Here is a 121850-nt window from a genome sequence, read left to right as displayed (position 1 = left end):
AATTCGATTCAATCCACGTGATATCAAGAAGCAGCTGAAGGCACTGGATACTGCAAAGACTGTGGGCCCTGACAATACTCTGGCAATTCTGAACACATGTGTTCCAGAAATTGTAGCGTCCCTAGCCAAGCTGTTCCAGTACAGCTACAACACTGGCATCTGCCCAACAATGTAGAAAATTGTCCAGTTATGCCCTGTACACAAAAGATTAGGGCAAATCCAACGAGTACAATTACTGCCCCACCAGTCTACTCTCGATTATCAGTAATGTGATGGAAAGGGTTATCAAGCATCACCTGCTTAGCAATAACTTGCTCACTGGTGCTCAGTTTGGGTTTTGTCAAGACCATTCAGGTCCTGACCTCACTGCAGTCTTGGCTCAAACATGGACAAAGAGCAGAATTCCAGGGGTGAGGTGGGAGCAACTGCCATTGGCACCAAGGCAGCATCTGACCGAGTTTCCCATGAAGGAACTATAACAAAACTGAAGTTAATGGGAATCAGGAGAAAAACGCTTCGCTGGTTGGAGTCACACCTACACAAAGGAAGATGGTTATGATTGTTGGAGGTCTATCTTCTCAGTTCCAGGACATCACTGCAAGAGCTGTTCAGGGTGATGTCCTTTGTGCAACTATCTTCAGCTCCTCTATCACTGACCTTCCTTCCACCATAAATTCAGAAGTGGGGATGTTTACTGATAATTGCACAATGTTCAGCACCATTCATGACTCCTCAGATAGTGAAGCAGTCTGCCTCTAAAAGCAGCAAGATCTGGACAATATCCTGGCTTGGGCTGACAATTGGTAAGTAGCATTCGCGCCACACAAGCGCCAGCCAATTACCACCTCCAACAAGAGAGAATCTAACCATTGCTCCTGGAAATTCAATAGCATTAAATAGCATTACCATGGCTCCCCTATTATCAACATCCTGGGCGTTATCATTGACCAAAAACTGAACTGGACTAGTCATAAAAATGCATTGGCTCCAAGAGCAGGTCAAAAGTTAGGAATCCTGGGAGTAACTCCCCTCCTGACTCCCCAGAGACTGTCCACCATCTAAAAAGCACAAGTCGGGAGTGTGATGGAATGCTTTGTACTTGCCTGGATGAGTTCAGCTCCAACAACACTCAAAAAACTTGAAACCGTCTAGGACAAAGTAAGTGGCTTGATCAGCACCCCATCCACAAACATTTACCCCGTACACCACTGACGCACTGTGACAGTAGAGTCTACCACCTACAAGAAGCTCTGTAGAAATTCACCAAGCCTCCTTAGCCAACACCTCCTAAACCCACGACCACTACCACCTACAAGGACGAGGACAGCAGACGCATGGGAACAGCACTATCTGGAAGTTACCCGGCAAGCCACTCACCATCCTGACTTGGAAATATATGGCCGTTCCTTCACTGTTGCTGGGTTAAAATCGTGGAATTCCCTCACGAACCGCACCTACACCACATGGACTGCAGCAGTTCAAGAAGACAGCCTATGGCTACTTTCTCATGGAGAATTAGGCATGGGCAATACACCCACATCGCATGAATGAAGAAAAAAAGAACTGACTTCATCCAAGGGCTTGATTGGCAGAATTATCAGCTTGTGAAATCATTGGTCAAGGGCGTGGAATACATGAAAGGAATAATGCAAAATATGAAAGCATAACATTTTTGTAGGGCGGGTGTGGTTATGGGGGCGGGTGGGTGGAGGGCCGATGCGGTGGTGGCGGGGTTTGGTGGGAGAAAACAACACACTTAGTGGCTGATGGAAAAGAAACAACAGAATTCGATAAGGTGTGATCAGCTAATCATTTCCGCCGTTAATGTTATGTTCAATAATGGTCAATTATCGTTATTATAATATGTTTAACCTGAGAATATTTATCTATGCTGCTTTGACCTTTTTATCTTGAGGAGTAACTTTTAGTTAAGAATGCCCTTCATCTAATTTTTTTATGCATTCGTTTAAACCATGACAGCATCATTCATCTGGAAATTGTTGCTGGAATGAAAAAAAAAATCATACGAAGTTCAAGTCCTGTAGCGATTTGCAACCATGCATCGTATGGCCAACATTGTTATAGCACAACAAATGTAATGACAATATACACCGGGCAGCGTAGAAATATGGAATGAAGATGAAAAAATAAAAAAGAACAGCACTGAAACAGCTTAAAGTTGCGTCGAGTTTTGGAAAATATAGTTCGAAATCTTCGTCTTAATTAGGTTATATTATAAAGACCCATGTCTGAAAGACGAAATTATACTGCAGCCTACAGTTAGCGATTGGAATGCAGTCCCATTGCGAAGTAGCCATTTTGGCATAGATGGGCACCCAAAATCTTCTGGAGTGTGGGCGTTTGCTGCAATACAACTATATCTATAAATTATTTTTACAATAATTATTATGCATCAAGAGTTTACGAGACATATTTCAATGTTCGATAAATTGCCAAGAATATATGGTACAATGCACGCTATTCACATTAAGATAAGTGAGCAACAAAGAGTTATTTCTAGATACTTTTGATCTTGTTTTGCAGAATGCGTGACATCTAATGAGGTTTCAAAATATTATTTCACAATAATTATTAAGAATTATCATCATACAGAGATAGAAGGAACATAGTGATATCAGTTTATTACGTGAGGGTCACAGGACATTCTCATTTAATTTTGAAATTGAACACTATTGCAATTGCCTAAGAAAGATCCACTGGATCGAAGCAAGTGCAATGTTCATTTCGCTCATCTTTTCACAAAGCTAGTTCCAAATAGGAAAAAGAATATCTTCATAATTCATAACTAATTATGCTATAAAACACATATAAGTGCAATTTTAAAATATTAACAATGCAAATGCTTTTAAATTCATTTTGAAGTTTGACATGATGTAAAATCAACTCAAGGATTATTTTCATTTGATTAAACGCCGGCAAGTATAAGGTTACATGAAACAGCTTTAGCAATGAATTATTTTTCCACTTTGTAAGTATTGAATTCAAACTCCTGGAAAACATTGCTATCGTTCCACCACCAATAGCTATGGAAATGAGCACAGAACATCATGACTAGAACTTGAGTGTTGTGCATAAAAGTTATCAATAGCATTAATTGTAATTCATTGATACAAGGGATGTGAACATCAACACACTTTGGGCACTGGATGAGAATCAATCAAAACCAAAAACATAACGTTCCTTAGAAAGTCCATTTAAAGTCAGATTCTACAACCTTTGCTATCATTAAAAGCAAGAGCATGGACATTTCAAGAGTTAAGCACCGTTTTCCCATAATAACACACCATATTTATGATTGAAATGCATTATGTGACAACGTTCCGGCCATATAGCTCCCAGTTTGTTTCTTTTCTTTGTTTTTATTCGTTCATGGGGCTTGGCCATCGCTGGCTTAGCCAGCATTTATTGCCCTTCCTTAATTCCCTTGAGAATTGAATGGCTGGCTAGGCCATTTAAGAGTCAACCGCATTGCTTGTGGGTTTGGAGTCACATATAGGCCAGACCAGGTAAGGTCAGCAGATTTTCTTCCCTAAATGAAGTTAATGAGCCAGTTGGGTGTTTTTTTTAAATGAAAATTGACAATGGTTTCATGGTGATCATTAGTTTTTGAATTCCAGATTTTTATTGAATGCAAATCCAACCAAGTGCTGATTTGGACCCGGGACCTGAGAGCATGACCCTGGATCGTTGGGTTACCAGTCCAGTGACGATACCACCTACGCCACCTCTTTTCTCAATATTACAAATAATTAAGCATTCATATTACACCATGTTGATCATACTGTTAGTCACACCATGATTTCACCCACATTATCACAAGGAAGAGAAAACATTACATGCATTTATACCAATGAACAGAACTGACAGAAGTTGAAATGTAAGTGAAGGTTTTACCAACTGAGGTGAATTTGGTGATGCTTTCTTTGAGTCCTGGAAACGTGGAAGAGGCAATTGGAGGTAAGCATTCGATGTACCACCTGCGAGAATATGTACGGACGAACGGTTACCAAGTGCTCTAATCGAATGCAAGCTTTCCAAACTAACCCAGTAAAAGTAAACAATATCTAAAGTTAATTGAGAATCCCCAGCATGTGACTATCTGACTGGAAGTACATTGATCTGCCTATGGAACAAGGATTCTCTCCAAATATATGTTGCTTCACCAGAAGGCAATAGAAAATATCAAGGAAAGGAATAAAGATATTGTGAATACACTTCAACAACATCAAAATCTTGCATTTATATAACGCCCTTTAACGCAATTAAACGTCCCCAAAAAGCCACAGGCGCGTTGTTAAACTAAATTTGACACCGTAGTCACATAAGGGCAGATGACCAAAGGTTGTATGTCTAACCTCGGGAAAAGTAGGTCTTAAGTGTCTTCAATGAGCAGTGAGATTTAGAGAGCTGGAGAGATTTAGGGAGGAACTTCCAGAGTTTAATTTCCAGATGTCACGGCAGCCAATTGAAAAGAGAGATTAAAATAGGAGCCAAGATTGCAAGAACGCAGGGATCACTTAACCAAACGATTGTAAGTACGCCTAAACTGCTGTGTATAGGGAATGCTGATGTTCAAACATTTATAACGCCGTGTAATGCTGTAAAATGGAACCGTTTGATTAGAAATACTGTCCACGTTATTCAGACCTTATACTGTGCCGTGTAATTGTAGGAGTACAAGACATATGTCTGGGCGGCAATGAAGCGTTGACGGTTGCTGGTGCCAATGATGTTACTGAGTGGCCACAGGATTTCGGTGGCACACAGTGCGCAAAGTTAAAGAAAAAACGAAAAGAAGCCAACATTGTTAACGTTGCCTATCTAAATATTTTAGTTGCGCACTGGTAAATATATTGGACCGCTGGATGAAAATATTTTCGAAACAATCCTGCTTTAAGAACCGTTGCTGCAGTTATTGGTTAGGACACTTTGTGTCGCTGTCTACCAATAAGGAGTTGAGATGCTGCGAGAGATCTACACTTTGCTCCGGCAGGGAAACACAGAACAGAGACGGAGAGAGGAAGGGAGACTGGCAGCCCGTTCCTGCGTTTATACTAAGCGGCCGTGTTCGGAAAAACGACTGGTTGGTGGTTATTTCTCGGTTCTGGATTAGTGGAAAGGTGAACAATCGCGTGTCCTTTTGATCATTTAATATTACTGATTGGCAGATATTTAGCATGTTTGCAATAAACAATGGCGAATACAGTGAAGAGCGGGGCGTCATTCATCTTCCCGCTTTGCGCGGCAGATCTGGTTTGGGGACAAATTCGCTACTCGATTCCCGAGGAGCTGGAACATGGGGCCTTTGTTGGGAATATCGCTGAGGATTTAAAACTAACGATCCGGGAGTTATCCACTCGCACGTTTCGGCTGGTCTCCGATGAACGGAACCAATACTTGGAGGTAAATCTGGAAAATGGAATTTTACTTGTTAAAGAAAGAATCGACAGAGAACACCTTTGTAGACAAAGCTGTACCTGTTCCCGTTCTTTCCAAATTGCGCTCGATAATCCGCTGGAAATGCATCGCGTTGCAGTGGAGATCTTAGATGTAAATGACAATTCACCCAGTTTTTCAAAAGACGTTTATCCTTTACGGATTATTGAGTTTACCGCGCCAGGAGTGCGTTACCCTCTCGAAAGCGCGTACGACCCGGACGTCGGTACAAACACCATCAGTACTTATCAGATCAGTCCAAACGCACATTTCGGTCTCAAAGTGCAGACAAGAAGCGATGAGAGTAAAATGGCAGGATTATTATTAGAAAAACCGTTGGACCGTGAACAACAGTCAACATTTCATCTTGTGCTGACGGCCGTTGACGGTGGCATTCCGCAGAGATCTTGTACTGCTCAGATCATCATCAGTGTTATGGATGCGAATGATAATGCTCCTGTATTTGATCATGGATTATACAGGACTAATGTACCAGAAAACTCCCCGAAAGGCACCTTAGTGATAAAAGCCAATGCTGTTGATTTAGATGAAGGCACAAATGCGGAATTAGAATATTCTTTCACCAGTCACACATCGCCAAGAGCTCGCGAGTTGTTCAGATTGGAGAGAGGAACTGAAGAGATCAGAGTTGAAGGAGTACTGGATTTTGAAGAAAACAATATTCATGAGCTTGATGTAGAAGCTGTAAAGGTCAGTATGCAATGGCAGGGCATACCAAAGTAATGGTGGGACTAATTGATGTGAATGATAACACCCCGGAGGTAGAGGTCGCGTCCGTATCCAGTACCGTTGCGGAAGATGCGCGAACCGGGACTGTGATAGCTGCAATAAATGTAAGGGATCCAGATATTGGTAAAAATGGGCAGGTTCAATGTGAAGTTGATTCCGTTTAAGCTTCAGAAGACTTTCAGTAACAACTATAAATTGGTTTCAAACGACATTTTGGATTGCGAAACGGATCCACTGTACAACATAACCATTTCATGTTGGGACAGCCGATCTCCTCCGCTTGCAACAACTAAAAACATATTGGTGTCTATTTCCGACGTAAATGATAATGTGCCAAAATTTACACAGCTCTCATATAATGTGTTTTTGATGGAAAACAATGAACCTGGTGCTTCAATAATTGCTGTCACTGCTTTGGATCCAGATTTACATCAGAATGGAGCGGTGTCCTATTCATTGCTGGAAAATCAGATGCAAAATGTGTCTACGTCTTCTTACATAACAGTTAATTCGAAGAGTGGGGACATTTACGCGCTGCATTCCTTTGCCTATGAACAGTTGAAGAATTTCCAGATCAATGTCCAAGCTCAGGATGCTGGGTCTCCTCCACTGAGCAGCACCGCCATCGTGAATGTTATTATCCTGGACCAAAATGACAATGCTCCGATTATTGTTTCACCTTTAACGTGCAACAGTTTAGTACCAGTGGAAATTCTCCGTCAGTCCATACATCCAGGATACGTTGTCACCAAAATAATCGCAACTGACGCAGATTCTGGTATGAACACACGGCTTTCCTTCCAAATGTTGGACGCTTCTGATTCCAGTCTTTTCAGCGTGGGCCTACACTCAGGAGAAATCAGAACAGTCCGAAGTTTTAAAAACCAAGACGTCAACATACAAAAAGTGATCATCATGGTAAAGGACAATGGGCAACCCAGCCTCTCCAGCACGGCGACCATCTGCTTTTCAGTCTCCGCCAATGTTTCTGAAAAGCCTTCGGTCCAAAGTCATCAAGCCAGTAATCCTGATCACTTTTCCGAACTGAATATTTATTTAATCATCACTTTTGGCTCAACATCCTTTATATTTCTTGCAACCATCATATTTCTGGTCGTGCTGAAGTTCAAACAGGACAGGAATGTCAATAATTCTAATCCCACAAGTTGTTGTTGCTGTAAGCGGAGCAATTCGAATGATGCTTTTAATCGGAGAACTGTCCCAAAAGACTTAAGTTACAGACGAGCACTGCAGACACTCCCCATTTCTGAGGCTTATCAGTACTCTGTCTGTCTAGCTCCAGAATCATCCAAAACTGACTTCTTGTTCCTAGAACCCTGCGAAGCAACCTTACCTCTGAATGACTTGAATGTTCATAATGCTAGCGGGAGAAAATAACAATTATGCTCTTTAACAAAGGAAATACATCAAACATCATTGTTTGGCTGTACAGAACTTGAGTACTGGTGAAAAAAAAGACGCTATCGAAGATTTTCGACTTGCTTTCATCAGGACAACAACGCAAGATAAACCAACAGTAAAGGGAACAATAATTTGTACTGTAGGGGAAGTGAGTGCTGATTGGTTGGCAAGTGGGCTCTGATTGGTAGAGGCGCTGCCATATATAATGTAACAGAGAAGACTTACTGTAAATTGCCACGCTTTGATTCAAATTCAAACCAGGCAGGTCGACTTTGATTGGTCAAGGCATTGCCATGGGGGACGAACCAGGGAACGGCAGCCCCCCAAGCTTTTGTTTAAGTTAGAAAAATGTATAATGCTTGGGCATTCTCCTTCTGTCTGCAGATGCACGGCCCTATGTGTGTGAATATATGTGGCTTCTAGCCACATATATCTTACATATGCTTGAAGCCACAAACACACACATATATATATATATATATATATATACACACACAGACAAACACACAGCCTTTGCAGACAGAAAGGCATGTCCACGCATTACACCTTTTCCAACAAAAGAAAATCTTGGGGTGACGCCATTGCCTGCTTGATTCCCAATGGCAATAAATTGACCAATCAGATTCGACCAGCCTGGTTGAATTTGAAGCAAATGTTTGATAGTAAACAGCTAACTCTTCGCTGCTGCATTCTCCATGGTAACGCCTCTACCAATCAGAGTGCACTTGCCAATCAATCAGCACTCTCTTCTCATGAAGTATAAATTACTGTTGCGTTTACTGTTGGTTTACCTTGCGTAGTTGCCCTGATGAGCACAAGGCAAAAAAACCTGGGTAGCAGGTATCCTTTTTGAACAATATCAGAAATCACTCTCGCGAATAGTTCACTTATATTGTATTTTAATTTACATGGCTCTATATAAATAAATCCCATCCAAATATGTGTAAGTAGCCACAGTAATGATTGGTAGCTCTATCCTTGTGTTCTGAATGCCATCATAAGAACCTCTTTTGTGAGTGTTCACGGAAATACTTTGCTGTTTTGTGGTCTTACCGTTAATGTTGCATAAGCGCACCAATCGCAGAGGTAAAAGCTTTGTTTTCAAACCTATGTTGTATTAAAATATTCAGTTATTGATTTGAATGTGGTGAGGAATTTGTAGTTTTTCCAATAAATATCAGTTACTCATTGTTTTCCCATTCTATTCCTAGATTGCATTGTTGCTATGTGATATAAGTTGAAATAAACATGATGAATGAAATCAGTTATGATCTTTCCTTGCTCCAATACATAGGATGTTTGGTGAAGTCAATTTAGAAAACAGGTAATGTCTTACGGACCGATCGACCTGCAAACCTTTTTTACCTGCAGTGAGGGGATTTATCTTTTGGATTTCATTCAAAACATCCTCCTGGAGGCATTTGGACAAAACATGGTGACAAATGTCTCATTGGCACATGAGATAAGGAATAACAGAACGATTCTTGAAACAAAGATCCAACGTTTGTTCGTCAGTTGTGGAAAAGAGTTTAACTGAGCATATATACAACTGAAATGAGATTATTGGAAGAATTTCAATAAAATAGGATTTCAGTTGACGGAGTCTAATGAGTAAACATGTAATTAGCAAGGGCTCGCAAAATATACCCACAATGCCAAGATGCAAGTCAACAAATCAAGGCATGAAAGTGTCCTCCATTTGATCTCAACTTGCTCCTAGAAACTCCAATGAGGGCTTCAAATCTTATGCCCTGGGGTATGAACATTCCCAAGCCCAGGTCATCCGGCTGTCAAGCCATGAGCAACTCAATCCTGTTTATGATAATATTTCGTTTTATTTGGTTGCCCCAGTTTGAAGTCTTGGCCCTGAAGCTTTATAAAGCGTTGCTTTGGTGCTTTGCCCGATTTACCAATTCGTCTGAGTCATTAGAATAAGATCTATGAGTATTAGTAGTTTGGAGATAAGGACAACAGGGTTTGTTTGCATACCACCCATATATTTTATTCAACTGACATCATTTCTTGTCCAGAGGGGCGTCGCAGTGTCATCAGGCATTTCTGTTGTGCACTGCACTTGATGTCATTTTGGCTAGCTTGTTACCATGGACACCAAACCTCTGAGTCAGAACAATGCAAAGGAGGTAGGTTGTGATGTCATTAAGCGTGCAAAGCTGATGTTACGAGTGGTCCAGTTTTCAACTTTAACGCTCTCATTAACACCCTCTTTTAGCATCACACAGACGAACCTGTATTCCATGCAGTAGGAGGAATCCTCTATCAGTGCTAGTTAATAGGATCTTCAGCCACTTTCAGTTTATTTGCTTGTTGACTTCTATGAATGTTGGCTAAGTTGGTAGAAGTTTTTGGAAGTTTGTAATGTTACATAAAGCTGGTAAATGCTACAGGGAGTGGGGTGAACCTGCTAAAACCTTGGTATTCCCTCACAAGGGTATTCTCATCCCACTTGTTGCCAGCCATGTGCCCTGCAGTTTCCATGCCCCTTTGCCTTCAACCTGACAAGGGCATATGAGCAGATGAACCGCAGAGGTTGCCATGATGCTCGACAGGAGAAGGATGGGAAGAAGGGTTCTCATGAGGAAACCAATCCTCCCACGATGTTCAGGGACTATTTCACCTATCTCAACACCAGCGATAAGGAATTTGTGCAATGTGTCCAGTTCACGAATGAGCTACCAACTGAAATCCACGAAGTGCTCCTGAAGCTTCAGAGGAGAACAAAGTTAACATTTCCATTGTCTGTAAAAGTGACCATATCTAGGAACTTCTTTGTATGGGCTTCTTCTAAAACGGAGCAGGTGGCATCACCAAAACCTCATGGTTCACCGTCCATTGTTGTGTATGGGAACTAAAAAAGTGGGGGATACATTGCATTCTTTCCTTCCACAGAGAAGCATGCAGTGCAGGAACGTGGCTTCTACTGGAGAGTATATTTCCTCAATGTGTACAGAGTTGTTGATTGCACCCATTTTGCTTCGAAAGAGTCTAATGTAAACTCAAGAGATGTACCACAATAGCAAATGCTTCTGTCGGCTCAATGTCGAGCTGTTGTGTGCCCACACCCTCATGCAGTCATTGCCCAGTATCTCAGCAATAATGATGATAAAAACTAAAAAACTGCGGATGCTGGAAATCCAAAAAAAACAGAATTATCTGGAAAAACTCAGCAGGTCTGGCAGCATCGGCGGAGAAGAAAAGAGTTGACGTTTCGAGTCCTCATGACCCTTCGACAGAACTTGAGTTCGAGCCCAAGAAAGAGTAGAAATATAAGCTGGTTTAAGGTGTGTGTGTGGGGGGCGGAGAGAGAGAGAGAGAGAGAGAGAGAGGTGGGGGGGGTGTGTGGTTGTAGGGACAAACAAGCAGTGATAGAAGCAGATCATCAAAAGATGTCAACGGCAATAATACAATTGAACACATAGGTGTTAAAGTTAAAGTTGGTGATATTATCTAAACGAATGTGCTAATTAAGAATGGATGGTAGGGCACTCAAGGTATAGCTCTAGTGGGGTTTTTTTTATATAATGGAAATAGGTGGGATGAGGAAAATCTTTATAATTTATTGGAAAAAAAAAGAAGGGGGAAACAGAAAGGGGGTGGGGATGGGGGAGGGAGCTCACGACCTAAAGTTGTTGAATTCAATATTCAGTCCGGAAGGCTGTAAAGTCCCTAGTCGGAAGATGAGGTGTTGTTCCTCCAGTTTACGTTGGGCTTCACTGGAACAATGCAGCAAGCCAAGGACAGACAGGTGGGCAAGAGAGCAGGGTGGAGTGTTAAAATGGCAAGCGACAGGGAGGTTTGGGTCATTCTTGCGGACAGACCGCAGGTGTTCTGCAAAGCGGTCGCCCAGTTTACGTTTGGTCTCTCCAATGTAGAGGAGACCACATTGAGAGCAACGAATGCAATAGACTAAGTTGGGGGAAATGCAAGTGAAATGCTGCTTCACTTGAAAGGAGTGTTTGCGTCCTTGGACGGTGAGGAGAGAGGAAGTGAAGGGGCAGGTGTTGCATCTTTTGCGTGGGCATGGGGTGGTGCCAAAGGAGGGGGTTGAGGAGTAGGGGGTGATGGAGGAGTGGACCAGGGTGTCCCGGAGGGAGCGATCCCTACGGAATGCCGATAAGCGGGGTGAAGGGAAAACGTGTTTGGTGGTGGCATCATGCTGGAGTTGGCGGAAATGGTGGAGGATGATCCTTTGAATGCGCAGGCTGTTGGGGTGATAAGTGAGGACAAGGGGGACCCTATCATGTTTCTGGGAGGGAGGAGAAGGCATAAGGGCGGATGCGCGGGAGATGGGCCGGACACGGTTGAGGGCCCTGTCAACGACCGTGGGCGGAAAACCTCGGTTAAGGAAGAAGGAGGACATGTCAGAGGAACTGTTTTTGAATGTAGCATCATCGGAACAGATGCGACAGAGGCGAAGGAACTGAGAGAATGGGAATAATGACGATATTTATTCTGCCCTGTAAGCGTATCAACAAGACTTGTGACGCTACGAGAATCCAGGGCGTGGTCACTTTGCGATAACAGTTAGACATTGGCCATCTGGTTCATGATCCTGGAGCACAATTCACATTTATATGTAATAAACAATGTTCTATGCAATGAAAGCCTTGCTGGCAGATGAAATGTCATTCAACAGATCATTGGCATGCTGCGGCAATGTTTTTCCTTGTTCACCATTCGCAGTTACGTCCTGCATAATCGCACCATCATGACGACACAACCCTTGTCACTAGGTATAAGCAGAACAGCTGCTGAGGAGTAGGATGAGCAGAAGAATAAGTACAGGAGGTAAATAGGGCTAGGAGAATAAGAAAAGGAGGAAACTGAGTAGGCAGGGATGAACAAAGTGGGGATGCACATCTCCTTCCGAGTCTGGTTACTTTCAATCGGCTTGTCACACTGGAGCTCCAGTAAATGAAACGCGAATTCCCGATTCCAAACAGTCTCACATTTTACCTTCCCTTGTCCATACCCTGCTCCAACACCCCAGTGTTTTCCTGGAGAAAATCAGTGCACATTCTCTGCCTGTTGCACCAATATTCAGTGCTCATCCTGTGTATACACTGTCCCCCTGCCACTTGCTGTATCTGCTACTCTCAAAATACTGCCCCTCTTTGAAAGTTGCAGTTTGTCTTTAATGCTGCTAGCTTTGAATTGTGCTAGCCCCTCATGGTTTTGTTCTCCGGGCCTGAGACGTGCAGCCACTGAACAGCTCACTTAGCACTGGAGGCACGCTACAATCATTGTAATGATCAGGTATCAATGGGTTTACATTCTGCCCCAATTTCAATCAATGTGTGCAGTTTAAAAAAAAAATGTTCATGGGATGCTGGCATGGCTGGCTAGAGCAGCATTTATTGCCCATCCGTAGTTTCCTTTGAAGAGGCAGCTTACCATCATCATCTCAGGGGCAATTAGGAATGGGTAATAAATGTTAGCCTAGCGAGAGGCGCCCACGTCCCCTGAATGAATAATAAAAGGTGGGGGCTGCTGCAGCCCATGCGCTGCAGGAACATCAATAGTGCTTTGGGGAAGAGAGTTCCAAGATATTCACCCAGCGACGTTGAACGAACGGTTATATCGTATACATGTCAAGCTTGTGTAGGTTGCAGGGGAACTTGAAGGTGGTGCTGTTCCCAAGCCCTTGCTGCCCTAACCTTTCTAGAGGGTAGAGGTCGCCAGTTTGCAGGGCGCTGTCGAAGGTGCCTTGGTGAGTTGCTCTAATGCATAGTGCAGATGGTACACAGTGCTACCACTGTGCTTCGGTGATGGAGAGAGTGAATGTTGAAGGTGGTAGTCGGGGTGCCAGTCAAGCGGGTTGTTTTGTCTAGGGTAGTGTCGAGCCTTTTGAGTGTTGTTGGTGTTGCACTCATCCAGGCAAGTGGAGAATATTCCATCATGCCCCTGACTTGTGCCTTGTAGTCATGCTTTGGGAAATCAGTGGGTGAGTTACTCACCGCCAAATTCTCAGCCTCTGACCTGCTCTTGTTGCCACAGTATTTATATGACCGGGTCCAGTACAGTTTTTGGTCAGTGGTAATCCGGAAGATGTTGATATGGTTAATTGTGCATTGCAAACCCCATAACAGTCTTTGAACCTTATCAAATCTCGTGTGAAATTAAATTCCAGGGAACTTGCATTAAACCTTTATTTGGAATGCTAGACGTTGAACAGTGATGACAGCACAACATCAAAAGCAACAGTAAGTTCAATTTATAAATCACCTTAAACATTATAAGATATTCCAAGCTGTTTCATAGAGATGTTAAAAACAAAATATGACACTGAGCGCCATAACGAGATATTAATGGGTAACCAAGACCTTGGTCAAAGAGACAGTTTCTAAGTCATGCTTAATGAATAAAAACGAAGTAAAGAGGCTGACAGATTTTGGGGAGTAATTCCAGGTCCTAGGGCCGAGACACCTGAAGGTACGGCCTCCAATGGTGGTGAAATTAACATCGGGAATTCTCAAGTGGCCGGAATTCGTCGGGTAAAGACACCTCTGACGGTTATATGGCCGGAGGAGATTACAGAGATTGGAAGAGGCGAGGCCATGGAGGGATCTGTCAAATGAAACGAAAATTTTAAAATCAAGGCGTTATTTAACGGGGAACTAGTGTTTGTCAGCGAAAACAAAGGTGTTGGACGAAGGAGATTTTGGGCGAATAGGACATAGGGCAGAGTTTTGAAGGACCTCAAGTTGACAGGGGGTAGAATGTGGGAGGCCGGCCAGGAATATATGAGAATGGTTAAGTCCGAAAGCATAGGTGAGGATGTCAGCATCAGAAGAGCTCAGGCAGGCTCGGATTCGTGTGCTGTTCTGGAGGTAAAAATAGGTAGTAATAGTAATAGCTTGAATATGTGGTTGGAATGTCATGTGAGGGTCATCTATGACACCACGCTTGCCAACTGTCTAGTTTAACAAGTATGTTGGAAATCAAACTCAATAAACTCAGTCTTAAATATTTAATTGTAGTTAGTTTCGGCACATTAGCACAGGACTTGAATAAGCTGTCTGATAATTTAGAGATGGAGAAGTGGTCGAGAGAAGTGATGGTAAAGGGAAACTGATGTATTTTGCATGATGTTGCCAAGTAGATACAAATAGGTGGGGTGGAAGGATGGAAACTTGGGGGTCATTAAAGTTAATTCGGTGGTAATAGGGGCATCAGCCATTGAAGATGTTTCCCTGCCTAAGGTTAGATAGGCAAGAACTGAACCAAACAAATGTAGGCCCAACCAACAGGAGCAGCATGGTGTGATCAGCTCTGTCAGTCTACAGGGAGGTGAAGAAGAACCAGCAGGGATATTTGTTCTTTGTCACTGTCTTAGAGGATGTCATTTTCACTTTGACAAGAGGCTATTGGCACTGTGATAGGCTCTAAAACCTGATCGTATGGGTACAAACATGGAGCTGTAGGAACATAAGAATACATTTTGGACTGCACAAGACTTTCAAACACTTGAGACGGGAAAATAAGTTTTGAGATCGTGGTAGGGTGAGTTGGGCACTGGCTTACAAGGACAGGGTGTTCAAATTTGTTTCTTCAGGAGACGGTTGATGGCTACAGATTTAAAGGAGATAGGATCAATAATAGAAGGACAACGTCACCCCTAATGGATAATCACAATTTGGCAGCATGACACATCTAGAACAATTTTGGTATAAAGTAAAAAAAATACATGAAACCTCGGAGGACGGAAGCGTGTTTAAAGATAATGGACTATTCTTATGTTTTGTGGCACATCATTTCAAATAAAATAGGCATGATTGAAGCACATTGGGATGTAGATATTACAGAAACATGAAAATGTTACAGGACATTTCAATTTTTTTCATCCATTAAATAATGGCATGGATCTTCCATTTGAATTAGCAGTGAACTTTGAGACATTTGCCGGTGTTCCATGTCGGAATCCAGAGTAGCTTTGAACCTAGAACATGTACAGTACTTATTCTCGAAATGATCTAAACTCGTCTGATGGTCAGAGATTCGCTGTTCGGCTGATGCCACCAACACTGACACGGGCATAGTAGGCTATAGCTTGATACACTGAACCCACCCTGAAATTTACTTCAAGATGTTTACACTTTTAATTACAGGTGCAGAACACTGAAGCTCTATCGGGGAGGGCTCAAAATTGTATTAAAAAATAAAGTTGCTGACCAATTAACTTCTTGCTCATCCACTCATACCCCCCACACATCCGCAACCTCCTTCCACCAACTTGTGAACCCAACCATCTTCAACCAACCCATGAACCTACCCCAAACATCCTCTATTAACTCACCAGCATTCTACCCCACCAACGACATCCCTCAAAATCCTGTACACTCCAAACCATTCCAGCCCCTAAACCACAACCCACCACACGTCCACCCCTTCGCGCACCACCAGTTTCTAAATAAGCCTTGTCAACTGAAAAACCTTTCAGTAATAATAAATACAACAATGCTCACAGAGCCCTTATTCATCGGGAAAGAAAGAGGACATGACCTAGGCGTTCTGCGACTGGTCAGTAATCCTCGACGCTGCTTTCATCGATGGCTGAATTTTGCGGCCAGCAGCAAAAGGTCCTAAACCTTCAACGGAAAATGTTAAGGTTGAAGTTCTAACTGTGGTCAGCGGTGTGGCCTGGGCATCGCCAGAGCCAATATTTTAATTGTCTAAAATCCTCTACGGACTCCATGTATTTTGGGAAAATCAAATTGGCAGAGGTAGCCAGGATCAAGAGTTCAAAGAGTGTATTCGGGACAGTTTCCTAGAACAATATATATGTATCCAACCAGGGATCAGGCTATTTTGGACCTGGTAATGTGTAATGAGCTTGTTTTAATAAATTATCTCAGAGTAAAATATCACTTAGGAAACAGTGACCATAACATGGTAGAATTTAGCATTCAGTTTGAAGCAAGAAACATAGTTCGGCAACAACTGTGCTAAACTTCAATAAGGGTAATTAAAATAGAATAAGGACAGAGTTGGTTGCAGTCGACTGGGAAAGGAGTTGAGCAGAAAAAATGGTTGATGACCAATGGTAGACATTTAAGAAAATAGTTCATGACTCACAACAAAGATATATCCCAGTGAGGAAGCAGAGTTGTAGGAAGGGGATAAACCAACCGTGGTTAACCAAGGAAGTTATGGATAGTATCAAAGTGAAAGAAAAAGCATACAATGTGGCAAAGATTACTGGTAAAGGAGAGGATTGGGAAAGTTTTAAAAATCAACAAAAGATGACCAAAAAAAAATAAGAGGGAGAAAACAAAGTTTGAGGGTAAACTAGCAAGTAATATAAAAACATACAGTAAGATCTTCTTTAAATATATAAAAAGGAAGAGTGAAACCAAAGTCAATATAGGACGCATAGAAAATGAGACAGGGGAAATGATAATGGGGAACCAGAAAATGGCAGAGGAGTTGAATAAATACTTTGCACCAGTCATCATAGTAGAAGACACTAATAGCATATCGAAAATGCTAAATAATCATGGGGAAAACCTGGGGGGAGGAAATAAATACAATAGCTAACACTAGAGAAAATGTACTAGGGAAGCTAATGGCTAAAGTCTGATAAGTCCCCTGAACCTGATGGGATATTAAGAGAAATAGCTGCAGAGATAGGTGATGCACTGGTAGTAATCTTCCAAGCATGCTTGCATTCTGGAAAAATCCAAGAGGATTGTAAAACTGCCTATGCAACAGCCTTATTCAAAAAAGGAAGGGAAACAAAACCAGGCAAACCATAGACCAGTTAGCTTAACATCTGTCATTGGGAAAATGTTGAAGTCTATTATAAAGGATGTAATAGCAGAGCATTTAGAAATGCATAATATGATCAAGGAGGCTTAGCATGGCGTCATAAATGGGAAACCATGCTTGAAAAGTTTTTTTAGAACACTTTGAGGAGGTAACAAGCAGGATACATAAAGCAGACCCAGTAGATGTAATATATTTGGATTTCTAAGAGGTGTTTGCTGAAGTACCATGCATAAGGCTAGTTAATAAAATAAGAGCCCATGGTGTCGAGGGTAGTATATTAGCATGGATAGAGGACTGGCTAACTAATAGAAGACAGAGAGTTGTGATATGGGAGGCATTTTAAAGATGGCGACCTGTAACTAGTGGCGTGCCACAGGGATCAGTGCTAAGGCCGCAGTTATTTATGATATATATAAATGACTTGCATGAGGGGAATAAAAATACTATTGCCAAGTTTGTGGATGACACAAAAGTAGGTGGGAAAGAAAGTGGTGATGATGGCACAATGAGACTACAGAAGGATCTAGGTAGGTTATGTGAGTTGGCAAAAACGTGCCAGATGGAATATGATGAAGGAAGTTGTGAGGTTATGCATTCTTGCTGGAAGAATAGGGGAGCTGAATATTATTTAAATGGAGAAAGACTGAACAACAATTCAGCACAGAGGGATTTAGAGGACCTCGTGCATAAATCCCAAAAGGTTAAGTGTAATAGGTGAGGCAAACGGAATGTTGGTAATTATGTCAAAGGGAATGGAGATTAAAAATAGGAAAGTCTTGCTAAAACAATATAAGGTGCTAGGTATTCATACCTTGAATACTGTGAACAGTTTTGGTCCCCTTATCTAAGGAAAGATATACTGACATTGAAGGCAGTCCACCATAAGTTTCACTAGGTTGCTCCAGGGGATGGAGGGATGTTCCTGTGAGGAGAGGGTTCATAGTTTGGACCTGTACTTATTGGAGTTCAGATGAATGAGAGGCGACCTTGCTGAAACACGTAAGATTCTTAGGGGGCTTCAGAGGGTAGATGCTGAGAGATTGTTTCCGCTTGTGGGAGAGTCTAGGACCAGAGGGGTCGCCCATTTAAAACAGAGATAAGGAGGACTTCTTCTCTCAGAGGGTAGTCAATCTATGGAATTCGTCACCACAATGGGCTGCAGAGGCTGGGCCATTAAGTATACTCATGGCTGAGATAGATTTTTAATCAGTCCAGGAATCAAGGGTTATAGGGAAAAGGCAGGAAAGCGAAGTTGAGGATTATCAGCTCAGCCATGATCTCTTTGAATGGCCGGGCAGGCTCGATAGACCACTCAATGACATGCCTTCCTTCTTCCTTAACCGAGGTTCCCCCCGCCACCCCCCCCCCCCCACATCCCCCCCACCACCCGCCCACGGCGTTTGACAGGGCCCTCAACTATGTCCAGCCCATCTCCCACACCTCTGCCTGCACATCTTCCTCTCCCTCCCAGGACCATGATAGGGTCACCCCTGTCCTCATTTTTCACCCCACCAGCCTTCGCATTCAAAGGATCATCCTCCGCCATTTCCACCAACTCCAGCAAAATGTCCCCACCAGACACATCATCCCTTCACCCCATCCTGTTGGCATTCTGTAGGCACCATTCCCTCCGGGACACCCTGGCCCACTCCTCCATCACCCCCAACACCTCAAACCCTTCTCACAACACCTTCCCATGCAATCGCAGAAGGTGCAACACCTACCCCTTTACTTCCCCCCTCCTCACCTACCAAGGGTCCAAACAGTCCTTTCAAGTGAAGCAGCACTTCACTTGCACTTCCCTCAATTTAGTCTACTGCATTTGGTGCTCCCAATGCGGTCTCCTCTACATTGGAGAGACAAAACGCAGGTTGGGTGACCGCTTTGCGGAACACCTTTGGTCTGTCCGCAAGACCGAGACCTCTGTGTCGCTTGTCATTTCAACACATCACCCTGTTCTCATGCTCACATGACCATCCTCGGCCTGCTGAAATGTTCCAGTGAAGCTCAACTCAACCTGAAGGAGCAGCACCTCATCTTCCGATTTGGTACTTTACAGCCTTCCGGACTTAACGTTGAGTTCACAACTTCAGATCATTAACTCTCTCCACCATCCTCACCACTTTTTGATCCCCTTTTTTGAAATATTTATTTTTAAATTATTATATTTATTTTTCCCATCTATTCCTATTACTGTTATCATTTTTAAAATGTGTTCTCATTCATTTATTTATCCCCATCTTTTAGCCTATTTCGATCTTTTCTCCCACACCCCACCCACACTCGGACGATCTGTCACTTGCTCTTCCTGCTTTCTACTCTTAATGTCATCATTAGCACCTCCTTTAGGCAGTATCACCACCATCAACACCCCTTCGATATTTTCTTTATGACATATTTTACAATCTCTCCTATGCCTCCACCTATCGCTGGCCTCCTATCCAGCTTCCCTTATCCCAGCCCCCTTAAATGGTATATATTTCGCCACATTTTTACTTCCCTTTAGTTCTGAAGAAGAGTCATATGTACTCGAAATGCTAACTCTGTCTTTCTCTCCATATGTGCTGTCAGGCCAACTGAGCTTTTCCCAGAATTGTTGTTTTCATTTCTGATTTCTAGCATCCGCAGTATTTTGCTTTTATGCAATCTTCTATATTGTTCTGCTTCTATAATGGTTAATATTATTTCAATGTGTTTATGTGGCTTTTCTGAAAATAGAAAATGTCTGCATTTCATGGCTGCCATTTTAAAGCACCTATCCTATACCTTCCACCATATTTTACTTATACCTTCTTTCCCTTATGTATACCAGACCCCATTCAAGTGATGAATATTATTTGCATCAACCACCCCATGTGACCGGGAGCTCCTGTCTTCACAGATTATCTTATGCTGAGTTCTCAAAGGCAATAAGGGATGGATAGTAAATGCTGGCCTAGCCAGCGATGCCCACATCCCATCAATGAATAAAAAAATCAAATGGTACTTACAGAGAAACAATGTGCTCAATGAAGCTCAGTTTGTGCTCTGCCAGGGACAAATGGACATTGACCTCAATATAGCCTTGGCCCAATCTTGAACAAAAAGGCCAAACTCAAGAGGTGAGCTGATAATGGCTGCGCTAGACATCAAAGCAGCATTCGACCGAGTGTATTATCAAGGAGCACTAGAAAAATTGAAATCAATGATGATCGGGGAAATACTCTCCACTGGTTAGTGTCATACATAGCAGAAAGGAGAATGATTATGCTTGTTGGTTATCTCAACTCAAAGATGTCATTTCATGAGTCCCTTAGGGTGTTACCCAGGGGCAATCATCTTCAGCCGCTGTATCAATAACATTCCCTCTTTAATTAGGCAAAAAGTGGGGACGTACACTGATGATTGCATCAAACTCCTCAAATACTGATGCAGCCCATTCCATAGGGCAGCAAGACCTGAACAACATCCAGACTTGGAATGTTAAGTAGCACTTAACATTTGCGTCACACATTTGCCAGGCAATGCCCATCTACAACAAGAGGAAATCTAATAAAGTAGCCTTGTCGTTCAATGGTACAGCCATTGCTGAATACTCAGCAACAGCATCCTCGGGATTAGCATTGGCCAGGAGCTTAGCATGGCTAACCAAAAAGAAGTGTTGAGACAGAATTCTTGTCCAAGGATCGATATTCCGGGGCGAGCAGCTCATCTCCTGACTCCCACGGCCTGTCCAGCATCTATAAAATACAAATTGACAATGTAATTGCACACTTGACTAGATGGGTGCGGCTCCAGCAACATGCAAAAAGCACAAGAGAATCCAAGGCAAAGCAAGCTGCTTGATCGGCGAGCCATCTACCAACTTAAACATTCATTCATTCCACCTATGGCAGCACTGTGTACCATATATTTACGAACATACGAATTAAGAGCAAGAGGAGGCTACTTGGCGCCTCGAGCTCACTACACGATTCCAATAGCTCAAGGGCTATCTGATTGTGGCCTCAATTCCACTTTTCCGCTCTCCCCTGATGTCCTTTGACTCCATTGTTAGTCAATACTCTACTACATCTGCCTTAAAAATATTCATTGACCCTGCCTCCACTGGTCCCTGGGAAGGGAATTCCACGGACTCAAGGCTCTCTGAGAGAGAAAAAAACATTTCCCCACATCTCTGCCTTAAATGAGAAACGCCTTATTTGTAAATTCTGTCCCTCAGTTCTAGCCTCTACGACAAGGGGACACATCGTTTCAGCATGCACTCTGTTATAATCCATCAGGATCTTATATGTCTGAATATGATCGCCTCCCATTCCTCGAAATTCAAATGGATTCAGGCAGAATCTGTCCAACATTCCCTCATAAATAACGTCCCTAGCAGAGCAATCGGTTGAGTGAACCTTTTCTGAACAGCTTCGGATGTAATTACGTCCCTTCTTAAAGAAGGAGGCAAAAACTGTACACAATATTCTGGTTGTCACCAAGCCCTGTACAACCGGAGCAATATATTTATATTTTTTGCTCCCTCTTCCTTCCAATAAACAACAGCATTTCATTTTCCTTCCATTCATTTGTTGCATCTGCATACACACGTTTTGTGCTTCATTTATCGGGACACCCAGATCGCTCCGTCCCTCAGAATTTCTGCAATCTGTTTAGATAATATGTTGCTTTTCTAGTTCCCCTGCCAAAGTGGCAACATTACAATTTCTCATATTTAACTTCATCTGCCATTTTCCCCCACTCATTTAGCCTACTTAGCTTTTCAGACTCCTTATGTCCTTTTCACAAGTTTTCTTCTACCTAACTCTGTGTCATCAGCAAAGTTAGCAACCATACATTCGGCCCCGTCATCCAAGTCATTGATACAAGGTACATTACAGCGCCTCACAAAGCGCCCTTCTACAGCACCTTCAAAACCTGCGACCTCGACCACCTATAAGGACGAAGGCAGCAAATGCATGGTATGAGAGTCACCTGTAAGTTATCGTAAAAACCACACGCCATCTTTTCTTGGTTGAGCGACGTCAAAATCCTGGATCTCCCTTCCAACACAGCTCTAGGTTCATCTGCACCTGTTGGGCTGCAGCGATTCAAAACGAGGTTCGAAACCACTTTCTAAAAGGCAATTATGGATGAGAAACAAATACTGGAATTTCCAACGACGCTAATATCTGAAGAAAAAATAAAAATATGTGCTAGCCCAAATAACTTATATTTGTAATGAAGTGCAGTTGTTCCGTCACTGAGGTGGGACATTACCTCTGGTTGATGCTCCTCGAAGAAATCGCCCGGAGCTCTTAGCTTATCTCTGTGTTCAGGAAAATCAATTTCTCCATTTTTCTACCTGGCCTCTGATATGCTGCACCACTTTTAAGAAGTCTCCGATATCACACTTATGGAAGGTCTTCTAAAAGTTCATGCATACCCCACCCTAGCGTCCTCTCTCGGTAATTTCATTTCAAAAGATTCCAAAAGAGATGAATCAGTAAATGTGAAGTTTCTTTTGGACACGTATAGTATATGCATAATAAAATATGGGTCCCTCAGTCATATTCTCCTTAGTTGTTTTTAATCTTTCAGTGCAATCCATTTGAAACCAGTTTCCGTATTTTCTCAAGTAAAATCCATCGAGTACTGGACTTCCTATTTCACCTTCTCAATTTCCACTATGAAGCAAGGTGGCTGATGACTTCCAACAAGCCTTATTGACCGATGCGAATAAGAACAAAAGAAAGTTAAAAAAAGGAACAGACTTCGTCCATTCCGTCGTTCAGTAAGATGATCACTGATCATTTACAGCAACTTGACATTCCCACATTATCCCCATATCACTTTATTTCCTTACAACCCAGAAAAACGTATACATCCAAGTTCTGAATGTACTCAAGGGCTGGCCATTAGCAGCCCTCTGGGGTATGTTGCCACATAGGGTTATAATATTACGGCACAATTGGCTTCTTACATTTTGCATTCAAGAATTAATTCCGGCTCCGTCGTTCGAATTAGCTTCATCACAACGCAGCCAAATTTACCCTCCATGGGCAAAGGTTACACAGTAGGTAAAAATGACTGCAACCTATGAATATAAGCGTGCAAATAGTGCGTTCTTATGTACAGAACGTATGTTCGACATTATGTTCATTAGTTGAGAACAATAAACCTGTGTTTTCTTTTACGACACGCGTCCGTTGTCAGTTTGATCTTCACACTGATATCGTGAATTAGCTCGTTGGACAATATGCTGTAAATTATTTATTGACCTGGTGATTTTTGATTGTTAATTATGTACTTTTCATGCCTCTATCATTTTATTAGAAACCATAGCAGCAATTTACTTTTTCACCACTTGTGTCATTGGATTTTATTTTCTCTAATTTTGTGGCGCTGGTTTTAACGCTGAGAGATTGACCTCGGGAAACCACCGCATTTCAAATTTGCAGACTGAACACAGGCAATTTCAAAATGCACCAGATGCCAAATGCCTGGATCTTAAGCATTTTACTCTTCACGGTCAATAGTGATAACATATTATTGTTTGGTAGGACAGGATTTGAGTGTTGCTGAAAAAAGAATTATGTTTTTTGAAGCATTCCATCTTGCACTCGTCAGTCAATTCGCAGGAATACAAATGTAAGGGGAAAAATAAGTTTATACTACATGGGAAGAGACCGCTGATTGGTTGGCAAGTGGACTCTGAATGGTAGAGACGTTGTCATTGAGAATGCACCAGTTGAAGACGGCTGGCAGTTAACTGCCAAGCAATTTAAAAGATTTAATCCAGACAGCTTGAATCTGATTGGTCAAGGAATTGCCGCGTGGAATGAACCAGCGAATGGCTGTCATTTATTTTATTTGGCGGAAAAAGGCACAATTTCTTTCTGTCTGCAAACATCAGTGCCCTGTGTACTAATGCACAGTACACACAAATGCCCCACACTGTCAGCTTGCCTGACAACCTGAAATTGGTTGTCAGCATAATTCTTAGCATACTGAGGATTCTATAACAAGGGATGCCCAATCACTGGATCACAACTACTGTTGGGAAACTGTGCTTTAAGTTTTACAAGCACGGGCTTGTTGGGTAGTCTGTACCTTGCCCATTGTGAACAGTGGAACAGACATGCTGGTTGACATGATCTGCCAGTCTTTGGGATGTACGGCCTACATACCTAGCATCACACTGGCACTGAAATTCATACCACGTTACTCGTTTGTTTGATAGGCAGGACGTTTTATTGGCTTTATGGCATCATCCCATTAGTGGTGATTGCCACTTATGCTGCTACAGCATAGACACAGGATGAAAAGCTAGCTTTGCCTGCAGCTCAAAAGCTTGAGGTTCCTTGTCCTTCCAGAGTAATCTGAGGTAGACTGGGCCTCAGGCCAGTTCATCAGTTTGTGTCATATACAGCATGAAATGATCTGATCAGAGGAATCAATATGTTATTTTTTTTTACAAGAATCATTCAAGGGTCGTGGGCTTCGCTGTTTAGGCCAGCATTTAGTGTCCGTCACTAATTGGTCTTGCGAAGATGGTGGTGAGATGCCTTCTTTAACAACTGCAGTCCATGTGGTGTTGGTATACCCACATTGCTGTTTGGGAGGAAGTTTCTGATTTATTTCCGAGCGACTTTGAAGGGACAACATTATATTTCCAAGCCAAGATGTTGAGTGGCTTGAAGGGGAATTCCAGGTGGTGGTGTTCCCATGTATCTGATGCCCTTGTCCTTTTAGAAGGTGGTGGTCGTGGGTTTGGAAGGTGCTGTTTGAGGAGCCTTGCTGAGCTTCTGCAAAGCATCTTCTAGATGGTTAACATTGCTGCCACTGTGCTTCTGCGGTGGAGGGAGTGAATGCTTGTGGATGGCATGCCAATCAAGCTGGCTGCTTTGTTCTGGATGGTGCGCTGTTGGAGCTGCAGTCATCCAGGCAAAGGGCACGTATTGCATCATCCTCCTGACTTGTGCCTTGTAGACTGTGGGCAGGCTTTGGGGAGTCAGAAGGTGAATTACTTGGCACAGGATTCCTGACCTCTGGCCTGGTATTTATACCACAGTATTTATATGGCTATCCCAGTTCAGTTTCTGGTCAATTAAATTGCTAGTGGTAGATTCAACGATGGTAATGTCACGGTTTGTCGAGGGTCATGGTTAGGTTCTCTGTTACGGGAGATGGTCATTGCCTGGCAATTGTGGGGCAGGAATGTTACTTGCCAGTTGTCAGCCCAAGCCTGGATATTGTCCAGGTGTTGCTGCATTTGGACATGTACTTCTTCAGTATCTGAGGAGTCATGAATGGTGCTGAAAATTGTGCAATCATCAGCGAACATCCCATTTCTGACCTTATGATGGTAGGAACATCACTGATGAAAAGCAGCTGAAGATGGGCCTCGAACACTACCCTGAGGAACTCCTGTATTGATGTCCTGGAACTGACATGACTGATCTGAAACAACCACAACCATCTTTCTTTGTGCTACATATGACCCCAACCCAGATACCGATTAACTCGAGCTTTTGACGGGCTCCTTGATGCCACAGTTGGTTAAATGCAGCGTTTATGTCAAGGGCAGTCACTCTCAGGGTGCCTTTGATTCACCCTATTTCAGCACCACGCTGGCAAGGTGAGCAAATGGCTTAGGCCCTATTTATGAGGTTGCAGATAAGGCCAATCTTATAGTGTGCCAGAATCCCAACACATGTATTGAGCAGTGAATGTTGGCTTGCGATAGACTATGGTAGAGTATCCCCTGGCAGATTTCTCAACTAGTACTTCAAGGAAGGGTAGTTCATTTGACTGCTGCATTTCAACATTGAATTTGAACACAGAATGATAGACATTAAGACACGTAAGGAAATTGCTATATGGAGTTGCATATTTAAATATAGCAAACGTATTATCCACATATCGGAAATATGCAGGGGATATGGGGATATGTGTCATTCCATTGAAGACACATTTCTCAGGGAATCTCTGCGTTTCAGTCGAATTTCTTTTAGGCAGGCTTACTTCATTCCAATCGTTTGCACAATTTATGTTACAATATCTACTGAATTTCTAATTTAGGATAAGGATTGTTTCTAGGCAGTAAGATGACTTCTCAAAACCTTTCATTCGGCTTTAGTATTCATAAATAAGCAACAATATATGTTTATGTAGCTCTTATATATCGCCTTTAAAGTGATAAAACATCTCAAAGCGCTTGTAGGAGCATAATCAAGCAAATTTGGCTCTGGACCACATAAGGAGATATTAGAGGAGCTCAAAGGAAAAGCTTGGCCAGGCCTAATGACATCTACTAGAATTCCCTATGTATAGTTATTTTCTTTCATTTTGGATGATGGGTGGTCGGAACGAGGTCATTCATCCGACTGAGAACAGGCTTCAGCTGCCTATGCGCTCATCTGATAATGTTGCTGAGACATTTCAGTGCTTTAGAGTGTTAACACCAACTCTATGCTTAATGTTTTCAGGAGAAGCGTGCTTGGAACACCTGTGAGTGCTCCCACACTGATGGTGGATTCATGAGGCTGCAGGTTCTCACTGCATTTGAGGTACAAGTACTTTCTTTTGTAGGATTTTAGGCATTGGTGAGTTTGGAGGTCGGCCTGCTTCTGGTGAGATGGCTGAGGTACTATACTGGGTGACAGGGTGAAAGGATCACTGAGATTTGAAGGTGTATTGGTGAAATGCAAGGTGTTCACTGCTGGAGTTGCAAACTCAGGACCTTGATAAACGTCATCAGGGGGCATAAATTTTTGTTCGTAGATTCAAAGTTGCCATGGAATTAATTACTGCATGTCTGGCCGGGTGGAAGTGTATCTGAGTTAAGATTTGGACGTGACGCTTTTCATAATGTGCTAACCGATGACCCCCTCCCCCCAAACTAAATTAATTCCGTTCCTTACAGGAGAAGCCTGTTCAGTGCTGTCTCCATCAGAGAATATTGAAAAACCTCTACCCTCGTCTGAAGATCAACACTGGAGTGTGCACGGTCACATCAACTCTCAGCATTCAGCACCATAGCAGGTACTGACACTTCAGCAGGAATCAACGTCTCAGACAGGGGTAATATATATACTGGTGAGGGCACTTCACTAGCGTAATTGCAGCTTCCAGAGAGTGTGGAGCAGGAGTCCTCAGGCAGTTCGAGAAGTACCTGGGGTGAGCTAGAGTCTGGATCACAGCCAGATGATGAGCCTCTGGAGTCGTCCATAAGGCTGCATTTGCAGGATGTGCAGCACGAGATCCATGAAGATTTTGCTGGAGGCGTAGAGTGCTCCGGCCAGGGTTGTGGAGGTGTCCATGCAGGCCGTTTTCACTCTGATCACCCACTTTCTAGAGTGCCAAGTCTCCACCAAGGACAGACTGGCGACTGCCCTGGAGAGGCAAACTGACAGCAGATGCACTTGTCAGGATACAGTCTGACCTGCACACCGTTGCCCTGAGTCTGCGCTCAGGCGCTCCGGCCCATGGTGACAGTGGAACTGGGAGCTTGGTCGCCCACCCAGGTCCTGGAACTTCACATAATGGTGGGGGACGAACAGCTGCAACTTCCATCTGTGAGTTTCTCTCCTGGCACTTACGAAAGGTACAGGATCGCGTTTGTCCAGCAGCCATTGACACAGGCCTCCACCAATGCCATGGTGACTGAAGACTCAAATGTGTTTGTGCAAGAGTCTCCTGAGGTGGATGGCACCTCGAGGCTTAAGCCATGCAGGACGGCCGCCAAATTTATCCAGGGCCAAGGATGTGGCAGATAAGATGCCGCATTCCAGTACAACCAAAAGTGAGGGGGGAGCACTTGGGCAGAGAACGTGTAAGCATTTCGGTCGATATTCACATTACTCACAATGAGGAGCACAGAGGCGAGACCTATCATTGTCCATAAAAACAAAAAAACTGCGGATGCTGGAAATCCAAAACAAAAACAGAATTACCTGGAAAAACACAGCAGGTCTGGCAGCATCGGTGGAGAAGAAAAGAGTTGACGTTTCGAGTCCTCATGACCCTTCGACAGAACTTGAGTTTGAGTCCAAGAAAGAGTAGAAATATAAGTTAGGTTAAGGTGTGTGGGGGGGAGGGGGGGCGGGGGCTGGTGGTGGGGGCGGAGAGAGAGAGAGAAGTGGGGGGTGTGGTTGTAGGGACAAACAAGCAGTGTTAGAAGCAGATCATCAAAAGATGTCAACAACAATAGAACAAAAGAACACAGAGGTGTTAAAGTTGGTGATATTATCTAAACGAATGTGCTAATTAAGAATGGATGGTAGGGCACTCAAGGTATAGCTCTAGTGGGGGTGGGGAGAGCATAGAAGATTTTGAAATATTTAAAAATAATGGAAATAGGTGGGAAAAGAAAAATCTATATAATTTATTGGAAAAAAAAGAAGGGGGAAACAGAAAGGGGGTGGGGATGGGGGATGGAGCTCAAGACCTAAAGTTGTTGAATTCAATATTCAGTCCGGAAGGCTGTAAAGTGCCTAGTCGGAAGATGAGGTGTTGTTCCTTCAGTTTGCGTTGGTCTGGAGCAATGCAGCAAGCCAAGGACAGACATGTGGGCAAGAGAGCAGGGTGGAGTGTTAAAATGGCAAGCGACAGGGAGGTTTGGGTCATTCTTGCAGACAGACCGCAGGTGTTCTGCAAAGCGGTCGCCCAGTTTACGTTTGGTCTCTCCAATGTAGAGGAGACCACATTGGGAGCAACGAATGCAGTAGACTAACTTGGGGGAAATGCAAGTGAAATGCTGCTTCACTTGAAAGGCGTGTTTGGGCCCTTGGACAGTGAGGAGAAAGGAAGAGAAGGGACAGGTGTTGCATCTTTTGCGTGGGCATGGGGTGGTGCCATAGGAGGGCGTTGAGGAGTAGGGGGTGATGGAGGAGTGGACCAGGGTGTCCCGGAGGGAGCGAACCCTACGGAATGCCGATAAGGGGGGTGAAGGGAAGATGTATTTGGTGGTGGTATCATGCTGGAGTTGGCGGAAATGGTGGAGGATGATCCTTTGAATGCGGAGGCTGGTGGGGTGATAAGTGAGGACAAGGGGGACCCTATCATGTTTCTGGGAGGGAGGAGAAGGCATAAGGGCGGATGCGCGGGAGATGGGCCGGACACGGTTGAGGGCCCTGTCAACGACCATGTGCGGAAAACCTCAGATAAGGAAGAAGGGGGACTTGTCAGAGGAACTGTTTTTGAAGGTAGCATCATCGGAACAGATGCAACGGAGGCGAAGGAACTGAGAGAATGGGATGGAGTCCTTACAGGAAGCGGGGTGTGAGGAGCTGTAGTCGAGGTAGCTGTGGGAGTCGGTGGGTTTGTAATGGATATTGGTGGACAGTCTATCACCAGAGATTGAGACAGAGAGATTAAGGAAGGAAAGGGAAGTGTCAGAGATGGACCACCTGAAAATGATGGAGGGGTGGAGATTGGAAGCAAAATTAAAAAATTTTTCCAAGTCCCGACGAGAGCATGAGGCGGCACCGAAGTAATCATCGATGTACTGGAGAAAGAGTTGTGGAAGGGGGCCGGAGTAGGACTGGAACAAGGAATGTTCCACATACCCCATAAAGAGACAGGCAAAGGCCCTTCTCCGGCCCATCTCCTGCGCATCCGCCCTTACGCCTTCTCCTCCCTCCCAGAAACATGATAGGGTCCCCCTTGTCCTCACTTATCACCCCACCAGCCTCCGCATTCAAAGGATCATCCTCCGCCATTTCCGCCAACTCCAGCATGATGCCACCACCAAACACATCTTCCCTTCACCCCCCCATCGGCATTCTGTAGGGTTCGCTCCCTCCGGGACACCCTGGTCCACTCCTCCATCACCCCCTGCTCCTCAACCCCCTCCTATGGCACCACCCCATGCCCACGCAAAAGATGCAGCACCTGCCCCTTCACTTCCTCTCTCCTCACCGTCCAAGGGCCCAAACACTCCTTTCAAGTGAAGCAGCATTTCACTTGCATTTCCCCCAAGTTAGTCTACTGCATTCGTTGCTCCCAATGTGGTCTCCTCTACATTGGAGAGGCCAAACGTAAACTGGGCGACCGCTTTGCAGAACACCTGCGGTCTTTCCACAAGAATGACCCAAACCTCCCTGTCGCTTGCCATTTTAATACTCCACCCTGCTCTCTTGCCCACCTGTCTGTCCTTGGCTTGCTGCATTGTTCCACTGAAGCCCAACGCAAACTGGAGGAACAACACCTCATCTTCCTACTAGGCACTTTACAGCCTTGCAGACTCAGTATTGAATTCAACAACTTTAGGTCGTGAGCTCCCTCCTCTATCCCCACCCCCTTTCTGTTTCCCCCTTCCTTTTTTTCCCCAATAAATTATATAGATTTTTCTTTTCCCACCTATTTCCATTATTTTTATATATTTCAAAATCTTCTATGCTCTCCCCACCCCCACTAGAACTGTACCTTGAGTGCCCTACCATCCATTCTTAATTAGCACATTCGTTTAGATAATATCACCAACCTTAACACCTATGTGTTCTTTTGTTCTATTGTTGTTGACATCTTTTGATGATCTGCTTCTATCACTGCTTGTTTGTCCCTACAACCACACCCCCCACTCCACTTCTCTCTCTCTCTCTCTCTCTCTCCGCCACCCCCCCCCTCCCCCCCAAAACACACACCTTAAACTGGCTTATATTTCAACTCTTTCTTGGACACGAACTCAAGTTCTGTCGAAGGGTCATGAGGACTTGAAACGTCAACTCTTTTCTTCTCCACCGATGCTGCCAGACCTGCTGAGTTTTTTCAGGTAATTCTGTTTTTGTCTCTCATTGTCCATGTTCTTTGTTTGCTAGTTGTTCTCACTAATCTTTAAAATCACATTTCCTCATCCTTGTGTTCTTTTTTCTAGCTGGGTAATGTGGGACCTGTGTCTATGTGTGAAGGTAGGATTTCCAAATTTGAGGGAGGGCTGAAAAAAAATTCCTGTGAGTTATTGGAGAAGTGCGCCTTGTGAAGGCTTTAGGATTTGCTCATTGTAACTCGGAGATGGGTGGATCTTTTCTCACTAATGTGATTGTGTTTGGCAGGGCTCTACAGAAACCATTGCTGTAATATGGCTTCCCTCGGCTTGCAGCCATCTGCTCAAGCACGTAATTGCTGTGTTCCCCTGACTCACCCTCAGGTGACTGCCCCCATTCTGGCCTCTGATCATCCTACAAAGTGGCTCCTCTTTGAGTATTATGTTGTGGACTACACAGCAGGCCAGGTCTTCAGGGAGGCCTCTGAGTGGAAGCACTGAAAAGCACCCACTTACCTGAGTCGCCCGTCGTCAACACGCCCAATATTATCAGTTATTCAGTACACTAATGGACCACATCTAGTTTACTGAATACAGTATTGGTCACTTTATATAGGGAAGGATTTAAATGCCTTGGATGCATTCAGGGAATGTTTGCAAGACTAATTTTTGAAACGGGGGTGTTGTCTTATGAAGAAAGGCTGGACAGGCTAGGCTTGTATAGGCTGGAGTTTAGAAAGGTAAGAGGTGACCTGATTGAAACATATGAGGACTTGACAGAGTCAAGTGTGAACTTAAAGCACATTGGATCAGGAGTAATATATTGGCATGGACTGAGGATTGGTTAGCAGACAGGAAAGAGAGAGTAGGAATGAACAGGTCCTTTTCTGAAAATTGGACAATTAAAAACCAGGACTTTGAACTGGCATGATTTCTGTTAATGTGAAGGATATATATATATATATATATATATATCTATAAATAGTTATGTTAATTGATGCACCTGGTAATATAATAGTGTAAGTAGATAAATAAGTATAGAAGATATTATAAGATGGGTTGATAAAAATGAAGCCATCTTTTTAAATTGTGACAATTCATTTTTTAATAAGGAGGGTGGTGTCAATAATATATAATAATTCTCATAATGTTATTGGAATTTATTGTAACATTGAGTAATAATGGGATGCGTCTACGTGCCTATATATGTCTCTGTGTGTTGGAGACTTAATTGAATAATAGGCAGCTAGTCTGGATGCTTTGATTTAAGAAGAGAAATTAGGTTTCAGATACTAATTAGGTTAACATGGGGAAAGTTTAGAATGTAAGGTGAAAGAACATTTGCATTTCAAATAAGCTAGACTAGATTGTTTTCGAAGGAGGGATGAACTGTGCAATCTAGCCAGGTGAAGCAAGTAACAGTGCATTTATTTTTCCCAAAGGTTACTGGTAAAACTTAGTGCAATGAGAGGTTTCTAAGTCCAAATACATAGTGAAACAATGGGTATTTGTATTCAAATGGGAAAATATGTATAAAGGAGAGAAGGCTTTAAGGGCAGCAATTTTAAGATCTTACAAGTGTGCAAAGCCTTCAGCATCTATGCCTCAAGCTGCTGTTTTCAAAGGACTGAATCTAATAAAACTCACTTTGAATTCGAATTGTTCAGTGTATCATGTTTTCTTTCCTTGGTCTTTAAAAATCTATACATCTTACTGTTGCCTTAACAAAAGTGTAACTTGGAGTTGGATTGATTAGGGGATTTAATCAAGGGGTAAAATTGGGGTGGTGGGGGTGGATTCAGGTCTTTTTGGCCCAACCCCGCACGGTATTATCTAGAATGATCAAGATGACGTCGGGAAAGTCACTTGACATCATCACGCCAGACATTATCAGTTATACACTGCACTAGTGAGACCACATCTGTACTGAACTACAGTATTGGTCACCATATTTAAGCAATTATATAAATGCCTTGACTTTTTAAAAAATCTATGTGTCTTACTGTTGCCTTAACGAAAGAGTAACTGGGATTTAAGAAGGAGAGGAAATAAATGCAATAACTAACATTAGCAAAAAAAGAGCTAGGGAAACTAATAGGGTTAAAGGCCTTTAATCCCCTCATCCTGACGTGTTGCTTCCCGGGATTTTAAAGGAAGTAGCTACACAAATATTGGATGCACTAGTAGTAATCTTCCAGGAATTCTCAGATTCTTGAAAAGCTCCAGATGATTGGAATACTGCCAATGTAAAGCCCTTATTCTAAAAGTGAGCGAAACAAAAACATGTCTGTTGGCTTAACATCTGTCGTTGGGAAAATGTTTGAGACTATTATAAAGGATTTTACTTGCAGAGCATTTCGAAATGCACAATATAATCAAACAGAGTCAGCATGGTTTCATGAAGGGGAAATCATGTCTGACAAATTTATTAGAAATTTTTGAGGAGGTAACAAACATGGTAAATAAAGGGGAACCAGTAGATGTAATATATTTTGGATTTCCAAAAGGCATTTAATAAGGTACTGCACATAAGGCTACTTAATTAGGTTCGAGCCTATTCTGTTGGAGGTGGTGTATTAACATGCATAGAGGATTGGCTAAGTAATTGAAGGCCGATAATTGTGAAAAGGGGGACATTTTCAGAATGGTAACCAGTAACGAGTTGAGTGCCACAGGGATCAGTGCAGGGGTCATGACTATTTACAATATATATTAATGACTTGGATGAGGGAAGTGACGGTACTATCGCCAAGTTTCTGGATGACACAAAAATAGGTGGGAAAGTGAGTGATGAAGATGATAAAGAGGTATATAGAAAGGTTAAGTGAGTGGCAGAAACTTGGCAGTTGGAGGGTAACGTGGGAAAATGTGAGGTTATGTATTTTTGCTGGAAGAATAGAGGAGCTGAACATTATGTAAATAGAGAATGGCTGCAGAAGCTACAGCACATAGGTATCTGGGAGTCCATGTGCATGAATCCCAAAAAGCTAAATGCAATTCCAGCGGATAATAGGGAAGGCAAATAGAATGTTGGCCATTATTTCAAAGGGAATGGAGCATAAATCTAGGGAAGTCTTGCTAAAAATTATACATAGCACTGGTTAGACCACACAGAATACGGTGATTACGGGTATGGAGGGATTTTCTTATGTGAAGAGGTTGAGTAGGTTAGGCCTGTACTCTTTGGAGTTTAGAAGAATGAGAGGCGACCTTGTTGGAATATATAAGATTCCTAGGGGGCTTGACCTGGCATATGCTGAAATGTTGTTTCCACTTGTAGGGGAATCTAGGATCAGAGGGGATATTCTCAGAATAAGGGGCACCCATTTAAGGCAGAGTGAGGAGGAATAATTTATCTCAGAGGGTAGTGAACCAATGGAATTGTTTACCATAGAGGGCTGTAGGTGTTGGGTCGTTAAGTATATTCAAGCCAGAGATGGGAAGATTTTTAATCAGTAAGGGATTCGAAGCTTATGGGGGAAAGGTAAAGTGGAGTTCAGGGGTATCAGGTCAGTCATGATCACAATGAATGACTAACCAGGCTCGATAGGCCAAAAGGGATACTTCTTCTCCTACGTCTTATGGTCTTATGGAGTCGCAGGTGCTGACTATTGAGGTACTGCAGGCATCAGTGCTTGGGCCCCCGCTTTTCACAATATTTATCAATGATTTGGATGAGGGAACCAAATGTAGTATTTGCAATTTTGCTGATGAAAAGGAACTTGTTGGTGTTGTGAGCGGTGAGGAGGGAGTTAAGAGGCTTCAGGACGATTTAGACAGGTTGAGTGGGTGGGCAAATGTGTGGCAGATGCAGTATGACTTGGATAAGATTTGAGATATCTGCTTCATTGGGAAAAACAGAAAGGCAGAGTATTAGTTAAATAGTGATAGATTGGGAAATGTTGATGTACAAAGGGACCTTGTACACCAGTCACTGAAAGCAAGTACTCAGGTGCAGCAAGCAGTTAAGAATGCAAATTGTATGTCGGCCTTCATTGCAAGAGGACTTGAGTAAAGGAGCAAGGACATCTTGCTGCAGTTGTACATGGCTTGGTGAGGCCACACCTGGATTATTGTGTGCAGCTTTGGCCTCCTTACCTAAGAATGAATATACTTGCTTTAAATGGAATGCAGAGAATGTACATCAGACTGATTCCTGGGATGGCATGATTGTCGTATGAGGAGAGGTTGGGCCGACTGGGCCTGAATTCACTGGAGTTTAGAAGAATGAGAAGGATCTCATTGAAACATATAATATTTTGAAAGGGTTGAACTGACTGGATACAGGGATAATGTTTCCTCCGGCTGGCAGGTCTAGAACAACGGGTCATAGTCTCAGGATACGGGATAGACCATTTAGGGCTGACATGAGGAGAAAGCCTTTCTCTCAGGGGGTGGTGAACTTATGGAATTCTGTTCCATAGCAGGCTGTGGAGGCCAAGGCACTGAATATATTTGAGAAGGAAAGATAGTTGTTTCGACTCCTGGGGCATCAAGGGGTATGGGGAGAGCGTGGGAATATTGTGTTGAGATAGAGGATTAACCATGATTATGTTGAATGGTGGCGAGTTCTCGAAGGGCCAAATGACCTACGCCTGCTCATATTTTCCATTTTTTCTATAATTTAACAGAATGCATGTGAAGAGAATGTTTCATCTTGTGGGAGGATATAGAACTAGGTGGTCGCTGTTTAAAAATAAGGGCTCGCCCATTTAAAGCAGAGATGAGGCCAAGTGTTTTCCCTCAGAGGGTCGTGAGTCTTTGGAACTCTCTTCCTGATAAGGCAGTGGAACCAGAGTTTTTGAATATTTTTAAGGCAAAGGTGGATAGTTTCTTGGTAAGCAAGGGTGAAAGGTTATCCGGGGTAGGCGAGATGCAGATTTGAGGTTGCTATCAGATCAGCCATTATCTTGTTAAATAGTGGAGCAGGGACGAGTTTCTGAACGGCCTATTCGTGCTTCTTGTTTGTATATTCGTATTCCGCTCCACTGAGCAAGAAACGGTCCCGTTCATGGAGCGTAAAATTCAGGTCTATATGTCTGTATACGTGTGCTTTGTGCCTGCTTGAGTGTTCGATGGTGAGGGTTGGTGGGGGCAGTGGTGCAGTGTTGGTGAGGGGAGAGGGCGAGGGAGTGTCTGTCCACCACATAGTTGCCAAATGCATTACTGATGAAGTTATGACAACCAGCAGAGCCAAAACTACACATATAATTCAATCTATGTTTACGATTTCATTAGAAATTAGCACAGGATTTTTTCAAATTCCAAATTTATCGGTCACCAAGATTAACGGAAGTATAGAAATGTGTATAGAACAAAGCAGCATGATTTCAAGTGTTTTGAAGTTTTGTTCATTATGTTAAAACAATTCAGAACTGTTTTGATGGAGCTACACATCGGTGATTAAAAGGCTAGATCAATCAATTACAGCAATATAACAGTATTCTAGTGCGGAACACTCTACTCAGACTGTTGTAAGCATAAAACGGTATGTTTTTTCCAGTGCTATAAGCTGCGGACACAGGCGCAAAATATCAATAAAAGGAATAGAAGCTTGTGTAAAAATAAATGACCAGTCGCATTAATTGGGACCCACTAAGACCAATTTGGAGAGTGGATGTGATACATGTAGGATCACTTTTCTTAGCAACAATTAGCATTTCCAATTCCGATCATGCTATACTGGCTTTCTTATCGTTGGAAGAAATATCATATGCATAAAGGGTAGTAAAACATGTTTTTCCTCATGACCACTCAATATAATTAAACATCATAGCGATAAAAAATAATTTATTTGTAACTATTGCCTACAAACTTGTCTTTATATCAAGATCGAGAAGACTAGAATATAAAAGCAGGGATGTGCTGCTGAGGCTTTATATGGCTCTGGTCAGACCACATTTAGGATAGTGTCAGCAATTCTGGGCCCCGTATCTCAGGAAGAATGTTCTGGCCCTGGAGAGGGTCCAGAGGAGGTTCACAAGAATGATCCCAGCAATGAAAGGCTTAACATATGAGGAACGTTTGAGGACTCTGGGTCTATACTCGATGGAGTTTAGAAGGATGAGGGGGGATCTGATTAAAACTTACAGAATACTGAAAGGCCTGGATAGAGTGGACGTGGGGAAGATCTTTCCATTTGTAGGGGAGACTAGGACCAGAGGGCACAGCCTCAGAGTGAAGCGAAGACCCATTAAAAAAGAGATGAGGAGAAACTTCTTTAGCCACAGAGTGGTGAACTATGGAATTCATTGTCACTGAAGGCTGTGGAAGCCAGGTCATTGAGCGTATTTAAGACCGAGATAGATAGGTTCTTTATTGGTAAGGGGACCAAAGGTTACAGGGAGAAGGCGGGAGAAAGGGGTGGAGAAACTTATCAGCCATGGTTGAATGGCAGAGCAGACTCTATGGTCGACTGGCCTAATTTCTGCTCCTATGTATTATGGTCTTATGGTATAAAATTTCATCCCATTTGCTGCTTACACCATTAGTCAAAACTTACCACTCACAATATCAGAAAAAGAAAGGAAGGTAATAATTGATTTTATACCAATGAACAGAGCTGACAAAAAATTGACGCCGAAGAGTTGAGTTAAAATATTTTACCACCGAAGTGTTAGTTTTGCGACTTTTTTTGGATTTTGGAAATAAAGCAGATGCACATTGAACCGCTTCGTGGTTGCAAGCGTTTCTCGAATATATCTGAATTACTATTATGAACTGTTCAACTCGAAGACAAACTGCCTAATTGAACTAAATACAGGTAAACAATCTCTAAAGTTAATTCAAACCGCCTTTCATGTGATTACCTGAGTACAAGTAGGTTGTTCTACCAGTGAAACAAGCATGCACTCTGTATCTTTGCTACTTCATAAATTGAACACGGTGTTATTTTTCTTATGTCCATTTGCGGCAGCAGCACAGTATTTTCAGTAATTCATTTTGCAAAAAATTAATTTCGTAAAATAAAAATGTTAAAAATGAGTACATTGCACGTAATTGTATTTAAACTAAAATACTCAAAAACTGCAGTGCAATCAGAATTGATCATTTTAAGTACATGCATAAAACCAGCTTAATTTTAGCGCAACACTACTAACTGATTGTTGACGCTTTATATATACTTTCAGAGGTTACAGTAAATCGCGTAATTGTGGGTATACTGCCCATAGGAAAATGTGACAATTGAGGATTGGCGACTTTCAAAATGTAATTGCATCCAAACAAATCGCCCCAGCTTCCTACATTGTGGAAGATTAAAATAGAATGCAATGGAATAATGAACTAATGTATAATGAGTTAGCGTTTCCTTTAGCCTGAAGATTTTAATCGCACAGTTCTAAATAGGAGGGAGTATCAATAAATTTGAAATGTCCAGCTTTAAGAGCAGTTGATGCAGTTATTGGTTAGGAAACGTTGTGTCGCTGTCTACCAATAAGGAGCTGAGACTGTTCCACAGATCCATCTCCTCCGGCAACGACACAGAAAGTGTCGAGGAGAAACACAGACGGTGCTTGCAATTACGCTGTACGGCTGTGGTCAGAAATCGAGCTGAATGAATTTGTATCTCTCCGTTCAGAATCTGAACGTAGATGTAGGGTCGACTTAATCTTTTGGTGCTTGAAAAATATTCAGATATTTTGCAGCAAAATCCAGCCCAGAACGGCGAAAGCAATCAGCAGCCCAGCGGCTTTTATTTCCCTTCTTTATGTGTCGGCTTCGGCACAAGTTCGCTACTCTATTTCGGAGGAGCTGGAGTATGGGACTTTTGTTGGCAATATCGCTGAGGATTTAAGCCTAAAAATTCAGGAATTGTCAGCTCGCAAAATGTCGCCTGATCTCTGATACCAGCACGCAATACATGGAGGTCAATCTGGAAAATGGGTTGTATTTGTTAATGAACGAATCGACAGGGGAGAGCTTTGTAGACAAAGCTCTATCTGCTCCCTACCTTTTCAAAAGGCACTCGATAACCCGCTGTCGTGTTGTAGTGGAGATAGTAGATGTAAATGATAATTCACCTAGCTTTTCAAAGGACGAATTTTCTTTACAGATTATTAAGGTAATCACACCAGTAGCACGCTTCTCTCTTGAGAGCGCGCACGATCCAAATGTGGGCACGAATGCTATCAGCACTTACCAGATCAGCCCAAACGAACGCTTCAGCCTTAAAGTGCAGACTAGCTGCGATGGGAGTATAATTGCTGAATTGTTCTTAGAGAAACGTTTTGACCATGAGCAACAGGCAACATTTCACCTTGTTCTGACAGCCATTGATGGTGCGGTACCCCATAGAACGGGCAGCGTTCAGATAATTATCATTATTATGGACGCGAATGATAACGCACCTGTATTTGATCACGAAACATACAGTACTAATGCTCTAGAAAACATTCCCAGAGGCACGTTAGTGATAAAAGTAAATGCTGTTGATTTAGATGAAGGTACAAATGCTGATCTAACATATTTTTTCGCGAGTCACACTTCCCAAAGGGCTCGTGAGCTGTTCAAGTTAGACCCGAGAAGCGGGGAGATTAGAGTTGAAGGGATTCTGGATTTTGAAGAATCAAATATTTATGAACTTGGGGTGGAAGCTGTGGATAAACGTTCATACGCAATGGCAGCACGTGCCAATGTTATGGTCGGATTAATTGATATGAATGATAATGCCCCCGAGTTAGGGATGACGTCGATATCCAATACTGTCTCGGAAAATGTGCAGTTGGGATGCTTGATAGCTGCGATCAATGTTAGCGATGCGGACTCGGATGATAATGGGCGTGTTCACTGTGACGTCGATATGAATGTTCCATTTAAGCTACAGAAGACTTTCAACAACAACTATAAATTGGTTACAAACGATATTTTGGATCGTGAAAAGACCGCACTATTTAACATATCTATCACCGCCCGGGATAGAGGATCTCCTCCCCTTGCTGCAAGCAAACACATACTTATGTCAGTTTCTAATGTAAATGATAACGCGCCGAAGTTTACACAGGCCTCATACAATGTCTTTGTGCTGGAGATCAATAGGCCTGGTACCCCCTTATTTTCTGTTATCGCTTTGGATCCGGGTTTGGATCAGAATGCAGAAATTTCATTTTCTATGCTGGAAAATCGTCAAGAAGGTTTGTCTCCCTATGTACATATTAGCTCAAGGAGTGGGAATATTTATGCGCCACTTTCCTTTGACTATGAACAGCGGAAAAAATTCAAGATCAATGTCCAAGCTCAGGATGCTGGATCTCCTCCAATGAGCAACACTTCCATCGTTATTATTATTATCCTGGACCAAAATGACAATGCCACGGTTATTGTTTCACCGTTATCTTGGAATAGTGCAGCAGCCATGGAGATTGTGCCCCAATCCCTATATCCAGGATACTTGGTCACCAAGGTAATCGCGCGACTGATGCAGATTCTGCGCAGAACATGCAGCTTTCCTTCCAAATTTTGGGAGCCACTGATCCTAGTCTCCTCCATGTGGGGCTAATCTCTGGAGAAATCAGAGCAGTCCGACGTTTTAAGGAGCAGGACGTCATCATACAAAGAGTGGTCATCTTGGTGAATGACAATGGAAAACCGAGTCTCTCCAGCACAGCCACCATCTTCTTTTCAATTTTGCTCAATGTTACTGAACAACTCTCCGTACGAAGCCACGAACCGAGCAATCTTAAACTCCTATCGCACCTGAATATTTATTTAATCATTATTTTTTGATCAACCTTCTTCATATTTCTTACAACCACAATTTTTCTGATCGTGTTAAAATGCAAACAGGACAAGCATGCCGATCATTGCAACCCGACAAGTTGTTGTTGCTGCAGGCGGAGGACTTCCATTATTAGGAGAGCTGCCCCCAAAGAAATGATAAATTTTCTGCGGCTAGTCAGGCGCTCCCATTTCTGAAACTTACCACCACTCTGTCTGCTTATCTCCAGAATCATCCAAAACTGAATTTTTGTTCCTAAAGCCCAGCAAATTCACCTTACCTCTCAATTATTTGAATTATTTTGACCGCACGGTCAGAAATTAACGTGTAACATATTTGAGTTGGGCGTGATTAGTGATACTCTACTGCATCGGGAAGTTAATCTATTGAGCAGCGATGTTCAAACTTGTCTATCCAAGTGAATCACATGCATAGATATTAATAGTGATGCCTGCATAATAAATTGGCTGCTTGACGTTTTTAATACATGTTTTCGTGAAGCTCGTGCACGTTTTGAAGGAATATTTCATCCATATGACTGGACTTATGAGCGATCATAGAGCTGAAAGCTTAGTTTAATAACCAATGATGTATTATCGCATTTGGTCCTACACTTAAATGTGGTTAGAAGTTAACAGTTATCAATACATGTCATCCGTTTTAAAAGAATCACATTTTATTCCGAGATTGCATGCAACCTTTTGTATTCAATAAATTTACTTGAAATGGATATTTCAGTCAACCATGATGCATACTCCTGGCAGTAAATTATGCCCTGAGCACTTGGAAATTCGCAAGGGATCGTGCATTTTATTATTTCTGTTGTGTGTACCGGTCAAATGCAAGGTGAAAGTGGGCAATCGAAATCGAAGCTATTAAATCACCGCCCACTTAATCTCAAATTTCTCTCAGGAACGTTGGCAATCTGTCAATTATTTCGAACAAACGTGGTGTTTCTGCAGTCGTACACCACATGGGAGCACATGCAATTTGGAGCTGTCGAAATTCGGCTCCCAAAGTAAGGAATATAGTTCTGCTCGTGCCTATACATTTGTTATTGGCTATTTGAATATTTTGTGCTGGGAGATTTTTAAAGAGCTTTTAGACACTTGCACTTTGGTCACTAAACATGAATATGGCTGTGTTTATTTGCAACTGCTCAGTTGAAGTCTGAAGTCCAGTATCAGAACATCAGCTTGCAACATTAAAATAGCAAGTTGACTTGACACAGACGAACAATAAAGTCGAAATTACTAATTTTTAGATCTGTACAGTTCTTGTATCTAGTCCAATTTTCATTTAGCAACCGTTGCCATTGCGAAACATGCTTTTGACAATTCAGCATACAATGAAGATATATAATCAGGAAATTGCAGTACATCAAATTTTCAACTTCCAAGGTCAAGAGTTAATTACAACATTTAGTTTAAGGACAGCTTTTGTTAAAAGTAAATTTTATAAATGTCTAAAGTATTTAAGAAAAAATCATTATCCAATGCAGTTTTTGAATTGTTGACCCAGGGATTAATTTTCCCATCATGCACCAATTGATCTATAAAATGCCAAACTGGAAAAGGCAAAAAAGTGGTGAATGTTGTGAACTTGCACCATGCAGAATTTATAGGTCGGTATTTTTTTCAGTAACTAACTAGTATAAATGAACAAAGTTTGGAGTAATATGTTGACATGAAGGAGTAATTGAAGATGAAAATGTTGACAGAATACACCAGCCCAAATTTGCAATAAAATAATATTTTAATTGTCAATGCAGCTATAGAGTACTGTGCAAACTATTGGTCTCTGTGTTTAAGCATTGATGTGCTTTCCTTGAAGGCAGTTCAACAAAGGTTCAATGGATTGGTTCTTTCGTTAAGAAGTTTGTCCTAGGTTAAGTAAATTGGCCTATAATCTCTGAAGTTAAAAAAGAATGAAAGTTGATCTCATTGAAATTGACAAGGTTCTGAAGGGGCTTTTCAGGGTAAACAGCCAGGGTTGATTCCCTGGCTGGGGAATCTATACTACGGGGCCAAAGTCTCAAAAGAAGGGTGGATAATTTAGGGCTGAGGTGAGGGCAATTTCTTCACTCGGAGGTTTGTGGATCTCTCCAATTGTCTAACCACGATCTTTGTGAATGCTCCATCCTTGAGTATATGTAAAGTTCAGACAGACATATGTTCAGTCCCAAGGCATCACGAAATATGGGGAGACAGTGGGAAAGAGGATTTGTGGGAAAATATCAGCCAAAACTGCACTGACTGGTGAAGATGGATTCAGGGCCTTATGGTTTACGTTTTCTCCTGTGTCCATGTGTTTGTCTCCTACGACTTTTAAGAGCGAACAATTCTATTAATTACCATTTAGTTTTAACTCTGGATCTTTCATTCATTCGTGGGATGTGGGCCGCATAAATATAGCCTACATTTTTTGCTTTGTTTACCCTTGAGAGAATGGTGGTGAGACAGACACTTTACTGAACTGAGTGTTCCGGGTGTTTACTTTTCCCTCACGGCCCCTGTTAGGTAGGCAATTCCAGAATATTGAAATAGCAACGAAGAAAGAACCACGATATATTTCCAATTTCCAGGATGGTGTGTGACCTGGAAGTGAACTTGATTGGGGCCCTATCTGCTTACTGCCCTTGACCAGTTAGATCGTAACGATCAACGATTTGGGGGTGAGGCAAGAAAAGAACTTGTGAGGTGCCCCAGTGCACTTTGTAGTTGGTAGACATTGGAAACACAGTGCACCGGTGATGGAATGGCTGAATACTTAACATGGCGGATCAGGTACTAATCACGCAGTTTGATTTGTCTTGGTTGCTGTGCAGATCATTGAAGCTTGTTAGAGGTGCACATATCCAGATAATTGGACCCATTATGCACTTGACTAGGAGGAAAAGCTTTGATGAGTCAGAAAGCCATTGAAGAGTATCAGGGCATTAACCTGCCTGCGTAGCTACAGGGTTTATGTGGCTGTTCCAGTTAAGTTTCTGGTCAAGGGTAACTTCCTATTTGCTGATGGTTGGGATTTCACGATCACAATGGCACAGCTCAAGGGTAGCTGATTAGAATGCGTTTTCTTGAATATGTTCACTGTTTTGCAGTTTTATGGTACAAATGTTACTTCCCACATAGTAAGTCAAGTCTGAATGTTGTTCCCACCTTGATTCATGCAGTCATGAACTGCTTGACAATATAAAGAGTTTCAAATGGAACCAATCACAATGCATTTGTTCGGAAACATCCACGCTTATGATGGAAGGAAGATCATTTCGGAAGCTGCTGACGGTGGATCAGCCTAGGACACTATCCTAAGGAACTGCTGCAGTTTTGTCCTTGGGCTGTCGGACGAGGATGATCGGCCTCCAGGAGCCATAATCACCTTCCATTGTGCTAGGTATGATTCCAACTAATTGAGAGTTCCGCAACCCCACCACCCCATCCCCACCCCCGCGCCCCTCCCCCACCCCACAACCACATCGCAATAAGCCTGCACCCTGATTTCTGTTGATTTTTCTCAGGGCTCTGATGGCACTCTCAGTCAAACGCTGCCAGGATGTCAAGGACAGCAATTACGACCTCCCCTCTTCAGTTGTGCACTTATATTCATATATAGGCCAAGGCTGTAATGAGATCAGGAGATAAGTGACCCGGGCAGGACCCAAGCTGAGCATCAGTGGGCAGGTTATTACCCGGCTTTCTATTGATGGATCTATTCTGAATGTATCCCATATAGCATGGTAGTAGTACCAACCAACACAACTGAGAAGAGTTCGTCCTTACAAGTATCATTCGGTTGTCACCCCTACGAATGTTGTCATGGACAGATGCATCTGTGATATATAGATTAATGAGGACATAGCTTAGTGTGTTTTCCGCTCTTGTTAGTTTGTTCATCATCTGCCACTGGCAGATATGTCCTTCAGGCCTCGCCCAGTGGTGGAATTACAGAGAAAATCTTGGTTTCAACCATGGAAAACCCCACCTAACGTACATTATGTGCCCTTGCCACCCGCAGTGCTTCATCCAAGTGGTATTCAACATGGAGAAGTGTTGATTCAGCAGCTTTGTGAGAGGACAGTATCTGCTAATCAGCAGGAGGTTTCCTTTCAGATGTCTGACCTGATGCCATGAAACTTCATGGGGTCCAGAGCTAATGCTGAGAATTCTGAGAGCAACTCCCTATCGACTGCATACCACTGTTGGCTATAAGTTATGATTTAGTGGGTATGTGAATGTCAGGCTCTTATTTGGCTATACCTTGGGGAAGGTGTGGTGGGGGGAGGTGTGCTCTACTAATTTTGGCACAGCCACCCAGATGCTAGTAGGGATGAGTTTGCAGAGTCGGCAGGGTTGGGTTTTCCATTGCTGCTTCCGGTGCTTACCTCTATACCAAGTTGTCTTTCCCGTTTTATTCATTTCAACTATTTTGTAGTAGTTGCTCAGCCATTTTGCTGTGCTTTTGGTCTGGAGTCACATGATGGACCAGACTAGGTAAGGACGGCAGTTTTCCTAAACGTCAGATGCGCATTTTATAACCGTTACTTATGACCATTTTGATCAGCTTTCAACTCCAGGTTTTTTTTTTACTAATAACAATGTAAATTTCACCAGCTAAAGTGGCATCATTTGAACGCATGCCCTGGGACATTAGTCTAAACTGCTGGGTTATTGGTTGCATAATATTACTACTGCTCGACAGTCTCTCCACAAAGTCTAGACCACAGTGACAGGATGCTTCCCCTGCCTCTAGAATGCCTAAATTGCCTTTAATCTGATTTCTTGACTTGACAGCTTTCCTCAGTAGCTATCATTCTGAATCTGAATCAGAGCGTTGGAGTTTCAAAGCCACTACTACGGTTGATTGCGCAGAAAGGGAGCATGGAAGCAGATTTCCCCACACACATTTATTAACCTCCAACTGCATGAGGGTCGGCCAATAGTGATTGGTGGAATAAAGACTTGGCAATTAAAATACATACGTCATATTTAAGATAGACATCATTGGGTTTAAAGGCATCATGCTCGAAAAGCCAAGATGCTACACTAATCAAGGGTGGTTTTCGGGGAATGGCTGCAGTTGGATGTAGCTTTACACCTGGCTTTAGTGATGCCTCCTTGGAGGTAGTGCTTCAGATGGCACGAAATGCTTTTCCCTGTTTACAGAAAGTGGAAGAGAACAACCCCACCAAGAAGGCATGGCTGGGGGTGGCACAGTAAGTAAGCAGAGCCGGGGTCGTCACACTGAAATCTTTGCAGAACTGCAAGCTACTAAATGAGCTGCTGCGATTTGGCAAAGCGAATGGATTTTGTTACACCAAACTTGCAGCCTTAGGTTTCACAGAAGGCGCCAAAGAAACGTGAGATTGATGGCACAGGCATTGAGAGTGGTCAGACGTCAACCACCATGAGACATATAGTAACCGCACAGCAGAGGCCCCCATTCACCATCCTTAATGATTACATTGTCAATACTAAATGGCTCCAAACAACAGACCTCCTAGTGGCACAATATTGGTCCTAAAGAGGTACAAAATAGTGGACTCAGCTGGGCTCTGAGAGACAAGTGACATAATGCATGTCAGTGCTGCAGCAGAAGCGAGATTCACAAGCTTGGGAACTGAAATGAAATTTGAGGAAAATTGCCCCCATATATCCGTATTAACGTCATTTCAGGAGGAGGAGACAATGGAGCCAGGAGTGGTTTCAGCAGGGCAGCCTATCCATCAATGCCAGGTTGGTGTAGAATAAAATAGAGAATTAATCACTTCATGGAAGCAAATATTGAACTTCATAACAAAGACTACTATGACGCTCCTTGTGACCAGTAATGAACTCAGGGAGAGCCGGATGCATGACAGGCAGAGGCAGTTCGTGGGAATCGCAACACCCCAACATCACTCTAACTCTCTCGCAGGTCAAGTAGCAGATGAGACAACAATGAAAGCAGAGCAGCCGTTTTAGGCAAAAGGGTCTGAGCAGCATACGAAGAGACAATGTTACATCACTCTAGTGCAATCCCCAACAATGCAAATATTCACACATCTGTGGAAATTACTGCGGATTTTGGAAGGGTGGTGCTAGTTGGTGAGCTCTTAAGAAGGTGGTCAAGAGAAAGGCTTCACTGCAGGAGAGCAATAGTGAATAAATGCCTTGCTGTTCTGTCATGGAGGGCCAGGTAGGATGTTAAGGGTGCGAGAATTGAGGTCTTTAAAAAACATTTTGGAGTATATTGTGTTTTTATTCTGTAATTAAAGCTATGTGTCGCTGTGTGGGTGTGATTTAATTAAGTTGGGTGAATTAAGAGTTTCATAAGAGTCAGTGTGCCTGGGGTTTTGCAAACATGAAAAGGATACGTGTGTTAAGCTTTAGGTGCAAATAAATGAATTAGATCTAGCATTTGCATTTTTAGATAAGCTGAAGGGTTGCTCCAATTTCAAAGTGGAGTCAGAGGTAACGAGGAAAATGTTTGTATCTTGCAGGGCTCATAGCCATTCAAGGAATGGGGATATGATATTTTATTTACCCAAAAGCAAAAACAAGATGGATAATGAAATACCTTATATTTGGATGGGTTTGAGTTTTAAAGGTTTGTGAGAAAAATTGGACGGAGATGAAATTGAAAAAAAGTGCATTAGAGTTACAGTGCATAGCTAGCTTTAGCTGTTGAGCTGAGGCTGCCTGGAGGGAGCTGGAGCTGTTTGAATTCTTGGGAAGTCTTGGGCTGCAGCAAGCAGTTTTATTCTGAAATGAATTCTACCGTGGAATGTTATGTGATAGACCTTTACTGAAGCTACAGCAGTCTGCCTTGTGTAATATTACTGGATTTAATATTTAAATATCAATAAGGGAGTGTTGCCTGGAAAGTGTTTATGTGTTGGTTTGACCAAGTTGAGAGTTCTGGGTAATGTTGTGTAAGACCAACCGTAATTGTGTAACTGTAATCTTGTGTGATTAAGCTTTCTTTTCTTTCTTGTTAATGAAACTTCTAACATTAACTTTTAATATCTGAAAGTGTTGCTGGACATCTTATTGCTATGATTGGTACGTCTTCTTCTCAATTTGTGAATGCAAAAAACAGGCTACGGTACGTAAGCCAAGCTTCCCTCTGGGGTTTGATTTGTTTAGCAAATAACATTGGCTGTTGGCATAACAAGGTAAATCAGAGAAAGACTAAAAGGACTGCATGAGGGCGAAAAGTGAGCTGCATACGATAGCGTTTAAAGTGGACTGAAGAGAAGCATGTCTGTATGAATAATTCGTGTCTCTTGCTGACATACCTGTCAATGTCCATTTTTACAGGCCCCTCAAGTGTTTTGACATTGACTTCCTGGTCTCGAGCTCCCTTCAGACCTTCCTTATACATGGAGGAAAGATCAAGGAGATTCTCATTCTCCAATGCTACTGCCGTCTGCAGCGTCAGTTTGTACAGAGCCCGCATACTACAGGAATATGTGAGATCCTAGATGGTGCGTGCTGCAGGGCACGCCCAATATTCAGCAGGCTTCTTTTTGTTCAGTGAATGCTCTTGTAGTCACCAGGCATAGTTGTAATTTTTCTTTACCTCTGTGGTGGGATTCAGCACTATTGCAAGGAGCTCTCCCTTCAGGTTGTAGCCTTTGTCATGCATTATCGATGCACAGAGCCCTGCGAAGTTGAGGATCTTGGGGCTGCCTCAGGATGTAAGAGTCATGGTAAATTCCCGCGAACCTTGCGCATAATTGCATGAACCATTTGCCGTGCTCTTCTACTAGATGTACATTAGCGAGTGGAAACCCTTCATATTGATGAAAGCTGCTGTGTAGGGACGTTTATGGCAGCATGCATGCAATCGGCTGCCCCCTGCATTTGCCCGAATTCAGCGATGGCCCTGAACCCAACTGTCCTTTCGCCTGGTTGGCCCGATCTGTGCCAAAGCACGTGCGTTAGTTTGCCTTCTGGTGGAAGCCATGCATTACCAGCTTGTGCCAGCGAGGGGCGCTGAGTAGGGAAGTCCAGTAGATCTCTGCAGAGCACCCCTGGAATGACCCTGAGATGTACATGTTGATAGTGTTGGTGTCCCTCACCGCTACAGGCAAAGCATAACGATCACAGCCCAGTGGCTACAAAAGATCCTACAACATTACGCACAGCTCCGAAACCACCTACTTGACAGTTTTATACTTCCATGCAGCAGAGTCCTTTCCGATATGGCGGAGCATGGTAGAGCCTCCTACGATCATATTCCTCCATTCCTGGCAGCCTTGGCCGTCGTCGTCGGTGTCACCTTTTCACCCTCGTGACTCATCTTCTTCCCTTAGTGTTACAGCCCTGCTCCCTGTGAATTCATCTCTCTCTCTCTGCCCCACATTCCTCCTCACCGGACGAGCCTAAATCTGAATGCTTTAACCAATTCCTCACTGCTGCGCACAAGTCTGAAATTTTCTGAGTCCCCTAACTCTGCTGTCATGAGTTAAACAGCACAGATATAGTTCTTGGAATCTGCTCCCGACATTAGCAATCCCGTGCTTTACTGCCTCACAGGCTCCGAGTTGAAAAGCTGCTGTTCACAATAGTTTCACAGTCAAACCATCACTACCTGCCCTGCTGAGCTCTTGCCTACTTATTTCTGATGAGTCCCTGAAATTCTTGGATTCCATGCGGGACGCATGTCAGGAACGGGCAAACGTTAAAAACCTGCTCTACGTAACTTCTTAATTTCTTGTCTGCTGCCATTAAGCGTGCACGTGGTCCCGCCACCCAGCCGCATTTGTTAAAAATAGGCAGTGGCAGGAATATATTGGAGTTTCATCCCGCGCACTGCACTGATATTTTACCCCCTTCTTCCACCCTCACCCCATTTCCCGTATAATTGAGTTCCCCAAACGCAAGAAGTGGAAATTCGTTTCCGTTCTGTGCAGTTTTCGATGAAAACGCTGTGTTCCACTTAGCAATTACGCCTGAGACATAACAGCAAAATACTGCGAATGCTGAAAATCAGAAGTAAAAACAAAAATGCTGGATAACTTGACAGGTCTGGCAGCATCTTTGGAGCGAGATAAAGAGTTAACGCTGTGAGCCCGTAAGACTCTTCAGAGCTGAAGAAACAAAACACGACCTCCCATCATAGTTCTGGAGTAGGAGGGGAGGGTTGGGAGTACACTTGTAGGGAATGGGTTGGACAGATCCAGCGCCCTTTATACCTCGGAAGCACAAGCGCATCATGACGAACCTGAATGTCGATAATTATAATTCGATATTGTGCATTTAATGGGTCATCTTTCCTTGCATGCAACAAATGAAGATTTTTTTCAATAGATTCAATGTCACCAAACCATGATTCTTTTAAGTTTGTATTTTTCCATGATGGCAACAGTACGTTTGTATTTTTGTGCAGCATATTCGTTGTGTGACTCTCGATGCACGGTTTACAGTAGCTATTTAATTTCATAGCGAACGTCCTGTGTAATAAAGCCGAGAACCCGTGTGCTTAACGGTTGTCTTGGGCATACCTTCCACGCTAGGATTCTGCATATGCAAGCCTGCAAATACCAGCCACATTAGGTGAAGTGTTTTACTAGTTTCTTCGACTCCTCCCCAAGGCAGTTGATGATCTTAGTGTATATTTGAGCCCACGTAATAAGTGAGTATAGAAATAGGAGGATATAGTAGGCCAATGGACGGCTGGAGAGGAATTGCAACAGGGAGTGCTACACATTCGGTCGACATGTCAGGCGGTTCTGGGGCAGGAAGGTCCTGTACACGGTGGACGAATTACACCCGAACAGGCGGGGATGAAGGTCATTGCAGGGCGTTTGCTCGTGCTGTTGTGGAAGGGTTTAAAGTAATTTGGCAGGAGGGCGGAAAGCAGAAAGAAATAAAAAAAAGAGGGGAATAAAGGCGCGAAATACATGGAGAGACAGACAGCATTAAGGTGACCTTGGGTGGCTAATAAAGCATGCAGATCCTAGATTTCAGAGATAGCAAATGTGCAAAGAGGTTATGGTCAACATTTTTTAAAACTCTAGTTCGACCTCAGCTGGAGTATTGTGCCCTATTCCAGGCAGCAAACGTTGTGAGGGATTTGACGGCATTAGAGAAGAGGAAGTATAGATTTACAGAATCAAAGAATCATAGGTTCACACAGTGCAGAAGAGGCCCCTCTGCCGATCGGGTCTGCACCGGCACATGAGAAACACCTGACCTACCTAACTAATCCCGTTTACCAGCACTTGGCCCATGGCCTTGAATGTTATGGTGCGCCAGGTACTTTTTAAAGTATGTAAGGCAACTCGCCTCCACCACCCTCCCAGGCAGTGCATTCCAGACCGTCACCACCTTCTGGGTAAAAATGTTTTCCCTCACACCCTCCACACCCAATCCTCCTGCCCCTCGCCTTGAACTTATGCCCCCTTGTGACTTACCCTTCAACTAAGGGGAACAGCTGCTCCCTTTCCACTCTGTCCACGCCCCTCATAATCTTGTACACCTCGATCAAGTCGCCCCTCCGTCTTCTTTGCTCCAATGAAAACAATCCAAGTCTATCCAACCTCTCTTCATAACTTAAATGTTTCATCCTGGTGAATCTCCTCTGCACCCTCTCCAGTGCAATCACATTCTTTCTATTATGTGGTGATCAGAACTGCACACAGTACTCCAGCTGTGGCCTCACTAAGGTTCTATATCACACCAACATGACCTCCCTACTTTTGTAATCTATGCCTCGATTGATAAAGGCAAGTGCCCCATATGCCTTTTTCACCACCTCACTAACATGCCCCTCTGCCTTCAGAGATCTATTCAGAGTATTTAAAAAATTGGGTCAGAGCCCCTTCAATCTCCTCCCTTGCCTCCCTCAGCAGTCTGGGACACAAATCATCCGGACTTGGTGACTTGTCCCCTTTAAGCCTGCCAACAACTCCAATACCTTGTCACTTCCTATATCAATTTGCTCAAGAACGTTGCACTCTTTCTCCCCGAGTTTGATACCTTCATCCTCATTCTCTTGGGTGAAGACGGATATGAAATATTCATTCAACACTCTACCGATGTCCTCTGGCTCCATCATAGATTGTCCCCTTGGTCCCTTCTGGGCCCTACTCTTTCCCTGGTTATCCTCTTCCCATTGATATACTTGTAGAGTATCTTGGGATTTTCCCTACTTTTACTAGCCAGAGCTTTCTCATATCCCCTTTTTGCTCTCCTAATTGCTTTTTAAACTCCACCCTGCACTTTCTGTACTCCACAAATGCCTCAGCTGATTTTCTGCCCTTGTACCTGCTGAAAGCCTCTCTTTTCCTTCTCATCGTATCCTGAATGTCTCTGGTCATCCATGGTTCTCTGCGCTTGTTACTCCTTCCTATCACCCTAGAGGAAACATGTTGAGCCTGTACGCTCCCCATTTATGAGCATGGTTCCTGGTATGAAGGACTTCAGTTATATCCATCGATTTGAGAAGTTGTGTTGTTGTCCTTTGAGTGGAGCTGATTGACAGGATATATGTGATTTAAATCCTTGTGGGTCTGCAAAAAGTAAATAGGGAGAAACGGTTTCAATTGCTGAAAGGCTCTATGATGGTTCTACTATCCTTATCCCTTCGAGTTTATTTTTAGTCTTAATCCTCCATTAGGAGTGATTTTAAATAATTATAAAAGCTTAGCTAGCTACACAGACTTGCAGCATATTGTCTAAAAAAAATGTTATGACTGAGGTGGGAGGAGTGTGCAGCTTCTCTAGCCCTACTACTCCAATGTTTGCACCATTCTTGTAAATGTTTATTTCACTCACCAAAATGGCAAATTGTTTACCTTTGCTACTGCTAGACCCAGATTACAAGAGACTTTAAGTAACCTTCTTTCAATAAACTCAGAATAATTGTTTTATTGTGGAACACAACGTTTTTTGAAAGAAGTTATGAAACTGCTTTACATTGAACTTGTAATCCAGAAGCATAATGATTTATCCGTTTCACCATCCCAACATGCACACAGACACACACACACACACACACACACACACACACACACACACAGATACACAATAAAGACGAACACAAATAAGGTCTCTGCAGATGTTAGCGTTATCCTTTTTATGAAAAAGGATAATATTCAAAAAGTTGTTGATGCTGTCGATTTGATGATCTTTCATGAAAAGATGGAGCACTGGTCACAGTAGTTGGCTGGACTTAACATTGAGTTCAACACCTTCAGGCCATGAACTCTTTCCTCTATACTCACCCCTTTTTTATTCCACTTTTTTCTACATGCATTTTTATTTTTACCCACCTACTTTTATCTTTATTCATGGTCTTATCCCCCTTTTTATCCCCCTTCTATCCCAGTTTCTAACTTTTTCTCCACCGCTCCCTCCCCCACCCCATCCCCAAAATGGCCACCTGTTACTTGTTCCACGTTGTTCTTTCACAGAATGCTACCCTTGTTCTGTTTTATCATATTCTGCTCCCTTGCCTTTATGCCACAATCAGCATCTTTGTTTATCCTTTACCACTACCATTAGCACTCCCTTTGTCTCTTGACTCTGAGTTCATGACATCTTTGTCAACCTCTTATTTGTCCCCACCTATCACTGGCCTTCTATCCAGCTTCACCTGCTCCATCCCCCTCAAAGACTATAAATTTCATCATATTTCCACTTCGTGTCAGCTCCGAAGAAGGGTAATATGGACTCGAAATGTTAACTCTGTTTCTTCTGCACAGATGCTGCTAGACCTGCTGAGTTTTGCCAGCGTTTTCTGTTTTTGAGCAGGAACCTACAGCCTGACAACATTTTTAAAATACATTTTAACTAAAGTAAACGAAATAAATCTTATGTCCCCAGGTGCCTTGTTGGTCATTTAGCTGAAGTCATGTGATTTCTTGGTAAATGCAGCTTGCTCACAGACCAAAGTAAACTTGTTATTTTTTTTTACAAAAACTCAGGAGATTGTCCAAATAATTCAAAGCCCTTACTTTTCTTAAAATAATATAGTTCTTGGAGATACAGATTCGCCCTTCATGCCACCACCCTTAAGAAATGAAATGCAACTCCCAAGTATGCTTCATTACAAATTTTACAAGAAAGCATACAGCGTATTTTTAAAAAATCAAATGTGGAACCATTCCTTCTCATGCAGAACCAATTAGCTTTACCTGATCGTCTTGACTTTCAGATAATTCCACAAAAAATACACTCTTGATAATGCATCTGTAATCATATTACCCTTCCCAGCAATATGGACAGCTTTTAAGTAATCAGGCTGTATGTGCAAGCTCGAACAGAACAGTCTGTTATTCTGAGTCTTAAACATTTCCACAAAAGGCAAAGGTATTAGGGTCATTGCCGATTCATATTTATTTACACCCATGATGGATGTATATGTCATAATGTTTAAGCACAAGTAACAATCCAAGTGTTTCCTTTTCTACCCACAGGCTTCTCTGTGCCCAATTCAAATTCTTGCAATTAGACCACACCCACCTCCAAATCGCTAGCACTGATTGCCATCTCAAAGGTTGTAGTGAAGTTATGAGCAGCTAACACCAGTTCATTAGTTACAATTGCCTTCAGCTACTCAAATGTCGTCTGGCATTTCCTTGACCATATTACCTTTGCCTTCTTTTGCAATCAGTCTATTAGTGGAGAAGTCATAGTGCCGAAGCTTGGCTCAAACCTATGATAGAACCGCACATCCCCCAAAGTCTCATGGTTTCTCTTTTAGTTTAGGGGCAAGGGATAGCACCAACACTTTTTCGTTTTCCTGGCAACACTTTTCCTTGCCCTACGATATGCCCTAGCTACATTACTCATGCTTTCACAAACTCACTCTTGGCAAGGTTTATTTATGAAATCTGCCGGCTGTAATTGTTTAAAAATGGCTTCCAATTCTTTTAAATTACCTTTCGCAATGTTGCTGTAAATCAGTATAAAGTCCAAGTAAATCACACAGTTATGAACACTGATTACAACTTGATTGATTAGTCTTTGGAAAGGCTGGAGCAATTTTTTTTAGCCCGAATAGCATCACTCGGCATTGTTATAGGCTATTTGGCGTGACAAATTCCGATAGCTCCTTAGCTCATGATGATAAAGGCACTTTTCAGTACCCTTTCAATTAATTTATCTTAGCAAGGAATGCGACACTGCCAACCTGTCAATAGAATCTTGCAAACGAGGGATTGGATAGGAGCCTGTTTTTGTTACTCATCAACCTTTCTGTAATCTATACAGAAACTTGCTCACCCATCAGGATTAAGCACTAACACCACGGGCGAACTCCAAATGTTTTGACTAGGTTCAGTTAGGTGATTTGGCAATATATGCTGAATTTCTGCTTACACCTGAAACCGTTTCTCCAGGCTTAACGATAAAAATGTTTTACAGAAGAAGATTTCCCTACATCTACACCATGCATGACTAAAATTGCACACCCTGGTTTACCCCTACAGATTCCGTTACATTTCTACGTCACCTTACCATGTCTTCTCGTTGTCCTATCTCTAAGTATGAAAATATGGTGTCTGGCCGCGAGTGTTAGCTAACCGGCTGGTAGGAGGTCCATTTGGCGAACTGCCTCATTCTCATTTTCTCTTTCGCCCTCCACTGTCCTTACTACCTGATGTACCTGCTCCTTCTTATCCGGCTCACTCTGATGGTATTGTTTTAACATATTGATATGAAACAGACAATTCTCCTTCCCATGATCTGTGGCGTCCATCAAATAATTTACTTTCCCAACCCTCATAGCTACTTTATATGCACAACTGAAGCTTGCTTTCAGAGGTTCCTCTGTAAAGGCAATAACACAAACACTTCATCCTCTCATTGAACTCTTCGGGCCTCAACTGGCTTAGCAGCCGATCCTCACCGTCCAAGGGCTCAAACACTCCTTTGAAGTGAAGCAGCATTTCACTTGCACTTTCCTCAATTTAGTCTAATGCATTCGCTGCTCCCAATGTGGTTTCCTCTGCATTGGAGAGCCCAAATGCATACTGGGTGACTGCTTTGTGGAACACCTTCAGTCTGTCCACGAGCATGACCCAGACCTCCCTGTCGCTTGCAATTTCAACACTCCACCCTGCTCTCAGGCCCACATGTCTGTCCTTGGCCTACTGCATTGTTCCAGTGGAGCTCAACGCAAACTAGAGGAGCAGCAACTCATCTTTTGACTAGCCACTTTACAGCCTTCTGGACTGTATATTGAGTTCAATAATATTAGATCACGAACTCTCTCATCCATCTCCACCCTCTTTCCGATCCCCCTTTTTCCCATAATTTATATAGATTTTAATTTTCCCACCTATTTCCATTATCTTTAAACGTATTCCCATCCATTGATTTATCTCTGCCTTTTAGCCTATTTCGGTCACTTCCCCCCCAGCCCACCCAAACTAGGGCTAGTTGTACCTTTTGTTATCACATTCCTTAGATAATATCACCAGCATCAACACCTCTTTGCCCTTTTGTCTATGACATTGTTTGGTTATCTCCACTTATCAGTGGCCCTCTATCCAGCTCTATTTCTCCCACCCCCACCCCCACCCCCGACTCCTTGAGCCAGCTTATATTTCACCTCTTTTCTATTTTTCCTTAGTTCTGTTGAAGAGTCATACGGATTCGAAACATTAACTGTGTTCCTCTCCGCAGATGCTGTCAGACCTGCTGAGATTTTCCAGGTATTTTTGTTCTTGTTTTGGATTTTCAGCATCTGCAGTTTTTGACTTTTATCTTAGTGTTTAATTGACTGCCACTTCTCTTCAAGGAATGCCTACCTTGAACAAGTATTGCTCTTCTCTCCAGCAGGATTTCCATCTCTCTCTTTTCCCTTGTTCGCGTTCATTGCTTTCCATTTCTCCTCGTGTTTGACAAGGAGTTTACTAAAATTCACTTTCACAGCCATATTTCCTTCCTCAGTGACTGTCCCCATCTCCGACTTACCCCACGTGGATTTCAACTGAAGTTACATCCCTCATGTTTCAAAGCCACCAGGTATCTCTGGGACCTACAATGCTCTTCGGACTGCTGTTCTCGTCACATCCTGAAATGAACACTCAGTGCCATACGCAGCCATGTGAATAAACTCGACCTCTCCCTCCAGCAGCACCGCTGCACCCTATTTCTAAGCTGCCCGTGCCCCCAGTTTCATTTTATTCTTCATCTCATCCGACACCTCTACAAGAAACTTTGCCTCTTTCTTTCAGGTGCAAAGAAACGCAAGCTCCAACAACTCATCGACACCAACGCCCATCCAGGACCCTCCACCACTGCCTGTCCCTCTGTCCCCATCCTGTCTTCCAATCCCAGCCCCAGCCATCTATTCACCATACCCCCTGACCTTCCCCTCTCCGATGCTGAACGTTCAATGCTGAGCAAAAGACCTTGTTTCATACCCTTGCGCCCTCATCTGAATGAATTGTGGGCTTGACATGATGCTGAACTCTTCTTCTGCCGCCTTCGTATCCGTGCTCAGTTCTTTGGGCAGAAATCCTCTCCCCATTCAACAGATCCTTTTACCCACCTCCAAAATTCTCCCTCCACCTGGACTACTCCCTCTGGATTCTTACCTTCTCTTGATCTTTTCACTGAGAACTGTCGGTGTGACATAAGTCATCTCAATTTCTCTGCTTCTCTCACCTGTCTCTAACCTGTCTCTCTCTGAATTTGCTGCACTCTCTTCTCTCAGATCCAACACTGACATTGTCATAAACTCTGCTGACAAGAGTGTTATTGATGTCTGGCGCACTGGCCTCTACCTCACAGGGGCTGAGCGTAAACTCACAGACACTTCCTCCTACCTCCCCCTGGACCATGACCCCACCACTGAACATCATGCCATTGTTTCCAGGACTGTTACTGACCTCATATCCTCTGGAGATCTTCCTTCTGCAGCTTCCAACCTCATAGTCTCCCAACCTCGGACAGCCCGCTTTTACCTCCTACCAAAAATCAACAAACCGAACTGTCCCAGCACACCAACCACGTCAGCCTTAACCTGCCCCAGGGAACTCATTTATTGCTATCTTGACTCCATTCTCTCTCCCCTTGACCAGTCCATTCCCATCTACATCCATGGTTCCTCTGAAACCCTACATCATATCAACAATTTCCAGATCCCTGGCCCCAACCGTTTCCTCTTCACCGTGGATGTACAATCCCTCAACACGTCCATCCCCCACCTGGATGGTCTGATTGCTTTCCATTTCTTCCTCGAACGGAGGCCTGAACAATCCTCATCCACCACTACACTCCTCCGTCTGGCTGAACTTGTTCTCACACTGAACAATTTCTCCTTAAACTCCTCTCACTTCCTCCAAATAAAAGGTGTGGCTATGTGTACCCGCATGGGCCCCAGTTATGCATGTCTCTTTATGGGGTATGTGGAACATTTATTGTTCCTTTCCTCATCCGGCCCCCTCCCACAACTCTTTCTCCGGTGCATCGATGTTTGCTTCAGTGCTGCTTCATGCTCTCGCCTGGACATGGAAACATTATTCAATTTTGCTTGCAATTTCCACCCCTGCATCATTTTCAAATGGCCCATCTCTGACACTTCCCTTCCCTTCCTTGACCTCTCTGTCTCAATTTCTGGTGATAGACTGTACACCAATATTCAGTACTAGCCTACCGATCCCACAGCTACCTCGACTACAGCTCCTCACACCCCGCTTCTTGTAAGGATTCTATCCCATCCTCTCAGTTTTTCTCCTCCATCGCATCTGTTGTGATGATGACACTTTCACAAACAGTTCCTCTGACATGTCTTCCGTCTTCCTTGACTGAGGTTTTCCACCCACAGTGGTTGACAGGGCCCTAAACCGTATCTGGCCCATCTCCCGTGCATTCGCCCTCACACCATCCTCTCCCTCCCAGAACCATGATAGGGTCCTCCTTATCCTCATTTCTCATCCCACAGCCTCCCCATTCAAAGGATCATCCTCGATTTCCATCAAATCCAGCATGATGCCACCACCAAACACATCTTCCATTTACCACCCCCTGGCGGCATTCTGCAGGGATCATACCCTCTGGGACACCCTGGTCCACTCCTCTATCAACCCCTACACCTCAACACCCTCCCACGGCACCTTCCCATACAACCACCGAAGGTGAACCATCTGCCCCTTTAGTTCCCTTCTCCTCCCTGTCCAAAGGCCCAAACATTTCTTTCAAGTGAAGCAGAATTTCACTTGCACTTCCCTCAATTTAGTCTACTGCATTCGCTGCTCCCAATGCGGTTTCCTCTACATTGGAGAGACCAAACACAGACTGGGTGACTGCTTTGTGGAACACCTTTGGTCTGTCCGCAAGCATGACTCAGACCTCCCTGTCGCTTGCCATTTCAACACTCCACCCTGCTGTTATGCCCACATGGCTGTCCTTGGCCTGCTGCATTGTTCCAGTGATGCTCAACGCAAATTGGAAGAACAACACCCCATCTTCTGACTAGGCACTTTACAGCCTTCTGGACTGAATATTGAGTTCAACAATTTTAGATCATGAACTCTCTCCTCCATCCCCACCCTCTTTCCGATCCCCCTTTTTTCCAATAATTTATATAGATTTTTATTTTCCCACCTATTTCCATTATCTTTAAATGTTTTCCCAACTATTTATTTATCTCTGCCTTTTAGCCTATTTTGATCACTTCCCCCGCCCCTCCCACCCCTCCCAAACTAGGGCTATTTGTACCTTTATTATCGCATTCCTTAGATAATATCACCAGCTTCAACACCTCTTTGTCCTTTTATCTATGACATTGTTTGGTTATCTCCACTTATCACTGGCCCTCTCTCCAGCTCTACTTGTCCCACCCCTCTTAAACCAGTTTATATTTCACCTCTTTTCTATTTTCCTTAATTCTGTTGAAGAGTCATATGGACTGGAACCGTTAACTGTGTTCCTCTGCGCAGATGCTGTCAGACCTGTTGAGTTTTTCCAGGTATTTTTGTTTTTGTTTTGGATTTCCATCATCTGCATTTTTTGCTTTTATCTGCCCATCCTTGTTTTAATTTTAAAATGTTCTTGAGCCACTGTGCAGGCTCCCTTGAGCGGTTCCTGAACACAGACACACAATCTAGCATACTGGATTTGTTTCTCTGTCCTAAAAAATCTTTCCTTTGATTAATTTAATTTAATTAAATGAATTCAAAAGGGCTAAACAAATACATTAATTTGTCAGGTACGAAATAAAAGAAAGCCCAGTCCTGTGTCCCAGTCAAGGGGATATTCATGACAATATTCATTGATCATTGTTTTGAGAGTTTGTTGGTACCTCTCAAAAGCTCCCTGTGTCTGTGGATGATTTTGTGTTGCGTATAACTGTTTTATACCCAATGTATTCATTTTGTTGTGAAAGAAATTACAACCTTGATACGCCTGCATCTCCATCAGTGATCTATATTCAGTAAAGAATTGAGCTGACTTCTCCATCAGGAACTTAGTTATAATTGCTCTCAAATAAATGGCCTCTGGGAATCGAGTTGTCTTCTCCATGATAGTTTCGAAAGCTTGGTGTCCCACTTTCATCTTTGTTAACAGTCCCGCACAGTCTATTGAAACCTTATGATATGGTTACCTAAAAACTGGTATGGAAGTTAAGGGTGCCAGTTTGATTTTAGGTTGTGGTTTCCCCACCATCTGGCACATATGGCAGGTTTACAGAACTGCACCACCGTCCTTTTGAAGACCTGGCCAATAGAAATGTCAATTTTTCCTTGAACGAGTCTTCTCCATACCAAGGTACACTTCCAGAGGAATTTCATGTGCTATCCATGATATATCTTTACAATATTTGGGTTGTACAACTACCTGATGAACAACAGTCCACTCTGCATCTGCAAGTCTGTGAGAAGGCCTCCACTTCCTCTCTAAGATTACATAATAACATTCTGGAATTCCCTCAGTTTCAACTTCAGTTTGGGCTGATTGCACTACCTTACTTATCTCCACAACAGTGTGTTGAGCATCGAATTGAGAAGATTTACTAAATATCTCTTTCAGATTATCTAAGTCTTTAAAGAAATTTTGGCTAACCAAATATCTGTCTGTGTTACCACTTTGACTTCCAATAATCGACTTTGCTTAGCCATTACTCGGGTCATCACACACGATGTCCATTTTCCTGTAAATACTCCTTCTCTATATCCTCACTTGGGCTTTCCATAATTATGGGAGAAGCTACAACCTTCGTTCCAGATAAATTATTTCAAAGGTTTAAGTCAACTCCATCTACAGGTAACCTCAGGACCGCCCCTAATGTCACTGTGCTGGGTGCTCTTGGAGTGTGACCCAATGTCTACAACAAAGATACTGGCACATAATTCCTGCCAATGTCATTTTTTTATTAGAAATGTGGCTTCAATGCACAGTTATGCCTTTGCCCAGCAGAAGTGTTTGACTGGTTCCTGTACCTCTTAATATATTTACAGGTTTAGCTGTCTCACTTGAGGGTTAAGGAGTTACTTTTCCTCTCGACAAAAATTCTTTATAACCCTCATATAGCTTGGTCACCTCCCCTCAACTCAATGCAGTATTTTACTCGGGCTCACAGATTTAGTTATCACTACAGATTGATCTATTATATTGGATTTGGAATTCTTTGTTCTGAGTCGCTCTTACATATCCCAATCGGTCTCATGGTTTTCCCTTGCAATGTCAAACAGTCTGCACTAAGGTGTTTTCCCTCATTACAATGGCAACATGGAGGCCTTTAAATGTCACTTCGATCTTCAGCACCTTCCTTTCCAGCATGAGCAGGGAGTTTCTCGGATATACCCAGGTGCCTCTTCTCTTCCCTGGCTACTTGCCTTCCTTTCACCCTCCCACTTTCTATCCTTCTCGGGTTTGTGGGGGTGACGGAGAAAGGACTTGGATTTATGCACCAGCTCATAACTATCAGCTACCTCCACTGTTGTAAAGCTCTTATCTACGATAAGATTTGTAACTGCTGGTGGAAGCGATTTTTCAAGTTCTTTTGTGAGAATTATGCCTGCAACATCTTCAAACATGCCATCATCTACCTCTAAGGTTTTCATCCAATGGTCCAAACTGCTATTGCTTTACCCTCGAAAATTCAATATCGGTCTGTCTAGGCGGTTTCCTTATGCTTCAAAACTTATGTTTGTACACCTGAGCGATCAATAGCCTTTTTTACTGCATGATAATCCATAGAAACCTCGCCTGAAATTGATACATAAACCTCATGAGCTCTGCCCACCAACTCTGCAGGAGAAGTGTCCAATTTTCTTTTGGGCACTTCATTTGCCTAGATACTTTCTTAGACGAAAGGAAGAATGGCTCTACATCTCCTTCCTCAATATTTTGTAAGGGCTTATAAAAACTTAAACACCCTTCTACTGGACATTGGATTGGGAATAGCTTTTCGAACACCAGAACTTATTTCCACACCTGAGACCTCTTTTATTTAAAAAAAAATCCAGCCTTTTAAGCTAGTATTTCTTTTATGTTTCCTGCTGTATCGCCTTTGCCTCTCTTTCATTATCCTTCTCGCATGCTTCCCTTGTTACCTTTTCCCTCTGGATGTCAAGTATTCATATTTCCATTCCTCTTTCTTTTTATTGCCTTTCTAATTCAAGTTTTCTCATCTCTCTTTCTCTCCCTTTTCCCTCCAGTTCTAGTTTTTGCAGCTGCTTTTCTTTCCAAGTTCAAGCTTCTGCTTTTCTCTATCTCTTTCTGTCTCAAGCTGCTTCATTTGTAACTGAACCCTAGCTAACTCTAGCTGTGTTACGTTAACTTTATTTGTGCCCTTCCTTAATTCTAAATGATGGGTAATTACTTTAACCATATCATCCATGCGAAATTTTGAATTTCTTTCTAACTTTACGTTATCTGCTGACTCACTTACTTTAGCCTTAGTTAAGGATTTCAAGCAATTTACTGTTTCTACCCCCAATAAAGGCTTAGCGACTTCCAAATCCATTTTGGTATGCTAATACTTAAGAAACTTGGGTATCAGTCCTTTTATCTTTTACCAATTAATGTTAATGCACGTCCAATCACCTGTTTTTTTTGTGTTTGAAAATCTTGCAAGAGCGCCCAATCTATGTTGTGAGAAGTATGGGAGGAGTATGCAGTTTCTCAAGACCCACGACTCCACAGGTTGCACAACTTGTGTAAATGTTTATAATTCACTCAGCAAAATGCCAATAGTTCAATTTCGCTGCTGCTAGACCCCAATACCAGAGACTTTAACAATGCTTATTTCAACGAACTGAAAATAGTTGATTTATTATGAAGTGAAACTTCTTTTTAAAAACAAGCTGCAAACCTGGTTAACATGCAATTTGTAATATGGAACTGTAATTCTTCACCTCATTTAAAAATTCATAAAACGCATAAACACACACACACACACACACACACACACACACACACAGGCAGACACTTGCAAGAAAGAACACAAGACATAAAGTGTCTCTGCAGACATTGGCGTGACAGAACATTTGATGAAAAATGCTAAATTTTGAAAATATCTTGACACTGTCGATTTGGTGTCCCTGTGTATGAAGACAGAGTGCTGGTCACAACAGTTGTCTGGAAATCGTTTCCAAAGGATCATCAGTGAAACACTGACCGATTAATTCTTGGTTGTTGCAGCCTTGGGGGCTTTCAAACACTGGTGAGTTATACTAAGATGAGAATTTTCTGGTGCGTGTGTGAGAGAGAGGAAGGGAGAGAGAGAGAGAGAAAGAGAGAGAGAGAGAGGGGAGCAATCTTCCTTCAGATTTTGCTCCCAAGGCACACACTGAGTTCAGAATAAAAATCTTCAAACAGAACTTCCCCCAGGCCAGGTGTTTTCAGCCAATAAGCAGGAGCACATAGCCTGGAAAGAACAGACCTTTTTTTTCTATTTTATTTCAAGTAAACAAAAAACAATGCGTATCTTACCATGTATATTACTGGTCATTACGTTGAAGTCATGTGATCTTTGGAGAAAAATATCTTCCCGTAGATTAAAATAAATTTGTAACTTAAAAAATGCCGGGGAGCATCCAAATAATTAAATGTTCTTCCATTTTTTATAATGCTGGCAGACATTGATTCCTAACAGGTATCTCAGAATATAATATATTTATGAGGTGTGTTGTAGTACAATTAACACCCCTGAGTACACCTACCTCAGTGCATAACATCCTCCATCTAAGAATGCTAGATAAGCTAGGGTCCCGAAGTATAAAAAATGAATCTATAATTTTTAGATTTTTTTTTAATAAGAATAAATCATGGATTCCGTTATCGTAATGGTTACAACATTGCAAATTGAAAAATAATTTAAATAATTAAGACCACCCAAAGAACAAATGCAGAATGAAATACACCATAGAGTAAATGCAGAATATCATAAACAAAGAATATATTAAGTTTATACTCACAACCAAATTATAAAGTGCAGTGTTGTCTTGCCTCAGCTAAGTCGACATGATCCGTCTAAGGTGTCTACTTACTGCTGTTCAGTGATGGCGAAGTTTTACCCCAATATTTACTTAGAGCCTATATTTGAAGAGAATTTCTTGTCTTAGGAACAAGATCATTATTGATACATGTTATTAGGTTTTTAGCTTTACCTAGGGGTCTTTTTTCTCAGAATTCTTGAGGATCAATAAATCTGTGCTGCAAATTATTTCTGAGCTTGCAGCACCCCGCCTCAAGGTTTTCTGGTTCGCAGCAACCAATCTCAGAGTTAGCTACGTTATATTTACATTCCACGTATTTTTTGTGTCTAATTGTTTGTCACTTTGCTATCCCTGCTCCTGATTCAAGATTCAAGTTCTTCATTTGTTCGTTTCAGAACTGGGCTTTAGTAAATTCCTTAAAAGGTTGAGAATCAGCGCTGCTGATTAAAGGTGAAAGGCAAAAGAACGACAAGCGACATGAGGAAAACCTTTTTTAAACAGTGAGCTTATAGAACCTGAAATGCACTTCCTGAGAGGGTAGTGCGGGAATATTTAATTATTTATTTCAAAATGGAATGTAAAGTTACCTAAGAGAGGAAATTGTAGTTGTGTGTGGAAATTGCGGGGCAGTGGAATTCAGTGAGTGACTCTTGCAGTGAGCTCGCACAGACACGAAGGACTGAATAGCCTCCTTCTGCGCTATATCCATTCAATGAAATTGGGTAGTTATAAGACGCAGTTATTGTAGATAAATGCCCTTAAGTGCTCTGACTACCACAATCAAATCACAATGAAATGGAAGTGACGATCAACCAAAACCTCAGTAAATTTGGTGAACTTCAACCAGGGCCTTAAAGCAGATGAGGCAGATGGAGTGCAGAGAGTTCAAAAATACAAGAAATAAGAACACAAGAAATGGAAGCAGGGACAGACCTGCTCGTTCAGCCATTCAGTACGGTCATGGCTTATCTTGGGCTTGGAAAACACTTTCCTGTCAACTCCCCACATCCATTGATTCAATCAGGGATCGAGAATCTGTCTATTGCAGTCTTAAATATATTGAATGGTGCCATGGGCGGTGCTCAGAACGTGAGGCTTAGTTGGTCGAGGGCAACGTTCTTATATTTTAAATTTCAGGCTTTATTTGCATTTCTGGGAGAACGGACTGCAAAATCTCTGAACTGCGTATACTTCTGTAGGTCGGAGGCAAGTTTTAAGAATATTTTGAAGCGAATTAACAGGTTCTGTTCTATGATTGAACTAAGAAAGTATAAATAGATCGATGAAGGTGCAAAGTTTTTTCTGCATCGAATTCAGTCATGTAGAATAATGCACCCAGATGAGATATGATGTTGCCAGGTTCACAATTAATCTTTCCTTATGCTTTCCTTGTAACATGCCACAATTTTGACTGCAGAAGTCAACGCTTGCTGCATTAATGCTGAATTCAAAGATTTACAATAATAACCATTTCCTTTTGTCGGAGCTGAGCTCCAAGTGGTTGGCAGTTGGGGTCAGGCAGTGCACTGGACCTGGGGTCCCCATAGAGCAGCTCCTAGCAGCCTTCGCTCTCTTCTCTCAGCTGGGATCCAAAGTCGGTTGTGTCAGAGCGAAGACGGTCAAGAAAGCCGCCCGACTGATCACTGAGAAATACTACACCCACATTGGCATGACTTCCACACCAACAAAATGGTCTGCTGGGAGATTGTCATCGCCCCAGGGAGAAACTTTGCAGCAAGCTTTTGAGAAGTGGGAAATGAATTAGAGAAAGGTTAATACAGCCAACTGTTTTCTGCTTATGTTCATGCAGCTTCGGTTTTCTTAAGTGCCTGATATGTTTGGAGGTAAATATAATACTGACCAGTAGCTACCTCACATAGGTGCTTGGAATTTTTCGTAACGCTTTGAAAAAGGCTGCCAGCTCAGAGGATTTTCCCAGTGTAAATGCTCTGAAGTTTCAAAGGCGCATGGACATTATCAACACAAACTTTGCAGCTGGGAATTACAACTGAATCCAGCAATGTGATCATGCTCTACATTGATGCAGGACCTTTTTCTTGTTAAATTGCTCCTTCTGATTTTGATGGGAATTATGGAACAATGATACAAATAATTCACAACACAACCATTAATATGTTTCCTTCATAGCCATAAAGACACAGGAAATTGCAATCACTAAAACCTGCAGCCACAGTTGCTTTTAGAACTGATTAACACCCGGCAATCATGAAGATATTTTCATAACTTTTCAGTTTGTTGAATTTTATACTTTGAATAAAATTGACTTAAGTTCTCAACTGGTATTGATGAAGGTATTGACATAATACAAATTGAGCAAGCTACAGCGTCTCATTTATAAATTCATTTGCGTGAAAGGTGACTTAATTATTACATTACAATATTAGTAATTGAGAATGCAAAAATGCTGAACCACAAATGTTTGAAATTTATCGACAAATGAAGGTTGCTAAACAATGAATGGGAATGTTTCCAGCACAAGGGCGAATTTTTATTGTGCACCATAAAATACATAGATTCACTGGTGGTGTAAGTCCAGGAAAGCAGTTCAGCTTTAAGAAATGCCTGGTGCAGTTATGGGTAAGGACTCTTTGTGTCGCTGTCTGCCAATAAGAAAACCAAACGCTGCGAGAGATCTACCTCCCTCCTCCTTTTATACAAAACACAGAGCAGAAGCAAAGGGCAGGACAAACGTTGCCAGCATTTAAATCATCGAGTCACGATCAGAAGGAGCGCACAGTGAGGCCTAACGTTGAACAGTTTAATATGGACATTTGCCTTCACTAGAAGACGGATTCGATTTAACAGCGAGACCGATAAGAGGACGATATTGGGGGAAATTTTGATACATTTACAACGTGATGCAATCGCGAGCAATGGCGAAAGCACCCAGCCGCCGGTTGCATTGTATATACCTAATGTGTGTCTGGGACCTAGTTTTCGGACAAATTCGGTACTCGATCCCTGAAGAACTGGAGCGCGGTACGTTTGTTGGTAATATCGCCGAAGATTTAGGCCTCAGCATTCGAGAGATGACAATTCGTAAATTTAGGCTGGTCTCTGATGGCGGCGCACAGTTATTGAAGGTGAACATGAAGAATGGCATTTTAGTTGTGAACGAGAGAATCGACAGGGAAATTCTCTGTGGGCGAAGCTCGACCTGTTCTGTTTCTCAGGATGTAACGGTAGAAAATCCTTTGGAAATGCATCGCATTGACGTGGAGATATTAGATGTAAATGACAACTCGCCCAGTTTTGCCAGAAGCAGATATTCTTTACAAATCTCTGAGTCGACTGCAAAAGGAGCTCTTTTCCCTCTCGAGAGCGCGCACGATCCAGACGTCGGCACAAACACAGTGAGTGTTTATCAGATCAGCACAAACAAGCATTTTGGTTTGGAGACTCACAGCAGAAGCGATGGGAGTAAAATTGCAGAATTAATGTTAGAAGACCAGCTAGATCGCGAGAAACAGTCGATATTTCACATAATACTGACGGCACTTGACGGTGGGATTCCTCGGAGATCTGGCACTGCAGAAATAATCATTACTGTGCTGGACAGCAATGATAACGCTCCCGCGTTCAATCATCAAATATATAGGGTTAACATAATGGAGAACGCACCAAAAGGTAACTTGGTGATAACAATAAACGCTACTGATTTAGATGATGGAACAAATGGCGAGTTAAAATACTTTGTAACTAATCACGTTTCTCAAAAAATTCAGGAGTTGTTCAGTTTGGACCCAGAAACAGGACAGATTCGAGTTCAAGGCTCACTGGACTATGAGGAAAATAATGTTTATGAACTTGAGGTACAAGCTGTGGACAATGGTACACCCGCATTAACTGGGCGCGCCGAGATTCTTGTTGGATTAATTGATGTTAATGATAACCCGCCGGAATTAAAATTGACCTCGGTATCCAGTAACGTGCGGGAAGATGCTGCTTTCGGATTGGTTGTCGCTCTAATAAGTGTGATGGATCGAGATTCTGGTGAAAATGGACAGGTACAGTGTCAGTTGCCTCCAAATATCCCGTTTAAACTTCAAAAGTCTTTGATTAATCAGTACAAATTGGTAGTCAGCGGCACACTGGATCGCGAAACGACTCCGCTATACAACATCTGCATTTCAGCCTGGGATGCAGGGTCACCCGCTCTTTCAACAAATAGAACCATCCTCATTTCTATTTCTGATGTAAATGATAATGCTCCACGGTTTACACAACCGTCATATAGCGTGTTCCTGATGGAAAATAATACTCCAGGCTCATCGATATTTGCTGTTACTGCTTTAGACCCTGACTTAGACAAGAATAGTGAGGTATCATATTTTCTTTTGGAGAGTCGTTTGGAAGATGTTTCCGCATTTGGCGACGTTACTGTTAACTCTGAAAGTGGGCACATTTACGCCCTGCGTTCTTTTGACTATGAAATACGGAAGAATTTTCAGATCAAAATTAAAGCTCAGGACGCTGGAATTCCCCCTTTTAGCAGCACTGCCATCGTGAAGATTATTATTTTAGACCAAAATGACAATGTTCCAGTTATTGTTTCACCTTCAATGTACAACAGCTCAGTGGCGGTGGAGGTTGTATCCAAGTCGGCACATCCAGGATACTTGGTTTCCAAGGTAATTGCTGCAGATGCAGATTCCGGACAGAACGCACGGCTTTCCTATCAGCTCATAGAAGCCACCGATCGTACTGTTTTTAGTGTTGGATTTAACTCTGGAGAAATCCGAACAACTCGAAGATTCCGAGACCAAGATGCCCTGACACAGAGGCTTGTAATTTTGGTAAAGGACAATGGGCAGCCCAGTCTCTCCAGTACGGTGACAATTCTGTTTTCAGTCCTGGCTAACGTTACTGAAAACTTCTCTGAGCGAAAAAACAAGCCTAGAAATCCCGAATTATTTTCAGATTTAAATTTGTTGCTAATCATAACTTTAGGGTCAACCTCATGTATATTTCTATTAATAATATTGCTTTTGCTCGCCCTTAAGTGCAGACAAGACAGGAATATTTACGGATCCACATCCGGAATTTGTTGTTACAGACGGAGGAATTTCTCTGATGCCTTTAATGTTCGACGTGTCCCAGAAACAACTTTTAATTACCCCGACAGTGCTCAAACTTTGCCTATCCGGGAATCGTATAATTATACGGTTTGTCTCTCCCCTGAATCCTCTAAGAGTGATTTTTTGTTTTTAAAACCGTGCCATCCGACCTTGCCTCTCGATGATGTCAACATTCGTAACACAGGGAAATAATCGAGTTTGTCAATGTTTACTATAATTGATTTGCAAGTCATAAATCTATATATACACAGCGAAGGAATAAGTGTTCCATGTATCACTATGTGCGTGGATGGCACAATGTACGTATTTATATACAGGGGCATAGATGTAACATTTGCAGTCTCATGATTGCTAATTGATCATCGTTTTTAACATTAGAAGCAGCATTTTTAGCATGTGAATTACCACTGGAGAAAAGCTAAACATTATAAATAATTAACCTGTTCATTTGAACTACTGAAAAATCGGATAACACTTTCTGAAACAGTGTGTTGTTAATAGCACTACTGAACTTTTTATTTTCAGTCTTATATGTGCTACTTAGATACCTTGACTTTACTGTTGTTTGTTGTGCAAATATTGACATTGTTTTAAGAAATTATCGTCCTCTTTGAAATATTTCACAATCACTGAACTTCTTTGCAATCTGTCGAGAGAGCTGACACGATTGGTTGTGTTGGATTGCGATTAAATTGGAAAAAAGCCAAATATATTCCTAATTATTGTGGGAATATGGGCTTCAATGGTAGGATAGTACATTTCTATTTTTCACTGGCTGCCTCTGTTTTTTTTGGATCACTCTGGATACTTGAGAGCCACCAGTAAGAACATTAATATTGATTTCAAATGGCGCTTGGGGAAGTGGCATTGAGTCTTATTCTGAACCTGCTGCAGTCCATACAATAATGGTGCTCCCATAAACCTGTAATAAAAAAAGATGTTGTCCCAGCTGAAGTGAAGGGACCATGATATTTACCAAAGTCCTTATTGCATTAGTCTAGAATAAGTGTTCCCATGTACCTGTTATGCCAGCATCTACAGGTGGCGGATGTACAGTTTTTTGTATTGTGCCCGGGAAGCCAGGTGGGATGTAAGATTACAACCCTTAGATAGTATACACTGCGGTCCTAGTGCGTTGGGCAGGGGGGGTTGGGAGCGGGTCATAAGAGCCAAACATAGTTTGTGAGACTCGAGTCACTTTTAGCACAAACCAAGTACGGGTATCGGCATACCTTCCTTTAAAAAAACATTAATAAACCAATTGGACTCTCAATAAAATTAAACAGTGGTCACACTATGAAAACAGAAAATGGTTGGTATACTTATGAACGTATTAGTTCGATGCAGAATTAATATGCAAAATGGAGCGGGAGGATTACTTAGGATTGGAAAAGTAAATATTTCCATATTAGGTAGGAACTGACTAAGATGCGGTACTTAATACACAAGAACAAGTCGAGATGCATGTATGTAACCTCATAAGGTGTGGTGAACAAAATTAGTGGGCTGCACGTTCAAATAGCTGTGCGTGAATTTGATACAATGTATGGCAATAGCGGAAACATACCTTAAAATGATAAGAATTGTGCATTTGATATACCGGGGTAAAAAGGGTTCAGAAATGATTGGGACAGAAAATTGAGGTGGGTTGTCAGTACTGATTAGAGAATACATTGTAGCGTTGGGAAGAGAGCAAAGGGGGCATAGGAAGGATACAGAAGATTAGTGTTGAGAAGCAAGAAGAGGATAATCCCGCCACTGAGGACATTATATATGCGTAAAACAACTGAGTGATAGAGATAGAGAGAGAGGGAGAGAGGTAGAGATATAAAGGAGAAATTCTGCAGGAAATCACAGAGGTATGCAAGAACTATAGAGCGGTGTTTTTTGGGGGCCTTAAGTAAGTATGGATAAGTGTAACATTAGCATAAGTGGTAAGGGGGGTGGTGGGTAGGAAATTCTGAAATGTGATCAAAAGAATTTTCTTTATCAATATGACCTGAGTCCAACTTGAAGGGAAACATTTCTTGTTCTGATCTCAGAAACCGTGCTGGGGCAAGCTCACCAAATGTCTTTGGGGGAAGACTTGGGAAAAAGTCTTCATCGTATCAGAATGTCTAGTTTGGAATTGGAGAAGAGTGAAGGGACTCTGAAACAAAACTGCTAAGTAGGAAGAGGGTTAACTCAATGAAAGGAAACAGAATATAGGCTGGGAAACATTGACCGAAAGTCTGGCAGGAAAAATTGTAACAGGGCCATTCTTGTATTATTTCTTTGGATGCCACCGGTCTAACATTTGTTGTCCATCATAATTGCCTTCTTGAGAACATAATGGTCAACTACGTTATTGTAATGCTGCAATCAATATTGCTGAGATACATCGACAGTGCTGTTAGCAGGGTAGTTCCAGGATGTTGACCCAGTGACATTAATGAATGGTGATGTAGTTCCAAGTCACGATGCTGTGTGGTAGTGATACTCCCATGCATCCACTATCCTTATTTACCTACATGGCAAAGGTCGCGTGTTTGAAAGGTGATGTGAAGGAGCTTTGGTGAGTTGGTGTAGTGTGCATTTCGTAACTGGTACACACAGCTGCCACTGTGCATTGGTGGTGCAGGGACTGAATGCTCAAGGCGGTGGATAGGATGCCAAATAAATTCTGCTTTGCCCTGGATAGAGTCTAGGTTCTTGGTTGTTGTTGGAGATTCACTCGTCCAGGCAAGTGGAGAGTATTGCATCATACTCCTGACTTGTGCGATGTAGCTGTTGAATAGTCTTTGTGGAGTAAATCAGGGAGTTACTCACTACAGGATCCCCATCCTCTGTCCTGGAATGGTCGCCACGGTGGTCCAATTATGCTTCTGGTTCAGATGGTGATAGTGATGTTCAGCAATGGTGATTTCATTGAATGTGAATAGGTTACCTTAAAGGAGAAGGTGTTTTAGGTGCAAGATAGGCATATTCCAAAAAGGGCAAAAAGATCGGAGACAAAATGCAATAGATTCAAGATAAGTGGCAGAAGGTGTGTGTTGGCGGGGGGTGGGGGGGGGGGGCTGCGGGGGGGTGGTGGGGGGACATGAGGAAGAACTTTTTTACACGGATGGTAGTGGATATCTGGAATTCACTGCCCAAGTTGGTGGTAGAGGCAGAAACTCTGAACTTTTTAAATAAGTTCCTGGATCTGTACCTTAAGTGATTTAAACTGCAGGACTATGGGCCTGATGCAGGAATGTGGGATTAGAAAGGGAATCTGAGTGTCCTCGGACTGTTACGGACAAGAGGGGCCGACTGGCCTCCTTCTGTGCTGTTTCTTTTCTATGCTTCTATGGCTCCTTGGATGACAAGGGAGCTAGAGAAACTGTTGACAGATAGAAAAATGTGTATGACTCATATACGACTCATGCATCATCCGAGTATCAGGCTAAAGTTAATTTGTTGAGACGTGAATTGAAGAGTAAATTACCGCTGAAAAAGAGAGAATGTGTGAATGCCATGGATTAACATAAAACAGAACAACTAAATCTTCTACCAACACGTAAATATTAAATTGGTAGTAAGTGATGAAGTGAACCCTCCATGGAACAAAGAAGTTGACATATAAATAGTTGTTTGGTGGCATAGAATTTTAATATAACAAAAGCTTTGACAATATATCTCTGTCAACAACACTCAAGTCGATATATGCTAAAGGCGCAGGGCATGGTGCGAATTCTGAATGAGTACTTTATATCGGTGTTACTAAGAACGAGGATGCTGATAAAATACCTGAGTGGTGATGCAAGAAGTCATGATGGGAGGAAGATGAAAAGACAGGAAAATGTTGGCTATGCTTAGGGATGCTTGGCTGATTGACTCAAACAGCATGTTCCTTTGGTTGCTCCTATTAAGCAGGATACAAACAGTACTCAACTAGTTCACGTTTCCACCATCTCCACACCACTCCAAAAAAACAGCTAGATGTGAATCTTCGATTAGCCCACACTTGCTGAACAACCATGAGAATGCTAATAACTACACTAAAATATAACGTACGTTCATCAGCCCAGCTCATATCGTGGCTTGCTAGAAGTGACATACATTCATATACATCGACACGTTCTCTGCAAACAATGGAATATGTTCAAGCATCGCAACTTGTTGAGTTAACTTGGTGAGTCTTTGGTTCGCCGTTGCTTTCTCTTAGGCCTCGGCCAATCAGAGACAGCTTGCCAATCACCTTCTCTCCCTTGTAGTATAAATGCTGTGCTATTCAAGCGTTTGTCCTGATGTGCGCAAGAGGAAAACTTTCGGCATCATGGCACCATTTTCAGCAACATTCAAGATCTTTCCAACATTAACCGTTGCTCTGGATGCCGATGAGCTTAGTTGGCTAGACGACTAGCCTATGGAACAAATTAACGCCAACGGAACGAATTTTGATCCCCGTTTCATCTTAGAGAAACTGGGGCAAGCTTACTTGTCTTACTTGTTGTAATTACACGGTAAATAGCTCAGGAGCTAACCTGAAAACTCAATTACTTCTGTCAAGCCACCTATTTCATCACGATACGTGCACCTTAGATCGTCCCTGTCCCATTTGCCCCTTCTTCCAAGTGATAGCTTATTCCACATCCAACTGCCCACCTTTTTCTTATATACAGGGGTAGTGAATTTCTTACATTATTCACCCAAATAACGTAATACATATTCCAATCTTATGTGCACCTTTGACTTTCGAGCCTATAAGACCATAAGGTCATAAGACAAAGGAGCAGAAACTAGGCCATTCGGCCTATGGAGTCTGCTCTGCCATCCAATCATGGCTGATAACTTTCTCAACCCCATCCTCCCGCCTTCTCCCCAGAACCTTTGATCCCCTTACCGATCAAGAATCTATCTATCTCGGTCTTAAACACATTCAATGACCTGGCCTCCACAGCCTTCTATGGCAATGAATTCCATAGATCCACCACTCTCTGGCTAAAGATTTTTCTCCTGATCTCTGTTCTAAAAGGTCTTCCCTTTACTCTGAGGCTCTGCCCTCAGGTCCTAGTATCTCCTACTAACGGAAACATCTTCCCAACGTCCAGTCTATCCAGGCCTTTCAGTATTCTGTAATTTTCAATCAGATCCCCCCTCATCCTTCTAAACTCCACCGAGTATTGACCGAGAGTCCTCAAACGTTATGTTAAGTATTTAATTCCTGGGATCGTTCTCGTGAACCTCCTCTGGACCCTCTTCAGGGCCAGAACATCCTTCCTGAGCTACGGGGTCCAAAATTGCTTGCACTATTCTAAATATGGTCTGACCAGAGCCTTATAAAGCCTCAGCAGCACATCCCTGCCTTTATATTCTAGTCCTTTCGAAATAAATGCCAACATTGCATTTGCCTTCCTAACTACCGACTCAACCTGCGAGGTAACCCTTAAGAGAATCTTGGACTAGGACTCCCAAGTACCTTTGCACTCCAGATTCCTGAATTGTCTCCCCATTTATAAAATAGTCTATGCCTCTATTCTTCCTACCAAAGTGCATGACCTCACACATTGTATTCCATCTGCCACTTCTTTGCCCATTCTCCTAATCTCTCCACATTCTTCTGCAGCCTCCCCGCCTCCTCAATACTACCTGTCCCTCCACCTACCTTTGTGCCATTTGCAAATTTAGCCAGGATACCCTCAGTTCCTTTATCTAGATCATTAATGTATAAAGTGAAAAGTTGTGGTCCCAACACTGACCCCTGCAGAACTCCACAAGTCACAGGCCACCATCCTGAGAAGGACTCCCTTATCCCCACTCTCTGCCTCCTGCCAGACAGCCAATCTTCTATCCATGCCAGTACCTTGCATCTAAGACCATTCGCTCTTACCTTACTGAGCAACCTCCTGTGCGGCACCTACTCATGGCTGCTACTCATGGTCTAAAGATCTCTGGCACAGGTGCAATGATAGAATGGACACACATGCAATCATCTCATAGAGCGCAATAAAAGTGATCGTTTTATGTAGTGATCAGACACTCGGAGTCCAAACAAGCCTTTGGGTCCGCATGGCCGATAACTAAAGGACAAAGGTGAATAATCGAATCAAGCTGGCTAAAATGTCGCCCAGGGACAGTAATTGTGGAGTGTATCGAGTGCTAGGGCATCCATGCATGCTTACAGGAAGTCAGACATAAAGAAAGGAGGCATAGAAGAAAAGAAAGAAAGACAAAGAGATGATACATTATCGTGCATAGAGGGCAGATGGCTTACAGAGTGTGGGAGAAATGTTGATTAACGAAATACGTCATCTGGAACAAGTGTTGATTAACGAAAAACATTTACAATTGCTTTTATTGTCTGCATGGTAGCTCTATTTATCATATTGATCAACAAAGGTCATTGTTGGAGAAGGAAACAAAGTAAAGCAATCTTATATGACGATCATTTACGATATCTACTGCATGTTCAGCATTGAGATGTGGCAGTTACGATGTGCATATTGTATTCAAAAAATAGTGAAAATATAACTGCATGTTTGACTTTTCTAAAACAAAAAGCGGTATGTAAAGTGGCATGACTTAGGATCATACTATTAAATTTTAAACCAACAGTAGGCGAATGAAGACGTGATTATTTTGCATTTTGTTGCTACTTGTTACCAATACATTTTTCGAACCGTGGAAGTCAATAATCCACCTCCATCTCCAGCATCCCTGTCTGCAGAGCGTCTGATTTTTCAGTCTTTGAAAATCTTGCCATTGAACAGTGAAGAACTAAACGCCTTAATACATAAGACCTGATGCCAGCATTACGCATTTCTAACTGAGGTATATAAGTGGGGACCGCAGTTTACTTTCCCTTCTCGCCTAAAACATGAGCTTAAGTCCGACTTCGTAGCAACATCAAATACGTGAATAATACGCGATTTTCGCTCTTGACAGGAATCATCCTTTCTGAGGAAGCCTGCAAAATCATGAAGATTCTTCTCCTGTGGCTTTTTTTCCCACTTTGGAATCTTATGAGGTTTTGCTGATGAAATAGGGAGATGACAAATCTCTTTCATAGAATTCTGCCTTAATGTAAAATAACGGTCGAGATGCGAAGGGAAAGTATTTCGAAAACCCAGTCCACCAATCTATTTATGAAACTGCGTTAATAACTTTCGGAACATAATTGCTCTGTACGTAAAGGGCTCATCCACAAAAAAGTGAAGATAATACATCTTATGCATGCCATGCACCAATATCAAGGATCGCATTTTCTCCGCATCTATGACAGGAGGAGGCAAGTCCCACCAACATCGATGAGATCTTTCTGCAAGCTTGGAGTTCAACAATGTCATTTGGTAATCTGAAGTGAGCACTCAATTTCTAAATGTTTAAGCCTGTGAATGTGAATTAAATAACAAAGCGCTTTCAAACTCTGCAATTAATTGACCTTTTAATATTATTCGAACACACGTCATTGGTGAGCCACCATAAGCAGGTGTCTGATGTTGAGCCCTGTTTTCGCGCCTTTAAGTTGATTTTCCACAAGGTAAGTAATGTTTGCATATCATATCCAATATTTATAGCAGAAATGCAATAAACATATATAATCGACTGATATAATCGTCCGTCCGTGATTTTTTCTTGGGCATTTTTAAGTATAAATTATACAAAAGAGCCTGTTTGAAGAAAAGCTTGGTGCAATCACTGGTTCAGGCTCTTTGTGTCGCTGTCTGCCAATAAGGATTTGGACACAGTGAGAGATCGCCCCCTTCTTTCATCAGCAAAAGTAGAGCAGGCTAACAGCGAAAGAGACACAACGTTTCCGATTAAGCTTTGCAGACGTGTTTAGAAATGTATCTCAGGGCGCGACAATACATTTTTGGGTTTAGCATTAGCTCTTCACTGCAAAAGCCCGTCGTAATTTATGGTCAGGAAACGTCGATGCTGAATCCATTGTGGGAAATTCTGAATTCGTCGAGCATAAACTCGTACAATAGCGAATATCTTCGCCGGTGCGGTGTGTTGTGTTTTACTGTTCTCTGTCCCGGATCTGGTTTTCGTAAAAATTCGCCACACTCTTCCCGAGGAATTGGGAATTGGATCCTTTTACCAAACATCACTGAAGAATTAAGGATAAACGTCCAGGAATTATCAGCTTGGACGTTTCAGCTTCTTTCTGATGATGGGAAGCAATATTTCAAGGTTAACGCGGAAACTGGGATGTTACTTACTAAGGAGCGAATGGACAGGGAGCAGCTTTGCACGGAACGCTTAACATGTTCCATGTTTTTAGAAATAACACTGGAAAATCCTTTCGAAGTATTTCCTCTCGAAGTCGAGATATTTGATGTAAATGACAATTCATCGGTTTTCCCAAAATGTAGATTGCTCATCCCTGAGCCAGTAGCAACAGGTTTGCGTTTCCCTCTGGTGAGCGCGCATGACCCGGACGTGGGTACAAACACTATCAACTCATATCACCTTAGTTCAAACGAGTAATTTATCCTCAAAATGCAGGCAGCAAACGATCGTAGCAAACAAACGAAACGTAGCAAAATCGCTGAGCTGCTCTTGGAGAAGCCCTTAACCATGAAATATGTCATCATTTGAATTGAGATTGATGGCTGTGTAGATGGAGGAATGCCGCACGAGTCTGGCACAATTCAAAATATCAGTAGTGTAGGAGACGCAAATGCTAAAGCTCCGTTATTCGATCGTGAAATAAACCGGACCAGTGTGTTAAAAAAACACACCCAGGAGTAGTTTCGTGATCAAACGGCACGCAACTGATTTTGACCAACGTACAAACCTTGAGTTCAAATATTCCTTTAGTGATTACGTTTCACAGGGCATGCACGAGTTGTTCAATGTGGAGGTGAATACTGGAGAGATCAGAGTTGAAAGGTTTAGTGGGTTTCGAAATCAGGGGTTTATGAACTTACAGTGGAAGCCGTCGACAGTGCTCCACACGTAGGACATACCAAAGTGCTCGTAATCATTGCTGACATGAATGATAACGCCCTCGAGGTAAAACTGACATCGCTGACCAAACGGTCCCGGAGAATGACGCCCCGGGCACTCTGTTCGCGGCATTCAGTTTCATGGATCGAGATTCTGGGGGTAACGATCAGACTCGGTGTGAAATTACGGCCAATTTGCCATTCAAACTTGAAACAATGAGGAATCATTACAAATTGGAAACAACAGATATGCTGGATTGCGAATCTACTGCAATGTACGACGTACGTATTTTTGCCTGGTAAGCCTCCCTTTCCAAACACAAAGCCATTGTTGTTTATGTTTCAGATGTAAATGACAATGTTCCACGGCTTAAGGAATCTACACATAATGTAGTTGCGATGGAGAACAAATACTTCTATTGCATCAATATTTTCTGTTTCCGCTCTGGATTCCGTTTCGGACCTGCGGTGTAAACAAGGCCGAAGTATAACTGGATATCACAGGCCTATAGGGAACTGTTGTTGACTGTGGAGGATTTCGACTTTTTTTAATTCGTTCATGACCTATATTTTTGTGGGTCTGGACTCACATGTAGGCCAGCAGATTTCCTTCCCTAAAGGGCACTTGTGAACCGGATGGCCTTTTATGACAATTGACAGTGGTCATTATTAAATTCCAGATATTTATTTAATTCAGGTTCCACCATCTGCTGAAGAACACGGGCCCCCGTAGCATTACCCTGGACCTCTGGAGTACCAGCCCAGTGACAATACCGCTACGCCACCGCCTCCCTCGGATGATGTTTTCAATCGGAGACTTGCACCAAAATATTTTTTTTCATTACTCTTTGACGGTTTAGACTCTCACCGCTTCCGAAGCGTATGGATACCCCGTTCGCTTATCCCCAGTATCATCCAAAAGGGACTTTATTTCTAAAGTCCTGCCATCATTCGTTATATTTGAGTGACGTCACTGTTGGTGATGGCAACGTGTGAAATCAAACTATGGATCAAACTCATATAGTAGCTGATGATTCATGTACTTCCCAAAGGAACTGATATATTGCGCAATACAATGTTAAAGTCTGGTGCTATGGTGCATGTTACTTATTTGTTACAACAGCTGACGTGTCCATTGATTAATATTATAGCGATACTTGTATAAACTTGCTCCTTCTGAGATTTCCAGAGCAATACAGATTTAACCATTGCTTTGATAAGTTACGCGTTTCCAATTCTTATCAGTTGTAACAGAAAGAAAACATTTCACCAACAACTTCAAAGAAGTACCCAATTGAATCATTTTCCGCAGATGCCATAGCGCAATAATTTTTTGGTTTAAAATTTGATTGCAGATATAACTTTATTTCTTTATCTCCACCCATTGTAGGTAGAAGTTGTTTTTTGTTTGCAACCTCCTGAAGTTAACCCCGCGGACGTTAATCTTGGAATCAGAATCAAATTAATCAACTGGGACAACATTTCCTGGCTAGAGATTAACACTTTCTGGAGGAAAGGTGAATTTGAACTTCTGCGCGAATTAATCACATGATATCGACTTGTTACAATTGTCTCGAAACATTTGTATACATTTCAAGCACAAATGATTAATGAGGTAGAACGAAAAGGACTTTTAGGATTTCGAGTTCCTACAGCTTGCAATTATTTTGTAGTGCAAATGGGCGAATCAGTGGCCAAACAGCCTTGAACTGGCAGGCAAATTAACATTTAAAGCAATGGAAAATCTTAGGCTATTTCGACAAATCTGACAATTGGATTAATTATGGATTGACATGAAACTACATGATGGACGCATTTGACCGAAGGATCTTGGAGTCCTCGTTGGAAATCTATGTTAGCCTGATATCCGAACATTGAATAATCGCCGTACATGCGCTCTTGGAATCCTTTACTGTGAAAACATACAAAGTCCCAAACAATAGAAGTGTCTCATGTGCATTCAGCAATCTCTGAGTCGGCGCTTGAGGGAGAGTTATCAAGATTCACAGTTAAAAGCAGCGGGGCGGATCCGGCTGCAGACGTATTTAACAGATCTGCCAGAGTGGCCCATAGTTAAAAGGAATGGCTGGCAGTCAGCGGGACACAACGCGAGTCACAAAGAGTATGATATTGGATATGGTAAAAAACAATGGCCGAGTGTCACGAGGACGGAGCGAGCCAGTTTGAAAAAGAAAACAAAAGTCCAAATGTGACATCAGAGGAAAGCGTGTTTTGTTGGTGAACATTTATGTGTTCTCTTTCTAAACTAGGGCATTAATTTCAACTAGAAAGTGGAGTTGTTTTTAAATCGGAGTTGATAAAAAAAAAGCAGGAACTGAAAGCGGAGAGTTAAACATAGCGGGCGCTGAGAGCGGAGATTTTAAAAGAGTGGGTTTTCCGGGCTAACCCAGAAGGGAAGTGACATCATATGACATGGAGTCACGTAGGGTTACTGTTCTGGAAAGGTTTTAATTTAATATAACAATGAAATATGAAATAAGGCAAAATTTATTCATTAATTAGCGCAGCTTCTAAAATGTAAGGGCGATTCCACATTTTATCATATAATTACAACTAGTTAGCAAATCAATTAATCAGATCAAGAGACTAAAGTTATAATTAAGTAGCAAGGGATAGTAAAACAAAAGAGGTCTGGCTCTTTTCAGCAAAATAAAATCTAACGTGTTTAGGCAACATAACAGTTCAGTAAAATATTTCAATTAACCTTTGTACAAAATAAATTATGTCAGCAGAAGGGAAGCAACTGAATGTTGAATAGGTGAGCAGCTTATGAGTTTTACTTAATCACTAACTTTCAAGATTTGATAAATGGCGTCATGACAGGGTAGCTCAGGTCTATGGAGTTTACATCCAGTACCATGTGGACGATGCAGGATGCTACTTACGTCTTGGTTTATCAGATGTGCAGCGAGTATCTTCAAATGGAGCAGCTCCAGCACTAGGTTTTAGAGCTTGTGCAGCCGCTGCTGTCACTGCAGTACATTTGCTAGGCTGGGAACTTTATGAAAAGTGCATTTCTTGAAGTGGTCACCCCACAGCTTAAAGGCTAACACAGGTAGAGGAAAAGGTGACTGCCGAGAACTCGGGAAGGATCAGCCAAGGTGCCAACGTAAGGAATTCCACGAAGCTTCCACAGAACAATCTACTGTGGATGAGAACGGGCAGCCAGCGGCCATGTTGCACAATGGTATCAATATCGTTCGTAGAAATAACTGTATGTTCGACATTCAGAGTATAAGGAGCAGGAAGTAATCAAGCAAGCAGGACCTCAAAGCTCTTAAGACTTTTGGCAAGCAACATGAGAAGGTTTTTTATATGTAGTTAGTAGCAATGACCTGGAGCTCGCTGCGTACGAGGCTGGTGGTAGCAGGACCAATCAATGACTTCAAAAGGAAATTGGATGCGCACATGAAGCAAATAACCTGCAAGACTACAGGGATTGAGCAGGGGAATGGAACAGAATGTATTGCTCTGCATAGAGCTGGCTTAGACTTGATGGGAGGAACGGCCTGTTTCTTTGTCATAAATGACTCAAAGTGAGTCGCAAGTGAGCATAGAAATTGGAAGATTGAGCTGACGAATGAATGGCTGGAAAGATAGGACAGGAGGTTTGGTTGTACATTCCTGTGGTCTTGAAACTGGTTTAACGGGCGATGAGACCTTGTTACGAGCGTTGGCCAGACGGTCAAATGTTTAGTACTGTCCACGTAGAGGCCAATGCCTGTTTGTTTAAATTAGTCAAAGTTTGAGATTCAATTCACTTAGCAAAGGAAATTGAAAGACAGGGTTCCACGGGTTTTGATCAAACTAAAAGAAAATTTACGTTATAAGGTCAGAAAGGAAAGTCAATTTACTCTACCTATCTTAAACTCTGAGATTCATGGTTAATATGAGGCGCATGTGAATTAACCGACAAATTGTGGTTGAACACCACATTGCATAACCAATGGCACAAGCGACCAAGACAGATTCCACAGATTTCTCATAACCCACCCACATGTCAGGAAACACTGCGACTCAATCAATCTCACAGAAAATCTGTCTCTCTCACGAGGGATTTCAGCCGATCTTGACTTGGAATTCCTTCTTTGAGTCGCAGCAGTCCAGACGGCCTCAATCACAGCCTATCACTCAGCGTTTCTTTCAATCTCGTCTCCAAAGATTCTGCCGTTCTAGACTTCTGATTCTGTACTCTTGCAATAACTCACAAGCATACGCTTACCTCCTCAGGCGCGCGGAGCAGCATTCTGCTATTCTGAAAGGTTTCTTTTATTGCAACCGCACACAGCCTGGAATCACCAACATTCTGCTACATTTTACAATCGCCAGGGCTTGACCAGAGGTCGCCAGGGATTCTCTTGAGCCTTCTTTTATCGATCCGGATTCTCCTGAATCCTCCTTCATCGGAAAGACTTTTTTGAGATCTCGCCATTCAACGTCTGCCAATCACAGCCTTTTTTATGCTTTGAGACGCCTCCTGTGCTGGGACATCTACCGAACCCCTGTCTGTGTTTCCTGTCTGGAACTTCCTTTGGGACCACCCCGTGTCCCCTGCTTGGGATACGTCTCGACTATGTAATCCTGCTCCGGCTCATATGACAGATGTTTTAACAACATTTTTTTTTCTTGTTTTTATGAAAGCACGCTGCTGTCATAATCATGAAACCCTTTGACTTCTAGATAATATATTCTCTGCCCAATCCCAGCTGAGGCATGTGCAAAGCTCCCAGGCCTGTCATGGCTTGGGAGTCCCTGGACCCACTCCACGAGAAGGTAAATTGCATCTCCATATCACACCTAGCCCTGGGAAGAAGGAAAGCGTCACCATAGTGAAGGATTCTTTCCGATCACTTTCCAATTTCTTTACAGAAAGTAATTAACATCATAAACCTTTAACAAATAGCTTATTACAAACTGTACAGGTAACATGTTCAGTTTGTTTCACAATTACACATATCATATTGTAAAGTTACAAAGGCTTAACCAAAGCACCTTTCAACAGAAGAGCACGTGTCCGTTGGCCACTTAAACTTTGTAGCCACGTTTTCAAACAAATATGTCTCAACTCCGTCTTCAGAGAATTTAAGAAATAGACAAAGACTCTTTATTTTATTCATTGGATGTTGGCATCGCTGGCTGGGCTAGCATCCCTCATGGCCCTTGTTCAGAGGGCATTTTAAGGGTGAACAACATTGCTGTGGTTATGGAGTCATATATAGGCCAGACCAGATGAGGACGGCAAATTTCCTTCTCTAAAGGACACTATTGAACCAGATTAGTTCAACACCAACAGTAGTTTCATGGTCATCTTTAGACTTTTAATTCCAGGTTTTTATTCGAATTAAAACTCCACCATTTGCCTTTGCGGTACCCGAACTCTGGTCCACAGAGCATTGCTCTGGTTCTCTAGCTTATTAGCCCAGCCACAACACCAGTACACCATCGCGTGTTATAGCCGCGCTCGGAGTTGGATTCGATTCTTCCTCCAACTGCTCGTCTCTTTTTCACCCCCTAACCTAAACTTTCCTATTGTCAGTTCATGCTTTATGATCCTTTTGGTCTCTGGATTTCAAGTTCCAGCTTTTGAATTTCTTTCTTTTTCCCGTTCAAACTTTTCTATTTCTTCTTTCTCTTTTTTTCGGTTTGAACTTTTTTTCGTTTCACTTCTCTATCAGTCTCACGCTGCCTCAATTCTGCGACTGAATTCTAGCTTTTTCAACTGAATTATCAAATGCTGTGCTGTAAACTCAATTATATCTGATTTCTTAGCCCCTGCTTTTAACTCTGACGCTAACTTTTCTGCAAGCTTGCTTAACCTAGGTTTAGTTAATAGTTGCAAATCACGCAGAGTTGAATCTTTCCCCTCCAGAAAAGTCATTGCAATCGACAAAGCCATTCTGCTTTTCAATCAATATAGCAACTTCATCGTGCAATCTTATCAATTTCAACGTCAGTAAGTAAGAGCAATGATATTTGACTGAGGATTCGAAATTCTGGACAATATGTTATGATACTTAGCCTGACCCAAATGTGTGGCATGATCTGGATAAAGTTGGCAAAGTCTGAGATTCAAGACACTTGCTAAGAGAAGAAATCCAGGCTTTCCAGGCTTCTCCTAAGCCCACTTCTTCGATAGGGCTTCACCTGAGCCGTCACCTGAGCTTTAGGTCTGCTAACTCCAGCCCTTTTTTCTGCCTAGAGCCTCTTTCGATGCTCCCATAGCTCCTTAACTAGGACGTCTTCCGGGCTGTTCTCCTTAATTCCTCTCTGGGACTTCTTTTTCCACCTTTACCGGTCCCTTCTTGCGGTCCATTGACTAGGAGCCTTTCCTGCTCCTGGTCGCATGACAATAGCTGAAGCCGTTATCTGCTGGATTGCACGTGTGCAACCAGGTCCTGCCCCGCGCGTGCGCAAATCTCCCGAAGCTGGGCAGCAATTGGAGTTCCCCACACAACCTCCAAGCCCGCCCAGCTCCACCAGAAGGTCAATTGAACTTCATCACAGCCTAGACGTGGTGCACCTTCACAAAGCCGGGAGTAATTTAATTGCCGACTACTCTGTTAATATATTGGAAGCGTTTGAGCTAAGCAGACAGGAATGTGGGAAGCAGGAAGTAATACTAGAGGATAATCAATGTGCACAGAGTATTGAGAGACAGAAAACACTTGAGTAAGAAATAGTATGGTATTAGCTGGTTTCAGAATGAGAGAGAATGTACTGAAATCTGAAATATGGTCACTATGCATGTATGTGAATGGCAGCGTGTAGTTAATAAAAGATTGGTGAGCTGCAGGCGTTGATGACCACATAGACACATGAAAATTTAACAAATACTGGAGAGCCGGCTCAAAGAATGTCAGGCCTGCGTATTGGATATGACCATGAGGCTATAAAACGTAGGAGCAGATGTAGGCCATTCAGCCCCTCAAGTCTGCTCCGACATTCCACGAAATAATTGCTAGTCTGATAATCCTCAACTCCACTTTCCTGTCTTTCCCCAATAAACCTTGATTCACTTACTGATTAAAAATCTGCCTTTCTCAGCCTTCAATATACATAACGATCCAACTTCTGCTGCCCTCTGGGGTAAAGGATTCCACAGGTTAATTAGCATCTGAGAGAAGAATTTCCTCCTCACCTCTGTCTTAAATGTGAAACCCCTCATTCTGATATTATCCCTTCTGGTTTTAGGCTACCACAAGGGCAAACAACCACTCAGTATCTACCCTGTCAACCCCTCGAAGAATCTTACTTGTTTCAGAAAGATCGCCTCTCATTCTTCTAAACTCGAATGGGTACACGCCCAACCTACTCCCCTATACAAGTGAATCACATGCATAGATATTAATAGTGATGTCTGCTTGCTGCGTCTGGTTTTCTAAATGCCTTCAGTAGTATATATTTTATGAAGTTCTGCATAATTAACTGGCTGTTTCAAGTTTTTAATGCATGTTTTCTAGAAACTTGTTCACGTTTTGAAGCAATATTTCCTCTGTATGATTGGAGTTTTGAGCGCTCATAGAGCTAAGGGCTTAGTTTAATGAACAATGATGTATTAGTCTATTTACTTTTACACTTAAATGTGGTTAGAAGTTAGTAATAAATGTCACTCGTTTTAAAAGAATGACATTTTATCCGGAGATTGCGTGCAATGTTTTGTAATCAATAAATTGATATAAAATAGATAATTCAATCAACCATTGTGTTTGCTTCTGGCAGTAAGTTATGGCCTGGACACTTGGCAATTCGCAAGGGATCATACATTTTATTATTTCTGTTGTGTACACAAGTCGCTTTGTGAAACATGCTTTTGACAATTCAGCATACAATGAAGATATATAATCAGGGAATTGCAGTACATCAGATTTTCAAATTCCACGGTCAGAAGCTGATTACAACATTTAGTTTACGGATGATTTTTCTTAAAAATGATTTAAAATATCTAAATTATTTAGGAAAAAATCATGACCCAATAGGGTACTCGAATTGTTGATCCAGGGATTAATTTTCCCATCATGTACCAGTTGATCCAGAAAATGTTTGCCGAACGGGCAAAGTCAAAATAAAGTGATATGTTGCGGAATTTAACCATGCAGAATTTATTATGCAATGTCACTATTTTTTTCAGTTGATAATTAGCATAAATGCACAAAATCCGGAATAATATATTGACATGAAAAAGTACTTGAAGATGAATAAGGTGACAGAATATACCCATCCACATTTTGAATTAAATAATATTTTAATTGTCCGTATAGTTACAGAGTATTGTGCAATGTTTTGTTCTCCATGTTTAACAAAGGATATGCTTTCCTTGGACGCAGTGCATCAAAAGTTCAGTTAATTCACTTAGTCCTTGCGATAAGAAGGTTGTCCTAACATGAGTACACTGGTCTGTAACTCCTGAAGTTGTGAAAGAAACAGAGTTGACCTCATTGAAATTTAAAAGATTTTGAAGAGTTTTTTTCAGGGTAGACAGGGTTCATTCCCTGGCTGAGCAATGAACACTATGGAGGCAAAGCCTCCAGAGGAGGGTCGATAATTTAGGACTGAGGTGAGGGCAAATTCTTCACTCTGAGATTGTAAATCGCTGCAATTGTCTAACGACAATAGTTGTGGATGTTCCATTATTGAGTATATTTAAGTTTGAGACAGGCATATGTTCAGTCTCAGGGCATCAGGTAATATAGGGAGATAGTGGAAAAGTGGAGCTGTGGCATAAGATCAGCCAAAATCGTACTAAATGGTGGAGAGGGCTCCACGGGCCTTATGGTCTACATCTTCTCCTATGTCTATGTGCTTGTCTCCCAAGAGTTGGTAGAATGAACAATTCTCTTAATTACATTTATATTAGTTTTAACCCTGAGTATAAGGCCTGGGTCATTGGTGGGATTTGGGCTGCATTGGGAAAGCCTATATTTAATGCAGGTTTTCATTTACCCTTGAGGGAATGGTGGCAAAACACTTTTTTGAACTGAATGAGCCATGTGTTTAATGTTCTCTTGCAGTCCTGTTTGGAAGGCAGTTCCAGAATGTTGATAGAGCAACGGAGAAAGAACCATGACTTATTACAATTTCCAGGATTGTGTTTGGCTTGGAGCTGAACTTGATGGGGCCCTATTTACTTGTTGCCCTTGTGCAGTTAGATGGTAAAGGTCAACGGTTTGGGAATGTGTTAAGGGAAAAATTCACGAGTTACTCCACTGCAGTTGGTAGACGTTGGAAGCACAGTGCACCAGTGGTGAAAGGACTGATTGTTTAATGTAGTGGATAGGGCACTGATCACGCAGCTTGCTTTGTCATGATTGGTGTGAAGGTCATTGGAATTTGTTAGAGGTGCACGTGCCCAAACATTTAGACCCATTGCGCACTTGACTTGGAGGAAAGACTTTGAGCAGTCATGAAGCCATTGAAGAATATCGAGGCACGAAGCTGCTCTTGTAGCTATAGTATTTATGTGGCTGTTCTAGTTAAGTTTCTGGCCAAGGGTAACCCCCTATTTGCTGATAGTTGGGAATTCACGATGGTGATCGCAAAGCATGCCAATGATAGCTGTTTAGATTGCATTTTATTGAAGAAGTTCACTGTTTTGCTGTTGTATTGGAAAAATATTATTTGCCACATATTAATTCAAGTCTGAAAGTTGTTCCTGCTTTAATGCATACAGTTATGAACGGCTTGGCAATCTGAGGAGTTTCAAGTGGTACTGATCACTATGCATTTGTTAACAAACATCCAGGCTTATGATGGATGGAAGACTATTTATGAAGCAGTTGACGATGGATCGGCCTAGGACACTATCCTGAGGAACTCTTGCAGTGTTGTCCTTGGACTTTTGGACTAGGATGGTTTGCCCCCAGGAACCATAATCATCTTGCTTTGTGCTAGGCATGACCTCACCCAGAGGAGAGTTCTGCACCCCGCCCTGCACTCACCCTTTCCCCCGCACCATGCCCCATACGCACCTGTGACCAAACTCAGGCCCCAATTTCTTTTGGATTTTGTCTGGGCTCTGATACCACACTCGTTCAAATAATGCCAGGAAGTCAAGGACCTCCCCTCTTCGGTTCTGCTCTTTTATCCATGTTTGGAACAAGGCTGTAATGAGATCAGGAAATAATTGACCCTGGCGGAGCCCAAGCTGAGCATCAGTGAGCAGGGTATTGCCCAGTTATCAGTCGGTCCATCTGTTCCGAATCTATCTCACAAAAACACGGTAGTATTGCCAAACAACACAATAGAGAATATTTTGCCCTCACAAGCACTCCTGCGAATACTGCCATGGGCAGGTGCACTTGTGATATATGGATTGCTGGGGACAAAGCCTAGTTTATTATGCCTTCTTTTTGGTTTTGTAACCATCTGCAACTGGCCCATTCTGGCGGATTTGCCATTCAGGGCTCGCCCAGTAGTGGAACTACCGAGAAAAACTTGGTGTTGGAGATTGAAGCACCCACCCAACGTACATTATGTGCCCTTGCCACCTACACTGCGTCATCCAAGTGGTGTGCAACATGGGGTAGTATTGCTTCAGCAACTTTGTGAGAAGGCAGTATGTGGCAATCAGCGGGAGGTTTCCTTTCAAATGTTTGAACTGATGCCATGAGATTTTACGTTGAGAATTCCGAGGCCAACTCCCTACCGAATGCATATCATTGTTGGCTATAAGTGGGTACGTCAATGTCAGGCTCCTGTTTGGCGAGACTGTGGAATGCCTCTGCTAATTTTGGCGCAAACACCCAGATGTTAGTAAGGACGAGTTTGGAGACTTGACAGGATTGGGGTTGTCATTGTTGTTTCTGGTGCCTCAGTCGATGTCAGGTTATCTTTCTAATTTGTTTATTTTCAGCTATTCTGTAGTAGCAACAAACAACTGAATGGCCTCCTAGGCCACTGTAGATGGAAGTTAAGAGGCAATCACATTGTTGTGGTTCTCGAGTCACATGATAGGCCAGACCAGGGAAGGACGGCAGCTTCCTTAAACATCAGATGCGTTCTTCTGATCGTTACGATGGCCAGCTTTCAATTCCAGATTTTTGTTATTGATACATGAATGTAAATTCCACCAGCTACTGTGGTGTGATTTGAACGCATGCCCCAGGGCATTAGCCTGGCTTCTGGGTTATTGGTTATGTAATATTACTACTACGTTATATAGATAACTGGACATAGGCCACAGTGATTCCCCTGCCTAGGACACTATCCTGAGGAACTCCTGCCTTTTACCTTTAATCTGCCTTCTTGACGTGACAGCTTTGCTCAGTAGCTAGATTTTTGGACCTGAATCAGAGCGTTGGAGATTTAAAGCCACTACTATGGCTGCTTGCGCAGAAAGAGTACATGGAAGCAGATTTTGCCACACACACTCATTTAACCTCCAGCTGCATGAGTGTTGGCCAATAATGATTGGTGGATTAAAGGCTTGGCAGTTAATGTACAGGCACCATATTTGAGGGTTGGACAGCACTGGGTTCAGAGACATGACACTCGAAAAGTCAGGATGCTACACAAATCAAGGGCGCTTTTAGAGAAATGGCTGCAGTTAGATAAAGCATTACAGCTACGTTTAGTGAAGCCTTCTGGGAGATACTGCATCAGGTAGCAAGGATATGGCACAAAGTGCTTTTCCCAGTTTTCGGGGGGAGAAGAGAAAAACCTCACCAAGATGGAACGGCTGGAGGTCGTACAGGAAGGAAGCAGAGACGCAGCCATCACACTGAAATCATTGCAGAACTTCAAGCCATTCAATGAGCTGTTGCGATCTGGCAAAAATAATGGATTTTTTTACACCAAACTTACAACGTTCGGTGTCACAGCAGGCCAGAAACGTGAGATGGACGGCTCAGGCATTGGGAATGATCAGAATGCGATTACCACGAGACATATAGTAACGGAACAGCAGATGTCCTTAGTCAATTATCGTTAATCATTGTATTGTCAATAATAAACGGCTCCGAGCAACAGACCTCCTAGTGACCCAATATTGGTCTTAGAAAAGTAGTATAAAATAGTGAACTCAGTTGGGCTAAGAGTAACCAATGACAAAATGCATGTCAATGCTTGTAGCAGAAGTGAGATTCACAACCCTATGAAGTGAGACAAAATTTGAGGAAGAGTGCCCCTGCTTTCCCTATTTACGTTATTGCAGGAGGAGGAGACAATGGAAGGGCAGCAGGGCAGCCTATCCATGAGGGCCAGGTGGGTGAAGAATAAAATAGAGAATTAGCTACTTCATGGAAGCAATCATTGAACCTCATAACAAAAGCTACCATGACGCTTCGCATGACCAGCAATGAATGCAGGAAGCGCCGGATGTATGACAGGCAGAAGGAATTGGTGGGAACCAGAGCGCCCCAACATCACTCAAAATTTCTCTCACGTCAAGTAGCAGTTGAGACAACAATGAATGCAAAGCAGCCGCTTTAGGCAACAGGGTCTGAGCACCATCCGAAGAGACAATGTTACATTATTCTAGTGCACCCTCCACCAATGCAGATATTTACACATCTGTGAAAATTACTGCATGTTTGGGAAGGGTGGTGCCAGCTGATGAGCTCTTAAGAAGGTGGGCAAAAGAAGGGCTGCACTGCAGAGCAATAGTGAATACATGACTTTGTGTTCTGTCATGGCGGGCCAAGTGGGATGGTAAGAGTGTGAGAATTGAGGCCTTTTAAAACACCTTTTTATGTACATTGTGTTATTCTGTAATGAAAGTTGGGTGCCAGTGTGTGGGTGCGATTTAATTAAGCTGGACAATAGTTGGTTACATGGGGTTTTGGAAACATAAAAAGTATAGGGGCGTTACGTTTATGGTGCAGGCTAAGGTTTAAGACTAGATCTAACATTTGTGTTTTTAGATAAATTGAGAGGTTGCTTGAATTTCAATGGGGAGTCAGAGGTTTAAAGGAAAATGTTTGCATCTTGCAGGAGTTCATAGCTTAATCAAGTAATGGTGATGTGATATTTTATTGACCGAAAATCAAAGACAAGACGGAAAATGAAAAATCTTATATTTGGAAGGATTTGAGTTTTAAACCGGTTTGAGAACAATTGGACGGAGATGGAAGGGAAAAAAAAGTTATATTAGATTTATTGTGAATAGTTGGTTTTAGCTGTTAAACTGGAGTTACCTGGATTTAACTGGAGCCGTTTGAATTGTGGAGAACACACACAGATTTTTAGCTGCAGCAAGCAGTTTTATTCTGAAATGAATTCCAACATGGAGCGGAAGAGGGTAAAGGTCATGTGGTACACCTTTATAGCAGCTGCAACAGTTTGCCCTGTGAAATAATACTGAATTGTATATTTGAATATCCAAAATGGTGTTTTGACTGGAAATTGTTTACTTCTGTGTTGACCAAGTAGAGAGCTTTGGGGGATGTTTTGTAAGACTAACCGTAATTGTGTAACTGTAATCTTGTTTGGTTAAGTTTTCTTTTCTATCTTGTTAATGAAACTTCTAATTTTAATTTTTAAAAACCTAAAAGTGCTACTGAGCCTCTTACTGCTGAGATCGGTAATTCTGCTGTTTCTGAATGCAAAAAAAAGTTCTGGCCCGTAAGCCAAACTACCCTCCGTGACTTGATTTGCACAGCAATTAATATTTGGATTTGGTCATAACAAGGGAAGTCAAAGAAAGACTAAAAGTGCTGCATGAAGGCGAAAACTGAAGTGCATACACAAGCATTTAAGGTAGACTGAAGAGAAGCATGTCCGTATGAGTAATTCGTTCTCTCCCTGACATACCTGTCAATGCCCATTTTTACTGGTCCTTTACGTGTTTTAACATTGATTTCCTGTTCGCTAACCCCATTCAGATCTTACTTAGACATGGAGGAAAGATCAATAAGATTCTCATTCTTCATTGCTACTGCCGTCTGTGCACAGCCCGGCATAATACGAGAATATGTGAGAGCCTACGTAGTCCGTATTGCAGGCCACGCCCAAAGCTATCCATGCACCAGAATCTAATGTTCATCAGGCCTCTGGTCTGTTCAGTGAATGCTCTTGCAGTCACTAGGCACTAGTTTTAATTTTCCTCGAGCTCTGTGTTGGTATTTAGCACCATTGTAAGGAGCTCTCGCTTCAAGGTGTAACCTTTGTCATGCATTAGCGATGCACAGAGGTGTTTAGGTGCCTTGCGAAGGTGGGGGCCCTAGGACTGTCTAAGGATCTAAGAGTAGTGGCAGATTCCCGCGAACCTTGCGCAAAACTGCAGGGCCCATTTACAGTTCTGTTCTGCTAGAATATATCAGCAAGTGAAAACCCTTCCTGTTGATGAAGGCTGCTGCGTATGGGTCTTACTGGCAGCATTCATGCAGTCGTTGACCACCTGCATTTGTCCAAATTCAGCGATGGCCCCGGATCCAACTGTACGTTTCCCTTTGAGGCCCGATCTGTGAGAAGGCACATGAAATAATTTGCCTTCTGGTGGAAGGCATGCATTACCAGCTTGGGACAGCGAGGGGCGCTGAAAGCGAAATACCATAGATGTCATCAGAGGGCCCGTGGAATGACTCTGAAATGCACATGTTGAGGGTGAGGATGCCCTCATTGCTACAGGCAATGGACAACGAACACATTGCTGTGGCCTCAAATGATCCTACAGCATTACGCACAGCTCCGAAACCATCTGCTTGACGGTTTAATATGTCAATGCAGCAGTGTCCTTTCCATTATGGTAGAGCATGATAGAGCCTTCTACGAACATATTCCTCCAATCGTGCCAGACTTGGCCGTCCTAGTCGGAGTCGCCTTTTCATGAGTCATCTTGTTCTCTGGGTTTTACCCTGTGAGTTTATCTCTTTCTCTCTGCCCCACACTCTTCCTCATCGGACGAGCCTAAATCTGAATGCATTAACCCATTCCTTATTGCTGCGTACAGGCCTGAAATTTTCTGAATCCCCCAACTCTGCTGTCATGTGTTACACAGCAAAGATATAATTTTCGTAATCTGCTCCCGACGTTTCCAATCACGTGGCAGTTCTTCCAGCTTCTCCGTCCCGTGCTTTACTGCCTCACAGGGTCCGAGTTGAAAAGCTGCTGTTCACAATGGTTTCAAAGCCAAACTATTACTCATCTGCCGCTGAGCTCTCGCCCACTTATTACTGATGAGTCACGGAAACTCCGTGGATTCCGTGCGTCCCGTGTAAGCGATAAAAACCAGCTCTAAATGGCAGTCAGTCGGCTTCTCAATTTCCTGCCCGCTACCACTACACGTGCACCAGATCCCGCCACACAGCCGCCTTTGGTAAAAATAGACAGTGGCAGGGATAAATTGGGGTTTCATCCTTGCATTCCCCTGATGTTTTACCCCTTCCTCCCTTCATCCTATTTCCCGTATAATTGAATTCCCCAACCTCAAGAAGTTGAAATTCGTTTGCGTTCTGCCCAGTTTTCCATGAAAACACCGTGTTGCACTTAACAATTCCGCCTGAGACATAAAAGCAAAATAGTGCGACAGCTGACAATCTGAAGTAAAAACAAAAATGCTGGAAAACTTAGCTGGTCTGGCAGCATCTGTGGAGAGAGGAAAATATTTAACAGTTGAGTCCGGATAACTTCTTCAGAACTGTAGAATGAAAACCCAATCTCCCATCATGGTTCTGGGGTGGAAGGGAAGGGTTGAGAGCAGAATTGCGGGAAATGGGTGGGACCGATCGAGGACCCTGTATACCTCGTAAGCACAAGCGCATCATGCCGAATTTGGAAGGCGGTAATTATATTTCGATATTGTGCATTTCATGGGTTTTCTTAAATTGCATGCAAGAAATTAAGATTTTTTTTTCAATAGATTTAACGTCACCAAATCATAATTCTTTTAAGTTTGTATTACTCCATGGGGGCAACATTATGTTTGTATTTTTGTGCAGCATATTCGTTCTGTGATTCTCGATGCAGGGTTTACAGTAGCTATGTAATTTCGTAAATATGCTGCGTAATAACGTCGAGAAGCCCTGTGCTAAACGAATGTCTTGGGCGTACCTTTCACGCTAGTGAAACTTGCACCTGCAAGTCTGCAAATACCAGCCATATTAGGTAAAGTGTTTTACTAGTTTCTTCGACTCCTCTCCAAGGCAGTTGCTGATCTTAGTGTGCATTCGAGTCCACGTGACTAGTGAGTACAGAAATTGGAGGATATCATTGACCAATGCGCTGTTGGAGGAGTCTCAATAGAGAGTGCTATACATTCTGTCGACATTCCAGGCGGCTCTGGGGGAGAACGGTCCTGTACTGTACACGCTGGATGAATTTCACCCGCACAAGGCGGGGATCAAGTTCCTTGCATGCCGCTTGCTTCTGCATTTGAGGCGGTTTTAAGCTAATTTGGTAGGAGAGCGAAAACGGGCAAGAAATTAAGAAAGAAGGGGGAAATAAAGGCACGTGGGACCTGGAGAGACAGACAGCACTAAGATAAAAAAAATTAAGGCCTTCGGTGGCTAATAGGGGATACGGGACCCAAGGTTTCAGAGATAGTATAAGAGCAAAGACGCTATGGTGAACCTTTTCAAAACTCTAGTTCGACCTCACCCGGAGTATTGTGCCCAATTCGAGGCAGCAAGCGTTAGGAGGCATTAGAGAAGATACAGGATAGATTTACGAGAATGATTCCAGGTATGAAGGACTTCAGTTATATCCATTGATTTGAGAAGCTGTGTTGTTGTCCTTTGAGTGGAGATACCTGACAGGTGTTTACATATATGCGCTTTGAATTATTATCGGTCTGCAAAAAGCAAATAGGGAGAAACTGTTGCAATTAGTGAAAGGGTCTATGATGGAGGTTCTACTATCTTTACCCTCGTGGCGCAATTGATTTATCTAGTCGAACTTTTCATTAGCCTTAATCCTCCACCAGGAATGATTTTAAATACGTATAAAAGCTTAGCCAGCTATTCTAGCTGGAGTATATAGTCTAAAAATAAATGTTTCGACTCGGGTGGGAGGGGTGCACAGTTTATCTCGCCCCACTACTCCAATGGTTGCACCATAAGTGCAAATGTTAAATTCACTCACCAAAATATCAAATTAATTACTGTCTCCACTTGTTACTCCCAGATTTGAATAGATCTTGAACAGACTTCTTTCAATAAACTCAGGAAAATTGATTTATTATAGGAAAAAGCATTTTTTAAAAATAAGTTGCAATACTGGCTTAAATAGAACTTGTAATCCAGAAGTGTAACGATTTACACCTTTTAACACACACACATACACAATAAAGAACATGACAAGTAAGGTCTCTGCAGATGTTGGCATAATAATTTTAATGAAAAACGATAATGTTCAAAAAGATGTTGATGCTGTCGATTTGGTGACCCTCCGTGCAAAGATGGAGCACTGGTCACAGTGGTTGGCTGGAGGTCCTTTCGAAAGGATCTGGGTGAAACACTGTCTTTGTTAGCTATTGCTTGTCGCAGCTTTCGAAGCTCTCAGATAGAAACAAGTTACATTAAGATGGGCAAATGTGGACATCCATTTATGGTTGCAGGCAATGCAAGGAGAGGGAAAGAGAGAAAGAGAAAGAGAGAGAAAAAGAGAGAGCAGCAATCTTCCTTCACAGCTTTCTCCTCAAACACACACTAAGTTTAGAAAAAAAATATATTCAGACAGACTTCTCCCAGGCCAAGTGTTTTTAGCCAATCGGCAGGAACCCACATTTTACAGCTTTCCGGATTAACACTGAGTCCAACAACTTCGCACTGTGAACTTTCTCCTCTGTCCTCACCTCTGTTTAATCCCCTTTTTTCTACATTCATTTTTTACTTTTATCCACTTTTTTATTTTTATTTTTATTCATTGTTTTAGCTCCATTTTTATTCCCTCTTCTATCTCATTTTCTATCCTTTCTCCCCATCACCGCACCCTCCCCCAGCAAATCCGCAAGCAGGCCACCTGTTACTTTCCCCCTAACAGCCCCCCTTTTGGCCCTTCGCTTAGCCCAAGGTAGCCAACTACAATGCTGTCGGATCCCTCAGCCTCCCCCTCCTCCTTTATGCACCACCACCCATTGATGCTGGCCAGTCATCCATCTTTCACACGTAAAGTGTACGGGTACTAGTCAAACCATCTATATCATCTGTTCCTTTAATCCGAACCTCTGGCTTACCAGATTCCTATACCATCTACAAAACTCCCCCCATGCCACCGTTTTTGTGACTTCCGGATGCGATGAATCAAGTATGTTAGACACACAATCAATATCAGCAGAAGTATAACTAGGACATGGTAGATAATAAGAATCCAGGGGTTTTTCTGTACATTTGAACACCACTTCCACAGGTCCTCCCACCATATGGAAGAATCTATTTGTTCAATATCCGTCTTTACGGCTCTAACCTGTTGCTGCAGTGTATAGTACGTTCTGTATGTCTGCTGAGCCTGTCTCCGAATTGTGGTGAGATGCTCTGGTAGTAGGGGAATTCCATAGGAAAACTGGTTCAAATACTCTGTCAGGTTATCCTTAAGGCTTTCCTTGACCTGAATAGTAGTCGTTCCTCTCTTGTATATTTCAACAAGTTCCACCTTCGCCAAAACAAAAACAGAATTACCTGGAAAAACTCAGCAGGTCTGGCAGCATCGGTGGAGAAGAAAAGACTTGATGTTTCGAGTCCTCATGACCCTTCGACAGAACTTGAGTTCGAGTCCAGGAAAGAGCTGAAATATAAGCTGGTTTAAGGTGTGTGTGTTGGGGGCGGAGAGATAGAGAGACAGAGAGGTGGAGGGGGGGTGGGGGGTGGGGGGGGGGGGGGTGGGTGGTGTGGTTGTAGGGACAAACAAGCAGTGATAGAAGCAGATCATCAAAAGATGTCAACGACAATAGTACAATAGAACACATAGGTGTTAAAGTTAAAGTTGGTGATATTATCTAAACGAATGTGCTAATTAAGAATGGATGGTAGGGCACTCAAGGTATAGCTCTAGTGGGGTTTTTTTTATAATGGAAATAGGTGGGAAAAGGAAAATCTTTATAATTTATTGGAAAAAAAAAAGGAAGGGGGAAACAGAAAGGGGGTGGGGATGGGGGAGGGAGCTCACGACATAAAGTTGTTGAATTCAATATTCAGTCTGGAAGGCTGTAAAGTCCCTAGTTGGAAGATGAGGTGTTGTTCCTCCAGTTTGCGTTGGGCTTCACTGGAACAATGCAGCAAGCCAAGGACAGACATGTGGGCAAGAGAGCAGGGTGGAGTGTTAAAATGGCAAGCTACAGGGAGGTTTGGGTCATTCTTGCGGACAGACCGCAGGTGTTCTGCAAAGCGGTCGCCCAGTTTACGTTTGGTCTCTCCAATGTAGAGGAGACCACATTGGGAGCAACGAATGCAGTAGACTAAGTAGGGGGAAATGAAAGTGAAATGCTGCTTCACTTGAAAGGAGTGTTTGGGTCCTTGGACGGTCAACTCTTTTCTTCTCCGCCGATGCTGCCAGACCTGCTGAGTTTTTCCAGGTAATTCTGTTTTTGTTTTGGATTTCTAGCATCCGCAGTTTTTTTGTTTCCACCTTCTCCACCCTTGTTGGCACCAGTGGGTGTAGGCACACCTCATGATTGTAGATGGGGCAGACTGGATTCTTTCCTGCCACGTGGTGATACAATATCTCCCATTCCCTGATTATGCAACATGGGTTGGTCTTTTGCAGCCCATATCATTTCCATTGTACAGTTTTGGGCTTTAAATCTACACTTCGCTTCCCCAGTCTCATATATCAGATAAGCAAATACTACTGCGGTGCCTTCTATGCTACACCGTTCTAATGTGGTGCTAATTATATTTCCTTCTATGTCTACTGCGTATGGTGGAATATCATGATACTTAATATAGTTATCCGCCCCTCCCCCCTTATAACCCCAATAATATTTTCTACTCTATATAATATCCTGCTGGGTGTTGACATAGTTATAACAGGTATTGCTAATACAATGCATATTAGCATATTACTATTCACTATACATTCAACATTCATTCTATATACGCGTGTTACACCTCTGAGCTGGCAACCGGTCAAGCCATTAGTCTTGTGTCGTGAAAGATTAAATAAGTGCTGATTAGATAACCAGAAAGGAACTACCCTTTCATCAAAAACAAAAACAGAATTACCTGGAAAAACTCAGCAGGTCTGGCAGCATCGGCGGAGAAGAAAAGAGTTGACGTTTCGAGTCCTCATGACCCTTCGACAGAACTTGAGTTCGAGTCCAGGAAAGAGCTGAAATATAAGCTGGTTTAAGGTGTGTGTGTGGGGGGCGGAGAGATAGAGAGACAGAGAGGTGGAGGGGGTTGGTGTGGTTGTAGCGACAAACAAGCAGTGATAGAAGCAGATCATCAAAAGATGTCAACAACAATAGTACAATAGAACACATAGGTGTTAAAGATAAAGTTGGTGATATTATCTAAACGAATGTGCTAATTAAGAATGGATGGTAGGGCACTCAAGGTATAGCTCTAGTGGGTTTTTTTATTTTATATAATGGAAATAGGTGGGAAAAGGAAAATCTTTATAATTTATTGGGAAAAAAAAAGGAAGGGGGAAACAGAAAGGGGGTGGGGATGGGGGAGGGGACTCACGACCTAAAGTTGTTGAATTCAATATTCAGTCCGGAAGGCTGTAAAGTCCCTAGTCGGAAGATGAGGTGTTGTTCCTCCAGTTTGCGTTGGGCTTCACTGGAACAATGCAGCAAGCCAAGGACAGACATGTGGGCAAGAGAGCAGGGTGGAGTGTTAAAATGGCAAGCGACAGGGAGGTTTGGGTCATTCTTGCGGACAGACCGCAAGAATGACCCAAACCTCCCTGTCGCTTGCCATTTTAACACTCCACCCTGCTCTCTTGCCCACATGTCTGTCCTTGGCTTGCTGCATTGTTCCAGTGAAGCCCAACGCAAACTGGAGGAACAACACCTCATCTTCCGACTAGGGACTTTACAGCCTTCCGGACTGAATATTGAATTCAACAACTTTAGGTCGTGAGTCCCCTCCCCCATCCCCACCCCCTTTCTGTTTCCCCCTTCTCTTTTTTTTTCCCAATAAATTATAAAGATTTTCCTTTTCCCACCTATTTCCATTATATAAAATAAAAAAAACCCACTAGAGCTATACCTTGAGTGCCCTACCATCCATTCTTAATTAGCACATTCGTTTAGATAATATCACCAACTTTATCTTTAACACCTATGTGTTCTATTGTACTATTGTTGTTGACATCTTTTGATGATCTGCTTCTATCACTGCTTGTTTGTCGCTACAACCACACCAACCCCCTCCACCTCTCTGTCTCTCTATCTCTCCGCCCCCCACACACACACCTTAAACCAGCTTATATTTCAGCTCTTTCCTGGACTCGAACTCAAGTTCTGTCGAAGGGTCATGAGGACTCGAAACGTCAACTCTTTTCTTCTCCGCCGATGCTGCCAGACCTGCTGAGTTTTTCCAGGTAATTCTGTTTTTGTTTTGGATTTCCAGCATCCGCAGTTTTTTTGTTTTTACCCTTTCATCAATCTGTCTTAAATTCTCCTTGGCTTTTCCCAGTGCCCAAGATCCATAGGTGCTGCAAACATAATTTCTGCTTGCTGCTTCTGAAATATCTTTCCCTATTTCAATTAATTTACTGATAGTCCCCGCATGACTTTGGATCCTGTCCCCGCCCTAAAATCTCCTTAAGCTTAAAGCTCACGGTACGGACCTTCTGATCAACAGTTCCTAGATCAATGAAATTAACTATTGATGTCCCTGTATTGAATACTGTTGTAGCGTCATTTATCAGGCTGCGCTTGTCTCGGTCCCCCTCTGGGCCTGATCGCATGCCGCCATTAAACTGGACCGCTTCAGCCATCAACTGGCTCGTCAGAGCTTTAAACATGCTTGGGTGTGGGTTGGGCACCACTGGGGCAGGGCAATACCGGATATGTTCAAGAATACGGGTACCAGCTTATGGTGTACATTATCGTATGTACTTCTGATTAACCAGTACCAAACCATTCATCGGTCCTGGACAAGGTGGATCGGTCGGTGTGGACTGAAAGGCTTCAATTATCTCTACTCGGATTGTGGAAGTAGGTGTGGGAGGTGGCTGGTTCGAAAGCACTTGTTCTCCTGCTGTTACATTTATCATTACCCACTGCGTGTCGCATTCGGCACTGTCCGTGCTTTCCTGCGGTGCGGGATGAGCAGTGATGATCCCCGAGCTTGTTGCCAGTACTGATACGCCCACGACCAGGACCGTAGATCTGTGGAGACATTACCATCGGCTCCAGTCCTCCGGGTTACCGCTTGGTCAATTGTCATGTATATTTAACTGTGTGTAATGCCTCCATTTACTTCCCGTTCTCATATCTACAAGTGCGCATGTGCCACCTGTCATAATTACGTCATATGGTCCATTGTTGCTCTATGGATTTGCCTGTTTCCATATCCTTAAACACCTGTCGGTCTCTTGACTTCCTTCCTTAACTCATGCAATTGCTTCCTTATTTCCCTCACATTGTCTCACATCCTTCCTTTTAGTGGTCCTACATCTCCCACTCCTACTATGGTAACTGCATTGCTCTCCTTGTCATTTTTTCAAATGGGGTGAACCTGGTGTTTCTGCTTGGGGTAGCCCTAAGGCACATTAGAATTTTGGGCTGATACCTGTCTTTTGAATTGCTTTTATGATTGATGTTTTTTAAAAAGTTCAGTTCATTCTTTCCACCATCCCCGAGCTCTGTGGCTGGTAGAGAATGTGGAATTTCTGTTTATATTTAAGTCTTCCCCTGAAATGAGTTCCTTAATCTGAATCAATCTGGGTAGGCACCCCCACTCCTTCCAGTTTACTCTCTCCTGCTGCTGCCTCATGCCAGACCTCAATTCCTTAAACAACTATACAAGGCACCTTCTTATCCTATCTTTCAATAGCACACTATCTTCGCTTCCAGTGGTGGTTTTCTCTGCGAGCTGCTTAACTGTCTGTCATCATAGTGTTAATCCTGTGGCCTTACTCTTTGTAGCTCGAAGGCGCATTAATACAATTAGTAATACATCTATTTAGCCTTTTTCCAGCTTTCCCTTTACCGATGTACATCTTGTAATAAATTGTTGTTAAGTATTATTTATTCTTACATTTCAATTCCTGAACTCGAGATTCCTTTTACCTCTACATTTTTTTCCCTGACCATGATCATCTTAAGATTCTCTTGAGTTCAGTTTCTCTATTGTCAACAAGGATCACGGTCTCTAGGTCTTTGCTTATCTCCTCCTGTGCGTTTCCAATGTCTCAGTTGATGGCCAGCTTATCAAATTCACTTCCCTTAAAAAGTTTGTATATTGTGTCCTCTTTCCCTAACTCATTCTCCTAATTGCCCATACCATTTTAAACATACAACAGCTACCATCTTATCTTGTTCCGGTTGTCTGGGGAGACTTTACAGTCCAATAAAGTATTCTCATAACAATTTTAAAAACAGAAATCAAGCATTGAAATGTTTTGTTTTCCATATCTTCTTATCAAACAACATCTTATTGCCTCGAAAGTAACTCACTAAATTGTGTCTGACAGGTTTCTTTTAGAATTATCCCAGATTCAATCGCTCGGCCAAAAATTGGATTTCTGCCAACTTTGTCAAGGTCTTGAGCTTAGCTTCATATTTTGGCAACAGACTTAAAAATACAAAAGCTTGCAGCAATTGAATTAGTGCCAATTGTTGTCAAACCTTTTAAAATGAATCTTCCCTTTTGAGAAATTTATCACGAAACAAACCTCAAATTTTAAACTTCGTAAGAAACGTGATTTACACTATCAAAATTAAAACTACCTCTTTCTTATGTGTATTGACTTGTATCCAAGTTATAATTCCCATATGTTTATCATCACATTCTTTATCTTAGATAGCATCCTAGTGATTCAAGAGTAATCTTCTAAACTACACTGCACTTTACACCTCAAGCCTTGTCCCAAATTCAAATAACAGTGCTGTTGGGATGCAGATTTCCTTTCATATTTAATTCATCTCTTCAGAAGAAACCCCTTTTTTATCCATTAGAACCACCTGGGCCTTGTGGTTCTCGTAGAATCTCTTGAACTTCAGGTAAGTTTTCCCCTCAGAATTTTAGAATATTAACTCGTATGAATTAATGTAACTCCTATGTATCAATCCCAATCAGCTTGGAAGCTGATGATGTTAGTCTGCAAAGGGGGTGGTACAAAGGTTGGTTCATCTAACCCTGTCTAGCTTCATGATATCTTCAAATTGTGACCCTTTTTGCCCGAAATCTCAACTCAAACCTTACACTCAAAACTTTGGAATATTTTAGTATACTTTTTCCTTTAATCCAACATGGGGCATTCAACCCTAACGTGCTGAACGGCAAACACGAATAACCATTTAAGGGAGGAAACACATTAAAGCTCACATACGAATGCTTCCTTGCACACAAACATGCAGATATTTCCAGTATTTACATTCCTGTATCCTTAACTTAACGACTTAAAACTTCAAATAGCAGGGGGGGGGCGGGGAACTAAAGGGATCTTGAAGGCTCCATCTATAGGGACAGTCAAACTGACGAAAGTTCATATTTGCCCTGCCTGTCAGTGCCTATTAACTCCCCTAGGGGTATGCCCCTTTTCTCTCTTTCTCTCTCTCCAGCACAAGCAGCTCTTGTAACTTAGTTCAATTCATCTTTTAAGTTACAGAAAATTGGGTTCCGGACCTTTTGGATCCCCATCATCCTTCCACATTTTCAGGAAAATCTCGTCATCCCGCACGGGACGTTATACACTGCTAATTCGTGTCTCCCTCCCCCAAGGCTTCCTTGACTGCCCTCTCAAACTCCATGCGCAGGTCTGTCGCCTTCTCTCGATCTGGGACGTCCCCAGGTGGCGCCCAGTCTCCACTCCTAGTCTGTAGGGATAATCTTCCCCAATTATTCCCTGGGCATTTAACCTTCACCAGTATGTGATTATCAAGGGGTTGCATTGCATGGAAATCTTGCATTTCCCGCAGTTTGGTCCAAAAATTTGGGTTGCTATGCCGAGTTTTAAGTGTTAGCAGTTCTTTAAACAAAAGCTGTTTCTCCCCCGGGCTGAATGTTACGTGTTTAGCTGTCTCCGTAACTCTCTCAATCTCTTCATCCCCTCCCCACCCCTGGGTCCCCTTACTCTCTTCGCCCTTTAATCCACCTTTCCTGCCTTTACTTTTCCTAAAGGTTATTGGCATGGGGGCTAAAGGGTTCAATGGGCGCAGTGGGGTGGTTGGTTCATATGACAGCGGAACTGCCTCAGCTCCTTCATAGGTTTCTCCCTCTTGATCAGTGTCACTGCAGACTGCTGCTGCCACTGTTCTGATCTAGTCCTGGATCTAACTTTGTTTCTCTCTCTCTAATCGACTGGAATTTTGTATTAACCATTCTGCACAACTTTCAGTACAGTGTGATAATAACCAACATCCCTTTCTTTTCCTCATCCTTTTTTTTTGCTCTGACTACCACCTCTTTTGTTCCCCGTGGGTTCCCTGTGTGTTCCAACCTTCCTTCTGCATTTTAGTGATTCATTTTGGCTGTTGCTCCGCTATGAACCTCGTAATGGAGTCTGCGGTTCCCCAGTCGAGTTCCATAGCACAATTTTGTTTCCCTGACGTCATACGAATCCTATTTTTTCACCTATCTCTGCGCGATACGTCAGCGCGGTCATAACAACTTAGTTATTTGAGGTATATGTATATGGGTTTAACATGGGTCTGGCCTTCCTGTGCGGCTTCGGCTAAGGTTATATTTCAAACCCTACCAACGCCAGCACGGCTCCGCCTCCTCTGAACTGTGTTATGGTCTGGCATTCCTACGCAGCTTTGGCCCCGCTAGCCTGCCAGCATGGCTCCGCCTATTACCCCTGGCACGTCCTTTCTTGAGTCCTCCTCTTGATTCTTTTATACGTGACCAGACCGTTCTTGGGTAGGCCTATTGTACTAACTACGGATGGTAAATAAATATACTCACCCACTTTGCAGATCCGTCCCAAGGATCCGATCCAAGTACCCTGCTCACAGCGCCAAATTATTATGGTGTCTTTGATGAACAATACACAGGAGACTCAGGTACAGGTTAAGATCGTTTATTCGAGCAATTGCAGGGAGGGCTCATCTCAATGCAGCTTGAGACAGTACTCTGTTAAGCTACAAGTGTGCACCATATTTATACATTATTGGTCACATACAAGAACATCCTTCAGATATAAACATATAAGTTTACATTAAACAGACAGGTCTCTGGTACAAAGGTAACCCTATTTTCACCCAGGCAGAGACCTGCCTTCCCATCTAAACTGGGGCCATCTGTCCTTCCCCTATTTGTTGAAGAGCACACATAATCTATGTTATTGCCATCCTCTGACTCCAGTCTAACTCCCAGGATTTTGCTGGTGATTGCAAACCCTGAGAATGTGCCAGGTTCAGCATTCTCTCTGTTCCAGCCTGAACTTTAAATGTTAACTACTTAACAATTTTGGTTTTGCATGCTGCGATATTTTAAGTCAAGTCCTTTGACCATTACTGGGTTCCTTTATTTCCCCCGAACAGGTCTATACTTGCAAGCTCCATCAGAACAGCCTGGTATTCTGAAACTTTTAAACATAGGCCAATGGATTATGGTCGTTATATATTAGTATTTCATTACAGCCATGGTGAACGTATACCTTAAAGTCTTTAGGAGCAAGTAACAATCCAAGGATTTCCTTTTCTACCCACTGGTTTCTCTATGCCCAATTCATATTCTTGCAATAAGAATGCAACCACCTCCAAGTCACTAGCACTTATTGCCACCTTGAAGGTTTCAGTGAAGTTATGGGCAGCTAACACCAGTTCGTTAGTTAAAATTGCCTTCAGCTTCTCAAAAGCTGTCTGGCATTTTTTTTAAAACCATATTACCTATGCCTTCTTTAGTAAAAGGCATTTATGAAACATTTGCCTTCTTTTGAAATTAATCTGTTAGTGGAGCAATCATTGTGCTGAAGTTTGCCACAAAACCACGATAGAACCACACTTCTCCAAAAATCTCATGAATTCTCTTTTAGTTTATGGTCATAGAATAACAGCAAAGCCTGTACTGTCAGCTTTCTTGTCAACACTACGATATGCCTAGCTAAATTACTCATGCATTCATGAATTCACTGTTGGAAAGGATTATTTATGAGACTTGCCGACTGTAATTGTTTAAACACAGATAAAAACAAAAAACTGCAGATGCTCTCCTTATATTCACTCAGTTCTGTGGAAGGGTCATGACGACTCGAAACGTCCGCTCTTTTCTTCTCTGCCGATGCTGCCAGACCTGCTGAGTTTTTCCAGGAAATTCTGTTTTTGTTTTGTAGTTGTTTAAACATGGCTTCCAGTTCTTTTAAATGATCTTTCACTGTGGTTCTTTAAAACAGTACATCATCCAAGTAAAACACACAGCTAAGAACACTGATTCAAACTTGATTCATTAGTCTTTGGAAAGGCTGGAGTATTTTTTTTAGTTCGACTGGCAACGATCGGCATTGCTATCGGCCATTTAGCATAAGCAAATCCGGTGGCTCCTTAGCTCATGATGATAAAGGTAATATCGTTTCGATTAATTTACCTGAATAAGGAACACGGCACTTCCAACATGTAAATTCAATCTTGCAAACGAGGAATTGAGTAGAAGTCTGTTTTTGCTACTGCATTAACCTTTCTGTAAGCTATGCATAATCTGATTGATCTGTTTAAGGACTAACGCTACAGGAAAACTCCAACTGCTTTGCCTGGGTTCAATTAGGTGATTTTCCAACATATTCTGAATTTCTGCTTTCACCTGCACCTGTTTCTCCAGGCTTAATGATGAGGATGTTTTATAGGTGATGATTTCCCTACACCCACAGTATGTGTGACTAGATTTGCACACCCTGGTTTATCCACTAAAGATTCCTTCCATTTTGTAAATCCCCTTGCCAGATCCTCTCCTTGTCCAATTCTAAGTATGAGATAATGGTGTCTAACTGTGAGTGTTAGCTAACTGGTTGGTAGGAGGTCCAATTGGCGAACTGCTTCACTTTCACTTTCGTCCTGCACTGTCCTTACTAGCTGATGTACCCGTTCCTTCTTGTCATGCTCATTCCGATGGTATTATTTTAACATAATCATACGACATGGCCCATTCTTTTCCCCATGCTGTGGGGTGTCTATCAAATGATTTACTTTTCCAACCCTCATAACTGCCTTATATGCACCACTGAACCTTGCTTTCAGAGGTTCCCCTGTAAAGGCAATGCCACTAACGCTTCATCCTCTCATTGAGCTGTTGAAGTCTCAACTGGATTACCTGCACATCCTTGTTTGAGAAATTTTATGTTGCTTATGAGACACTTTGCAGGCTCCCTTGAGCTGGTTCTGGAAACACATATGCATAATCTGGCATAAACGATTTGTCTCTCTGTGCTAGAAACTATTCTTTGATTAATTTCAGAGGACCTTTTATCTCATGTTCTCAAATTAATTCAAAATGGTTAAAACTGGTAAACTAATCTGTTGAACCTCAGGTAGAAAATAAAAGGAGATCCAGCCCATTGTCCCAAACATGGTGATATTCATGACAATATGCTTTAATCATTGTTTTGAGAGTTTGATGCTACCCCTCGAAAGCACCCTGTAGAGCTTTGGAATATAACTGTTTTATACCCAAACTACTCATTATATTCTGAAAGAAAATATATAAAATTAGAACCTTGATACGACTGCATCTCCATGAGTAATCCATATTCAGCGAAGAATTGGGTTAATTTCTCCACCACAACATTTACTGTAACTGTTCTCAAAGTGATGGCCTCTGGGAATTAATAGTCCCACTTTCATCTGCAGTAACAGTGCCACACAGTCTGATAACATCCTACTAACTGGTACGGGAATTGATGCTGCTGGTTTGATTTTAGGTTGTGGATTCCCCACTATCTCACACGTATGGCAGGTTTTACAAAGCTGCATCAATCCTTGTGAAGACCTGGCCAGTAAAAATATAAGATTATCCATGAATGAGTTTTTCTATCCCTAGATGTCCTGCCACAGGAATTTCAGGTGCTATCCATGATACCTGTTTACGATATTTGGGTGGTACAACTACCTGATGAACAACAGTCCACTCTGCATCATCAGATCTGTGAGGAGGCCTCCACTTCCTCTTTAAAATTCCCTTCTTAACATAATAACATTCAGGAACTCCCTCAGCTTCACTTTCAGTTTAGGCTGATAGCGCCACCTTACTTATCTCCACAACAGCTTGTTGTGCCTCAAATAGAGAAGATTTACTCAACATCCCTTTAGGATTTTCTAAGTCTTTAAAGAAACTTCTTTTAACCAAGTATCTGCCTGTGGTACCACTTTGACTTCCAATAATGAACTTTGCTGTGCCATTGCTTGGGTCAGCACAAACGACAGAAAAAAATTCCTGGAACGTTTTCCTGCAACTGCTTTGTCTCTTTAATCACACTTGGGCTATCCATAATTATGGGAGAAACTACTACCTTCGCTCCAGATAAACTATTTCAAAGGATTAGGTCAACTCCGTCTACAGGTAATTTCAGAACAACACCTGCAGTCTCTGTGCCAGATGCACTTGGATTGTAATGCAATGTCTGGGACAAAGGCATCTGGTGTATAATGCTTGCCAATGCCATCTTTAAAACTTTGGATTTAATGCACTCTTGGTGGGTAAGTTATGCCTGTGCCCAGCAAAAGTGTTTGACTGGCACCTGTACCTCTTAATGCAATTGCAGGTTTAGCTGTCTCACTTGAGGGTTAAGGGGTTACATTTCCACGTGACAAAAATTATTTTTACCCCCATAGAACTTAGTCATCTCCCCTGATATCACAGCAGTGTTTGCACACGGACTCACAGCTTTAATTAATGATACAACTTGATCTGTTTTTTCATTTGGGGTTCTTTTTTCTGAATCGCCCTTACATATCCCAACAAGTCTCATGGATTTCCCACCCAACTTCTAGCAATCTGCACTTAGCTGTCCTCTCTCGTTATATTAGAAACACGGAGGCCTTTAAATATCACCTCGATCTCCAGCACTTTCCTTTCGAGTACGAGGAGGGCCATTCCCAGCTGTTCCCTTCACTTTACTGGCTACCTGCCTTCCTTTCACCATCCCACTTTCTATCCTTCCCGACTTTGTGGGGGTGACGGAACAAGCGTGTGGGTTTATGGACCAGCTCATAATCGTCAGCATCTGCACTGCCTGTATAGCTGATGTAACCCTCTTGACTACAGTGTTGTTTCTAAATAGTGGAGGGAGTGATTTTAAAAATTATTTCCCTAAGCGCTTCATACATGGCATCATCTACCTCTAATGCTTGCATCCAACGAGCAAAACTACTTTGCTTTACCCTCTCAAATTCAGTAAAGATCTGCCTAGGCTGTTTCATTATGCTTCGAAGGTTCTGTGTGTACACCTGAGCGACCAATTTAAACACACTAAGAACAGTTTTTTATACACTATCATAATACATAGAAGCCCCGTTTTCAAATGATGCATAAATCTCATGAGCTCTGCCCACCAACTCTGCAGGAGAAGTGCCCAGTTCTCTGTTGGCCACTTCATTTACTGAGAAACTTTCTCAAGCTAAATGGATAATCCCTTTACATCCCTTGCCTCAAACTTTGGAAGGGCTTGTAAAAACGTAAAAATCTCTTTACAATGGGCACTGGATGTGGGTTAGTTTTTCGGTCATCAGAGGTTATCTCAGCATCTGAGACCGCTTTCTGAAAAAAAATCCAGATTTGTACGCTGGAATTCCCTTTTATCTTTCCTTCTCTAGCCTTTGCCTTTTTTTCTTTATCCTTCTTGCAATCCTCGCTCGCTACCTTCTCTCTCAGGAGGTCAGGTATTCACATTTCCATTTCTCTTTCTTTTTCTTTTCTTTCTAATTCAAGTTTTCTAATCTGTCCTTCTCTCCCTTTCTCCTCCACTTCAAGTTTTTGCAGTTCCTTTTATTTTCAAATTCAAGCTTCTGCTTTCTCTATCTCTTTCCATCTCAAGCTACTTCATTTGTCAATCCTAGGTAACTCTAGATGCATCACATCAACTTCACGTGCATCCAGCTTTAATTCTAAACGCTGGGTAATTACTTTAACCATTTCATCCGTACGAAATCCTGAATTTATTTCTACCTCCATTTTATCTGCTAACTCTCTTAGTTTAGCGGTAATCAAGGATTTCAGGCAATTTACTGCCACATCGTCCACTCCCAGAAAAGTCTTGGAAACTTCCAAAGCCATTTTAGTTTACTAATGCATAAGAAACCCAGGGATATTTTCTTTTATCCTTTACCAATATTAATCCGCATCCAGTCACTTGTTCCCCATCTTTCAACATCTCACCGGACCCCCCAGTCTATGTTCCGAGTGATATTGGAGGATTGAGCAGTTTCTCTAGCTCCACTACTCTACAGGTTGCACAATAAGTGTTAATGTTTATACTTCACTCATCAAAATGGCCAATGGTTTAACTTCAATGCTGCTAGACCTAAATAGAGACTTTACCAAGGCTTCTTTCAACAAAGTCAGAACCATTGGTTTATTGTGAAATGAAAGTTATTTTTTCAAAACAAGCTGCAAGACTGGTTAACATATAAGTTGTAATCTGGAACTGTAACGATTTACCCCTTTTAAAATCCCTTAAAACACACAGGCACAAACACACACACACAGATGCGCCAACACATGCAAAATAAAGGACAAGGCAAACAAGGTCTCTGTTGACATTTGCATAAAGAGGCATTATATGAAACTAAACAGAATTTGAAAAGGTCTTGACAATTTCGATTTGGTGTTCCTGCGTGTGAGAGACAGAGAGAGAGAGAGAGGAGCAATGTTTTTTCACAGTTTGCTCCCAAAGCACACACTGAATTCAGAACAAAAATTTTCAAGCAGGATTTCTCCCAAGCCAAATTTTTTCAGCCAATCGGGAGGGACACACAGCCTGTCAACAGCAGTTTTTTTTTCATTGTAACTCAAGTCGACAAAATGATGCTTATCTCCCTAGGCGTCTTGCTGGTCATTTAGCTGTAGTCAGGTGATATTTTTGGAAAGGTAGCTGTCTACAGATTAAAATAAATTTGCAACGATAAAACAAAGCGCATGAGAGTGTCCAAATAATCAAATGCTGTTCAATTTTTTGAAGCATACAGTGCTCGGAGAGATTGGTTCCTAACAGGTATTTCAGAATATAATATACCTATTAGGTATGTTGCAGTAGAATTAACCCCCCTGAGTAAACCTACCTCAATATATAGCCTTCTCCATCTAAAGATGCTAGATAAGCTAGGGTCCTGAGGTATAAATGATGAGTCTATAATTTTTAGAATTTTCTTATTAAAATAAGTCATGAATTACGTTATCGTAATGGTCACAACATTGCAAGTTGAAAATAATTTAAATAATCAAGTTCCTCTAAAGAATAAATGCAGAATATCATAAACAAAGAATAAACTAAGTTTATACTGACAACCAAATTATAAAGCACAATTTTGTTGTGTCTCAGCCAAACAGACGAGATCCATCTAAGATGTTTACTCACCTCTGTTCAATGATGGCAATGTCTTACCCCAATGCATGCATTGAGCCTACATTTGAAGAGAATTTCTTGCCCTAGGAACAAGGTCATTATTAATGCATGTTATCTAGTTTTCAGCTCTTTTAGGACTCTTTTGTCTCAGAATTCTTGATCAATAAATATGTCTTGTAAATATTTCCCAGCTTCTCGCACCCATCTCAAGGATTTCTGGCTCGCAGGAACCAGTCTCAAGTTTAGTGATGTTATTTTTGCTTTCTTTCTTTCTTTCTTTCTTTCTACGTTTTGTGGCGAACGTTTGTCTCTTTGCTCTCTCTGCATTTGGTCAAGATTCAAGTTCTTCATTTGTACGTTTCAGGACTGGGCTTTGTTAAATTCCTCAACATGTTAGGAATGGGGACTGATTAAGTATGAATGACAAAAGAACGAAAAGCGACATGGGGCAAAACATTTTAAACAGTGAGCTTTTAGGGTCTGAAATGCACTTCCTGGGAGGGTAGCGCGGGAATATTTAACTGTTCCTTTCAAAATGGAATTCATGTTACCTAAGAGAGGAAAACAAATTGTAGTTGTATGCGGAAATTGCGGAGCAGTGGAATTTAGTGAGTTACTCTTGCAGAGAGAAGGCAGAATAGCCTCCTTCTGTGCTGTATTCATTGAACATACCTGTGCAAATTGTTAGTTATGAAGCAGAATTAATGTAGATAAATGTCCTTAAGTGCTCTGGCTACCACAATCAAATCAGAAGGAAATAGATGGGGAGACAAAAACATACATATTCCGACGAACGACCAGAACCTCGGCAAAATTGGTGAACTTCAACTAGGGCCTTAAAGCAGGAGAGGCAGATGGGGTGGGGGGAGTTGAAGAGCATAAGAAATAAGAACACAAGCAATAGGAGCAGCGACAGATCTGCTCATTCAGCCGGCTTCGCCATTCAGTACGATCACAGCTTATCATGAGCTTCAACTCCACTTTCCTGCCAATCCCCATATTCCTTAATTCCATCAGCGATCAAGAATCTGTCTATCTCAGCTTTGAATGTATTCAATGGTGGCGGGGGTGATGTTCTGAACAAAATACTAATTTGGCTGTGGGCAAAGCTCTTGTATTTTAAATTTCAGCTTTTATTTGCATTTCTGGAGGAACTGAATGCAAAACCTCAGAACTGCCTAGAAATCTCTAGGCCCGAGGGAAGCTTTAGGAATATGCTCGAGCGAATTAACAGTTTGTTTTCTACGGTCGAACTAATGAAGAAGAGGGATGACATCGATGAAGGGGCGAAATTTTTTCTACGTCGAATTTAGTTAGCTAGCACCATGCACCGAGATGAGCTATGGCGTTGTCAGACTCACGTTAAATCTTTCCCTACGCTTTCCTTGTAACATGTCACAATTTTAATCACAGAAGTGCACGTTTAACGTATTCATGCTGAATGTAAAGATTTGGAACAATAGCCCTCTCCTTTTGAGGGAGCTGAGCCCCAAGTGTTTGGGAGTCGGGGTCAGGATGTGCTCTGGCCCTGCGGCCAGCATTGAGCCGCTCCCAGCAGCCATCACTCTCTTCTCTCGGCTGGGGTTCAAGGTCGATTGTGTCATGGCAAAGACGTTCAATAAAACCGCCTAAGCGCTCACTGAGAAACACTACACCCACCTTGGCAATGACTTCCACACCAACAAAAGGGTCTGCGAGGAGATTGTCATCACCCACAGGAAGAAACTTCGCAGCCAACCTTTGAGAAGTGGGAAATGAATTAGAGAAAGGATAGTACATCCAACTGTTTTCTGCTTATTTTCATGGGGCTTCACTTTCCTTAATTGCCTGACATGTTTGGAGACCAATATACTGACCAGTAGCAACCTCCAAATACACTTGGAATTTTTCCTGGCGCTTTGGAAAAAGCTGCCAGCTCAGAGGATTTTCCCAGTGTGAATGCTCTGAACTTTCAAAGACGCATGGAGATTATCAGCGCAAATTTTGCAGCTGGGAATTACAACTGAATCCGGCAATGTGATCATGCTCTACATTGATGCAGTGCCTTTTCCCTGTTAAAGTCCTCCTTCCGAGTTTGATAGGGATTATGAAGCAATGATCCAAATAATTCACAACCCAACCATTAATACGTTTTCCTCGTAGTCGAAAAGACGCTGGGACATTGGGATCACTAAAATCGGCACCGGATTTGCTTCTAGAACCTAAGAACAACCGGCAGTCATGAAAACATTTGCATAACTTTTCAGTTCGCTGAATTCTACACTTCCAGTCGAATTCACTTAACATTTCAACAAGCATTGATGAAAATGTTTACATAATACAAATTACGCAACTTATAGCTTCACATTTATTGATTCACCTGCGTGAAAGTTGACTTAAGTATTAAATTACAATATTAATAATTAAGAATGAAAAATTGCAAATGCCACAATTGTTTGAAATATATCGAAAAATTAAGCTTGTAAAAAACGCATGGGCATGTTTGCCAGCACAAGAGCGAATTTAAATTGCGCACCATAAAATGCACACTCATTGGTAGTGTAAGTCAATGAAAGCAGTTCAGCTTTAAGAAATGCCTGGTGCAGTTATGGGTAAGGACTCTTTGTGTCGCTGTCTACCAATAAGAAAACCAAACGCTGCGAGAGATCTACTTCCCTCCTCCTTTTATACAAAACACAGAGCAGAAGCAAAGGGCAGGCCAAACGTTGCCAGCATTTAAATCATCGAGTCACGATCAGAAGGAGCGCACACTGAGGCCCAACGTTTATCTGTTTAATATGGACATTTTCCTTCACGAGAAGAAGCATTCGATTTTACAGCAAAACCGATAAGAGGACGAGATTGGGGGAAATTCTGGCATATTTAAAACGTGATGCCATCGGGAACAATGGCGACAGCACCCAGCCGCCAGTTTTATTTTATATACCTAGCGTGTGTCTGGGGCATGGTTTTCGGACAAATACGTTACTCGATCCCTGAAGAACTGGAGAGCGGTGCGTTTGTTGGGAATATCGCCGAGGATTTAGGCCTCAGCATTCCAGAGATGACAGTTCGCAAATTTAGGCTGGTGTCTGATGGCGGCGCACAGTTATTGAAGGTGAACATGCAGAATGGCATTTTAGTTGTGAACGAGAGAATCGACAGGGAAATTCTTTGTGGGCGAAGCTCGACCTGTTCTGTTTCTCAGGATGTAGCGGCAGAAAATCCTTTGGAAATGCATCGCATTGACGTGGAGATATTGGATGTAAATGACAACTCGCCCAGTTTTGCCAAAAGCAGATATTCTTTACAAATCTCTGAGTCGACTGCAACAGGAGCTCTTTTCCCTCTCGAGAGCGCGCACGATCCAGACGTCGGCACAAACACAGTGAGTATTTATCAAATCAGCACTAACAAGCACTTTGGCCTGAAGACTCACAGCAGAAGAGATGGGAGTAAAATTGCAGAATTGACGTTGGAAAACGCCTTAGACCGCGAGAATCAGTCGACAATTCAGTTAATACTGACGGCAATTGACGGTGGAATTCCTCGGAGATCTGGCACTGCAGAAATAATCATTACTGTGCTGGACAGCAATGATAACGCTCCCGCTTTCGATCATCAAATATATAGGGTTAACATAATGGAGAACGCACCAAAAGGTACCTCAGTGATAACAATAAACGCTAATGATTTAGATGAAGGAACAAATGGCGAGGTAAAATACTTTTTAACTAGTCACGTTTCTCAAAAGGTTCAGGAGCTGTTCAGTTTGGACCCAGAAACAGGACAGATTCGAGTTCAAGGCTCACTGGACTATGAGGAAAATAATGCTTATGAACTTGACATACAAGCTGTGGACAATGGTACACCCGCATTAGCTGAGCGCGCCGAGATTCTTGTTGGATTAATTGATGTTAATGATAACCCGCCGGAGTTAAAATTGACCTCGGTATCCAGTAACGTACGGGAGGATGCGGCATTCGGGTCAGTAGTCGCTCTAATAAGTGTGATGGATCGAGATTCTGGTGAAAATGGACGGGTACAGTGTCAGTTGCCTCCAAATATCCCGTTTAAACTTCAAAAGTTTTTGAATAATCAGTACAAATTGGTAGTCAGCGGCACACTGGATCGCGAAACGACTCCGCTATACAACATCTGCATTTCAGCATGGGATGCAGGATCACCCGCTCTTTCAACAAATAGAACCATCCTCATTTCGGTTTCTGATGTAAATGATAATGCTCCACGATTTAAACAACCGTCATACAGTGTGTTTCTGATGGAAAACAATACTCCAGGTACTTCGATATTTGCTGTTACTGCTTTAGACCCTGACTTAGACAAGAATGGCGAGGTGTCATATTATCTTTTGGAGAGTCGCATACAAGATGTTTCCGCGTCTGGCGACGTTACGGTTAACTCTGAAAGTGGGCACATTTACGCGCTGCGCTCCTTTGACTACGAATTACAGAAGAATTTTCAGATCAAAATTAAAGCTCAGGACGCTGGAACTCCCCCTTTGAGCAGCACTGCCAACGTGAATATTATTATTTTGGACCAAAATGACAATGTTCCAGTTATTGTTTCACCTTCAATGTACAACAGCTCAGTGGCGATGGAGGTTGTATCCAAGTCGGCACATCCAGGGTACTTGGTTTCCAAGGTAATTGCTACAGACGCAGATTCCGGACAGAACGCACGGCTTTCCTATCAGCTCATAGAAGCCACCGATCGCAGTGTTTTTAGTGTGGGATTTAACTCTGGAGAAATCCGAACAACTCGAAGCTTCAGAGACCAAGATGCCCTGACACAGAGGCTTGTAATTTTGGTAAAGGACAATGGGCAGCCCAGTCTCTCCAGTGCGGTGACAATTTTGTTTTCAGTCCTAGATAACGTTACTGAAAACTTCTCTGAGCGAAAAAACAAGCCCAGAAATCCCGAATTATTTTCTGATTTAAATTTGTTGCTAATCGTAACTTTAGGGTCAACTTCATGTATATTTCTACTAATAATATTGCTTCTACTCGCCCTTAAGTGCAGACAAGACAGGAACATTTACGGCTACACATCCGGAATTTGTTGTTACAGACGGAGGAATTCCTCTGATGCCTTTAAAGGTCGATGTGTCCCAAAAACAACTTTTAATTGCCCCGACAGTGCTCAAACTTTGCCTATCCGGGAATCGTATAATTACACGGTTTGTCTCTCTCCTGAATCCTCTAAGAGTGATTTTTTGTTTTTAAAACCGTGCCATCCGACCTTGCCTCTCGATGATGTCAACATTCGTGACACAGGGAAATAATTGAGCTTGACATGTTTACTATAATTGATTTGCGAGTCATAAATCTATATATACGCAGCGAAGAAATTAGTGTTCTATGTATGAGTATGTGCGTGGATGGCACAACGTACGTATTTATATACAGGGGCATATATCTAACATTTGCAGTCTCATGATTGCTAATTGATCATCGCTATTAACATTAAAAGCAGTATTTTAAGCACGTGAATTACCAGTGGAGAAAAGCTAAGCATTATTAATAATTAACCTGCTCAGATGAACTACAGAAAAATCTGATAACTCTTTCTAAAACAGTGTGGTGTTAATAGCTCTACTGAACTTTTTATTTTTAATCGTATATGTGCTACTTTGATACCTTGGCTTAAAAGTTGTTTTTTGTGCAAATATTGACATTGTTTTAAGAAAGTATCGTCCTCTTAGAAAGATTTCACAATCACTGAACTTCTTTGCAATCTGTCGAGTGAGATGACACAATTGGCTGTGTAACATTGCGATTAAATTCAAAAAGAGTCAAATATATTTCTAATTACTGTGGGAATATGGGCTTCAATGGTAGGATAGTACGTGTTCCATTTTTCACTGGCTGCCTCTGTTTTTTTTTTGGTTCATCCTGGATATTTGCGAGCCACCAATAAGAACATTAATATTGATTTCTAATGGCACTTGGGGGAGTGGCATTGAGCCTTATTCTTAACCCGCTGCAGTCCATATGATGATGGTGCTCCCATAAACCTGTAATAAAGAAAGATGATGTCCCAGCTGAAGTGAAGGGACCATGATATTTACCAAAGTCCTTATCACCTGAGTCTAGAATAAGTGTTCCCATGTACCTGTTACGCTAGTATCCACAGGTGGCGGATGTCCAGTTTTTGGATTGTGCCCGGGTAGCCAGGTGGGATGTAAGATTACAACCCAAATATAGTATACACTGCAGTCTTAGTGCGTCTTTTAGGGGGTCATAAGAGCCAACCACATTTTGTGAGTCTGGAGTCACATTTAGCACAAGCCAAGTACGGGTATCAGCTTACCTTCCTTTAAAAAAATTACTAAACCAATTGGCCTCTCACCAAGATTAAACAGTGGCCTCACCATGAAAACAGAAAATAGTTGATATCCTTATAAACGTATTATTTCTATAAAGAAATAAGATGCAAAATGGAGTGGGAGGATTACTTGTTATTGGAAAGTTAAATATTTCCACGTTAGGTAGGAACTGAGTAAGATACAGTATTTGATACACAAGAACAAGTCGAGATGCATGTATGTAACCTCATAAGGTGTGATGAACAAGGTTAGTGAGCTGCACATACAAATATCTGTGCGTGAATTTGATACAATGTATGTCAATAGCGGAAATGTACCTTAAAATGATAAGGATTGTGCGATTGATATTCCGGGTTAAAAAGGGTTCAGAAAAGAATGGGACGTGAAAATTGAGGTGGGATGTCAGTACTGATTAGGGAATACATTGTAGCACTGAGAAGAGAGAAAAAGGGGCATAGGAAGAATACACAAGGTTAGAATTGAGAAGCAAGAAGGGGATAATCGCGCCACTGAGGACATTATATATGCATAAAACAACTGAGGGATGGAGATAGAGAGAGGGGGAGAGATGTAGAGATATAAAGGAAAAATTCTGCAGGAAATCACAGAGATATGCAAGAACTATATAGCGGTGTTTTTCGGGGGCCTTAATTAAGTAAGTATGGATAAGTGTAACTTTAGTGCAAATGGTAGGGTGGGTGATGGGTAAGAGATTCTGAAGTGTGATGAAAAGAATTTCCTTGATCAATATGTCCTGAGTCCAATTTGAAAGGAAAAATTGCCTTTTCTGATCACAGAACCTGTTTTGGGCCAAGCCCACCAAATGCCTTCATTTGTCTTCAACGCATCAGAATGTCTAGTTTAGAAGTGGAGAAGAGTGAAGGGAGTCTAAAACAAAACTTCTAAATAGGAAGAGAGTTAACTCAATGAAATGAGACAGAATATAGGCCGGGAAAAGCTGACCTAAAGTCTTGCAGGAAAGATTGTGATAGGGCCATTCTTGTATTATTTCATAGGATGCCACTAGGCTAACATTTGTTGCCCACCATAATTGCCTCCTCGGAAACCTAATGGTCAACCATGCTATTGTAATGCTGCAATCAATATTGCTGAGATACATCGGCAGTGCTGTTAGGAAAGTAGTTCCAGGATGTTGACCAGTGACATTAATGAATGGTGATGTAGTTCAAAGTCGTGATGCTGTGTGGCTTGGAGCGGTACTTGCAGGTAACGATACTCCCATGCGTCCGCTATCCTTATTTACCTACGTGGCATAGGTCGCATGTTTGGAAGGTGATATGAAGGAGCCTTGGTGAGTTGGCATAGTGCGCATTTCGTAAATAGTACACACAATTGCCACTCTCCATTCGTGGTGCAGGGACTGAATGCTCAAGGCGGTGTATAGGATACCAGATAAACGTTGTGCTTTGCTCTCGATAGTGTCTAGCTTCTTGGTTGTTGTCGGAGATTCACTAGTTCAGGCAAGTGGAGAGTATTGCGCCATACCCCTGACTTGTGTGATGTAGTTGTTAAATAGACTTTGTGGAGTAAATTAGGGAGTTACTCACTACAGGATCCCCATCCTCTGTCCTGGAATTATCACCACGGTGCTTATACAGCTGGTTCAATTATGCTTCTGGTTCAAATGTTGATAGTGAGTGTTCTGCGATGGTGATGCCATTGAATGTCAATGGGTTATCTTAAATGTGCAAGATAGGCAAATTCCAAAAACGGCAAAAAGTTTAGCGAAACAATGCAATAGATTCAAGATAAGTGGCAGAAGGTGTGTATGTATGGGGGTTGGGGGTGGGGGTGGGGGTGGGGCGAGGGGGTGGGGCGGGCTGGGGAAGCATGAGGAAGTACTTTTTTATGCAGATTGTAGTGGGTATCTGAAATTCGCTGCCCAAGTTGGTGGTAGAGGCAGAAACTCTAAACTCTTTTTAAAAAGTACCTGGATCTGTACCTTGAGTGCTGTAAGCTGCAGGACTATGGGCCGGATGCAGGAATGTGCAATTAGAAAGGGAACCTGAGTGTTCTCGGACTGGCATGGACAAGATGGCCCGAAAGGCCTCCTTCTGTGCTGTAACTTTTCTATGATTCTATGGCTCCTTGGATGACAAGGGAGCTAGAGAATCTGATGACAGATAGAAAAAATGTATATGACTGTTGGTAGACTCATGCTTCAACTGAGAATCAGGCCAAAGTTAATTTGTTGAGACGTGAAATGAAGAGCAAATTACCACTGAAAAAGAGAGAAAGTGTTAATGCAATGGGAATTAACATAAAACAGAACACAAAATTCTTCTACCAACACGTAAATATTAAATTGGTGGTAACTGATGAAGTTAACACTCTATGGGACAAAGAAGTTGACATATAAATAGTTGTTTGGTGGCATAGAACTTTAATATAACTGAAAATAAGAGACATGATGTCGAAGGCACTGCACTCATCTGGATTGATACACATGAATACCAACAATAAAGGGAACAACAATTTATACTGCATGGCAAGGGAATGCTGATTTATTGCATGTGCACTTTGGTTGGTAGAAGCATTGCCAAGGAGAACATACCACTGAACAGTTAACTGCCAGTCATCTGTTCTAATTCAATCACGGCAGGTCGAATCTGATTGATTTGGGCATTCACGTGGTGGAATAAACAAGGCAATGGATGCCCCCAGGGCCTTTGTTTTGTTGAAAAGGGCACAGGGCATGGACTTGTTCCTTCTGCAAAGGACAAGGCCCCGTGACTGAATAAATGTAGCTTCTAGAATGCATAGGTGAACCAAGTTGCGACTGAACAAATAACGTGAAATTGGTTGTAAGTGTGATGCTTAAGGCAATCAGGATTGCTAAATATGTGTTGCTCAATTGCAGACTCATATCTAATGATAAACACTATGTTCTCAGTTTTCTGAGAGCTGATTTAAGTACTGTCAGTACTCTGCCTATTATGAACAGCTGAAGTGCTGTGCTGTTTGATATGGTCTGCCATTTTGTCTCCATTCTTTCCTGGGATGTGAGCATAGCTGGCAAGGGCCTAATTGCTCTTGAGGTGAATAGTTTGCCACGTCATTTCAAAGGGTAGTTAAGAGTCAACCACATGCAGGTAAGGGCAGTTGGTTTCCTTCTCTAATGAAGATTAGTGAGCCAGATGGGTTTTTATGACAATCAACAATGTTTTCATGATCGCCATTACTGAGATTATCTTTTCAATCCCAGATTATTAATTGAATTTAAATTTGACTGGTGGAATTTAAACTCTTGTCCCCAGAACACTATACTGCGTCCCTGAATACACTTACGTTACCAGTACACCACTGTATCATGCAAGTCAACGTGGTTTCACACCGGCACTGAAATTCAGATACCACATTACTCATTTGCGTGATAGGCAGAATTGTTTTGGATTGACAGCAGCATCCTGTTAGTGCCCACTCATGTTGCTACTGCAAAGTCATTGCTCAAATTTTTCAGACAGCTTACCCTTCCAAGATAATCGAAGTTAGGCTGGGTACTTTTCAGAATCGACATGAGAAGCTTTACGCATTTCTACGAGTTTGCGTAATATATAGTGAGAGATGATGAGATCATTTTCATCATTATCATCTGATTATTCCGCAGGGTCGCTTTGATTCACATTATTTCAGTATGAAGATTGCAAGGCGGATAAATGGTTCAGGCGCTATTCATGAGACTGCTAATATGGCATATTTTATAGTGGGTCGAACTATGGGAATCCCAAAGCGTGCATTGACCAGCGAAGGTAGATATGCAATAGACCATAATAGAGAAACCATTGGCAGGTTTCTCAAGCAGCACGTCGAGGAAAGATTTGACATTTGACTGTTCCATTTTAAAGGTGAATTTGAGCACAGGATGGAGCTGATTAAAGTATGCAGGAAATTTAAGCAGCTGAGGATTAAATACAGCAACCGTATTATTTAGGTGTAGAACCAAAGCCATTTGCTCACAGTGTAAGTTTGATGTTGAACTAGGGTGTATCGAAGAAATCTTACAGAATAAAGGATACCCTGATCAGGTTATTGCTCGCTGTATAAATCACAAACTCGTGAATGGGCCTTCAGTGCTGAGAAGTGCCTTGTCTATCTCAGATTACCCTAGAATGCATCTCAAAGTATTGAGCATCAGGTGAAGTTAGCTATTGAATGTACCACTGTGCAGTAGGAAGATGGGTGGCATTCTCTGCTAACAGGATGCTGCTGTCAAACCAAAAGGAAGTTCTACCTTTCGCACGAAGTAGTAAAGTGTTGTATGAATTTCAGGCTGTTGTGTTGCATGTATGCAGGCCGTACACCCCAAGTGACTCAATGACCATCTCAAACAGCTCGCCCTTCGGCTATTGGCAACAGTCAAAGTACTGACTATACCCAACCAGCACGTGCTTGCAAAACTCAATGCATAGTGTCCAACGCTAGATGTGATTCTGTGATTGGACAGCACATGCTTAATGATCCTGATTTTACTAAGAATTACACGGGCAATCAATTGAATATTATCAGTCGTGTTCACAGTATGGTTTATTTACATATGCTAGAGGCTACATATATTCACATACAGTGCCTCACCCTTTGCAGACAGGAGGAGCATGTCCACACGTTATGCCTTTTTCAACTAAACAAAAGCTTGGGTGATAGCAATACCTTGACCAATCAGAGCTGAGCTGCCTGGTTTGA

At 42.3% G+C, this 121850-nt stretch overlaps 1 protein-coding gene across 1 annotated transcript; it reads left to right on the top strand.

Moving 5' to 3' along the window:
- Positions 1-5214: 5214 nt before the first annotated feature.
- On the top strand, positions 5215-116612 carry LOC121281395 (protocadherin-23-like). The gene is given in 14 exon segments (XM_041194339.1): positions 5215-6163; positions 6166-6358; positions 6360-7587; positions 10104-10486; positions 38957-40547; positions 41825-41880; positions 48164-48330; positions 67117-69536; positions 77214-77715; positions 78330-78561; positions 81322-81497; positions 104247-104333; positions 107287-107303; positions 114057-116612. Coding segments are annotated over 14 exon segments (10050 nt in total). The 3' UTR covers positions 116106-116612.
- The last annotated feature ends 5238 nt before the right edge of the window (positions 116613-121850 follow it).

This window comes from Carcharodon carcharias, chromosome 8 (genome assembly GCF_017639515.1).
Source record: "Carcharodon carcharias isolate sCarCar2 chromosome 8, sCarCar2.pri, whole genome shotgun sequence".
In the NCBI taxonomy this organism is placed as follows: domain Eukaryota; kingdom Metazoa; phylum Chordata; class Chondrichthyes; order Lamniformes; family Lamnidae; genus Carcharodon; species Carcharodon carcharias.
Note: the sequence above shows the minus strand (reverse complement) of the source record. Positions and strands in the feature narration are given on the sequence as shown.